At 45.7% G+C, this 144,179-nt stretch overlaps 2 protein-coding genes and 1 long non-coding RNA gene across 6 annotated transcripts; 1 reads left to right on the top strand and 2 right to left on the bottom strand.

The window, feature by feature from the left end:
* Positions 1-22,843: 22,843 nt before the first annotated feature.
* SIRT2 (sirtuin 2) lies at positions 22,844-75,587 on the bottom strand. Of its 2 annotated transcripts, none has more exons than XM_040423850.1 (16): positions 75,514-75,587; positions 69,276-69,322; positions 69,064-69,103; positions 59,027-59,137; positions 57,848-57,889; positions 53,092-53,198; positions 51,976-52,032; positions 49,385-49,453; positions 49,173-49,302; positions 46,690-46,749; positions 44,818-44,873; positions 41,868-41,944; positions 26,957-27,008; positions 26,808-26,875; positions 25,257-25,323; positions 22,844-23,370 (listed from the first exon to the last, which is right to left on the bottom strand). In XM_040423850.1, exons 1-16 carry the CDS (start codon positions 75,521-75,523, stop codon positions 23,242-23,244), a joined length of 1,122 nt encoding a protein of 373 aa, XP_040279784.1. In that variant the 5' UTR covers positions 75,524-75,587; the 3' UTR covers positions 22,844-23,241. The 2 variants fall into 2 exon arrangements, with proteins under 2 accessions (XP_040279784.1, XP_040279785.1); XM_040423851.1 differs by lacking the exon at positions 75,514-75,587 and adding an exon at positions 74,683-74,764.
* Positions 75,588-93,911: 18,324 nt separating this feature from the next.
* GPR161 (G protein-coupled receptor 161) lies at positions 93,912-137,184 on the top strand. Of its 3 annotated transcripts, none has more exons than XM_040423849.1 (6): positions 93,912-93,924; positions 99,431-99,833; positions 115,949-116,670; positions 116,760-116,864; positions 119,802-119,918; positions 135,638-137,184. In XM_040423849.1, exons 2-6 carry the CDS (start codon positions 99,472-99,474, stop codon positions 135,859-135,861), a joined length of 1,530 nt encoding a protein of 509 aa, XP_040279783.1. In that variant the 5' UTR covers positions 93,912-93,924; positions 99,431-99,471; the 3' UTR covers positions 135,862-137,184. The 3 variants fall into 3 exon arrangements, with proteins under 3 accessions (XP_040279783.1, XP_040279780.1, XP_040279781.1); XM_040423846.1 differs by lacking the exon at positions 93,912-93,924 and adding an exon at positions 95,074-95,162; XM_040423847.1 differs by lacking the exon at positions 93,912-93,924 and adding an exon at positions 95,111-95,166.
* LOC120994942 lies at positions 121,111-133,394 on the bottom strand. Its single transcript, XR_005777501.1, has 3 exons — positions 133,358-133,394; positions 127,073-127,077; positions 121,111-121,304 (listed from the first exon to the last, which is right to left on the bottom strand). It is a non-coding gene; the product is annotated as an uncharacterized LOC120994942 (long non-coding RNA).
* Positions 137,185-144,179: the final 6,995 nt, after the last annotated feature.

The raw sequence follows: 144,179 nt of genomic DNA, 5'->3' as shown, positions 1-144,179 counted from the left end.
GAAGAGAGGGGCGGAGGAGGGGCGGCAATGAGAAGAGAGGGGGTGGAGGAGGGGCGGCAATGAGAAGAGAGGGGCGGAGGAGGGGCGGGCGCACTGCGCCACCAATGATAGGATTACTATCGGAGCGATGGGAGGAGACATCAGCTTCACTAGTGGGCGTTCCTTTTCCCTGCGCTGCGATTGGACAGCGCTACAGCCAGGGAGAAGGAACGCCCACTAGTGAAGCTGATGTCTCCTCCCATCGCTCCGATAGTAATCAGCAGCATGTGGAGCAGGAGAGGAGACAGTAATGGGGCACTGCGGGCGAACGGAGCGGCGCCCAGGACTAAATGGTGAGTGCTGAGACATCGCTGGGCGCCGCTCTGTGTGGCCTGATAGTGAAAGTCTGGACTCATATACAGTAGTCAGTCTTTAACACATACAGGAGGCGGGTGCCGGCAGCAGAATCGCATTGCCGGCACCCTGCCCCTGACAGGGAGCTGCGATCAGCGGCAGTTAACTGCCGCTGATCTGCTAGTACCCGCCTCCTGTATAAAGGGGTAAAATCATTGGTGGTGCAGTGTGCCCCCCCCCCCCTCAATCCCCCCATCCCATTAAAATCATTGGTGGCACAGTGCGCCGGCCCCTCTCAACCCTCCAGTATTAAAATCATTGGTGGCAGTGGCCACAGGGACCTCTCCACTCCCCCTCATTGGTGGTTGAGTGGCGGCTTCTGATCGGAGCCCCAGCTGTGTAAGCCTGGGGCTCCGATCGGTTACCATGGCAGCCAGGACGCTACAGAAGCCCTGGTTGCCATGGTAACATCCCTGATGCTGTGTGCACAAAGCACAGAGCAGCAGGGACAGTGTGGAGTCCTATTCACCCTGATAGAGATCTATCAGGGTGAATAGGAAAAGGGATGAAAGATCCCAGGTTCTAGCCCCTAAGGGGGGAAATAGTTATTAAATAAAAAGTGAAAAAAAAAAAAACACTAAAATATGAAGTATAAATCACCCCCCTTTTCCCAATTTCACATATAAAATATATAAATAAACATATTACATCGCCACGTCAGAAAAGTCCAAACTATTAAAATATAAAAAAAAAATCTAGGTGGTGAATGCCGGAACAGAAAAAATAAAATAAAAACTGCGCGATTCGCCATTTTTAAAAATGAGGAATGCACGTGGCTTTTTTTGTTTATTTTTTTCGCGTGGTATCGAATGGTATCGAGTATCGCAATACTTTTTCATGGTATCGAAACCGAATCAAAAATTTGGTATCGCAACAACTCTAGGCAGTATAATAACGGAACTACCCAGGGGTTTCCTGTGGGTGTATCACAGGCAAGGGCTCACGTGGAGGAGTCCATCCTTGCGCGCAAATGTCAAGTAAGGTATTACCAGTAGCAACTGCTCGGGAGGAGACACCACCAGTATAGTCAAAGTCCCCTAAACGGACTGGCGGACGTCCCCTGGTCATCCGGGTGGACCTTCTCAACACAGGGGTCTCCTCTTCCCTTAGCAACGAGGTAGAAGAGAGAGGAGCAACAGGAGGGTCTCCATCAGTGAGACCTTGGTCAGGAACAACAGGAACAACAGGAACAACAATATCCCTTAGAAGGGGGACTGGATCCGGGGCATCTTGAACCGGCTCTTCTGGAGGTGAAGATACAGTAGGTGCCGGAGCAGGCACCAGCAAGTTCAACCATGGTGTCAGAAGCCAATGCATGGGATCAGCGTCATACCTCAGATTACTGACAGCCTGCATAGGATCCTCGGGCGGTATTGATGACTCTGACACAGGGGATTCAGATCCAGAACTCTCGGCACTAGGTTCTGGTGTCTGGCAGAGCTTTAACCGGTTTCGGTGTACAATTTGGGATCCCTTGCCTTCCCGGGTGATCTCATAAGTGTGAGTTCCAACATTTGGGATTGCAGTGACAACATAGGGACTTCGCTCCCATTTACTGTCCAGTTTACTGGTACGGCGGTTATTTTTTAACCATACCACAGCCCCTATTGTCAAGGGTTCTGCATGGGCTGCTTGATCATAGTCTCTCTGCTGTCGGTCCCTAGCATAGTCCATACGTTCCTGAACAATGGCTTTGGCTGTATTCAATCGCCTTTGATGTTCAGCAACCCAGTCGGTGTTAGGTAATGGGTTAATGCAATCAGGTACGTGTATGTCCAATGAATGATCAGCAGGCAATGTCCCTTGGCGCCCAAACATCAAATAAAAGGGGGTATACCCGGTGGAACAATGTATGGTATGATTGTATGTGAACATGAGCTGTGGCAACAGATTAGGCCAATCTCCTCTGGTTTCAGGAGGCACGGCCCTCAGCATCTCTATCAAGGTCTGATTCATTTTTTCACATAATCCATTACCTTGAGGATGGTAGGCCGTTGTCCGGATCTTCTTACAGTTGTGTAAGCGGCACAGTTCATGGAACAGATGGGACTCAAAAGCAGGTCCTTGATCGGTGAGGATCTTTTCTGGACATCCGTAGGGCAGGAGGAAGTGCTTCCAGAACAGTTCGGCTGTAGTCTTGGCTGTCTGGTCTCTCACAGGCACCGCTACAACAAACTTAGTGAAATGGTCAATAATAGTCATGGCATAAGCATACCCTGAGCGACTAGGCTCCAGTTTCACATGGTCGATGGCGACAAGTTCAAGAGGACGAGTACTTACAATGGGTCTCAGTGGTGCCCTCTGATCATGGTGCTCACTTCGTTTTAAGGCACAGGCTACACACTCCCGACACCACTTCTCAATGTCTTCTCTCATGCCCACCCAGTAAAACCGCTGGCGGATATTAGCCTCAGTCTTTTGGACCCCAAAGTGACCGGATTGATTGTGGTACATCTCCAACACCATACCTGCATCTCGTCGGGGTATGAGAATCTGGTGTACTCTCTCGTTGGACACTGGGTCTAGGCTTCTCCGTAGCAATAGGCCCTTTTGTATGAAGAGTTGATGGCGCTGTCTCCAGAGTTTGATGAGCTCAGGATCTGCACTCTTACGCCGAATCCTCTCAGGGGCTCTGCCACTAGTAATGAAGTCCAACAACTCACCCAGCACTCTACTTTCAGACTGTAGTTTCACCCACCTTTCTTCTTTAGGATCAGGCCTACTGGAGGGTGAAGGAACTGCAGCTCTGTCATTGGTAGCTCGAGCCTGATCCTGTTGAGCAAATTTGTTATAGAAGGCCGGCATCTCTACATCTTCCCAAGCATCTCGCACATCATCAGGAGCTGTCTCTGTGGGAAGCCTGGATAAAGCATCAGCATTATCATTAGTACGTCCAGCACGATATTTTACAGAGAAATCATAGTTGGCGAGGCGAGAGGCCCATCTCTGCTCCAAGGCCCCTAATTTAGCTGTATTTAGATGTGCCAGAGGGTTATTGTCAGGTATCTTACTGCAGGTTTGAGCAAGTGACACTTGGATGGCTTCACCTTCAGGCCATATTTGATAAGGATTTCAAATACTTCTGCTAAATGTTTCAGATGGTCTTCATATGTTTTTGAGTACACAATGACGTCATCTAGATACAGCAGCACTGTTTCGAAGTTTTTGTGACCCAAACACCGCTCCATTAGTCTCTGGAAAGTTCCTGGGGCATTACATAGCCCGAACGGCATACAATTGAATTCGAACAGGCCCATGGGAGTAGTGAAAGCAGTCTTTTCCCTATCTGCAGGGGCCATGGGTACTTGCCAGTAGCCACTGGTCAAGTCCAATGTGGAGAAGTAGGCAGAGGAGCCCAGAGCAGTTAGTGACTCCTCAATGCGGGGCAGTGGGTATGCATCTTTGTGGGTTATTTGATTAATTTTCCTATAATCCACGCAGAAACGGATACCACCGTCCTTTTTCTTTACAAGGACAAGGGGTGCAGCCCACGGACTACGGCTGTCCCGGATTACATTAGAGTCTTTCATCTCTTGGATCATTTCTTTTACAGTCTGATATGAAGTAGGTGGTAAGGGTCTGTATCTCTCCTTGATAGGAGGATGAGAGCCAGTAGGTATGGTGTGTTGTATGGCACTCACCTCTCCATAATCAGTAGCATGCTTACTGAAGGCATGGTGGTACTCTTTGACCAGCTGTAGGATCCCTTCTTGTTGATGTTGGGGGGTAGTCTCGTCCCTTACATGGAGCTCTTCCCACCAGGGCACTTGTGGCTGGGTCACTGACGGGCGTCCACTGCCTGCAGCTGGCGGCTTTTCTGTCACTGGAAGACGAATGATGTCTTGGAAGGACACCTGAGAAAGCTGGGCAACACGGCAATGCTTAGTAAGCGCCACAGGATGATCACTCAGGTTAATCAGACGGACGGGTACTTTACCTTGGGAGACGTTCACCAGACACTTGGCAGCTCTCACATAAGGGTAATCCTCCATCTGGCTTGGTTCCACCAGGGCTGGATAATCTCGGCCTTGGACTCCCAGGACAGCACGACACCATAAAAGAGTTTGAGAATTAGGAGGCAAAGTCACAGGCTTAATATCACTAATCCTGGCAGTACAAATTTCTCCTTTCCCATTAGCAAACCTCTGCTGGGCACTTAACACAGTAATAGTCTTTTGAATCACCCTCTTGGATGCAGAGGAAGCAGTGGGCTTCGTCTGGTGTAATACGGCAAGTATTTCTGAATAACAGTTTTTGAAGACATTGGTGCCTAGAATGACAGGATGTCCTCCTCTGTCGCCGGCCTGTACTACTATCACCCCCTGTTGCGGTAAGGTTACTTCTCCCACCTGCAGGGTGGGTTCCCAGTATCCATGAATCTTTACTGGTTTGCCATTGCTGGCGATAATCTCCACCCAGGATTCAGGCGGCTGGGTCAATTGGTTGGTGTCCCAGAATCTTTCAAAGGCGGGCAGCTGAATAGTAGTGACCTGAGACCCAGTGTCTAATAGGGCTTCAAAGGAGACCCCGTTGATCTCTATGTTGATTTTAGGATGGGATCCTACATACCGTGGCATCCAATTTGGATCCTTTGGACCTAGTGTTCTACCTCCCGAGGGGTGGTCCTCAGCCTCAGGGGTTGCCCGTTTAACTGCCAGCACGTGGATTCTGTGTGTCCCAGCTTTTTGCAGGATGTACACACGGGCCTCTTGCGACCTCTATTACGCCTCCCAGGATCCCTGGGGTGAGTCTCTTGGTATGGAGGTGGGAACGGCCTAGGAGGTGACAGGAACTCTTTTTCTGACATTATGGGTTTTTCCCATTCCTCTATTTTTCTGCACACTCTCTCTAGACTTTTAGTGAGGTGATTTACTTGCTCTGTCAGCATGGCGATAGTATCGGTAGCTGAAGCTTGAACAGCTTGACCGGCCTGAGCTTGGTTAGTGATAAGCGGTTTTGGCCTGCAGGCTGGTGATTCAGGTAGGGTGCTCAACTCCGGAGATACTGCTGACCCCAGAATTTTTATAGCCAGTTCTTTAAAGTCCAGAAAGGTACTGTTAGGGTGCTGGGCGGACAGCATCTTTAGTTGGGTCCTTATTTGCTCACTAGACACCCCGTTGATAAATTGTTCCCTCAAGGTCTGGTCCTGATTATCAGCCTCTTTGGGATCTATCTGAATTACAGCCCCTAAAGCCTCCTGAAGTGATAGGGCATAGTCACGGAGGGACTCACCGGACTTCTGTTTCTTGCCAAAGAAGTGCATCTTTATCTCTGAGGCAGTCCTAGTTTCAAAAGTGGCCCTGAGGCGGGTGAATATCTGTTCTAGAGTACTCCGCTCAGTAGCAGGCCAGGATAATACCTCCCTGCGGGCAGCTCCCTCCAGTTGCGCTAGCAGGATTTCCATTTGCTGATCGGCATTTATGGGGTACAGTTTGAATAATGCCAGCAACTTTTCTTTAAAGTCTCTTAGGGTATGGGTCTCTCCTTTATAGCGGGGAAACCATGGGGCCCCGAAATAGTAAGGCATGGTAAAGGGCATCATGCTGGGGGCTATAGAATGATTAGGAGCCGCAAGCTCTCCCGGGGCCGGCTGCTCGGGAACTCCCGATTCTGACATGTTAGCTTATTGCGATGTGGCCGCTGGTGACTAAAGGGGCCGGAACAATCCCCTTCCCTCCGGTTACAAGTTCTTACCGGTATCGCCGGGCTTGCGCAGGCCAAGTCTCGAGAGATCCCGGACGTCCTGAGTACGCGATGACGTAGAAGAAACCGGGCCGCGGCGGTGCGATGATGACGAGGGGCGGGATTTTCTGTGTCTTTGAAGGGATCCGCCCACGAAGGTCCTCAGCAGCGCGGGAAACATTACTCCAGGTGGCCGGTGGCCATCTTTTAGCAAGAAACACTGTCTATTCACTGACAGCAAGCAGGATGGTAAAAAGTCCATAAAACCACACTCCGATGTGGCGATTTCCTTCCTCTTGATAGCGCAACACTGCACAGCGCTTTTTTGAGGTTTTAGGGACACTTTTGGTATATTTTTCAGTCCACAAAGTCCACTTTAATAAAACAGGCAATTTGTCACTTTGGTCACAGGGCCAGGGCCGGTACAAGGCAGGGACCGAAGGAGCGGGTGCCCTGGGCGCTACCATTTGCGGACAGGAGGGGGGCGCAGGTGAAGTGCCAGCCACGGCCCCCCCTACATCATGCTGTGCCCCCCCATGTGCCCCCCCAACTAAAATGACCCCCCCCCAAGTGAGCAGCCGCCGCCGGGCACAGGGAGATGAGCGCTTCCATTGCGCTCATCTCCATTGTAAACTGTCTGTGCCAGCTGAGGTGCAGGGGAGGGAGAGGCGTGTCCCTTCCCTTTCCTCTGATAGGCTGCAGGCAGGCACCGAAGTGGAGGAGAGGCCCCGCCCCCTAATTACTCCTGTTTACCTTTCTAAAGCTAAAGGACCTTTGATGATGTCATCACAGGTCCTGTAAGGGAACTGCACAGTGTAAAGTGTAGTTCCCAGGTTAGAATAGTGCATCTGCCAGGACCTGTGATGACATCATCTTCAACATCACAGGTCCTGCAGAATCTAGCAAAGGAACTGCACCAAAAATGGTGTAGTTCCTAGGTTTCAAAGGTACATCTGCCAGGACCTGTGATGACATCATCACAGGTCCTTCAACCCCTAACAGCAAGTATTAAAAGTTCACAAGCAGCTCTGTATTGATCCATACAGACTGGAATGGAGAGGTAAGAGGAGGTCCTCCACTTTTCATCATTTACCCCCCCCCCCCCTCCATGCCCTGTTTTTACTCATTGCTCACTCATGTATACTACTTCAGACAGTTACCACTACCTCATGTACCTCACAGTGACTATAATGCATAACTGACCACATATTTCTATAAACACTGCATCTACAGTATTATACCTTCTATGTGTCACATCAATACACTGCTCTGTATATATATATATATATATATACACACACATACATGCACACACACTGCATATATTACACAGTATTATACATGCAATATGTACAGATATATAGTATATACCGCAGTGCACTGATATGTGAGGTATGAGGTATAATAGATGCTGTGTGTACAGATATCAGTACACTTCTGTATATACTATATATGTGAGGTACGAGGTATAATAGATGCAGTGTGTACAGATATATAGTATATACAGCAGTGTACTGATATGTGAGGTACGAGGTGTCAATACACTGCTGTATTTACTATATACCTGTACACACTGCATCTATTATACCTCGTACCTCACATATTACACTACTGTATATACTGTATACACTGCATATATTATACCCCGTACCTCACATATCAGTACACTGCTGTATATACTATATACCTGTACACACTGCATCTATTATACCCTGTACCTCACATATCAGAACACTAGGGAATATACTATATACCTGTACACACTGCATCTATTATACCGCGTACCTCACATAACTGTACACTGCTGCATATAATATACATCTGCATCTATTATACCTCTTTTGTGTGCCAGGGCTGTTTTGTAATCCCATTCCGGCCCTGATGGCATAAATTATAAAACGCAGCAGCAAGAATAGTTCATGGAACAAAGGGAGGGGCTATAAAAGGGGAATGGGGGCCCAATTTAGATTCCTGCTATGGGGCCCAGTGATTTTTATGTACGCCCCTGGCTGCAGGCACTAGGCCGGCAGCCTATCAGAGGCCGGCGCAATGACGTCATCGTGCCGCCTGAGCCTTACATTACAGCGTGGGACACAGGAAGAGGCTGCATCGCATCGCTGACACTTAGGTAAGTATAAGTGTTTTTTTTTTTGTTTTTTTTTACAATAGTGTTACTGGCACATTGGGGGGGCTTATTACAAAACTGGCACATGATGATGGGGGGGACTTTATACTGGCACATGATGATGGGGGGGAACTTTATAGTGTCTGTGACTTTCAAAGTCCCACAGTCCTTTGTTCTATTGCTTTAAGTATATTCTTGTTTTGAAACAACATTGATTCTTTCTTAAAAACGGGGGGGGGGGGGGGGGGGGGGCGCAGTTTGCCATCTTCGCCCTGGGCACCAAATGGCCTTGTCCCAGCCCTGCACAGGGCAACTGTATAAGGCACAAAGTTCACGCTTCTTGCACTAGAAAGCGTGCGTATCCTGTTCGTGACGCCAAAAGAGAGGTGCAGCGTACTCAAGTTAGGTGTAGAAATGTTCCTGGGTGTTGTAGTGCAATAGTGACACTAACCTGAGACAGCTGACTCTCTGCAAGGGCAGGTGATGATAAGTAATGTTCGTGACGCCAGTGCCAATTAAACGGTGGCACACCGTTTGCTGATAGCAGGAATAACTGAGGAACCACGTGATGTTAAAAACAGAACTCAAACTTTAGTAGTCATCATACATGGACATAGATGGAAGCGCAGTTCCTTTGCAGACAGTTGGTTGCAGTACATTTGATGCAGGCAATATATATAGCAAGGTGACTTCAGAGTGTTAAACACAGGACTTGCAGTACAGGCGGCTTGCACTCTATTCCTGACTGATCCTGGAACATAGAAACTCTTCTCCAAGGCCCGATGCCCTAGCTCTGGCGTATATCCTTGGTTTTATATTTATCAAGTACCTCCTCTGTTGTCTTTAGTCCCTCTTGCCTTTCTGGACTTGCCTCTGTCTCTCTCAGCACTGACTCTAGAAACTTCTGAACTTCCTAGGCTAGGCCCTAGCCTATTTATATTGAACTGGGGGCTCCCTCTGCTGGCTGGAATAAAGATTGCCTGCACCAGGCCTAACTGGCTTAAAGGGAAATACACAGTACAAACTAGCAGTGTCGGGTAACCTACCCGTATGCTGCACTTTTGTGTCCGGGAGCCGAGGAGAGAGGACCAAGCTGCACGATCTGCAGAGCCAGCTGCACGATCTGCAGAGCCAGCACCCCCATCTGTGCCCCAGCACCCCCTTCTGACCCTGCACAGTGAAAGCTATTTAGGGACAGGTTAGGTTATTCAGGGATAGTTAGTGGGAAAATAAAGTTTTTGATTGCATCACCCTAAATCGGGTGTCTGAGGTCTGTGTAACCCTAGACCCCCCCCCCCCCAGGAGTGCTGCAGCTTGCCCCCCTGTCCCCCCCCACAACTTTTTTGGGGCGCAAGCAGTATTATTATATTTTTTCTGCGTACGCTGACTGTGGCCGGCACTCTTAGCGTTCGGCCACTGTTAGCACATCGCACACCCCACCATTGATCAGCCGTCCAAGTTTGAATATTTATTTATTTATTTTCTCATTTTTTGCCCTTTTTTTTATTTAAATTTTTTTTTTTGTCTGTTAGGTTTAGGGTAAGTTCGTGAACACCCGTGCCCCCACACACACGCACACCAAATAAAGTTTAACACACACACACACTCCCCTATGGCCCGCCGGATGTTCTCGACCCCACTTTCCTTTTGTCATCCACGTCCTCCTCATCATCTAGCGATGGTGATGAGCCCCCAAGGCGGAGACGCCTGCAGGTGGAGCAAGGGGACCGCCATGCTAGGGACCCTGTGGCCCACACAAGTATGAGCAGCTCTGGGGCTCGTACTAGTTTTCCGGCCCACCAGTTAAGTCCACCGGAGCCCCCTACCGGTGAACTTGTCTGGTTTACCCCAGAGCATTTTGAGCCCGCGATTCCTGATTTTATTCCAGGACACGGAGGAGAGTATTGCATTTCTCTCTCTTTACTGTTTCCATAGCAGCAAAGACAAAACACTTAAAATATGCAGTAACTATGGTAACAAGCCAACCCTCTCCCTCCCAGTGTCCATATAAGCCACGGTCACACTGGGATAGTCCTCTTTCTTTGCTGCTCCAGTTAAGTATTCACCTTCCTTAGCAGCTCATTTCTGCTCTGAGGTGTTCCCTTTTGGTGTTCCCTTTGGGCATTATATTTTATTTTATATTGTGGATTATATATTGTTGTATTCATATATATTTCTGTATGGTATTATCTTATATTATCGTATAGTATATTTTATTGTTTTCCTTATTGTTTGCCCGTTTTCTTCCCTGCCGTGGGAGCTGCACTCCGGCTCCGGCGGTGGGGGGGGGGGCTGAGCGGCGGGGGTTTTAAGTGCGTCTGTGCTTACTGGTCACTTCCGGACCTCCGCCTGCTTCTCTTGTGTCCGCGCTGCTGCAGGGAGGCGGCGCCATCTTTCGCGCCGTTTCCAGCCGTCTCCTCAGTTCTCCCCTTCCTTGTTCTCGCGAGGTCTCGGCGTTTTGCCGCTGAGATCTCGCGGGACTTCCGGCTGGTGACTGCTTCCGCTCTGCCGTTATCAGTCAGCTCCTGCAGCGCCGGTCCTGTGCTTATAGTGCCTGTGTTCAGTGCCGTTTTTTCTTCTGTCCGGTATTGCTTCTCAGGGTGACTAACCCTTCAATAATGTCCCGCCAGTCTCGCTCCCGGTCCCCCAGGGTTAATCTCACTCAGGACCCAGTCTCTAGGGGTCAGATTTCCCCTTCCCCCAGGAGGTCTAGGGACCCCTCCAGGGATCCTCCCGCTTTGGACCCCCAGACTTTAGCAATGCAGCGCTCCATCTCTAGCGCTATTATGTCTGCCATGGGCTCTATGTCCTCGGCTATTTCTCAGTCTGTCACCCAAGCTCTAGCCTTACATCCCACTCCTGCCTCCAGAACAACTGTGAATGATGGCTTAGCTCCATCCATGGACGACGTTCTAAGGTCGCGTAAAAGAGCCTGTCCGCGCCAGGCAGAACGTGCGCGAGGTTGGAAATCGGCGCGGTCACAGCCCGAGCATGGTTCCGACTCTGATAGAGAGTCTGATGAGGAGGCGCAGCACCACTCCCTGCATGGTTCAGAGGAGGATCTGATGGGCATTATAGTTGACCCTATAGACCAGGATTTGCCACCACCTGCTATTGATACGTACCCGGAGGCCCCTTCTGGGTCTGCTGATCCTCTCGTGGATCCATTGGGGGATCCCATGTTTGATCCTAACGCCCTGCACCACCCGCGGTCCTCTGAGTGGCTTCCTGCTTCGCATGTAACTCAGTATCTTGAGTCTATGACCCGCAAAGCCCTCACCAAGGAGGCGCGTACTAAGTTACGGGCCGAGTGTCCTAGGCCTTTGATCCCTCACAAAGTTTGTGAGACTCCGGTAGTGGATCCCAAAATGGTCCAGTTCTTAACTAAGACCGGGTTCAATCCCCGCAAAGGTCTGGACTCTGCCCTTCGGGCATGCCAGGATAAGGTCCTAGACATCATGGGTCCACTGGCTAAGATTTTGGATTTGGCCGAATCGGGCCAGGGCGGCCGGTACTCAGGTCGACCCAGAGGAGTTGAGTGGCTGGGCTCAGAGAGCTATCTGCCTTACTGGTAATGCTAATACATCATTAGCCATAGAGCGGCGCAAGGCGCTACTGATGAAGATTGAGCCAAAATTGGCGAATTTAGCTATTTCCGAAGCAGGCAAGGATGCCCAGGGGCTCCTCTTCGGTGAGCCCTTCATAAAGGAGCTGGGAAGATATGTTGGGGCTTTCACCACCCTTGACAAGGCGCAGACTTCAATGCGCAAGGTTTTTCCCAACCGTTATCTGCCAGGGCCGGCAGTTTCAGGGGCCGTCTGCCCGGCCGTTCCTCCTCTTATGCCCGTGGTTTTGGCAGAGGCTCCTTCGTCCACAGACCCTCAATGCAGGATCAACAGCATCAGCCCACCTTCTTCCCCACCCGTAGTGGTTTCAACCGCGGCAGAGGATTCCATGGACATCCTAACTCCAGGAAACCCTACGGTGAGTCATCCATTTCCTCCTCCTCTGTCCGACTTTCAGGTGGGGGGAAGACTCCGATTCTTTTTTCATGCGTGGAAAAAGGTGTCTTCCGATCCTTGGGTTCTGTCCACGATCAAGGGTTTCGTTATAGAGCTGGTGTCCTATCCCGTGGGGCTTCCAGCACCAAAAACCCAGCTTCCGGCCGGCCCCGCTCGCACTCTCATCGACTCATAGCTCACGGATCTGTGGGGCAAGGGTGCGATAGCGATGGCTCCCACAGACTCTTATGGGGTCGTGAGCAACATCTTTCTGGTTCAGAAAAAAGGCGGTCAAATGCGGCCAGTTATCAATTTAAAGGCATTGAACAATTTCGTCAGGTACCGCCATTTCAAAATGGAGGGGATCCACCTCCTGAGAGACATGCTCCTTCCTGGAGATTGGATGGCGAAAATAGATTTGAGGGATGCCTACCTCACCGTCCCAGTGGCTCCCGAATCAAGGGACCTGTTAAGTTTTGCCTGTAAAGGTCAAGTGTGGCGCTTTACGTGCCTTCCATTCGGCCTTTCGTCCGCCCCGTGGTGTTTCACCAAACTTATGCGCCCGGTGGTGGCCTGGTTGCGCAGTCGGGGGGTGCGTTTGGTGATATATCTGGACGACATTCTCTTCATGGCGTCCAGTCCGGAGACTCTTCTGTCCCATCTTCAGTTGGCCACCTCCCTCATTTCCAATCTGGGGTTTGTCATCAATCAGGACAAATCTTGCTTGACTCCTTCCACCACGATGGAGTTTTTGAGGTTCCAGATAGACTCCGTTTCGCAATCTCTCAGTTTACCACAATTGAAGGTTCGGAGTATTCGGAAAGAGCTGAGACACGCTCTTTCATTATCTCTGGCCCGGATAATAGGACTACTTGCTTCCTCCATTCAGGCGATTTCTCTGGCGCCGCTTCATTACAGGGCACTTCAGCGCCTCAAGATTGCTCACCTGCGCGAGGGAGCATCTTACGCCGATTCCATCACTCTGGATACGGAGACCAGGTACGAATTGAGTTGGTGGATCCACAACCTCTCGTCGTGGAACGGCAGAGCCATCTTTGGTCCTCAGTCCGATCTTATCATCGAGTCGGATGCCAGTCTCCACGGGTGGGGTGCTCATTGCAATGGTGTCTCCACCGGGGGTCCCTGGTCACAGAGCGAGTCCCTTCTTCACATCAACTCTCTGGAGTTGTTGGCGGGATCACTGGCGATCCGCAGTTTTGCCAACAACACGGTCAGGGCCTGTATCAGACTCAGCATGGACAATGTGTCGGCGGTCAGGTACATCAATCATTTGGGCGGCATGCGCTCTTCCGAGCTCACCCATTTGGCCAAAGATTTTTGGGACCAATGTTTTTCCAGAGGAATTATGGTGGTAGCAAAATATCTTCCGGGTCTCCACAATATGCGGGCGGACTGGAGTTCGCGCTGTCGGATGCCAGCGACTGGAAAATACATTCCAGGGTCTTCGATACCGACCTCTTCGCGTCACGGCTCAACTCTCAATTACCCAGGTTTTTCAGCTGGCATCCGGACCCGGAGGCGGAGGCGGTAGATGCCTTTCTCCAGGAGTGGACGACTCCGGTCATGTACGCGTTCCCCCCTTTTGCTCTGATCCCGAGAGTCCTTCTCCAGGTTCGCCGCCAGTCGGCGGAACTGGTCATCATCTTGCCCCTTTGGAGATCTCAGTCGTAGTTTCCCCACCTTCTGGACCTACTCATTGCCGAGCCAGTCTTGCTCCCTACTCTATCCCACCTTCTCAGGGGGCCGGCGGGTCAACTTCATCCGTTGCTCGTCGCAGGAATCTTACAACTTCTCGCGTGCAGAGTATCGGGAGCCCCTGGGAGGTCTCAGGATTTTCGGAGATGACTCGATTCTTGCTGGATAGCGCTTGGGCACCCGGAACCAGAAAGGCTTATCGTTCTGCTTTCGATTCCTGGGCTCGTTGGTGTCTCGCAGGGAACCTGGATCCCACTGATGCTCCTGTAACGGCAGTCTTGTCCTTTTTGTCTTCGTTGTTTGAGGAGGGCAAGGCATATCGTACAATTAATCTGTATAGATCTGCCATCTCTTCCAGGCATTCGGGCTTTGACGGCTGCCCTGCTGGGCAACACCCTCTGGTCTGCAGATTGTTGCGTGGTTCTCACCTATTCCGTCCTCCGAGGCCGCATTTCTCCACTACCTGGGATGTTTCCATCGTGTTGGTTTTCCTTCAGAATTGGCCCTCTAATGACACTTTGTCATTACGGCAACTCTCGGCTAAGTTGGTCACTCTTTTATGCCTTATATCCTGCAAGAGGGTTTCTGACGTCCGGGCGTTGGATCATGACGCCCGCTCCTTTTCACCAGTCGGAGTGACATTCAATATTTCCCGGCGCACTAAGACGAACATCCGCTCGGTGTCGTATCCATATTTCCCGACGTGTCCACAGCTTTGTCCCGGGTTATGCTTGCAGGAATACGAGAGGCGCACCAATGGTTTGCGTTCTCCTGAGTTTCCTCATCTCTTCATTTCCTTTCGCAGACCCTTTCGTCCGGTATCTAGTGTTACTCTTTCACGCTTGGTAAAATGGATTTTGCCCCTCGCGGGGGTTGACACCTCAATTTTCTCAGCTCATTCGGTTAGGAGCGCTTCGGCCACCTCTATGACGGTTTCTGGAGCCCGTTTAGAGGACGTTATGAAATTGGCGGATTGGTCCAGGGTTTCTACCTTCCGTGAATTTTACTTTAGGCCACCATCTCACACTTTCTCTGCTGTGGTGGACCAGCTTTAAACTTGCAATAGGAGCCTCCGTGTCCTGGAATAAAATTTCATGATTTTCCTATTCCATGACGTAAAGTCATGATTTTATAAAGGACACGGAGGCGAGTATTGCCCACCCAGATTTGGTTTCTTTGCCTCCCGTTGTGTAATTATTTTAGATATAACTCTTGTTATTTAATTTAATTTATTTTTCCTTGATGTATCGGATATGATGTGCCTTCGGTACTTGTTTGAATGCTACCGCCTTTATTTGTTTGTTTTTTCCCAGGCTGATTCTCCTGACCAGATGTCCGAAATATGCAAAGTTGGTTATCCAGTTGGATCCGGTCCTATGTTCCTGTTCTCGGTTCTTGGATTCTGAAGGCCTTTTCAGTCGTTGATCTTCCTGCATTGTTGGGGAGGAGTTCCAGGTTGAAGTTTACTGACCACAAAGAAAGAGGACTATCCCAGTGTGACCGTGGCTTATATGGACACTGGGAGGGAGAGGGTTGGCTTGTTACCATAGTTACTGCATATTTTAAGTGTTTTGTCTTTGCTGCTATGGAAACAGTAAAGAGAGAGAAATGCAATACTCGCCTCCGTGTCCTGGAATAAAATCATGACTTTACGTCATGGAATAGGAAAATCATGAAATTTTGTAGGCCAACCAGGAATCCATATTTCCACAGTGGGCTTCACTGAATATGACTATTTTAGTCTTTTTTTCAGTGACCACTTTGTAAATCTGATGGTGGAGCAAATGAACCTGTACGCCCAACAGTTCATTGCTCAACACCCAGGCTCCTTTTTGGCTAGGGCCCCGGTCAGTGCAGCCAAGATGAGGACGTTTTGGGGCCTCGTGCTGCACATGGGCCTAGTTAACAAACCTAGTTTCAGGCATTACTGGAGTGGGGACGTCCTCTACCAGACCCCACTTTACAGTACGGCCATGACAAGTACCTGGTTTGCGGCCATCCGGAAATGCCTGCATTATGCAGATAATGCAGCATGTCACCCCCAAGGTGATCATTCCTATGACCGCCTGTACAAAATCAGGTGGGTCATCGATCACTTTGGGGCCAAATTTGTGCAGGCCTATGTACCTGGAAGGGAGGTCGCGGTTGATGAGTCTCTCATTGCTTTCAAGGGGAGACTCATTTTCCACCAGAATGTTCCCTCTAAACGGGCAAGGTATGGCTTGAAGCTGTACAAACTTTGTGAGAGTACCTCAGGTTGTGCGGTACGCAGACCTGCAGGGTATTGCGATGTGAGGTCACGGTTAATTAGGCAAACAAGGTTTGCTCTGGGTTACTCACAGTTTGTAGAGGTATTTTACATATACCCATGCTGGGTGAGAGAAATATCTTGGCAAAAGACAACTTTTCCCATTTTTTTATACAAAGTTGGCATTTGACCAAGATATTTATCTCACCCAGCATGGGTATATGTAAAATGACACCCCAAAACACTTTCCCCAACTTCTCCTGAATACGGAGATACCACGTGTGACACTTTTTTGCAGCCTAGGTGGGCAAAGGGGCCCACATTCCAAAGAGCACCTTTCGGATTTCACTGGCCATTTTTTACAGAATTTGATTTCAAACTCCTTACCACACATTTGGGCCCCTAGAATGCCAGGGCAGTATAACTACCCCACAAGTGACCCCATTTTGGAAAGAAGACACCCAAAGGTATTCGCTGATGGGCATAGTGAGTTCATAGAACTTTTTATTTTTTGTCACAAGTTAGTGGAATATGAGACTTTGTAAGAAAAGAAAAGAAAAAAATCATAATTTTCCGCTAACTTGTGACAAAAAATAAAAAGTTCTATGAACTCACTATGCCCATCAGCGAATACCTTAGGGTGTCTACTTTCCGAAATGGGGTCATTTGTGGGGTGTTTGTACTGTCTGGCCATTGTAGAACCTCAGGAAACATGACAGGTGCTCAGAAAGTCAGAGCTGCTTCAAAAAGCGGAAATTCACATTTTTGTACCATAGTTTGTAAACGCTATAATTTTTACCCAAACCATTTTTTTTTTATCCAAACATTTTTTTTTTATCAAAGACATGTATAACAATAAATTTAGAGCAAAATTTATATATGGATGTCGTTTTTTTTGCAAAATTTTACAACTGAAAGTGAAAAATGTCATTTTTTTGCAAAAAAATCGTTAAATTTCGATTAATAACAAAAAAAGTTAAAATGTCAGCAGCAATGAAATACCACCAAATGAAAGCTCTATTAGTGAGAAGAAAAGGAGGTAAAATTAATTTGGGTGGTAAGTTGCATGACCGAGCAATAAACGGTGAAAGTAGTGTAGGTCAGAAGTGTAAAAAGTGGCCTGGTCTTTAAGGGTGTTTAAGCTATGCGGGCTGAGGTGGTTAAAGAGGACCTGTCACCACAAAATGCAATGCAATCTGCAAGTTATAGAGCAGAAAGAGCTGAGCAGATTGATACATTTTTTTGTGGGAAAAGATTCTGTAAAATTTGTAATCTATACATTTATATATCTGCTTTTTCTAACTAACACCACCCCATGTGAACAGTTCTCAGAGATTGATAGCATTCTCTGTATAAGTCTATACATAGACAGCTGTCAGTCACTGATAACAGCGCCCCCGTGTACTGAGACCTGTCCATGGGGGTGGCGTTAAGTTAGAAAACGCAGAGATAGAAATGTATAAAGTTTTACTGAATCTTTTCCCACAAAAACTATATATCAATCTACTCAGCTAGTCCTCATGTAAAATAGGCTTCTTGCATTGCATTTTGTGGTGATGGGTCCTCTTTAAATGCTTGAAGGGGTTGTCCGGGCTACAGATACTTATGACCTATCCTTAGGATGGGTCATCAATATCAGATTGGTAGTGGCCCGACAAGTGGCTCCAACACCAAAGAGATGTTTCTGGGAGCCCAGCAGCAGAACCTACACATTGTATGATGTATGATGCAAAAACAGACGGAGCCATACACTGTTTAATTTCCAGCGCCCTCAGCTGCATGAAAAAACTGAATGATGGGGTTGCTGGTGTCAGTCCACCATAAGGTCATCAATTCAGCATGACGGAAGTGCGAGGTTTAAAAATGGTGCTCACTCAAGAACGCAGCAGGTGCCGTAGCAGCTGAGTTTCTGCTGTTTTAAACTGCAGATACCCAGGGCTAATATCTGTGGTCAGCCATAATGCCATTCAGACATTAAACCCCTCAGATGCCATGGTGAATCGTGACAATGGCATTTAGGATGGCCCAGCTTCCCTGAGCTGAGACCTTTGCCCATAATAAAAATAAATATAAGCAATAAAATAGAGATCAATTGCGGAACGCCGGAACTATTAAAATCAGCTTTTTTCCAAAATTTTTATTTTTTTAAAGCATTACAACACAAAGAAATACAAATGTGGCATCACTGTAATCGTACTGAGCCTTAAAATGAAGGTTACAGGTCAGTTTTACTGCATAGGGAACGTTCTAAAAACGAAACCCATAAAACGAATCGCAAAATTGTGGGTTTTTTTTTTCCAATTGTTGTATGCAATATTAAATGGTGCCATTAGAAAATATAACCTGTCCCACAAAAAACAAGCCCTCATACGGCTATGAGAATAGAAAATTAAAAATGTTAGAGCTACTGGAAGACCGGGAATAAAAAATGGAAATGCAAAAATGGAAAGATGACGAGTCCTGAAAGGGGTAAAGGGGTTGTCCCATTTGGGACATTCATGGCATATCGATAGGATACGCCATAAATGTCCGAGAGGCATGGGTGACATAGCGCTCAGCTTTTGGAAGTCCCATCTTTGTAATTTTTTGGTATATTGAAAGGATATGCCATAAAAGTCTGGTGGCGTTGCATGCACGGCCGGTTTTTCATTCATTTTGACAATCTGTTCTTAACAGACGAGGTATAGGACATTTACAAGCGGGTATCGGACATTTATGGTATTCTAGCAATATGCTGCTATAAAATATCTCAGTTGAAAGGTGGTCTGGCCATACACCCTACAGGAAAATGTCCTGGTGGGCAGCCCAGTGAAGCGGACCAGGTAATCAATGTCGTAGTTTTATTTTGGCCGCCTCTTGGCATGTTTGCTGTGCTGCGGCCGGACCTCCAGCCTTCCCCCATTATAGTGAATGGGGCCGGAGCTGACTTCCGGCGGCACGGTGCACTAGTGGTAGCACGGATCCGGCAGGCTGGAGAAGACTGCCGCTAGTGTTAAACTAGCCTTAAACAGTTGAACTATCATTTCAGATATGAGATCTCAAATCTGGAAGTGTCAGGGACCAAACTGGCAAGAAAATAGTATTTAGTAAGTGATCTAATACTCATACAGACATGGTGAGCAGTAGTGAGGAAAGAAAGGACTATTCCCTGTAACAAACAGTCCAGAAATCTCAGTCACCAGTTATAAACACAAACGTCTTGTCGGCAGAATATGGAAGTGTCGGACAATGGTGAACCTACCACTCTGGTATATTAGGGGGCTGCATACACTACAATTACCTAATATACTTCTAATTGCTCCTTTTGATAATAAGATCCAATAACAGAGTTGAGTGGAACAAGTCTAATATGCGACAACTGCCCTATAAATAAATTGTAAATGGCAGCCTGGATTCTGCTCATGGCGCAGCAACCAACATAGGCTATCTGCTGTTAGGCTGCAGGTAGTATATTAGAAAATGACACATTAAAGGTGAACAAGATGTCGAATAAAACGCAGTTAAGCAGTCACACTAATAAAAGACATAGGAGGCACTGCACACCAAACAGGGGTTCTCTTCCAGAGATCTATCACCCCTACTGATATCTCTCTTTTTGTAAAGACTTTGTCTCTCTATGAAAAAAAATATTCTAAAGCACCTTGTCTTAGTTTCTATTAGAAGCCTTCATCGCTAAAGATGGAAAAAAACTGTGCTAATTTTTTCTAGTAAAATTACAGAAAAGGTAAACCTGATAGACCCCCATGGACCCCGAGTGCGGCTGGTGTCTGCCATTATTTCTGTTTTTCTGTTCGCACAACCGAACTGAAAAACAGAAATAATAATGCATATGTGTACCCAGCCTTGGTTTTTACTTATTAATTTCTGAAAATGCCATTTCATTAAATTTTTGACATTAAAGTCAATTAATGTTGCGTCAGGTTTTAAACTTATCTACAAGATTGAGGATAAGTGTCAGAACTACAGGAGTCTAAATTCTGTACCCCCAGTGATCACAATAATGGGAGTCCTGTGTCTTCCCATATGAATGGAGTAGCAGGTGGAAAATGCGTGATGCCACTAAATTCATCTCTATGGGACTGCTGAAGAAAGCTTAGTACAGTGCTTGGTTATATCCAACAGCCCCATAGAGATGCATGGAGCGGCAGTGCGCTCCACTCATAAGGGGAAGACATAGGCGGTCATTTACGATCAGAAATACGCCTAGGTTAGGTGTATTTCTGGTGCAGATTGAAGCGCAAAGGTAATTAGCGCCACACTTTGCGTGACTTTTCCCCACTCAGGCCAGGTCTAAAAAAGTGGGCGTGGTGTGGGCAGGGAAGGGGACGGGCGGCTGGCGCAGAAAATGGTCTAAATATAAGCCAGCAAGGAAGCTGTCTTACATTTAGGCCGGCACCTCTACAGAACGCCGGTCTTAATAAATAACCCCCCACTTCCTAGTGATAGTAGAGGATCACACTTGTCCCCTGTCCATTTCATAGGAACAAAGTTAGTAAATCAGACATCAGAGTATGGTAATTACAGTCAGGGCCATAAATATTGGGACATCAACACAATTCTAACATTTTTGGCTCTATACACCACCACAATGGTTTTGAAATGAAACGAACAAGATATGCTTTAACTGCAGATTGTCAGCTTTAATTTGAGGGTATTTACATCCAAATCAGGGGAACGGTGTAGGAATTACAACAGTTTGTATATGTGCCTCCCACTTGTTAAGGGACCAAAAGTAATGGACAGAATAATAATCATAAATCAAACTTTTACTTTTTAATACTTGGTTGCAAATCCTTTGCAGTCAATTACAGCCTGAAGTTCGGAACGCATAGACATCACCAGACGCTGGGTTTCATACCTGGTGATGCTCTGCCAGGCCTCTACTGCAACTGTCTTCAGTTCCTGCTTGTACTTGGGGCATTTTCCCTTCAGTTTTGTCTTCAGCAAGTGAAATGCATGCTCAATCGGATTCAGGTCAGGTGATTGACTTGGCCATTGCATAAAATTCCACTTCTTTCCCTTAAAAAACTGTTTGGTTGCTTTTGCAGTATGCTTTGGGTCATTGTCCATCTGCACTGTGAAGCGCCATCCAATGAGTTCTGAAGCATTTGGCTGAATATGAGCAGATAATATTGCCCGAAACACTTCAGAATTCATCCTGCTGCTTTTGTCAGCAGTCACATCATCAATAAATACAAGAGAACCAGTTCCATTGACAGCCATACAAGCCGACGCCATGACACTACCACCACCATGCTTCACTGATGAGATGGTATGCTTAGATCATGAGCAATTCCTTTCCTTTTCCATACTCTTCTCTTCCCATCCCTCTGGTACAAGTTGATCTTGGTCTCATCTGTCCACAGGATGTTGTTCCAGAACTGTGAAGGCTTTTTTAGATGTCGTTTGGCAAACTCTAATCTGGCCTTCCTGTTTTTGAGGCTCACCAATGGTTTACATCTTGTGGTGAACCCTCTGTATACACTCTGGTGAAGTCTTCTCTTGATTGTTGACTTTGAACACATACACCTACCTCCTGGAGAGTGTTCTTGATCTGGCCAACTTTTGTGAAGGGTGTTTTCTTCACCAGGGAAAGAATTCTTTGGTCATCCACCACAGTTGTTTTCCGTGGTCTTCCAGGTCTTTGGTGTTGCTGAGCTCACCGGTGCGTTCCTTCTTTTTAAGAATGTTCCAAACAGTTATTTTGGCCACGCCTAATGTTTGTGCTATCTCTGATGGGTTTGTTTTGTTTTTTCAGCCTAATGATGGCTTGCTTCCCTGATAGTGACAGCTCTTTGTATTTCATCTTGAGAGTTGACAGCAACAGATTCCAAATGAAAATAGCACACTTGAAATGAACTCTGGACCTTTTATCTGCTCATTGTAATTGGGATAATGCGGGAATAACACACACCTGGCCACGGAACAGCTGAGAAGCCAATTGTCCCATTACTTTTGGTCCCTTAACAAGTGGAAGGGACAGATGCAAACTGTTGTAATTCCTACACCGTTCACCTGATTTGGATGTAAATACCCTTAAATTAAAGCTGACAATCTGCAGTTAAAGCACATCTTGTTCATTTCATTTCAAATCCATTGTGGTGGTGTATAGAGCCAAAAATGTTAGAATTGTGGTGGTGTCCCAATATTTATGGACCTGGCTGTATATAGAAGTAGTGCCCCTGTCATGGGAATTACTATACAGCACCAGTCAAGTGGATGGGGCTGTGCTGCAATTCCAATACAGTGGTAAAAAGCAGGGCTGTGGAGTCGGTAGATAAATGGTCCGACTCCTCAGTTTTTGGTAACTCCGACTCCTCTGTATTTAATATGCAAATGTATTTTATACTATAAAATACATTTGCATATTAAATACAGAGGAGTCGGAGTTACCAAAAACTGAGGAGTCGGACCATTTATCTACCGACTCCACAGCCCTGGTAAAAAGGGTATGACACAGTTTTGGGAAAAATTGAGAAAGTTACCGCAGGACTATTTGCCAGGGCACTGATAGTCTATCTAATCTCTATACCACCAATGCATATTGAGAGAGCACGTCTTTAACTGTTCACTGGTAAACCATACGTGTAGGAACCTACTGATGTCAATGAATAAGTGTATGAGAAGCCACTTTAAATTTCCTGACTAGTAAGAGGCCTCTCCGCATCACCTTTCAAGTTCATATAATTCCCAGGTAACTTTTAATATCTGTAAAATGCACAGCAAATCATTGTTAGGTCATATAAACCCTTTCATTAGATTGAGAGTCCTTATGCCACATTACGCACCGGCTGCACAGACATACCTGCTTTCTTTCTATGGAGTTACTAATGGTAACAGCTGGGATGCTGAATGTCACTATCAGGAGGTTCAGAAGATGTAGGAAGCTACTACAGCTAATAATTTTATCATAATTGCAGAGATAAACCTCAAGTCTACACTATTCCTCCATAATTCTGTGTAAACAGTGCCAGTATAAGTCATCAGGTAGCGCCCGTAATCAAGAGCTAGAGCGGTGGCAGTTATAATGAAGGCGAGTTCACATTTATGAAGATGAGCGCGGTTACAGTAACGGGTTACTCTGTTGATTTTTCACCCTGCTTTTTCTCAGGGGACTTCTCCTCCTCTGTCTTTTTAGGGGAGCTCTTCTCCGTGGCCGCGTCAATGGCTGCATGCTCTTTCTTCATCATTTCTTCCAACTCAGCCTAAAAGAGAAGAAGCACAGTGGGTCAATGTCTGAAGAAGGGATGCACTATCACCTTCACTTCTTATACAAGCCAGCAGTAGGGACAATAAATGCTCTTTTTAACACACGTAGTGACGGAAATTCTGAAAATACCGCAATGAATACAGTTGATCTTATGCAAAAATATATACACACATAAGAACCGACATGATTTATTCATTCCAAGAACTGTATAGGACCAGGGGACTTTCCTTACATATGGAGGAATGAGGATTTAGACATCTATACAGGAAAGGGGTCCTTACAGGTGGAGTAGATCATGGAATTCTATACCCCCAGAAATTCTAATGATTGATGCTATATCGGCATTTAAAAATAGTGAGATACTTATCTAATGACAAATGGCTTGAGGGTTATAAATAATGTGACATTGCTTAAAGGGCTTTTCGAGGATATAACTTCTGATGACCTATCTTGAGAATAGGTGTTCAATCTTAAACCGGCAGGGTGCCTGGAGTCAGATCCCAGCTGATCTGATATTGATGACCTAGCTTAAGGACAGATTATTAATAGGCTTGGGCGAATCGAGCTTCGGATCATAGATCCGAAGTCGATTCATTTAAACACTTCAGTTTTAATGCTGTCTGGAGACCTGTCTCCATACAGCATTAAAATGTATTGCCTCTGTGTAGGTAAAAAAAAAATCACCTGAAGTCGCGCGAGACTTCAGTGAATGAATTTGGCATTCATTTCTGCATCTTTAAAAACATTTAAAATTATGAATCCGAAGTCGAGTGTTGTACAGGTACCGAGGTACCAGCTGGTACCAAACCCAACTTCTGATATTTAACTTTAAATGTTTTTAAAAATGCAGAAATCAATACCGAATTCATTCACCGAAGTCTCGCGCGGCTTCTAATTTTGCCTCCACTGAGCCAATACATTTTAATGCTGTACGGAGACGGCATTAAAAAACGAAGTGTTTGACCAAATCGACCTCGGATCTATGATCAGAAGCTCGATTTGCTCAACACTTATTATTAATTAAAAGTTATGGGAAAACCCCTTTAAATTAACTGTATAATTATTATTCAATAAACATTAAAGGGGTTCTCTCACTTCAGTGAGTGGCATTTATCATGTAGAGAAAGTTAATACAAGGCACTTACTAATGTATTGTTATTACCCATATTGCTTCCTTTGTTGGCTGGAATAATTTTTCCATCACATTATACACTGCTCGTTTCCATGGTTACAGACCACCCTGCAATCCATCAGTGGTGGTCATACTTGCACACTATAGGAGAAAGTGTCATCCTCTCTGGTGGCCGGGACCATGGGAGCGCACATAGGCTAGTGCTTTTTCCTATATTGTGCAAGCACGACCACCGCTGATGGATTACAGAGTGGTTGTAACCATGGAAACGAGCAGTGTATAATGTGATGGAAAAATGAATCCAGCCAGCAACGGAAGCAATATGGACAATCACAATACATTAGTAAGTGCCTTGTATTAACTTACTCTACATGATAAATGCCACTTACTGAAGTGAGACAGCCCCTTTAATGGTCTAGAGGAGGTGGATTTATCTTAGCAATACAGTAAAGTGTGGATTATCTGCTATCCTGGGCCTGCTGAAGTAATAGATTATCAGATCTTCAAAACAATCAGGGACCTCCAGATATGAAGTATCAGCCCAGAGAACTTGTATAGGCACCCTCACTTTGTCTGATTAGATCAATGCTATTCTCAAAATCTTAGCAGAAACCATTCTGCGATAGTCCCTGCTTTCTACATTTACCCTAAGGAGAATCAGAATCCAAATCTAAAGCAGAGATCAGGAGCCTGTTCACAGAGGTGTAGCGTTAGATCTTATGCATCACTCACAATAAAGCCGCACATACCTTCCATCCTAAGAAGTCGGCTAAAGCAAGGCAACCATCGTCACAATGTCCAAGCCAGGCCACGTCCCTTCAGACAAACACAGGTAACAATTAGCGTTGCAGAGTGTTTCCTATGACTTCTAATGGATCGTGAAATTTAGATTTTTCTGTATTGCACCACCCTACCCATGCCGAGTGGAGCCACTTTACAACCCTTGATAGAAACTGGATTCACTTTCCACCTGTTATGGAGTTTAGGAAGTTTTGACCTGCAGTTTTCATGTCAGGCAGAAGAAACCTTCCGTCATCAGCTGTTTGTCAGCGGCAGTTGTGGAGCCAGATCATGGGGTTACATGGTAAGAAGGAGTTATCTTGGAGTGGAAGCTGCTATCTGCAGCGGGTGTCCACCATGGCTCACATAGCGGGGTCCCAAGTGACAGAACTCTCCTCAATGATGGCCATAAGTCCAGGGTGTACCACCTTTTCTGGTTCCTGGGTCACATAGTCCCATGGACTTAAATAGGTATTGCCCACCTCAGATATTTATGGCATATCAAGCGTATATGAGCATAGCGGTACTGCACACCCTATGAAAGGTGCTCACTGAAGGACTCTCCAGTCCAGATGTGATTTAATGCAAAAAATAGCGGCACACTCCAGGTAAATGCTAATGCTAACAATTCAAAAGTGCGCAGAAGACAAAACAGTCTGTTCCTTCTCTGCAAAGAAATGGGAGATAAAAGGTAACTTCATTGGTAATCCATAAAAATGTATTCGAAGTTGGTGTATCCCTTTTCAGCAAGCGTAGTTAGCTGTGATGTCATCCTCTTGGTCTTGTGCGTCGGTGCCGCCATACACGGCTGATCAATTACAGATTCAGCTCAATCGAATCTGATACCACATCTATCCACACATGCTGAAAAGGGATACACCAACTTTGAATCAATTTGTATGGATTATACTCTTTACATCTACCATCGGAGTTACCCTTTATCTCCCTTTTTTTGCTGGGAAGGAACAGACTGTTTTGTCTTCTGTGCACCTTTGAATTGTGTTCTACAATAAAATTCTCACTGGTGTGTGCCATGATTTTTTGCACATAAAAGGTATATGCTACATATGTCTAATAGGTTCAAGACCCACTTCCAGAACACCCACCTACTGGTCCTCTTCTCCCTCATTCAGCACTGGATGGATGTGGCTCTTTCCACCATAGTTTATGGGCGTTGTGGCATAAGCTCCCAGAAAGTACAAAGGAGAGAAACGCATGCAGAGAAGGTCACCTCTAATTCATACACTGCCAAATAAGGGTCGGATGACCTCCATTCTCCTGAGATGTGGGGGATCTAGAGATGGCTACAAAGTGCATCCTTAGTACTGGCTCCTGGGCGGTGTCACCCCTCTCTGATATGGAAACTATAGGCGAGCAGCCATCAGATACAGGCAAGCATTTCTGTGTCCATATAGTTGGAGGCCCTACGTAGTGCACCTTTGGTCTAAATTAACTTTTTAAGTCTCCCTTCTTGGGAAGTAAATGAAATGGTTCAAGGTCGTATGAAAATGTTGTATTACCTGTAAGCTTTCTCTGAGTCAAAGTCCATGCCACCTCCCAAGCCAAGGAGTCCAAAAAATGAGTCCCCCTGAGGTGTCAAATGAAAGAAAAAGTGAAACAATTAAAATGCATGAAAACACATCAGGAACAATTTCAATTGTCTACCTACCTCTCCTGTCTTTTCTTTGTTGATCAGCAGACGCGGTGTTTTACTAGGAGCCCTGAAAGCAGAAGACATTGGTTACTTCTGCCTGTTGGACGTTTCCTCTAGAAATACAATGGCATGCATTGCTAAGGTCAGTGCCCCTAGATTTTGGCACAAAGTGAGACAAAATGTGGAGCGACAAAAGGGGTGTGGCCTAATAGGCAACATTTTGTGCCAAAACTGTGCAATTTTGCAAATAGTGCTGCAAAGTAAGGCTACTTTCACACTTGCGGCAGAGGATTCCGGCAAGCAGTTCCGTCGCAATGCTGGATCCGTCTCTCCGGTGTTATCCGGAAAAACGGATCCGGTATAAATGTTTTTTGCATTTTTTTTTCGCGTAGACCGGAAAGCCGGATCCGTTTTGCCGGAACAGTTAATGACGGATCCGGCACTAATACATTTTAATGTAAATTAATGCCGGATCTGGCAATCTGGCAAGTGTTCAGTCTTTTTGGCCGGAGAAAAAACTGCAGCATGCTGCGGTATTATGTCCGTCCTGAACGGAAGACATCCTGATGCATACTGAACGGATTGCTCTCCATTCAGAATGCATGGGGATAAAACTGATCAGTTATTTTCCGGTAGTGAGCCCCTAGGACGGAACTCAATACCGGAAAAGAATAACGCTAGTGTGAATGTACCCTAAGACAACCAAAAGAGTTAGACAAAGTTATTATCTGGGCTAAGCCGCTGATACATCTGGTGCAGGTCTAGACAACCTGTCTAAAGGTTCGCCATCTATAGACTGGTAAATCTGTGCCAGTGTCTATTTCTAAGGAACATGTCATTGTCCTCAGTCACAAATATTTTATTGATTGTCCGCTTATCCACAGAGCACATATTAACAGGGTAGATTCAATAGCTACAAATGTTCACTGAAATCGTAATTTTTACATTACAAATGTGTCCAAAAGCGTTCTTACTTATTAACTGTCCCAAATCTCCGTATGCGTTGCTCTCCCCTTTGGCGTTCTATAAACGAACGCTCGCTTCCTTCACAAGGAAGGTTTTGGACAGATATTTTTTTTTTGTACAAAGTAAGATTGTTGAACATCTGTTATTGAACCTGCATTGTTCATACAAGCTCCGAGAAAAAGCGGGCAACTGAGAATTTATAGGCTATTTGTGGTGGGAAAGTGCCCACCTGGTGTGAGCTCCGCTAGATTTGTAACATACAAATGTTTTATTACATGCAGTGATCCGTTGTATGTATTGCGCCCTGTTGTATAGCTGTAGCCACTGTTATTGTGACTGGCATAATGTGTTAATGCAACAAAAACACATTACAGTATTACAACAAATAGCATCCTGGCAAGGCTGGTATGAAAACAACGCTGGCTACACAGACTGCGGTTTGGTGTGGCTATGTCATGCTGGCCATTGATTACTTACTTTTCCTACTACTGTGGGCCAGTCCTATTAAAGCTAAATTAAAGGGGTTGTGTCACAAAACATATTCTACAGTTTTCATACCAGCACCTGGATCTGAATACTTTTTTAATGGCATGTAATTAAAAATTCAGTATAGCCACTGAGTTATTCAATAAAATGTATCTGTATAGCGCCACCTGCTGTTTGTTCTTTGCCTTCTTTTTTGTCCATCTTAATGAACTGGTTGAAGATGCACAGTTTAAATCTTCAACTGCCACCCGCCATATGTTCTGTTAGAAGTTGTGGCAGTTGATAACTATGGTGGGTGATCTGGGGCAGAGGAGTTAAGTTTATCATTTAAAGTGAAGGGGCAAAGACCTTATCTTCAACGTGCTGACATAGGCTACCTATACAAGTGTTAGGCCCCTTTCACACGGGCGAGTATTCCACGCGGATGCGATGCGTGAGTTGAACGCATTGCACCCGCACTGAATCATGACCCATTCATTTCTATGGGGCTGTGCACACGAGCGGTGATTTTCACGCATCACTTGTGCGTTGCGTGAAAATCGCAGCATGCTCCTCTGTGCGTTTTTCATGTAACGCAGGCCCCATAGAAATGAATGGGGTTGCGTGAAAATCGCAAGCATCCGCAAGCAAGTGCGGATGCGGTGCAATTTTCACGCACGGTTGCTAGGAGACGATCGGGATGGAGACCCGATCATTATTATTTTCCCTTATAACATGGTTATAAGGGAAAAACGAGATTTTGTATAACTTACCAGTAAAATCTCTTTCTCGCTCTTTCCTTGGGGGACACAGAAGACCTTGGGTATAGCTCATCTCCCTAGGAGGCGTGACACTAAGTGAAGACTGTTAAGCCCCTCCTCCACAGCTATACCCTCAGCCTGGAGAGAGAGACTGCCAGTTGCGTGTCCAAGTAGTGAGAAAAGGCAAAGTCCAAAAAGTGGAACCAACAAGCCAACTACCCAAAGGGTAAAACAAACTCGGAAACAGTCAGAGAAGAACAAAGAATGGGTGGGTGCTGTGTCCCCCAAGGAAAGAGCGAGAAAGAGATTTTACTGGTAAGTTATACAAAAATCTCGTTTTCTCGCCCAGTTTCCTTGGGGGACACAGAAGACCTTGGGACGTTCAAAAGCAGTCCAAAGGGGGAGGGACCACAGCACCAAGGCGAAGCACCCGAAGGCAACAAAAAACCGCCGCCTGCAGACCAGGCGGCCCAAGGCAGCATACGCCGAAGGCCGAGTATGCACCCTGTAGAACTCGGTAAGGTGTGCAAGGAAGACCAGTGACCACCTTACAAATGCATGGCCGAAGCCTAATGCCTCCGGCCCAGGAAAAACCGACAGCTCTGGCAAAATGAATGGTGACACCAAAAGCAGAACCCTGCCCTTGGTGCGACAACCACAGCAAGAGCCACACTGAGAAAGCGGAGGAAAGCCACCCTGGAGGCCCTCAACCCCTGCGCGGACCTCCTGGGAACACAAGAGACCGAACGTCGACAAGAGTCGGAGATCTCCAAGTAAAAAACTGCAAGGCCCAAACAACGTCCAAATCGGTGAAGTGTCCGTTCCCGGGGGTGGGAAGGGGAGGACGACTGCCTCAATGAAATGAAGGACAAACACCACCTTCAGAAGGAAGGAAGAGACGGAATGGAGAACAGCCCTGTCCTGGGGGAAGACAGAAGGCTCGGAACAAGAAGGGCCGCCACTCAGGCACCAGTCAGAGACACGATGGCTACAGAAACCCAACCGTACAGGACAGAAGGAGTAGAGAGGACTTCTGTAACGGCTCCAAGGAAAAATTGGAGCGCCAAGAGCCCAGTATGTGGTTCCCAGGACGGTAACGGAGGGCAGTACAAAGGAACCCAAGAGCCGCTCCATGGAAGAAGTTCCTGACAGGCCCAGAGGGTCGGGGAACGCTGAAAGAGGAAGGACAGGAACGACACTTGATACCTCAAGCAACGGAGTCCCAGCCCCAGGTCCAGGCCGGGCTGGAGAAAGACAGAACCATGGAGAGAGAAAGGCAGAGTGGGGGAACGCCCAGCTTCCCACAGAACCCCAGGTAAAGTCCTAAGTCCTACCACAGATCCTGGACGAAAACTCGGCTAGAAGCGAACACTAGCGAGCTCACTAGAGTCGCCTGGGCAAGCGGGCGAAAACCCAATGATCAGTAACACGGGCAGAACGGTCGGTAGAACGGGTCCCGTCGGCCCCGAACAATGTTGTCCCGTATCCACCCGGAGTGGGGGAGCAGACGGACAGGAACCGAAGGGTCCGCCCAGCAACCGCCCGATGCCAGGACAAGACAGGCTAAAGCCCAAGCCGATGTAGCCACCACAGGAAGACGGACTAAATGGTAGTCCTCCCAAGTTACCGAGAAGGTAAATCCATAGCAGAAACATTGCCTAGAATGGAAAAAACGCAATCTGCACCCAGCGGGAGGACCGAACGCGGTAGACCCGTTAGATAGGTACACAGCTAGTACAGTCAGTGTGGACAAGACACCAGAACCATCCACCTGAACAACCATGCTCTTCCCAGAGGGGAGGGCAGAGAAGGAACATCCTCTGAAGCGTGGCCGGAACAGAAGCCACATCGGAGAGATCCGTACTGAGTGGGAGCCAAACAGAACCGGCGAGAAAAGGCAGTCGAGACAGAGGCCGGGATAACACCCTCCAAAAGAAAGGAGGAGTGGGCATAGAGAAGCCATAGGACAGCTCAAAAGCAGAACCCCGCTACACTGAGACGCCCGGTTCACCGCTTCGCAGAAGGCGAATATCCTGAAGAACTCAAGGTGGATGTCCTCCGGACCTGGGTAAGCGAGCACCCAAGAGAAGTTGGGTGACCTTTCCCAAGAAGAGCGGCCCGAACCTGGTAGAAGGAAATAGTAGTAGGCGAGGGGACCGTAGTCCCGCCAGAGCCAACATAGAATGCGAAGGGCGCTGCAGACAGCACTCTCGACCATGTGACCACTAGCGCAGGGAAACAATGCTGCGGGAAGACGAATGGGTACGTGTCTAGGAACCACGAACACTCCCCGGCGGAAGGGCCAACGAAATGAATGAGCACCGCCCAGCTCTGAGCAGTAGCGAGCAGGTAGAGGCCGTCTACTTATATATAAGGCATTCATTTATTGTTTGTTGGACAACACCTTAGGCTTACACAGGTGGACAGAATGATCTCTTTAGAGAATAGTGCAAGGCTTGCTGCAAACACCGTCTCCCAAGAGAAAAAAATATGTCGCAGGAGGAAAGGAGGGATACGTACGAGTAGCCCCGTAAGCAGTGAGAAGGCCAACCCATCTACGGGACGAGAAGGTATACACGGCCCAAACAACGCACAAAAACGTCCACTCACTGCCAAAATATCACTCAGCGAAGGCCAGCCAGAGTGCCACAGTATCTACGGAAGTGCAAAGTGCAAACTGAAAAGGAGTTATGCACAAGACTAGTATGGTATGCGATGGAACGCAAAACTGACCGCCCCGAAAGGGGGGAAATGTACCTGGCAAATTGCAGTCGGCAAGGGTGCAAAAGCCCGCCCCAAAAAAAGGGGGGAATGCCCAAGGCCGTACCTACGTCAGAGAAGTAGGGCATACCATACTTCGCCCCGAAGGGCGCCATGCACATAGCCACACAGTATCCAGCAGGAATGCAGGAGGTCCACCTAGTGAAAGGGGGACATGCACAGGGCTATCCTAGCATTAAGTGAGTGTGCAACAACTCACCCAACACCGAAACTTCGTGAGAGTGTAACTACTCCCAATGAAGGGGAACATGTGCAAGTCCAATACGGCACATACAAGGACAGCCTTGGATCTCGTGAGCGTGCAAAATTCCGCCCATGGAATGAGGGGTGGTCACGCACAAGGCCAGCACGGTATCCAATGGGAGCGCAAGCGTTCCACCCATGTTAGAGGGCCATGCTCAAGGCCAGCAACGTATCCGGTGAGAGTGTAGTATGCCGCCCAGAAAAGAGGGGGGGGGTCATGCACACGGTCAGCATCGCATCCAGGGAGAGTGCGATCAGTCGGTGAGAATGTGTGCATGTCACCTGAAGGAGGCGTGCCCATGGCCGGCAGCGAATCCAGTGAGAGTGCGTACACCGCCCACGGAAGAGGGGTCATGCATATGGCCGGCAGCGGATCCAGTGAGAGTGCAAGCACCCCGCCATGTATGGGGTTCATGCACATGGCCAACAACGTACCGGCGAGAGAACATCACCGACCGAGGGAGTGTATGTATGCCGCCACAGGGAAAATCCAATGAGAGTGCATCATACCACCTATGGAAAGTGGTCATGCACATGGCTGGCAGTGAATCCAGTGAGAGTGCCAAATGCCGTCCACGGAAGGGAGTCATGCCTATGGGCGTCAGCGAAATCAGAGAGTGCAGCATTCCGCCTATGGAAGGGGGTCACGCACATGATCGGCAACGAATCCAGTGAGAGTGCAGCGTTCCACCAATGGAAAGGGATCGTGCACATGGCCAGCACCGTATCTGGTGAGAGTGCAGTATTCCGCCTAAGAAAAAAAGGGGTCATGCACAGATCGCAACGAATCTAGTGAGAGTGTAGCGTTCCGCCTATGGAAGGAGGTCGTGCACATGGCCAGCACCGTATCCGGTGAAACTGCAGTAGTCCGCCAATGAAAGGGGGATCATGCACAAGGCCAAACCGTAGCCAGGGAGAGTACAGTATCCCGCCCAGAAGGGGGGTCCCGCACATGGCAGTACCATAACTGAAGAGGGTGACGAATGCTGCCTACAGAAAGGGCCGCATGCACTTGACCAGCGCCGTATCGTGAGAGAGGGCTAGGAGGGTAAAATGACCCTGGCAGCGCCGCAGCCGGGGAGTGCGACATGCCGCCTAGGGAAGGGGGGCATGTACTGACATGAGGCTGCAGCGTCCTGCGCAGCCCACAAGTTATATATATAAAAAAAAATTTTTTTTTTTTTTTTTTTTTTTTTTTTTTTTCTATATATATATATATATATATATATATATATATATATATATATATATATATATATATATATATAACAGAAAGGGGAGCCACCTACAGGAGCACTGGGGGGTTCCATACAGGCCCATCTGAAGCCGGCCTGTACCCAAAGGGTTAAACAGGGATCCGGCCAGGAGGGCGGCGCTGCGATCTCCTGGGGGCAGCCATACAGGCCCATCTGAAGCCGGCCTGTACCGCGGCGCTGCGATCCCCTGGGGGCACCCATACAGGCCATCTGAAGCCGGCCTGTACCCAAAGGGTTAACAGGGATCCGGCCTGGAGGGCGGCGCTGCGATCCCCTGGGGGCGGGGGAACCTCCCGGCGGGAAGAATTCCCGCCTGGAGAAGTTCCAGCCCCCTCCAACAGAGGCCGGAATTTTGCGGCCTAGTAATTGTAGGCCGTGAAGCCGGGGCCTAAATTATTAGCGGCGCCCGGCTGACCGGGGCCGCACAGTATTCAAGTACCGGCCGGGGAACGAAGCGGCGCATGCACATGCCGGCCGCGGGTGCCCACCCCGCGGGCCGGAAGAGCCGGGGACCCGGATAGAGCGCCGGGATCGCGGCCGTAAAGCCTGCGGTGCCCGGCCGACCGGAATGTTCCGACGGTCGGCCTGGGGCTGTTGAAGCATAGCGCTCATATTGCAGGCCGCGGGTGCCCACCCCGCTGCCCAGAAGCGAGGACCCTGCGCTCGGCAGCCATTTTACCCATGGAGCGGGCCCTGGCTTATAACAGCGCACCATGTGGCCAACAGCCACAACCACCTTGCCCTTGGGCCGGTGCCCGTGAGGGCAGAGGAGGGTCAGGAGCAGCAAGGCTCTGGCCCTGAAGCAGTAGCCGGTAAGAGGGAGGGGGACCCTGAGACCGGGTGCCTGTGAGGGTGGGATGCCTGCATAACCCCTCCGTCAGGGGCAGCTAGTTGCGGACCACTGCAGCTCCCCAGGCATTCTTCTTGTAGGGAGAAGGGTGCCAATGACCTATGGAGGCCAGGAGAGAGGGAGCAGAATGTCGCCCTGCGGCAGCCCAGGGGCCAGCCTAGGTCTAGCAGGGACAGAAGGGTCCATAGGCCCAGTATAGGGTCAGGCACGCAGGAGACCGGGGGGGACGGGGACGTTGGGCTGGAGCAGCCAATCTCTCACCATAGACGTCTTCACCCTCGGTCCGTTCCAGCAGGGTCGCCCCTTCAGCTACTGGCACCGTAGTGGCAGGACGCTGGAAGGGGGACTTGGCGTGCGGGCGACCCTTGCGCTGGCGGGATGTAGGGGAGCTAGGCTGCCCTGATCCACCTTGCCTTCTGTGGGGGAGGCAGCCGTGCGGGTGACCGGCACTGGCGCAGCTCAACCCCGGGAGAAACAGAGAGGTCTAGTGCGTCTCTGTTGTCCCTGATGATCTGGAACAAAAAGAAAAGAAAAAAGTAAAAATCTAAAATTTAAACAAGGAGAAACCAGCCCTGCAGAGCAGGGAGTGTCTTGCCTCCTTGGACACTAAGCAAAAACTGGCAGTCTCTCTCTCCAGGCTGAGGGTATAGCTGTGGAGGAGGGGCTTAACAGTCTTCACTTAGTGTCACGCCTCCTAGGGAGATGAGCTATACCCAAGGTCTTCTGTGTCCCCCAAGGAAACTGGGCGAGAAATAACGAGATTTTTGTATAACTTACCAGTAAAATCTCTTTCTCGCTCTTTCCTTGGGGGACACAGAAGACCTTGGGTATAGCTCATCTCCATAGGAGGCGTGACACTAAGTGAAAGCTGTTAAGCCCCTCCTCCACAGCTATACCCTCAGCCTGGAGAGAAAGGCAGCCAGTTGCGTGTCCAAGCAGTGAGAAAAGGCAAAGTCCAACAAGGAACCAACAAGCCAACTACCCAACGGGTAACACAAACTCGGAAACCGTGTAGAGAAAAACAACGAATGGGTGGGTGCTGTGTCCCCCAAGGAAAGAGCGAGAAAGAGATTTTACTGGTAAGTTATACAAAAATCTCGTTTTCTCGCCCAGTTTCCTTGGGGGACACAGAAGACCTTGGGACGTTCAAAAGCAGTCCAAAAGGGGAGGGACCACAGCTCCAAGGCGAAGCACCCGAAGGCATCAAGGAACCGCCGCCTGCAGACCCAGGCGGACCAAGGCAGCATACGCCGAAGCCAGAGTATGCACCCTGTAGAACTCTGTAAAGCGTGCAAGGAAGACCTGTGGCCGCCTTGCTCAAATGCATGGCCGAAGCCCAAAGCCTCCGGCCCAGGAGGCACCGACCGCTCTGGTGAAATGAACGGTGACAGTAAAGGCAGAATCCTGCCCTCGGTGCGGTAACCTCAGCAATAGCCAATCTGATAAAGCGGAGGAAAACCACCCCGGAGTCCGTCAACTCTAAGCGCGGACCTCCAGGAAACCCAAGAGACCGAACGTCGACAAGAGTCGGAGATCTCCAAGTAAAAACTGCAAGGCCCAAACAACGTCCAAATTGGTGAAGTGTTGAAGCGAAAGGCAAACACCACCTTCAGAAGGAAGGAACGGGATGTAGAACAGCCCTGTCCTGGGAAAAGACAGAAGGCTCAGAACAAAAAGGGGACCATTCAGGCACCCGTCAGAGACACGACTGATACGGAAACACAACCGTACAGGACAGGAGGGGTAGAGAGAACTTCTGTAACGGCTCCAAGGACAAGATTGGAGCGCCGAGAACTCAGTATGTAGTTCCCAGGGCGGTACCGAAGGACAGTACAGAGGAACCAAAGAGCCATTTCGAGTAAGAAGGTCTTGACAGGCCCAGAGGGCTGGGGAACGCTGGAAGAGGAAGAACAGCGCTGACACTGATACCTCAAGTAAAGGAATCCCAGTCCCAGGTCCAGGCCGGACTGGAAAAAAGACAGAACCATGGGGAGAGAAAAGTCAGAGTGGGGAATGCACAGCTTCCCACAGAACCCCAGATAAAAAAACCATAAGTCTTACGACAGATCCTGGACGAAATACAGCCAGGAGCGGGCAGTAGCGAACCCGCTGGAGTCGCCTGGCAAGCGGGCGAAAAACCAAATGTGATCAGGCGCAGACCAGTAACACGGGCAGAAGTTGACAAACTGGTCCCGTCGGCCCCCGAGCAACGTTGTCCCGTATCCACCCGAGTGGGGGACCAGAAGGACAGACGGAAAGGAACCAAAAGGGTCCGCCCAGCATCCGCCAGATGCCAGGACAAGGCAGGCTATAGTCCATGCTGATGTAGCCATGTTCTACAGTCCCGGTGTAGGAGATCAAAGGACAATCTGGATCGAAAGGTAGTCCCCCCAAGTTACCGAGAAGGTAAGTCTACAGCAGGACCATTGTCTTAGAATGGACCACACAATCTGCACTCAGCGGGAGGACAGAACGCGGTAGACTCGATAAATCGGCACAGCTAATACAGCCAGTGTGAACAAGGGAGACAGTACGAGGCCAAAAGGAACACCGGAACCATCCACATGACAACCATGCTCTCCCCAGAGGGGAGGACAGTGAAGGAACAACCTCTGAAGTCTGGCGGGACAGAAGCCACATCAGAGTGATCTGTACCGAGCGGGGGCCAAACAGAGCCGGCGAGATAAGGTAGTCGAGACAGAGGCCGGCATAACACCCTCCAACCGAACGGAGGAGTGGGCAACAGGGAAGCCATAGGACAGCTCAAAAGCAGAACCCTGCTACACTGTGAGATGCCCGGTTCACCGCCTCGCAGAAGGAGAATACCCTGAAGAACCCAAGGCGGAGGTCCTCCGGACCTGGGTAATCGAGCACCCAAGAGAATTTGGGTGACCTTCCCGAGAAAAGCGGCCCGCACCTGGTAGCAGATCAGACTGTAGCGTAGAGGCGCCGAGAGGAAGGACTCATACCACACTACATCCGAAGAGGAGGAAATTGCAGCAGGCAAGGGAACCGCAGTCCTGCCAGAGCCAACGAAGAATTCGAGGGGCGCTCCAGACAACCGCACTCTCGACCATGTGACCACTAGCGCAGGGAAGCAATACCGCGGAAGGACGAATGGGCACGCATCTAGGAACCACGAACATTCCCTGGGATGAAGGGCCAACTAAATGAATGAGTACCACCCAGCTCCGTGCAGCAGAGAGCAAGTAGAGCCCGTCCGGGTCAGGTGGACAGAATGAACTCCTTAGAGACGAGTGCAAGGTTTGTGGCAAGCATCGTATCCCAAAAAAACAAAAGTATGCCGCAGGAAGTAGATGAGGCATACGTACGAGCAGACCGTAAGCAGTGAGAAGGCCAACCCACCTACAGGAGGAGAAGGCATACACGGCCCAAACAACGCACAAGAACGTCCGCTCACTGCAAAAGGTTAATTTAGCGAGAAAGGGGGGCTCGCCACAGAGTGCCACAGCATGTACGGAATTGCAAAGTGCAACCTGAAAGGGAGTTATGCACAAGCCTAGTATAGCATGCGATGGAACGCAAGCAGTCCGCCCCGAAAAGGGGGGAAATTGTATCTGGCAAACTGCAGTTGGCAAGAGTGCAAAGGCAGGTCCCAAAAGGGAGTGATGCCTAAGGCCGTACCTACTTCAGAGAAGCAGGACATACCCTATAATCCAGCATGAACGCAGGAGGTCCACCTAGTGAAAGGGGAACATGCACAGGGTTATCCTAGCATTAAGTGAGTGTGCAATAATACACCCAACACTGATTTAGCGAGAGTGCAACTACTCTGCCAATGAAGGGGGACATGTACAAGTCCAGCACAGTCATACAAGGACAGCCGTGAATCTCATGAGCGTGCCAAATTCTGCCCATGGAATGAGGGGTGGCCACGCACAAGGCCAGCACTGTATCCAATGGGAGTGCAAGCGTTCCACCCATGTTAGAGGGCAATGCTCATGGCCAGCAAGGTATCCGGTGAGAGTGTAGCATGCCGCCCAGAAAAAAAAAAAAAAAAAAAGGGGGGGGGGTAATGCACATGGCCAGCATCTCATCCAGGGAGAGTGCGTGCACCCGCCATATATGGGAGTCATACACATGGCCAGCATCGTACTGGTGAGAGACAAACACAGTCAGTGAGAATGTGTGTATGTCACCTGAGGAAGGAAGGCATGCCCATGGCAGGCAGCGAATCCAGCGAGAGTGCGTACACCGCCCACGGAAGAGGGGTCATGCATATGGCCGACAGCGGATCCAGCGAGAGTGCAAGCACCCTGCCATGTATGGGGTACCTGCACATGGCCAGCAACGTACCTGCGAGAAAACAACCACAGACGGAGGGATGTATGTATGCTGCCTGAGTCATGCCTATGGCCGGCAGCGAAACCAGTGAGAGTGCAGCATAGCAACATAGTACATAAGTACATCATAGCACATGAGAGAGAGTGCAGCGTTCCGCCTATGGAAGGGGGTCGTGCACATAGCCAGTACCGTATCCGGTGAGAGTGCAGTATTCCGCCTAAAAAGGGGGGTCATGCACATGATCGGCAACAGATCCAGTGAGAGTGTAGCGTTCCGCCTAAGAAGGGGGTCACGCACATGGCCGACAGCGAATCCAGTGAGAGCGCTGCGTTCCGCCCATGGAAGGGGGTCACGCACATGGCCGGCAGTGAAACCAGTGAGAGTGCAGCGTTCCGCCTAGAGAAGGGGGTCACGTACATGGCCGACAGCGAATCCAGTGAGAACGCTGCGTTCCGCCCATGGAAGGGGGTCACGCACATGGCCGGCAGCAAATCCATAGAGAGTGCAGCATTCCGCCTATGGAAGGGGGTCATGCACATGGCCAGCACCGTATCCGGTGAAGGTGCAGTATTCCGCCTAAAAGGGGGTCATGCACCTGGCCAGCCGGCAGCCAGGGAGAGTGCAGTATCCCGCCTAGGAGGGGGGGGATGCACATGGCAGGCACCATAACTGGAGAGATGATGAATGCTGCCTACGGAAGGGCCGCATGCACTTGGCCAGCGCCGTATCCTGGAAGAGGGCAGAAAAACCACCTAAAAAGGGAAATGCCCTAGCACCTACGCAGGTTGGGAGCGCAACACTATGCCACCTGTGGAAAGAGGGCATGCAGACATGCAGCACTACTGATGAGGCTGCAGCGTCCTGCGCAGTCCAATAGAAATCTGTTATTATTATTATTTTTTATTTTCATTTTTTTTTTTTTTTTTTTTAAATTAAAAACACAGCTTCTCTGAGGCTAAAGGGGGGCCACCTATAGGGGCACAGATAGTCAGGAAAAGGGGGGCCAGCCATACAGGCCCATTGGGAGCCGGCCTGTACCCTGGATCCGGCCTGGAGGGCGGCGCTGCGATCCCCTGGGGGCGGAGGAACCTCCCGGCGGGAAGAATTCGCGCCTGGAGAAGTTCCCGCCCCCTCCACCAGAGGCCGGAATTTTGCGGCCTAGTAGGCCGTGAAGCCGGGGTCTAAATTTGCGGCGCCCGGTATGTACCGCCGGGACCTGAGGCGGAGTGGCGCATCAAACCGGCCGCGGGTGCCCACCCCGCGGGCCGGTCGGAATTGCGGCCCAGCAGGCCGCGAAACCTGGGCTAAATTAGCGGAGCCCCACCGACCGGCACCAACGGTCAGCCAGGGCCTGCTGGGCATAGACGTCAAGCCCAAAGCCGGCCGCCGGAGCCCACCCCGCCGACCGGAGTGTCAGGGGCTCGGAATGGCGGCTTGCCGGCCGCGGGAGCCCACCCCGCCGGCCGGAAGAGTCAGGGGCTCGGAATGGCGGCTTGCCGGCCGCGGGAGCCCACCCCGCCGGTCGGAAGAGTCAGGGACCCGGAATGGCGGCCTAGCAGGCCGCGGAGCCTGGGCTAAGATTTTGCGGCGCCCGGCCGCACCGGACTACCAATGTCGGCCGGAGGCGAGGCCTTACTCCACAGCCGTCAGGAGCCTCAGGCCTTGAGCAACACTTCGGTAGGAGATGCCTGTGCTGATTTCCACCCATGTTAGTTGCCGCTTCTGTAGCTGGCTGTGGAGACAGCCACTGGCTGCATGTCTATGGGAGCCAGGCAGGGGGAGGCAGAAGGAAATTGCCGCTCTGCGGCACCCCAGGGGCCAGCATAGATCCAGCAGGGGACTAGAGGCCCAGTATGGGGGTTAGGCACACAGGAGACCAGGGTGGGGGGGGTGGGGGACGTAGGGCTGGAGAAGCCTCTTTCTTACCACAGCCGTCTTCACCCTCGGTCCATTCCAGCAGGGTCGCCCCTTCAGCTACTGGCACCGTAGTGGCAGGACGCTGGAAGAGGGACTTGGCGTGCGGGCGACCCTTGCGCTGGCGGGATGAAGGGGAGCTGGGCTGCCCTGATCCACCTTGCCTTCTGTGGGGGAGGCAGCAGTGCGGGTGACCGGCACTGGCGCAGCTCAACCCCGGGAGAACAGAGAGGTCTAGTGCGACTCTGTTATCCCTGATGATCTGGAACAAAAAGAAAAGAAAAAAGTAAAAATCTAAAATTGAAACAAGGAGAAACCAGCCCTGCAGAGCAGGGAGTGTCTTGCCTCCTTGGACACTAAGCAAAAAACTGGCTGCCTTTCTCTCCAGGCTGAGGGTATAGCTGTGGAGGAGGGGCTTAACAGCTTTCACTTAGTGTCACGCCTCCTATGGAGATGAGCTATACCCAAGGTCTTCTGTGTCCCCCAAGGAAACTGGGCGAGAAAATAGCATTCTGAATACAGAATGCTAAGTAAAATAGCGCTGGAGGGGTTAAAAAAATAAATAAAATAATTAAACTCACCAGCTTCTCTTCTGTCTTCTTTTTTGTTGTGTGCAGGAAAAGGACCTGTGGTTACGTCACTCCGGTCATCACATGATCTTTTACCATGGTGATGGATTATGTGATGGACCAGTGACGTCACCACAGGTCCTTTTCCTGCAATCAGCAAAGAAGGAGACAGAAGAGAAGCCGGGCTGCACGATCAAGTGGACTAAGGTGAGTTTAATTATTATTATTATTTTTTTAACCCCTCCAGCGCTAGTTTACTATGCATTCTGTATTCAGAATGCTATTATTTTCCCTTATAACCATGTTATAAGGAAAAATAATACAATCTACAGAACACCGATCCCAAGCCCGAACTTCTGTGAAGAAGTTCGGGTACCAAACATGCGCGATTTTTCTCACGCGAGTGCAAAACGCATTACAATCTTTTGCACTCGCGCGGAAAAATCGCGCATGTTCCCGCAACGCATCCGCACCTTTTCCCGCAACGCCCGTGTGAAAGAGGCCTTATAGTACCCGTTTCATCGCTGGGAGGTGGGGGCGGTTTATTTTATTTTGTGTTACATCTGAAAGGGTATATTTTTGTTTCTTTTGCTTTCACTATTGAAATATGGATGTCAATTATGGAAAAAGTCTTGACAGTTTTCTGAATGCCAAATTTTATTGTCTATACTCAACCCTTTTTTTTTTTTCTGTATCTTGAATACTTGTTTAATAAAAAATATCTGATAAAAAAATAAATAAAGAAGTTGTGGCAGTTACAGGGAGAGAGCTGCAGCAGAAAGGACACAACCCCTGAGCTGCCAGGTCAGTACTTACTTGCCAACAAGAGAGGCAAATGGCTGCACCTGAAGAGATGTTCCCATCACAATAAGGAGATCAACATTTTTGAAATCCTGATAAGACAAAGAATGAGAGAAATCTTGAAGCTGTTAGAGTACGACCACATGACGGGGCTGCGCAGTTTTCGCGTTGCGGCAGAGTACTGCGTGGCTGTACGAGCTGTAGCAGCCTCAAATTAAGTAATCAGGACTGCATTGCTTATTGGATCTTCGATTTTAATGGCCGCACAGATGTCCTAACAATGGATATATTTTAGTTATATAAAGTGAATGAAAAGTTAGGATAGTAGCTGGAATGGTGTAAGTTATTTTGCTTTGTATCATCCTAAGGCTCCATTCAGACGTCTGCAAATGGGTCTGCATCAGTTCCGCAATATGGGACAGAACGGGATGCGGAGAGCACACTATGTGCTCTCCGCATCCGCATTTCCGGAGCGTGCCCCCAAATTTCCGGGCTTAAGCCCCAAACTTCCGGGCCGCGGCTCGGCAAAAAAATAGAACATGTCCTATTATTGTCCGCAATTGCGGACAAGAATAGGCAATTCTATGGGGGGGTGCCGGCCGGGTGTATTGCAGATCCGCAATACACCACGGACGTGTGAATGGACTCTTACAGTCATGTCAGCATCTTTTTTCATTTAATTGCCCTTGCATTTTTTGAAACAAATACAAAAGGAAGGGCAACCATATTAGTCGTCACATAAAGGGGTTGAATGATATCAGAAAAACATCACTGCTTTCTTCCAGAAACAGCGGCACTCTTACCCGCAGGCTGCATCTGGTATTGCCGCCCATGGACAGGTGTGATGCCACTTCTGGAAAAAAATAGCAATATTTTTCTTGTCTCATACAACCCCTTAAATTAAGCGACAAAATGAACATTAATTGTCCATTTCTCAGAAGTCAATTTAAAACTACCAGCCAACAAGCAGCAGAGGTCCTGGAGAGGCAGAAGAATTAACAGGTAAGTAATCGTCTTTTAGTATTTTAATCATCTCCTTGGTCCCAGACAAGTCCTTTTAATATTAATTTACCCACATCATGCATAAAACTGTTTTTAAAGGCACACCACCATCAATTTTTTCCTCACATATTAATAACCTATATGTACATATTCTATGTAATTTGTTTTTCAAAAATAACAGGTGGACGGTGGAACAATAGAGCTGGCATGCTGCTATCCCAATTCTACATCTACTATTATACTAACAGATCACATCTTCCCCTAGCAGCAGTAGTAAAATAACAATGGGATCTATATAGGAGTTTTAATCCTCTATGCTGATTGCTATAGAAGGCCAATATTCTGTATTCTGTATGAAATGAAAAAGAGAACAGCAAAAAATTCTTTAAAATCTGTTTTCTGTGAATACTGATTCTAAAAATACCCCTTTCTGATGGAAGCGTCCCTCTAATTGGAATAGTTTAAGAAATGCTCCTGTGTGAAGCTATTAACGTTACAGTGTACTTTGGATTCCCTGTGCTGCCCTGCACAATAGCAGAAATCACTCCACTGCTCATGTACAAGAAGATCCGGATGATGGGACTGAGCATGTGTGACCACCAGCACTGCACACACTGGAGGGAACTTATCAACATCTGTGCAGCAGAAAGGTGGCTTTATTTGCACAAAGATTGCAACTTTTTTTGTATTTTACAGCACATCTTCCTGTTTTCTGAAAACCAGATATAGTGTGGGTGGGGCTTAGTAGGCAGGGGCGTGGCCTCCAACAGTCCAGCAATTACTATCATTTAATCCAGGCATTTATGGTAAACATTTGACTTTCTGGAGCATCAAGGTCAAATGTTGCACCTAGTTTATTAAAGGGTTATTCCCATCACATACAATGGGGGCGTATCGCTTAGGCTACTTTCACACTGCCGTTTCTGGGTCCGCCTATGAGATCCGTTTCAGGGCTCTCACAAGCGGCCCCAAACGGATCAGTTTAGCCCCAATGCATTCTGAATGGATAAGGATCCGTTCAGAATGCATCAGTTTGCCTCCGCTCTGTCTCCATTCCGCTCTGAAGGCAGACACCAAAACGCTGCTTGCAGCATTTTGGTGTCCGCCTGGCGATGCGGAGCCAGGCGGATCCGTCCTGACTTACAATGTAAGTCACTGGGGACGGATCCGTTTACATTGACACAATATTGGTGCAATTGTAAACGGATCCGTCCCCCCTTGACTTTCAATGTAAGTCAGGACGGATCCGTTTGACTTACACGTAGACGTAGACTTTTTTTGACAGAGTTAATGCAGACGGATCCGTACTGAACGGATACCAACGTTTGCATTATAGGTGCGGATCCGTCTGTGCAGATACCAGACGGATCCGCACCTAAACGCAGGTGTGAAAGTAGCCGAAGATATGCCCCCATTGTCTGATAGGTGCGGGTCCCACCTACAAGGAGAACGGAGCGGGGAGAGCTGCGGCTGGAGGACCACGGGTTTCCCGGGGTCTGTCCACCACCAAGCGCTGCTCCCATACAAGTGAATGGGAGCGCACCACGCACGTGCGGCCCCGGCTCTCATTCATTTCTATGGGGCAGATGGAAATAGCTGAGCCAGCGTTTGGCTATTTACGGCGACCCCATTGAAATGAATGGAAGGCGGCTGCGCATGCGCAGTGCGCCCTCCATTAATTTTCCCGCTCCGTTCTCGTTGTAGGTGCGGGTCCCAGACCTATGAGACAATGAGGGCATATCCTAGCGATATTCCCCCGTTGTATGTGATGGCAAAACCCCTTTAAGAATTCCCCCATAAGGTGGGTGTACTGAGAAGGAATCAAAAGAACACCAGGAGGCGTCATAACAAGTATGTACTGTAACACAACGATCTACACACAGGAACACGGATTCCAATATAAGAGGTGAGACATTTACACTACTATAGGCAATGCTGGTCATGTGAATGTTTCTCAACTTACAGACTTCAAGGCAGAGAAGAATCGGGGGGGCAAGCTTTCTCCGAAAAACACAATATCTGAAATGAAGCATATATCACCATCACACAGTGAGCTCCACAGTGAAGTCCACATTTTCTTCATGTGTTTACCAATGGGAAACATCTCAGGGTCTTATCGAGCCAAATCTACAGAACCATGAAATTCTGGGTGGTCAAATGTGAAGACCAGCCAAGGAGGGCTCTACTGGATTTCAACGTTAGGCCATACGTGTGGATTAAGTGCTGAAACGATGGACTGATATGGTTTTGGTTTTTACTTGTGTGACATTGCTTTACAATTCACTATTATAATGTGGAGCCATTACAGCTTCTCTGCCATCATAAATAGAAAAGGTCGATAAGATGTACTTCTAGATAGCTTTCCATTGTGACTCATTTGGAAGTAACATAATGGGGCGGATTTACTAATACTGCCTAATTTTGAGCCTGATTTATCAAAGTGGCTCATGACGGATGATAAATCTGGAGCACTTGTAGACGGTCTATAGTCTAATTCTACACCACCTATTGGCTTACGTTACACCAGAATTTTGCAGCATTTTGTGTTGCACATTGTTCCGCAAAATTATTTTTCCTTTATAAATGTTGCCATGTACATCCGCATATTCAGTTATATCGTGCAGGATGTTTTTCTTTTTCTGTGATGTTTGGCACATTGTCACGCCCTTTGTCAGACAAACATGTCTAAAACACTTAATAAATACAAAACAAGGCATATATGACAGTTTTTTGAGTCAAATTGCACCAGAATTTTGGCACATTTTTACTAGTAAGGCTACTTTCACACTCGCATTTGGTGCGGATCCGTCATGGATCTGCACATACGGATCTGCACTTATAATACAACCGCATGCATCCGCTCAGAACGGATCCGTTTGTATTATCTTAAAAAAAAAAGGGCTTAAAAAGCAATGCAAACACAAAAAGCCAAAGCATAAACCAGTCCTGCTCTTCAAGATTTATTATTCCTCTCAATAAAACACAAAACTATTAAACAGATCGGACTACTAGGGCTGCAGCTATCGATTATTTTAGTAACCAAGTATTCTACCGAATAATCCAACAATTAATCGAGTACTCTAATAAGAAAAAACGAATTAAAAGTATGTTTTCTATAAACACTCATCAGCCTCACCCTACCATCAGACTCCCTCCCATGCCATCAGACTCCCTCCCATGCCATCAGCTTCCCCCCAGTGCCATCAGTTCCCCCTCCCTTGTGCCATCAGTTCCCCCTCCAATGCCACCAGCTCCTCCCTCAGTGCCATCAGTTGCTTCCCCCAAGTGCCATCAGCTCTCCCCCAGTGCCATGAACTCCCCCATGCCATCAGTTCCCCCACTCCCAACCATTAGTGCCCCACCGTAGCGCCAGTGAACTAAAATACTTACCTTTCCTGTAGGGGCGCTGCCGACCCTTCAGAGATCTTCCATCCTCTTCTTCACATGCTGCACTGGGACCTGACATCACACAGCATTAGGTCACAGTGCGCACTTACATGCAAGATGTCCTGACTATGTGTGTACGTCAGGATCCAGTGCACCGCGGGCCGACGGGAGACGACGGAGCGGTGTGTGATAGCAAGCGCTTCACTCATACTCTGTGGTCACATGGCACAAACTAATTTTTTGCATCAAGGATTTCTTTGTGACGAGTTATTCGATTAATTTGAGCAATCGTTTCAGCCCCATAGACTACGTCAACTGTATTCACATACAATGGTTTTGTGAGGGGCTCGTCGCAGTTTTGCAAAACTGCCATTTTTTATGTGTACCTGGCGAACATGAATACCCCATTTATAGAAAATAATGATGTCAATAAATTGAAGTATCTTACCTGGTTTAACTAAGCTATTACACTTATCACATTTTGGAATCAGATCAGAGAAGATCTTTTCTGAAAACAAGCATGAAAATCATTATGATGTCTTATTGACAAGTGTACATATGTAAATGATATGCAAAAACAAGAAATGTCAACAAATATAACTAAATCTAAAAATGATATATATAAATATGCCTAGTGCAGAGGGAAAAAAAACACACAAAAAAAACGCTGATTACAGTAAGGCTGCCGTATATGACATTTTTGGTTACCTAATAGTAGACAGAAAATCCCATAGAAATAATCAGGTATGGGGGGGAAGGGGGATTTATCACTGTCCTTGCACCAGAAAATTGGTGTACATAAAAGTCACAAACTTTGGAGCAAGCCTCATTTGTTTGAAATTTAGCAACTTTCAAAAAAGTGGGTATGGCTTAGCACGAGGGGTGTGACAGATTTACTATATTTTACATCATAAACTGGCGTGAATCACAAATCTACACCAACTTGTGACATAGAATTGATTCTCTGGTGCACAGACAGGTAAAAGAGGCAAAAGATTTATAAAAATCCCTGTGCCTCCTTTAAATTTGGCACACCTCACACCGATGCAGCTTGGACTAAGACCGACACGTCATATGCCAGTCTTAGTAAATTCCACCCAATGTGTCTGTGACGTGTGCACGCATTAAAGTTTAAGATGGATGGACACACTTTATTCTAGACTGTGGAGATCAGCAGGAGGTCGGGGATTTACAGTATGCGCAGTCATAAGGGAAAGGATGTCATTCACTGAGAAGGGCCGCCCACTGGACTCCTAAGCATAGAAAGAGCAGGAATATCATTGAATAAAAATACATGTTGGGACTAATTCACACGTCAGTGATTTTCATCAGTGATTGTGAGCTAAAACCAGGAGTGGAGGGACAGGTTAAGGTAAAGCAAAGATTTGCACCCGTTTGTATATTTGACCCCCCACCTGGTTTTGGCTAAGAGTGCTGCGCAGTCGTCATGCGGTACCTGCAGCAACAAACATGCATTCACAAAGCAGTTAAAGTATAAATCCTCTAAATTATTTCAATGTAGTGGACAAATTCTTTAACTGCGTTGTAAATGCATGTTAGTTGATGCAGTAGCTCCTCCACAACTGCTCTATGTGACTGCACCCTGCCACTCCATTCTGCTAAGCGCGGACATGTGAACTAGAACTTACACTGAATCTTTTCCAACAAATCTATATATTAATCTGCTCATCAATTCCAGCTCGATAATGTGCTGCCTCAGGTTCCCCATCATATGTCCTTCTATAGATTGGAGCTCTGTTTTACCTCAGGTTCCCCATCATATGTCCTTCTATAGATTGGAGCTCTGTTTTACTGAGAAAGAGCCTCAGCTCCCCTGCACTGGCATATGTTTAAAAGATTACATGCTGTTCACCTTCAGTTACCACTAGACAGAACTTATGCGCTTTCCCTACACACATTTATACACTGAACTCAATAATATTGCAGTGGGCTGCTGAGCTCCCTCTAGTGGTGGCTGCAGGTGGCCAGCAGGTGATCGTGGAAACTTATGCCTCCACAGAGGATTTTAAACTGAATCAAAAAATGAAGCTTCAGCTATTATAAAGATATAATAAGCAATGATTAAACGCAGGATTTTGTACTTAAAAATTACATGTAAAAGGTGGAGACTCAGCTTTGTGGAACACATTTTTTTTAAGTGCCTATAAAAGGCACATTTAAAGGGTCTCTTTCACTGGTGACCTTCCTACCCAGCTGTTTGCATAGACACATAGCTGTGGTTCACCTGATTAAAACACTGTTTTCCTTTTGTTGACTTGAGGTTCTCGTCCTGAGTTTTGATAATTTTTCTTAATATGCAAATTAGGCATTTGGCGCAATCAGGGCGTCACCATTGCTCTTGTTGCACCCAAGCTCTGCTACTTTCTGTGGTCAGCCCCTCCCTCACTGCTTCGATTGACAGGGCCAGGCAGTGGCAAAGCAGCGAGGGACGGGCTGGCCACAGAAAGGAACAGAGCTTGGGCGCAACAAGAGCAATGGTGATGCCCTCATTGTGCTAATGAGGGCACATTATACTCAATGGGCTTCAGCGGTAAAAGGTAGTTTCTAGCTATGCCAGATACGATAAACTCCGGCAGGCCGGAACAATTTAGCGCTAGTGTGAAAATAGTTTTGGGGCCTAACTTACATATTAACAAAATGTTGGATCAACAAAAGAAAAACAGCGTTTTAATCAGATGAACCACAGTTATGTAGCTATGCAGACAGTTGGATTGGGAGGCTGCTGGTGACAGGTTCTCTTTGAACGCCATCACAGGAGGGTGAGGATCACTGGAAACTCAGCCTCTAAAAACGACCACTCTGTATGTGTGCAGGATGAGCAGTAGTTTGTGTGTGCTGTAGCATGAATCATGCTTGCTTTCTCAAGATGGTACTGTATGTATACAAACAGAGTGATGATCAATAGAATACCTTTCATCCAAGGAAGAGGATATTCAGCTCCACAGAACGTCCCAATACAGTGAGAAGTGTGGAAAGTCCCGTGAGCCTCAACTAAGTCATCGGAAGACAGACCGGCCACTCTCTCCAAAGTGTCAATGTTCTGCGTGAAGAGGAATATCTTATCAGCTCAATGAGGTTATATATTGGGAATGAACAGAGCAATGCAGCAGTGGCTGTAGTACCTGAGTGTAGCAGCGTAGAAGCATACCCTTTTCTTTCATTAGCCGCATGAAGTAATGGCAAATAGTTGGCTAAAAGAGAAGAACACACTTTAGTGAAAAATCATAAATGTACAAGAAGACAAAGGGGTTGTCCAGGATTTGTACATGCCCTCCTCCCCCTGAGGGACACATGAAGACAGCTCTACTTACCTGTTCCAGCTGCTACATTCGGACCTTGTGTCTCCTGGGAAGCCTTCACCAGACTTCTGGTCGCAGCAGGTAAACATCCTGCACGGATGGGTTCAGATGACTGGCCTCAGCTGTGGTGTGTCCCCATGTGCCACGTGACCCAGCAGTGACATGCCGCTTGGGGGCCCATCACTGCTCACGCCAGTAAATAGCTGCAGGAAGTTTGTTTCATGCCTGGGACACTACATAGCCCAAAAGTAGCAGCGAGGAGCAGGTAACTATAGCATAGGTCCCTTTTTCCATTTTTTTTAGTACATGCATCTTTGAAAGCCTTCATTTTTTTTATGTTCGGTTATGTAAATAATTTTTGCACCTTTTTTGGTGATACATGGGGCTTTATTTTCTATGTCATTTTTATTTTAGTTGCTCTGTTTTTATTTTTTTTTATCCATGAAAATGTAAAAAATAAAAAAGTGGTAAAAAACATTTTTTAAATGATATCACTTTCTATATTGTCATTTTGATATAGGGGATTGTGGTTGATGGTGATGAGGCTAGAAGCTGTGGTGTGTGGTGGGATTTTTTACAAAAATTAATTTTTTATTTTCATCAGTTTATTTAATTTTAATACTTTGTGCCCCCCATAAGGTCATGCAAGACCTTTGGGTGGCATTTAAACATTACTTTCTTTTTATTGCTGATTTCTCCGGTAACTGGGGCTGACATAATAAACCCAGCTATCAGAGGAAAACAGCCCCTAGAGGCTTCACAATGCTGTAAAGCCTCATTGCAGCTGACTCGATCATGACCATTTTTTGGGTATATCTGTCGCAGATTCAGTTGCAAAGGGGATTTGCAGACGAATCTGCGACTTCTTCTCCATCCACGCCACATACACCAGTTCTAAAAAAAAAAAAAGGGTGGCGTGGAAGTGGGCCAGCACATCTCATTTATCATTTTCTACACCTATTTTAGGCGTAGAAAAGTATCTAAATCTATGCGAGCAAGGGAGCTGGCATAGATTTAGGCCAGTGGTGGATGTGCTGAAGTTATGTAGAGGCACATAGGCTGGCGTCTCTACATAAGTTAGGAGCATCAAGCACCAGCACAGGGTTATTAAGACCGGCGTCTAAAACGTCGCTCTTAATAAATGACCCCATATGTCTTTGAGTGCGTCGAAGAGGCATGTCTATCAGTCAACAATCTCTCCCCAAGAGGTACACTACCCAAAAGTAGCCTCTGAAAGTATTTTTATAGGGTAGTGGGGGAAGCACTTTTACACCTTCTTGTACCAAATGTCACAGTTGTATTCATTTACATATCTGCCTTTTATCTGGGTGCTTTATTTTATTTATTTTTGGCAAGGAGTGTATTCGTCCTATACAAATTATTGAAATCCTATTAGATGCTGCAAACAGTAGCGACAGCAGCATCTGCAAGGTCTGGCAGAGGAAGGGGACTCCATCTGTCCTCTCCACCCGCTGCAGGATTCCTTGAGAAGGCTCTAAGGCCTCCCATAGCAAACTGCCTTTTAACAGGAAGCCAGTAAAGATCCCATAGATTGCTAAGGTATACTATTGCATGCATGGGGAGTAAAAAATAAAGTAAAAAAATGTAAATGTTTTTAAAAATATAAAGAAAAAACTATCAAAAATATTACTAATTTAAATCACCCTTTTTTCTCAAATTTTACATATAAACGGTGACAAAAAACATAACTGGTATCGCCGCATCTGAAAATTTAACAAGCACCATGATAGCTGCAACAGAAAAAAATTAAAAATGGCCAATTTTTCATTATTTTGGTCACCTTGCAACCCAAATTTTTTTTTTATAAAAAGTCCCCAAAAAGGTACCAATAAAACCTACAGTTTGCCTGCAAAAACAGTCCTCAGAGCTCTGTAGACTGATAGATAAAAAAAAATGATAGGTGTCACATAATGGCAATGCAAAGAAAATGTTTTATATTGTCCATGCATAAATAGCGACCTATTAAAGGGGTTGTCCACGATAAGAAAAACATTACTTTCTTCCAAAAACAGCATCACACCTGTCTACAGGTTGCGTGTAGTATTGCAACTGAGCTCCGTTCACTTCAATGGAGCACGGCTGCATTACTACACACAACCTATAGACAGATGTGGTGCTGTTTTTGGAAGAATGTTTTTCTTATTCTGGACAACCCCGTTACTGCTTTGTATGCCTATGCATTATTTATTTCAATTACTACAAATTCCATACTTCACCTTGACTAAACATTTTCCTCCAAAATTCTAAATAGTAGTATTCTTACATCGGAGAAAAATGTATTGCAAACGCTGTGCGATACCCAGTATGACAGCAGTGGCAGCAGGGCATACTATAGGGAGTGGCAGTCCCCTTGTCACTCACTGACATGTTCCGAAATGCTAACATGGACTAACCTTGAATTGTCCTGGGTACAGCTCTCTGGCCAGAGCAAAGAATGGTTCTGGGTTTTGCTATAAGATAAAATATAAATTCATCATTGGTATAAAGGGCCCTTCACACGGGCCTAGAATTGAACAGATCATCGCTAACGAGCGTTCATAATAACGCTCATTAGGGTTGATCTGGCGGTTTAAATGTACCGCCGATTACCCGATGAACAAGCGAAACACTCGTTCATCGGGTAATTGGATCGCTTGTGCAGCATAAAAATCCTTGATTCCCGACTGCAGATCGTGCTGTGTAAACACGACTTGCTGCTGGGAAACAAGTCGATATAGGGAAGAATGATGGCATAAGCCAGGGATGCTCAACCTGCGGCCCTCCAGCTGTTGTAAAACTACAACTCCCACGATGCCCTTCTGTAGGATGATAGCTGTAGGCTGTCAGGGAATGATGGGTGTTGTAGTTTTGCAACAGCTGGAGGGCCACAGGTTGAGCATGGCTGGCATAAGTGATCGCTCCGCCGCGTAGTCTAGAGCTGGAGAAGAGATCGCTGCAAGCACCGATCTCCTCCGCTAGCGATCAGCAGGTTGTCGGGAAGGAACGCTTCCTTGCCGGCAATCTGCTTGTACATTGTCCCGTGTAAAGGGTCCTTTAGGAATTTACACAGATAATATGTTTTAACACTGACTTTACACCAACCCCCGCACACTGCCCCATTACTTAATGTGTACCTGCCCACAGTGACCCACAGTATAACAAACAAGCAAAGGGGTTTCAACCGCTGGACCCCTAGAGACTTGGAGGCTGTCCTTGTTAGATGACACCGCTAACCCCCTATCTCTGTAAAGAGTACTGTTTCACTACAAAAAATTGTAATGGGAAAACACAATCAAACAGGAGCTGTTTCTACTCATAGAACAAGGTTTAGTCCTACAAGACTACCACAGTATATAATAGAAGTGTAATGAAAATGGATCTGTGAGTTATATATAAGTCTCTAGGTTTTCTATGGTTGCGACCAGTGTGTAAGACTTACCAAAAATGGTAAATTATCCCATATTTTAGACAAATTACTAACATTGACCCATCAGTCTCTATGACAGTGAGCAATTATGTGTTACCATTACCTTGAAGAATCCAATTTCAAATATGGCCTCTGGATATGGCAAGTTGTATTTTTGTAGATTAGAGTACAATCCACTACCCGGAGAACGAAAATCAGGAATTCCTGCAGCTACAGAAAGAGAATAAGGACTGATTAATGCACAAGACACAGGCCTCCTATCAGATATTATTAGAGAACCTCGATCATATGGCATACTGACGTCACTGAGATGTTGTCCTGCTCAGGACCCCCCAGATCTACGACAATGGCTCTTGTTCAGGTGGACTCTAGCATTACAAGGGCATCTGAATAGCCGCCATTTTCCTGGCAGTCATCTAACTGCAAGGGGTGCCAGCGGCTACAACCCAAAAGGGAATGACTGATGAAATAAACTCCTTAACTGTTTTACTGCCAAGACAATTTTTCACCTTTATACTTTTGACAAACTCAAATAAATGCCACCCAGCAGTTTACACTCATAGGCACCTTCATGCAATTTTGTTTTAAAACATAAAGAGGGAGATTAATAAAAATTTGCCAGAATTGTCTCACATGCTTTGCACCACATTTATTGAATGTTTTGGACATGTTTAAACACTTTTTGTGACTCATCTGGCAAGGTGGTGTAACCTTAGACTAGACAGTTCAGACATCTCAATACTTTGATAACCCTGGAGGGAGGAGACCAAAAATCTCCATGATTCCAGTAAACATGTAAAGGCTATGGATACATTTGCTGTGTTTTTTTCATTTGCTTCCTAAATGCAATCTCCATTACATTTCCTATCACTTTGCTGCTGCAGTCACCTTCAGCTTGCTAATGTTTCTACTAATCTGGAATAGATCTGCATCTGCTCTCTCCATCCCCTCTGTTAGAGATAGCAGCAGGGAAGGGGAGGAGAATATATAGAGCAGATCAGAGAGAGAAGAGGGGGGAAAGCAACTAATTTATCAGGGTCAGCAGATCACACAGGTTGGAAATAGGGAGGAAAACACACAAGACATTTTACGTAAAAAAAGGAGGTGAATAACATTGGCTGTGTACAAGTGTAGAGTGAAAGCAGAGTCACCCAGGCAAACTCTTCATGGGTGGCGCTAATCACACACTCCTTAACACCAGTGAGTACCAGAGCTTAGAGAAGAGAAAGAAGACAAGAAGCCATACTCCTCTATCATCTAGAAAAAAAGATTAATTCACTAGTAGAGTTGTTGCGATACCAAATTTTTTATTCGGTTTCGATACCATAAAAAAGTATTGCAATACTCGATACCATTCGATACCACGCGAACAAATAAACCAAAAAAGCCACGTGCATTCCGCATTTTAAAAAATGGCGAATTGCGCAGTTTTTATTTATTTTTTCTGTTCCGGCGTTCACCGCATAGATTTTTATAATATTTTAATAGTTTGGACTTTTCTGACATGGCGATATGTAATATGTTTATTGTTTATACATTTTATATGTGAAATTGGGAAAGGGGGTGATTTATATTTAATATTTTGGTGGGTATTTTTTATTTTTTTTTACACTTTTTATTTAATAACTATTTCCCCCCTCAGGGGCCAGAACCTGGGATTTTTTTCATCCCTTGTCCTATTCACCCTGATAGAACTCTATCAGGGTGAATAGGACTTCACACTGTCCCTGCTGCTCTGTGCACACAGCATCAGGGATGTTACCATAACATGGTAACCGATCGGAGCCCCAGGATTACACTGCTGGGTCTCCGATCAGAAGCTGCCGCTGCACCCTGTGGCCACTGCCACCAATGATTTTAATACTGGGAGGTTGGGGGGAGGGGAAAGGGGGAGGAGGGCGCACTGCGCCACCAATGATAATTACCCCTTAATACAGGAGGCGGGTACTAGCAGCAGATCAGCGGCAGTTAACCCCTCAGGTGCCGCAGTTAACCCCTCAGGTGCAGGGAGAGACTGCTTCCTTCTCCCCTGTGCTGCTGAGGGAACATGAGCGCGCCGACAGCAGCGCGCTCATGTTCAGAGATACTAGACTGCGCAGCAGACAGCAGTGTAGCCCAGTATCGAAAAAATGGAAATCCCAGTATCGTATCGATACCGGGACAAAAGTATCGATTGGGTATCGAAATTTCAATACCCGCAACAACCCTATGCAAGGAGGTAGTAGTCACCAGCTAAGTTTGTACTGAAATAGGCACAACACTACTAAAAATAAAGACAGTAAGGCCTCTTTCACACGGGCGAGTTTTCCGCGCGGGTGCAATGCATGAGGTGAACGCATTGCACCCTCACTAAATCCGGACCCATTCATTTCTATGGGGCTGTGCACATGAGCGGTGACTTTCACACATCACTTGTGCGTTGCGTGAAAATCTGTCACGACCGCTATCCCAGCAGCAGTCGTGTCGCACCAGACGGAGGGGAAGGGGGACCCTTATCTACGGATGGGAAATAGAATGGCCACCCCTGACTAACCCTCAGCTGGCACCTGTCTGCCCTGATACCCTAGACGGGGTGTGAACCCGTGCGGCGAGCAGGATGCCTAAAACCCTCAGTCGCCCTAACTAGACTGGACTGGGGAAAGGCCGATGGGAGCGCTAGTCACCATCACTCACGTCTAGGAAAACAACAGGGGAAGACAGCAACAAACAATCTATAGCAGTGATAGACTTATCCAGTCACGAGCAGAGAAGGCGATCCCAAACACGACAGTCCACGCCGGACAAGAGCTCCACAGCAACACCATCAAACGATCTCCTTCCAAGGTCAGAGTAGCACTGGTAGTAAGGACTATATCTGGCAATGACTGCAAGTGAAAGTGAAACTAATATAGTAGCTGGGAGTGGCAGACAGGACTCACCTGAGGAGGATGCCTACAAACTCCCAGTCAGGACAAAAAGGTTCACAAGGCAAAACCCAGATGACATACCCTGAACCACGGAGCAAACTCACAAGCTATCGCGAGTAGCAAGTCGCTGCGACCTTCTCCTCCCAGACCTGTCTGGATCAGTCACAGTCGTGACAAAATCGCAGCATGCTCTATATTGTGTGTTTTTCACGCAACGCAGGCCCCATAGAAGTGAATGGAGCTGCGTGAAAATCGCAAGCATCCGCAAGCAAGTGCGGATACGGTGCGATTTTCACGCATGGTTGCTATGAGATGATTGGGATGGGGACCCGATCATTATTATTTTCCCTTATAACATGGTTATAAGGGAAAATAATAACATTCTTAATACAGAATGCTAAGTAAAATAGGGATGGAGGGGTTAAAAAAAATTAAAAATAATTAAACTCACCTCATCCACTTGTTCGCGCAGCCCGGCTTCTCTTCTGTCTTCTTCTTTGATGACCTGGGAGGAAAAGGACCTTTGGTAACGTCACTGCGCTCATCACATGGTCCATCACATGATCCATCACCATGGTGATGGACCATGTGATGAGCGCAGTGACGTCACCAAAGGTCCTTTTCCTCCCAGGTCATCAAAGAAGAAGACAGAAGACGAGCCGGGCAGCGCGAACAAGTGGATGAGGTGAGTAAAAAGAAAATTTAACCCCTACATCCCTATTTTACTAAGCATTCTGTATTAAGAATGCTATTATTTTCCCTTATAACCATGTTATAAGGGAAAATAATAAAATCTACACAACACCTAACCCAAACCCGAACTTCTGTGAAGAAGTCCAGGTTCTGGTCTGGTCACCAAACATGCCGATTTTTCGCACGCGCGTGCAAAACGCATTAAAACGCTTTGCACTCGTGGGGAAAAATTTAGCATTTTCCCGCAACGCACCCGCATCTTTTCCCGCACGTCACCCGCAACGCCCGTGTGAAAGAGGCCTAAGACCTACAAATTGCTTCTACTGCTACTTGCACAGGTGAATATTCCATATCATGGGGCTTCAGCTTGAATTTGAATGGACAACTATGTGTCATGACCCATTATCTTATTTCCCGATCTTTTTATGTATTGAAAGGGGGTTATCCCATGATTAATGTAAAAAAAATCAAAATCAGACATGATACAGTATCAGATCTCCCTATTCACTGCTCCAATTGCTCTGCTACATTTATTTTAAGCTGGCAGAATGAAACTTAGTGCAATTTGTAAACTCAAAGTCACCACTAAAATATGTAAAAATCAAAGGTGTCTATTGCTTTGAAGACACAGAGTGGACAAATGACCGGAGTACCTGCTGGGGGTGATTATACATACAAGTATTAATCTTATCACCCCTATAATATAAAATCAGATGATATTTTTCAAAGCTAAGGATATTAGGATACCCAGAGCTAAACTTTAAGATCTCAGCTATATCCCTAATATTCTCACCCCACCAAACATTTAGGGGGCAGATTTATCATCTCCCTGCTCCAGAAAAGTGGTGGGGAAAAAAGTGCAAAAAGGGGAGTGGTTAGGGTGGAGAGTAGGAGGGGCCAGCAGGTTCGCCAGATTTATCTTCATTTGCACATGTTTTCAGAGCGGCAATAGATTTCTCGGTGGCGTCCAGACTGCCGGAGTCACGCATTATTTATGACGAGGCCTGCGCCTCATCGTAAATTGGTCGCATCCTCCGGCAGCGCAGGAGATTTTTGATAAATTTCCCCCTTACGGTCATGACATAATACATACAGCCTTAGCAGTGAAAAAACGGAAACAGGCACTGGGTTCTCCTTTTTACTCAACTATACTGACAACTGTGTGACCAGAGGAGCTTTAGCATTTTTTCTTTGGTGGGGAGTTAATCTCGATTATGTTAGCAAGCACAATGGGAAGTACACAGAATAAAATATACTCACATGTTGAGATCCCAGCTCCAACCATAAATACCACATTCTTACCTGCAACATATAACACAGAGATTAGAAAATAAAAAGCAAAGAGTTAACAGGGTTTTCTGGTACTTTGACATCTATGACCCATCCTCAAGATAGCTCATCAGGATCAAACTGGTCCAGGTAGCGTTGCATCCCCTTTTTCGTTTAACAGGCACAGCCCCACACATTTGGTAGTGAAAGGGACAAACATATGGAGCTGTGGATGATTAATAATGAAAGGAACTCCTGAAGTGCCAGGAGCCAAACCCCAACCAATACAGTGAGGCCAATGCACACGACCGTTGTTCGGGTCCGCATCCGAGCCGCAATAGGGCCGCAAAAGATGTCCGCATCCGTTGCACCGTTCCGTGGCCCCGCAAAAAAAATATAGCATGTCCTATTTTTGTCAGTTTTTCGGACAAGAATAGGCATTTCTACAATGGGCTGCCCGTTCCGTTCCGCAAATTGTGGAAGGCACACAGGCGGATTTCCGTTTTGTGCGGATCCGCGGTTTGCGGACTGCAAAAAACGGAACGGTCGTGTGCAGGACGCCTTAGGATAAGCAATCAATATCCAAGTCCAGGAATAAGGTATTAAAGGAAGACTCCGGGCAATACCGATGCAAAGAATACCAAACAGAATCTCTGTGTCACACACCCCACCATAAGGTCCTGCGCAAGGCATAATATTGTGTATCAGACGTGCCTGGGGTGTTCTTTTAAGGTTCAATTTTTTCCATACTAAACACTGCAACAACTGATGTAATAATGTGGGAGATGTCGGGGTAGTCTAGTACTCCTCTTCAGTATATAAGAGTATCCAAAGCACAATTAGGGTCCATTCACACGTCCGTAGTGTGTTTCTCGGATCCGCAAAACACGGACACCGGCAATGTGCATTCCGCATTTTGCGGACCGCACATAGCCGGCAGTTATAGAATATGCCTATTCTTGTCCGCAATTGCGGACAAGAATAGGACATGTTCTATTTTTTTCGGGAACGGAAATGAATGGGTCTGCAATTCCGTTCCACAAAATGCGGAACGAATGTGCAGACGTGTGAATGGAGCCTTACGTGTGGTGCTTCTGTATGTGAGCCGTATAACTTTTAAAATATTTTCAATTTTTAATGCAATAAAGTTGTATATGTGACTTGACTTACATTTACCACTGAGCAGGAACCTGCCTACACCTTCCAGGCTGAGTTCATCGAGGACTTTTTCTGGGGTCCCTAAGCCCAGTGTCCGGGAGAAAAGATCACGTAGAAAATCCACTGGAAAACAATATATAAAAAGGTAAATATGGAACAAACTAAGAGACAGTGGGGAAGATTTACTATTGAAAATCTGCACGTTTTTTATGCGCAATTTGAGCCAAAAAACTGTCATACATGCTTTGCCCTGCATTTATCAAGTGTTTTAGACACTTTTTTAACCTTTTTTACACCTCGTCCGACAAGGTTTTGAGGGAAAGGGGGCATGGCTTAATGTACCTCCATGCTTCAAAAATGTTGGTGTATTTTTGGAGTAAAACAAAGCCAAAATATAAGTGAAGAAAACTTAGACTAGACAAGACTAAGGCCTCTTTCACACGGGCGTTCCAGATTTGCTCCGGATGCGTCGCGTGTGCATTGCGGGAAACCCGTGCGAGTAGGCACGCAATTTCAGTCAGTTGCTATTATTTTCCATTATAACCATGCTATAAGGGAAAACAATACAGTGAAAACACTTTAATGGGGTCCGGGGTTGCTTTCATCCCTATTATCTCCTAGCAACCATGCGTGAAAATCGCACCGCATCCATACTTGCTTGCGGATGCTTGCAATTTTCACGCAGACCTATTCATTTCTATGGGGCCTGCGTTGCATGAAAAACTCTGCAATTTTCACCACTCATCTGCACAGCCCCATTGAAGTGAATGTGTCCGGATTCAGTGCGGGTGCAATGCGTTAACCTCACGCATTGCACCCGCGCGGAATTCTCGCCTGTGTGAAAGGGCCCTAAAGATGCGACACATTGATCATCCAGCATCAGCTATGGCCCAGTTTAAGACTGATTACATTTACGCTGTCTTACTTTTAGATGGTATTCGTAAATTTGAGAGTTGTCAAAAGCGGGGAAAAAGTGGAGAAGTTGATCATAGCTAAAAAGCTGAAAACCATGAGAAAATGAAAAGAGCAATCTGATGCTCTGGACAGGACCTCACTATGTCCAACTGTCTTTTGGTAAGAAACATGGATGTCTATGAAGAAGATATGGGATCAATACAGACACCATTAGAACATGCTGATGTAAAATGAGGCTCGGTGTAAAGCTGCACAGATAACATTACTGCGTCAGGATAAATAGAATACAAACCAAGGGAAGGCTGAGGTCTCCCGCTATCACCACACCTCATCTCGCAACATTTGTGATGGCACATCCTCAATTCCTCATGCTTGAAACGTCAGCTGGTGCGGTCAGCTGAACAGCAGTCAGTTAGACATAATACTTTCCATGTAAAAAGACTACATAAATATTAAAAAAAACATGCAATGCAATTCCCTAAATAGTGAAAGACTGAGGAGAAGATTTAACAAAACTGGTGTAAAGGAAACCTGGCTTAGTTGCCCATAGTAACCAATCAGATTCCACCTTTCATTTCCCAAAGGAGCTCTGAAAAATGAAAGGTGGAATCTGATTGGTTGTTATGGGCAACTAAGCCAGTTCTACTTTACACCGGTTTGATAAATTCCCACCTGAGTTTCCAGAGTACACAGCAATGAAGCATAAAACAAATAACAAAGACATCAGTGTGACACTGCAAGAATAACATAAAAATTTAGGCATATCAAAGTGGCAAACACAGCGCATGGCAATACTTTGCCCGTCACCCCATGCCACTTTGCCTTACCAGTGATAATATGCCTACATTTTACCTCCCAGACCAGGGTCAATACACATTTTAAAATTTTTTGCACTATATCCTTACTGTGTGTCATGATGATGTCTTTGTGACTTGTTTTCTACTGTGTATACAATGCATTCAGGAAGTCTTCAGAGCCTTTCACTTTTTCACATTTTGTTATGTTCCCAGTATCTGGGAAAGTGCAACTACTCGCCTTGGGGAAGGGGAGATGTAGAAGAGGCTGAAACGGTTCAGTAGAGAACTAGTGTAAGGGGTGACAACAAGGACAGTAGGACCACCGTACCCGGTGAGGGAAGCAGCGCAGACAACTCACAAGCAAACTGGATAAGTGCATACCCAAACTTTCACAAGGAGGGAACACTGATGCTGTCACCGTAGCAGATAGTAGAGGAAATGCACGACATCTGAAGGGAACTAAAAGGCGCTAAACCAGCACCAAAGAAACCGGTACGTTATACCAGGTACAGAAAGCCGCACTAGTGCCTGCCAGAAGTGAGCAAACCCATCACCAGTAGCATGGCTTGGTATAAGCATTTGACCAGCGCCATAAGGAATTAGTGAACCTATCAGCCACCGCCTCAGGTACACCATACATACCATGCCTGGTAAATGTGTTGCAGAAAACCGCATGAAATGCCAGGGTCGATACCCCACATGGAGGAAGGGGATGCGGCAAGAACCTCCGGTGCCGCACCCACTGACAAGGCATCCTGTAAGCCAGAACCAGTGACTGTTGGCATTTGAAGGAAGAACGCAAAAACTCCACCTGGGAAGGGGTCACACTGTAGTAGACACGGAACAGGAGTAGCCCAAAAATCTATGGCTCATAGGGGGAGGCCATACCAGCACCCATGGCCTCTCCAGAGAGGAGACTCCACCTGAAAATGAGGTCAAACAGCAGTAGCCAATCTGAACTGTTGGTAGCGCAATACTCCACCGGGGAAGGAAGAACACTGGCAACCTGTGCAGACGTTCCACCTACTGAAGGAGTGTGGACGCCAGCATGCCAAAGAAAAGCAACAAATTAGAATGCTCCTCATGGGGACTCAAGGCACGAGGAGAGGCATGTCATGGGTCAACACTCTGGAAAGACAGAGGCTGCCACGCAGGCACCCGACCCCAATCCGTTCAATGACTACCTGAGGAAAAGGATAGTGTGAAAGTAGTCACACTGTGGTAGTGCCAAAATACCGCCTATGACGGGGGGGGGGGGGGGGGGGGGGGGGTTGGCAAGGCGATTGTGTCTAGCAAGGAGACCACCCTCGGAACGGGATGGAATGCAACAAGGTGATAATGCGATAGGGCAGAAGATTCCAGAGGTAGTGGGAATACTCTGCCTATGGAAAGAGTGGAGCCCAACAAGATGTACAGTATCCACTGGAAGAACAAGTACCACTGGTTGTGGAACTAACCCGCCGATGGAAGGAGGGTAATGCTACAGGATCTTACAGTATGCAGGTGTGGTACCCATCTCCACCTAAGAAAGACGGATAATGTAACAGGATAAACAATTTCCAGTGATATTGGAGTTACTCCGCTGACGGAAAGAGGGAAAACCGACAGATGTACAGGGTCCACTGGTAGTGCAGGCACTACTGGTTGTGCAACTACTCCGTCAATAGAAGGAGGGTAATGCAACAGGATCTACAATATGCAATTGTGGTGCAACTAGTCCACCAATAGAAGGTGGAAATCCAACCAGACAGAAGATAACCAGGATTAGTGCAATTACTCCTGCGGAAGGGGTAATGCGACAGAACATATGGTCTCTGGTGGAAGTGCAATTACTGCGCCTAAGGAAGGAGAGTAATGCTACAGTCTGCAAAGGAACCAGTGGTAGCGCAATTACTCTATGGAATGAGAATAATCTTACAGAATGTACAGTACCCAATGGAAGTGTAAATACACCCACTATGGAAGGAGGGCAATGCTACCGGGAATATATGATCCAGTGGTAGTGCCAATACTCCGCCTATGGAAGGAGGGTAATGGTATAGGACGTACAATATCCAGTGGTATTGCTAGTATACCACCTATAAAAAAAGAGTAATGTGACAGGCTGTACAGTATCCAGTGGTGAAGTAAATACTCCGCCTATGGAAAGAGGCCTTGCTACCGGATGTATAGGGTCCCATGTGCAAATATCATTCCTATGAAAAAAGAGCAATGATACAGAATGAATAGGATCCAGTGGTAGAGCAAATACTCCGCCTAAGGAAGGAGGGTAATGCTACAGGCTGTACAGTATCCAGTGGTAGTGCAAGTACTCCATCCAATAAAAGAGGGTAATACCTTAAGCTGTACAGTATCCAGTGGAAGTGGAATTACTGCACCTAAGGAAGGATGATAATGCTACTGGCTGTACAGTATCCAGTGGTAGTGCAAGTACTCCACCTATGAAGGAGGGTAATTCTACAGGCTGTACAGTAACCAGAGGTAGTGCAAGTACTCCGCCTATGAAGGAGAGCAATGCTACAGGCTGTACAGTATCCAGAGGTAGTGCAAGTACTCCGCCTATAAAAAGGAGGATAATGCGACAGGCTGTACAGTATCCACTTTGAGATCCACTGTTCCTCCTTGTCTTCCAGAGGTGGGGAATGAGAAGCAGGCTTGAGGAACCACTGGTCTCCCCCCCTCAAGTGTGGGGAAAACCGGTGGGTGGAGGCCGCCTGTAGTCCGATTGAAAAAAAAAAATCTTTGGCAGACCTGCAGGAAAACAGGTCTGCCTTCTACAGACACTAAGCTAAAACTGATTAACTCAGTGTCTGCAGGAGGGGTATAGCTGAAAGGAGGAGCTAACACTTTTTTGCTTAGTGTCGCCTCCTAGTGGCAGCAGCTATACCCATGGTCTTCTGTGTCCTCTAAAGATACGAGCGAGAAATAGGAAACTTTTAGCACAGCAGACATTTGTTTTGTACCCTTCACCAGATCTGTGCCTTCACACAGTCCTGTCTCTCTACAGTTAGTTCTTTCCTCCTCATTGCTTGGTTTTTGCTCTTATATGCATTCAGTTGTGAGGTCTTAGGCCTCTTGCACACGATCGTATGGCTTTTTCAGTATTTTGTGGTCCGCAAAAAACAGATCCGCAAAAAATACGGATGAAGTCCGTGTGCATTCCGTTTTTTGCGGAACGGAACAGCTGGCCCCTGATAGAACAGTACTATCCTTGTTCGTTATGCGGACAATAATAGGATATGTTCTATCTTTGAACGGAACGGAAAAACGGAAATACAGAAACGGAATGCATACGGAGTACATTCAGTTTATTTTTTGCGGACCCATTGAAATGAATAGTTCCGTATATGGAACGCAAAAAACGGAATGTAAACGGAAAAAAAAAAAAGTGTGTGTGCAAGAGGCCTTATATAGACAGGACTGTTTCTTTACAAATAATGTTCTATCACCTGAATATACCACAGGTGCAACACAAAATGTGAAAAAAAGTGTCTGAAGACTTTCTAAATGCACTGAATGTTAGATACATGCAGTCTTTACTATTACTATTTACTAGAGATTTATATGGATTATATATTTTTTTGCATAGTGGACCTTACATCGTCACACTTTTCTTTCTCTGACAAGGGAAAATTTTATTTTCTTACTAGCAGAAGGACCCGGCTTCGCACGTGTATATTTCATCTATTTCATTCAATGTTTGTGTGTGTCATTAAAACATATCGACAGTATCCCCCATAACAGTGACCTCTACAGCACCCGGACCCCTTAACAGTTAACTCCACAGCCCCCAACCCTTAACACTGACCCCCCTCACAGTGCCCCGCCTCATTAAAATGGGATCTCCACAGCAGCCTATCCCCTTAACTTTGACCTTCACAGCAGCCCACCTCTTTAACAGTGAGTTTCACAGCACCCCACTCCCTTGACAGTGACCTCCTCAGGGGTCCACCCCCTTAACAGTGACCTCCACAGTACCCCGCCCCTTAACCCTGACCTCCATAGGGGACTGTCCCCTTATCTGTGACCTTCACTGTTCCCTGCCCCCTTAACAGAGACTTTCACAGCACCCGTCCCTTTAACAGTGACTGCCACAGTACCCCGTTCCCTTAACAGTGACCTCCACAGTACCCCGCTCCCTTAACAGTGACCTCACAGTACCCTGCCCCCTTAAGAGTGACCTCCGCAGTGCCCGCCCCTTTAACAGTGACCTCCACAGTGCTCGCCCCTTTAACAGTGAGCTCCACAGCAGCTGCCCTTTTAATAGTGGCCCCTGCCCCCTTAACAGTGACCTCCACAGCGCCCTGCCCCTTTAAGGCTAGGGCTACACGACGACATGTGTCGCGCAACAATTTTTATAATGATAATCTATGGTGTTGCACTGCGACATGCTGCAACTGCGACACGACAGTCGCAAAAAATCCATCCAAGATGGATTTTTCTGTGACTGTTGAGTCACAGTCACAGCATGTCGCAGTGCAACACCATAGATTATCATTATAAAAATTGTCGTGCGACATCAATGTCGCAGTGTAGTTGTGCCCTATGTGTCGCACGACACATGTCGTTATGTAGCCCTAGCCTAAAGCTGACCTACAGCAGTGAAGAAAAATGGCTGGGTTGTTATGGAAACCTGGAGTAAAACTGTGAGTATGTGGAGACTAAGGGCCTGCGAGCTTGTAAAGGGGGAATATTAATTACCAATATTTGTGCAAATATCAATAATTAATATTCATAAATAGGAGGAGCCGTCTACCGACGACTCCGCCTATTTATACCTTTATATTAATAACACACTATTCCTTTGCTTCACACTACCCGCTAAACTAGCTGCAAGCGCCTAACTGAGCTAGCTACCGCCAATAATCACACGTTACACAGTAGGTATAATACAAATAATACAAGATATTTATTATCTATTACAGTACACAATATACACAATACAACACCAATATTACAGCACTAAATACACTGTTCAATCCCAAGTTCCACCCACAAACTAACTAATACACACACACATACACACAATAGCAGCCCCCCCCCCCCCCCCCCACCTGGCTCTAAACTATCCCTATGAACGAAGGGTTAACGGTGGCGCTGCAAGGGTAAATGCAGGCCACAGACACAGGGTTACAGGGGTACAGCAGGGGTTAACACAGAATAGGGAGCAGGGATGCTCCTGCAGGGTTAGGGTAGGGGATAGGTGGTCAAGGGGTTAATTGCTGGGGATTGTTGGGATAGGGTATAGGGGTAATAAGGCAAGTAGGAGTGCGTTGGTGGGATAGGGGTATGGTTGGTGGGATAGGGCAAGTAGGGGTAAATCAGAGGGATATGTTGGTGGGATAGCAGGGGAATGTGTAGGGGTTGGTGGTATAGGGAGGGTTAAATCTTTGGTGGTATAGGGAGGGTTAATTCAGGGGCATGAATCGTTGGTGGTATAGGGGGGGGGTTATACTCAGCCCTCCAGCTGCTCGTACTGTGGTGCGCGGGCTCCGTGGGCCGGCGCAGTGTGATGACATCACTGCGCCTGCCCACGCGTCCCCGCACGAGCGCATCGGGCCGCGCCACTTTCTGACAGGCGGGAGAAGCCTTTGATATCCCGCCTGTAGCACTTTGCATTCCAGGCAGCGCGATGGTAATCGCGCTGCCGGAATGCGCATAATAGAAGGAGGGGAGGTTTCTCCCTTCCTTCTATCATGCATAATTATCTCCAGCAGCGCTGGAGATAATTACTACAAAGGACTCCGATTCTGTTGAATTAGAGTTCTTTGAAGCATGCAGGATGACCGGACTCTTGTCCGGTCATTCTGATGCAATTAACCAGATGGCATCAGTGTGAATGCTAGGGGCACATTCACACTGATACCTCTGGTTTCAGGTGAATCAGGGGACATCAAATGGGGCCTATGGACTATAAGAGGACTCTAATTTATAAGGGGGCACATGTATAAGGAGGCACATGATGTATAAGGGGGCACATGATGTATAAGGGGGCACATGATGTATAAGGGGGCACATGATGTATAAGGGGGCACATGTATTCCCCACAGGGGCCACAATGAGCCCTCTGTGGAATCTTAAGGACAGATGTGCGCAGATGTTGGGCACATCTGCGCACATCATCCCATAATGTGCCTATCTATGTATGTATGTATATCATACATGCACGCACGTGTTCGCATGCATATATATATATATATATATATATATATATATAAAAACACACATACATATATATGCATATATTTCAACCCATCCTCAACAGAGCTTCTATTGGCTGATAAGGCACATGTGGCCATGTGTATGTCAGTTGGGATATGAAGAGAAAGACTTGCAGGCTTGTATTGGCTAATGCAGGTCATTTTTTGGGAATATCTCAGGAACGGTACGTCCTAGAGAGCTGAGACCCGGTCTAAAACCTTCCTGGACACCTGATGTACCTTTTTTCCAAATTTGGTGAAGATCGGTCCAGTCGTTTGGTCGCGCATAAAAAACAGACAGACAGACGTCGGGACAGACAGAAACTCATTGTGTACCGGCATGTTACCTCCACAGTATTCTTTCCCAGATAGTAAGTGATATGTGTACCAAGTTTAGTAGAAATTGATCGATGAGTTTTTGAGTTACAGAGCAATATGTGTGTAGCAAAAACAGTTGGAGCATACAAACTCCATGCAGCTGCCGTGTAGGGGCTTATGACCCCCCACAAGATTTCTTTCCAGGTAGCAAGGGATGTGTATACCAAGTTTCGTTGAAATTGATGGTTGCGTTTTTGAGTGATCGCAGAACATACATACATACACACATATACATCCTTCTTTATATATATAGATTATTTTGTATGGTGGCTGTACATTTGTGGGCTCATTGGCTCGATGATTTAAAGGGGTTTTCTCATCTCAGACAATGGGGGCATATTGCTAGGATATGCCCCCATTGTCTTATAGGTGCTCTGGGACCCGCACCTATATCAAGAACGGAGCCTCGAAAGGGAAGGAGAGAGCACTGCGCATGCGCAGCCGCCCTCCATTCATTTCTATGGGGCTGCCGAAAATAGCCGAGCGCTGGCTCGGCAATTGCCGTCTGCCCCATAGAAATTAAAGGGAGCATGGGCCGCTCCCATTCATTTCTATGGGAGAAGCGGGGATTAGCGCTTGCTGGTGGACAGACCCCGGGAAATCTGGGGTCCTCCAGCCACAGCGCTCCCCGCTCAGTTTTCGATATAGGTGCTGGTCCCAGCGGTGGGACCCACACCTATCAAACAATGGAGGCATATCCTAGCGATATGCCCCCATTGTCAAAGATGGGAATACCCCTTTAGGAGCTCATTGGATCTGTCCCACCCTACCTACTCTAATGTACTTCTGTGTTTTTTGTCGTCTGACAAATTGAGTCTCCTATAATCTCAGGAAAACAAGCATATGCAGGCTCAAGGACAGCCTATGATAAGCAAGATTATTCTTCTCATGACAATGGCAAGAAATATATACAGCCCTCCTTAACCCTTAGACGAGGACAAGGGTACTCAAGTGTCTTTTGTAAAGGTCCGCATACCTGGGTCTGCCTTGAGTGCCCCCCTCAGAAAGTGATGCCCCAAGGGGGTTCTCCGGTAATAATGCCATTTTACCATGTGTCAGCAGCCTGTCCTACTAAGCTAAGCATTCATACTTACCTTCTCCCCTCCGCTTCAGTTCTCCATGTCTACGGTCCCCACACTGTTTTCTTCCTATGCTACATGGGCACGATCACATGCTCTGCTGCAGCCAGAGACTGGCTTCAGAGGTGACGTGCTGCTGGTAGCTAACTGGTGAAAATCAGCTTTTCTGCAGTAGCACCGTGTAGTAGATGGAGCTGGAAACTGCAGTGCTGCTCCCACTGAAGTGAATGAGAGCAGTGGCGCAGTTACAAGCTCTTCCCACTACACAGTGAGTGGAACTGTGTGGTTCCTGCGCCGACTCCCGGTGCCAGAGCTACAAAGAAACAGGTGAACAGTAGGGGTGTCTGTGCCAATCAGATATTGATAGTCTATCCTGGGAATATGCCGTCAACAGTAAAATCCTAGAATACTACTTTAAGTTGGAAAGAAATTTTAATATTTAAGTTAAATAGCCCAGCTCTACGGCCAACCCTTATTTCCACCAACATTTGCCGTCGAAGAGTCGAGATGCCCACATACACATTAAACGATCAGCTTGTCTCCCCAAAACTGGCCAGATTTGGCCAACATTTATCTAGTGTGCATGGCCACTGTAAGTACCATAGAATATTAGGGTGTGAAGAGTTATAGGACATAATAAAGGGGTGTTCATTTTTTTATTTGTCACACCAATCTCTTACTTTCTGAAGCACTGCTGTTTTCTTCACTGGAGTCCGATTCCTAGAAAAGAAATAGAATTAATCACATTTCCATCAGAACAGCAAAATACATAATAGCTATAGGTTATTTAGGCCGAAATGTCATCTTTAGCCAAAATAAGGGGTTCCAGGAACAATACAGGAAGAATAGATGTAATCAATGTATAAACTGGTCAATGAAGGAAACTATTTACCTCCGAATCTTCCAACGTGGTGGGAGGCTCCTTGGCTTCTTTAGCTTCTAAGCCCAGAAATAATAATGTTAGTAAATTGTTTATGAGCATGAAGAAGGTCCAGCCTCTTAAATGCACTTTTTGTAAATTTTAATTACAAAAAATGTCCTTTTGCTCCCCAGTAAAAGCACAACTTTCCATTTAAAGGGGTTTTCTCATCTCAGACAATGGGGGCATATCGCTAGGATATGCCCCCAATTGTCTTATAGAAGCGGGTCCCACCGCTGGGACCCGCACCTACATCAAGAACAGAGCCCCAAAAGTGAAGGAGAGCACATTGCGCATGCGCAGAGACGCCTTCCATTAATTTCTATGGGGCCGCCAAAAATAGCTCAGCTATTGCCGTCTGCCCCACAGAAATGAATGGGAGCATGGGCACACACTCCTATTCACTTCTATGGGAGAGGCGGGGATTAGCGCTTGGCGGTGGACGGACACCGGGAAATCTGGGTTTCTCCAGCCACAGCGCTCCCTGCTCCGTTCTCGATATAGGTGCGGGTCCCAGCGATATGCCCCCATTGTCTACGATGGGAATACCCATTTAACCTCATAAAACACATTAGTAAATGAGTGCGGCATAACAATTTCTAAAGGCTGGTCATGTTGAGCGCCAATCAAAGTGTAAACTCTGAAGTTAAAGGGACTGTCCAGGATTAATGGAGTTCCCAGAGTGTACCTACAATGGGTCTTTGAGCTAACCTGTGAAGAAAATGCATTTTGAGCAATACTTATACTTCTGTCGTTCCACAGATTCCGCAATCCCGACTGGGGGTCATGCGACCACCTGATTGGCTACGGGCTCTTCCTCAGATGTCCCAACTGCTCCTCTTTCTTCCTGTGCTGAAAGTGTATTCTCTCCACAGGTCGGCTCAAAGACCCATTTTCTCTTTTATCAGAAGTGGCCTGGTAAGGGTGCTGCCACACCTTTAGGACTTATTCAGACGGCCGTACGCATTTTTGCGGATTAGATGCAGCCATATTCCCTTCTATGGGACCCTTTTCTTCCATTCTACGGCTCCGCAAAACAAAGAAAACATGTCCTATACCTGTCAGTGAAAATCAGGACAGCATACGACCGTCTGAATGAGCCCTTAGGTTGTTGAGATTCAAAAAAGAGGGGAAGTCGTATCCGTCCTGAAAACTTTTTCTCCTTTTATTAGCCACTGCTGATTTTGGCTTCAAAAACTGCTTCAAAAAACCTGACCCTGTGGCAGAGTATGTGGTGACACCGAACGTGTCTGACCAAGTTCACCTGCCAAAGCCTATGGACAATATCTTCTCGTGGTATCTGATGTCGATTCCCAATTCTGAGATAAAAGCAGTAGAAGCAGATACTCCTTCCCGTGACGCACTGGTAGGAGGCCACACGCAGCCGAGAACTGAGTAGATATGCTTGGTGCGGTTTCGATTTGCCATAAAATCTTCCGCTAAACTGTCCGTTAAAGATTGTTAATGGCTGCAAGGTTTTGACGGTGAAACATGTTTTTCAGAAAAATACAACCAATCTCAAAAACGCACCAAAGGTATCACGCCATGGTTTAAGGCTGCCCCAATGCCCTACCAGGGGCCAGATCTTGAGGAACTGCATAACCTGGTCCCCATTATCACAATTATGTTAACTATGCAAAGGGCAAGGCCACGCGGGGCAAATGGATTTACATGTGGAAAATCCACAGCCGGCAGCAGCAAAATAGATGAGATTTTTTTTTTTTTATTCATTTACACGGTGTGAAAGATTTCTGGAACAGAATCCGCACATAACGTGACCTGCGCAGTCCTACAATGTATTCTGTTGGATTTCCACCAAGGATATCCCCATCTGCACTGCAAATCCGTGTCAAAATCCACGTGTTACTGATGTGCACTTCGCAGTGGATTAGTTGCACCACAATACGTACTGTGTGCGGAAAATCCTCCGCTTTTTACAGCAGCAAAACTCATCCACACCCTATGTAAAAATTCCATAGCAGAATTGGCATGCGAATTTTAATTTATGCTGTGAATTTTCAATGCAAAATTCACCCTTTGCAATGCATAGCTTGAAAGCCGTGGAAAATGCGCAGCGGAATTGCTGAAAATTTGTGATGAAATCCACGTGGCTGTACCCTTATTTTGTGTCTACAGTGTAAATACGTAGCAGAAACCCCTGCGCAGATAAGGTGTTGGCGTAGAATCACTGCCTTAGCAACCTACCCGCCCGGCACTGTCTCCCAATGTCAGTTCTACAATTATGGCTGGGGTTCTAAGTCATGAAAGCTACACTTTAAAGGGGTTTTCCAGGAGTAGAATCCTGATGACTTATCATCAGGATAGGACAGGGATGGGCAAACTGCGGCTCTCCAGCTGTTGTAAAACTACAACTCCCAGTATGCCCAGTCTGCCTACAGCAGGGCATGATGGGATTTGTAGTTTTACAACAGCTGTAAAGGGCCGCAGTTTGCCCATCCCTGGGATAGGACATCAATATCTAATCGGCGGGGGTCAGACATTCAGCAATGCCACTGATCAGCTGTTTTTAAGAGGCCACGGTGCTCCGTTGAGCGCTGCAGCCTCCTCACAGCACCATACATTATATAGCGGCTGTGCTTGGTATCACACTCGGCCCTATTCACGTCTATGGGACTGAGCTGTGTCTAGGCCGTGTGACAAAGGAACGTGACGTCCCTGGCCTAGGAAGAGGCCGCAGCACTCACCACAGCACCGCAACCTCTTCAAACAGGTGACTGGCAGAGGTGTCGGGAGTCGGGCCACCACAAATCAGATCATGATTACCTACCTGGAGGAGAAGTCATCCATATTCTGATCCCCCCAAAAAACTTTAACTTGATATTATTCTCATTTGTACTGGCAAATTAACATTGTTCCGTGCCAACCAGAAAATTGGCCCTTATCATCGGTCTGTCATAGTTTCTGCTCGTCTTGAAACATTTGGGGTCATTTATCAAACTGGTGTAAAGTAAAACTGGCTTAGTTGCCCATAGCAACCAACCAGATTCCACCTCTCATTTTGCAAAGGAGCTGTGAAAAATGAAAGATGGAATCTGATTGGTTACTATGGGCAACTAAGCCAGTTCTACTTTACATCAGTTTGATAAATTGACCCCAATTATTTATTTGACTACTGAGGGAAAGGAGGGGAATATTTGATATATTTCATGTATTTTTATGATAAGTCACTTAGACATGCCAGAACATATATTATGGTAAGCATTGCACACATGGTTTTACCACACGTTGCCGCGGTTATTGACCGTGCACATGTATGACCAGTAAAAACCATGCAGCCCGCAAGCACATCACAAAATCGGACAATCTGTGGTAAAACCGCACGTGGTCCCCAGTTTTCAAATGCATTTTTTTTTTTTTGTTCTGATGGTGGAAGTAACGTGCTATACTGATAAATCACTCCCAGACCATGCGCGGTATTATATCATTACATGTCACTGAGCACAGGGACTGGTGTAAGGAATGACATATCCTTAGGCTACATTCACATCTGCATTTTCCTTTCCGGTTTTGATATCCTCTGCCAGATTTAAGGAAAATGCATCTTATTTATCCCCATTCATTGTCAATGGGGACAAAACTGAATAAACCGGAATGGAGTGCACCAGAATGCATTCTGTTCCAGTTTGTTGCGTTCCCATGCCGGACACAAAACCGAAGCAAAAAGGTATTCCAGTTATAAAAAGTTATCCCCTATCCACAGGATAGGGGATAATTATCAGATCAGTGGGGTTCCTACCACTGTGACCCACACCAGTCACAAAAACGGGGGGCCCCCTACCCTATGAAGCTCCCCCGATATGGACGAAGTGGCTGGTCGGCGCGCTGGAGATAGCCGAGCAGTGTTTTCTGCTACCTCCAGGGCCCCCATAGAAATGAATAAAGCAGTGGCGCGTTTTTCCGTCCATATCAGAGGAGCTCCATGGGATACGGGGCCCCAGTGGTAGGACCCACACCGATCCAATAGTTATCTCGTATGCTGTGGATACTGGATAGATTTCTATAACTGGAATACCCCATTAATGGATGGAAAGGAGTGGGAATTCAAGTTATGTTCCTCCAAACAGAAAAGTTGCATATGATGGACCACCAGACTGCAGGTAAGTAGTACACTGACTGCAGTAAGGCCTCATGCGGTTAGGGAACGGACCCATTCATTTTGATGGGGATGGAAAAAATGCGGACTTCAAATGGACTAAATCCATGCGGCATTTCCACAAATGATAGAACATGTTCTATTTTCCGTTTAGCACAGGCATCCTCAAACTGCGGCCCTCCAGCTGTTGTAAAACTACAACTCCCACCATGCCCTGCCGTAGACTGATACCTGGAGGCTGTTCGGGCATGCTGGGAGTTGTAGTTTTGCAACAGCTGGAGGGCCGCAGTTTGTGGATGCCTGGTTTAGCAGATAAGAGTAGGCATTTCTATAATAGGGACCTAGGAAAGTGCAGGAGGCACACGGCCGGTATCTATATGTTGTGGATGCCTTAATACATACGGTCGTGTGCATGAGGCGCAATCTTGTGGAAAATGTCTGCAGACTAGGGATGAACGAACTTGTGTTTCAAGTTTGGCATACAAGGTTCAGGTTATCTAAGCATTTCATTATGGATTCTGCTACCACGGACCATAAGTAATGCTCCGTGGTAGCGGAATCCATGACGGAATACTTAGATAACCCAAACCTTGTACGCCAAACTTGAAACACAAGTTCGTTTATCCCTAGTCTGCAGCAATTCCCCAATTCACAGGCAAACGGGGGCAGCAAATCCACAGCAAATCATGAGGATCTGGTGCAGATTTGATAGCGGCTTTCACCTGCAGAAAGAGAGATTTATCAAGCCCTCTGCGCCAGAAAAGTGTCAATAATAAATAAAAAATTTTAAAAAACGCAAATTTTAGTGCAAGCTGACATTATGAAAAATGTTGCGACTTTTTAGAGATTTAGGTCTCTTTCACACGAGCGAGTATTCCGCGCGGGTGTGATGCACACGCACGGAATCCGTACCCATTAATTTAGATGGGGCTGTGTACACATGTGCGTTGGTTTTCACGCATCACTCTTGCGTTGCGTGAAAATCGCATGTTCTATATTCTGTGATTTTCACGCAACACTGGCCCCTTGGAAGTGAATGGAGCTGCGTAAAAAAAATCGCATCGCACTTTTCACGCATGGTTGCTAAGAGATGATGTTTGTATACATTCAGTTTTTTATCATGCGTGTGCAAAACGCATTAAATCGCATTGCACCCACGCAATAAAAACTGAATGGACTTGCTTGCGAAATCACGCCGTTTTCACTGAACGCATCCGGACCTAATCCGGACACGCTTGTCTGCAAGGTGCCTTATTCACCGCTCACCACTTTTCAAAGTAGTAGGCGGTCCGTGACGTGCTATAATGGACGCTTGGTCTGTATTATAGCGGACATGTAGATCAGCTCCCTTGACGGTGAAGGTCTCCACTTTGTCACACCCCTTAATCACTGCGGTGTATGTACAGCAAGTAAGGGTGTAAAATGCTCACCTCCCCGGGGCTCCCATGCCAGTCTTTGTATAATCTTACCTCTGCAAACGTTGTCTCGTCCTCTGTGAGGTCACATGTGACAAGATATTATAGGAGGCCCGCTTATAGAGAGACGGGCATGGGAGCCACAGAAGCACCAGGGCTGGAAAGTATAGGATTTTAGTATTTATTTAGAACTTGTGCATTTCGCTGCAGGCAATCTACAGCAAAATCTGTTACAATTGGGATTTCCTGAAGATTTTTAATTCCCTGTTGAACTCAATGTGGAAAATCCGCAAAGAAGAACGCGACAATTCCACGTTCCAAACTGGCGTGCTGCGGATTTCAAAATCTTAGGTTCAGATTATTTTTCCAACGTGTAGATGAGATTTTAAAAGCGTCATCTGCTTAGCTGCTACCGTATGGAGCGGTGTACTATCTGCACAGGTAGGTCCACAGGTGGGTGAGTTTGATGTAAATCCACATGTGCACCTCTCTACATTACACAAGGCATTAGAAAGGCTACAAGGATTGACATATGTAATATTACAGGGACAGATATCCTGTACTGTATTACAGCTGTCCTATGGAACACAGACATGACAGGCAATGCCTGCAGCTGCGCCCTGAATGTCCGTCCTGCAGGCCCCCTCAAATGACTACAGGACCCCCATACACTGTGCCGTACCTGCAGCCATGAAGACTCCTGCGGCTTCCGACTCTGGAAGAGAACTATGGATCAGCTGACCAAAGGAAGCCCCGCCCCGCCAGAACCACAGAGGCTGATAGGCTGCTGATCCTGATTGGCTGAGGAGTGTGATTGGCAGGCGGCTCGTGTAATGGCAGCGCACGCCATATGCTGTAGCTACTGTTGTCTTGACAACGTGTGGTTGTCCCTTCACCGGTGTTTACTTCTGCGCTGTAGATATATGAGGGTGAACTAGGTAAACTCTGGAGGCAGCTCATACACAGCAGATGTAACAGTCCCTCTTTTTGACCCAAGTCCCTCTGTCCCTCTCTGATCCTTAAAGGGCTGCTGTCACTCCACTAAACTCATTTTTTTTTTTGTCTCCTTAAAATCCTTATGCTGCGATTTCTCAATATATAGGGCTATTACTCAGTTTGGTTCAGTAGTTATATAAAAAAACGGACTTTTATAATATGTAAATGAGCTCTCTACCAGCAAGTAGGGCGGCTACCTGCAGCTAGCAGCCGCATCCTCCATTCATAATGACGCCCCCTCCTCATGTTGATTGACAGGGCCAGCGGACGCGCTCGTCCTCTGACTGGCCCTGTCTGCGTTTTAAATCTCGCGCCGGTCTTCAGTTGGCGCAGGCGCACTGAGAGGAGGACGCTCGCTCGGCCGCTCCATCCTCAGTGCGCCGATGACGTCACATGTACACCCGGCGCAGGCGCACTGAGGATGGAGCGACCGAGCGAGCGTCTTCCACTCAGTGCGCCTGCGCCAACTGAAGACCGCGAGATTTAAAACGCAGACAGGGCCAGTCAGAGGACGAGCGCGTCTGCTGGCCCTGTCAATCATCATGAGAGGGGGCGTCATTATGAATGGAGGATGCGGCTGCTACCAGCAAGTAGCCGCCCTACTTGCTGGTAGAGAGCTCATTTACATATTATAAAAGTCTGTTTTTTTATATAACTACTGAACCAAACTGAGTAATAGCCCTATATATTGAGAAATCGCAGCATAAGGATTTTAAGGAAATAAAAAAAAAATGAGTTTAGTGGAGTGACAGAAGCCCATGTCCCTCTTCCCTCTTTTTGATCTGGGAAATTAATGCATAAATGTGCATTAATAAATTTACTAAATCGATCCTCACTAAACTATCTGTATGGTTTCTTCTTGTATATTAGACCAGAACTTCATTATTTTGTGCAATTTGGACCTTAAAATATCTATAATCTGATGATTTATGAGCTAATATTTAAATGGGTATTGAAGCGCAAAAAAATATTGTCCCAGGAGCTCGACATGTTGTAAAAAATAAATAAAGTAAATTATCCTCGCCTAACTGATCCCCGGCTGCTGCAATTGTGATGAAAGTCAGTAATTATGCTTTGGGCGGACTTAGAGGCGTGGCCTAGTATGAAAAAAACTGCCGTGATGCGTGGCGCATATATTGTCCCTCTTTGCGATTTTCAAAAGTTGGGAGGTATGATGTAACCTAACCTGATAGATATAGATAGAACCTAACCTCATATAGCTAGAACCTGATAGAGACATAGATAGAACTTGATCGATATATAGTTAGAACCTGATAGATAGTTATGGCCAGATATGTGCCCCCTCACAGTAATTATCGCCAGATATGTTCCCCCTCACAGTAATTATCGCCAGATATGTGCCTCTCACAGTAATTATGGCCAGATATGTGCCCCTCACAGTAATTATCGCCAGATACATTCCCCCTCACAGTAATTATCGCCAGATATGTGCCTCTCACAGTAATTATGGCCAGATATGTGCCTCTCACAGTAATTATGGCCAGATATGTGCCCCTCACAGTAATTATCGCCAGATACATTCCCCCTCACAGTAATTATCGCCAGATATGTGCCTCTCACAGTAATAATGGCCAGATATGTGCCCCTCACAGTAATTATCGCCCAGATATGTTCCCCCTCACAGTAATTATGGCCAGATATGTTCCCCCTCACAGTAATTATGGCCAGATACATTCCCCCTCACAGTAATTATGGCCAGATATGTTCCCCCTCACAGTAATTATGGCCAGATATGTCCCCCTCACAGTAATTATGGCCAGATATGTGCCTCTCACAGTAATTATGGCCAGATATGTTCCCCCTCACAGTAATTATGGCCAGATATGTTCCCCCTCACAGTAATTATGGCCAGATATGTGCCCCTCACAGTAATTATGGCCAGATATGTTCCCCCTCACAGTAATTATGGCCAGATACATTCCCCCTCACAGTAATTATGGCCAGATATGTTCCCCCTCACAGTAATTATGACCAGATATGTGCCCCCCTCACAGTAATTATGGCCAGATATGTTCCCCCTCACAGTAATTATGGCCAGGTATGTTCCCCCTCACAGTAATTATGGCCAGATATGTGCCCCTCACAGTAATTATGGCCAGATATGTTCCCACTCACAGTAATTATGGCCAGATACATTCCCCCTCACAGTAATTATCGCCAGATATGTGCCTCTCACAGTAATTATGGCCAGATATGTGCCCCTCACAGTAATTATCGCCCAGATATGTTCCCCCTCACAGTAATTATGGCCAGATATGTTCCCCCTCACAGTAATTATGGCCAGATATGTCCCCCTCACAGTAATTATCGCCAGATACATTCCCCCTCACAGTAATTATGGCCAGATATGTTCCCCCTCACAGTAATTATGGCCAGATATGTCCCCCTCACAGTAATTATGGCCAGATATGTGCCTCTCACAGTAATTATGGCCAGATATGTTCCCCCTCACAGTAATTATGGCCAGATATGTGCCCCTCACAGTAATTATGGCCAGATATGTTCCCCCTCACAGTAATTATGGCCAGATATGTTCCCCCTCACAGTAATTATGGCCAGATATGTGCCCCTCACAGTAATTATGGCCAGATATGTGCCCCTCACAGTAATTATCGCCAGATACATTCCCCCTCACAGTAATTATGGCCAGATATGTGCCCCTCACAGTAATTATGGCCAGATATGTTCCCCCTCACAGTAATTATGGCCAGATATGTGCCCCTCACAGTAATTATGGCCAGATATGTTCCCCCTCACAGTAATTATGGCCAGATATGTTCCCCCTCACAGTAATTATGGCCAGATATGTGCCCCTCACATTAAGTATGGCCAGATATGTCCCCCTCACAGTAATTATGGCCAGATATGTGCTCCTCACAGTAATTATGGCCAGATATGTGCCCCTCACAGTAATTATGGCCAGATATGTGCCCCTCACAGTAATTTTGGCCAGATATGTCCCCCTCACAGTAATTACGGCCAGATATGTGCCCCTCACAGTAATTATGGCCAGATATGTGCCCCTCACAGTAATTATGGCCAGATAAGTGCCCCTCACAGTAATTATGGCCAGATATGTGCCCCTCACAGTAATTACGGCCAGATATGTCCCCCTCACAGTAATTATGGCCAGATATGTGCCCCTCACAGTAATTATGGCCAGATATGTTCCAGGGATCTCAAGTCTCCCGGAGGTTCAGGGAGTCTCCCGCTATTAGCGGCTCCCTGACGCCCGCATGTGAAACAATATATCCCGGAAAGGTTTACTGATAGCAGGGCAGAGAAATAAGAGAAGTGACAGGACACAGAGTTTACATTACAGGTTGAATTAACCCTTTAGGGTCAAATTGGCTTCTCAAGGAGATATATATGTTAAAGGCATCCCTTCTTCTGTCTCATTCAGTAGCTATAGAACTATTGAGAGAGATGTATTTTTTTTAAATACATTTACACATTTAACCCTTCATTTTAATTATATTATTTACCCCAGTGTTAAATTCACACCCCCTGGATGCTTGTTTTTTTCCTACAGTGGGGTAGATAATTACACACAGGGTTTTAAAGAATAAACTTCCTGACTCAGCGAGTCAGCAAGTGAATCGAAGCATCCGCGCATGCGCATTGCGCAACCTAAGCTTCGGTTCACTTGCTTCTTGTCAGCTCAGCGAATGAACCGAAGATTCGATTCATGAATCGGTTCATTTGAATGAACTGATTCAAATGAACCGATTCATGTGAAAGATCCGAACTTCCCATCTCTAGTTTACTCGCAGTAAACCTTTCCGGCAACCTGTAGCAGTGTCCCCTTCTCAGCGCGTGCGCACAGTGCAAGAAGAAGCCGATGCCAGCAGTCCGCAAAGGCGCATCAGGCTGAGCCTGTGCGCACGCGCGGGATCTCAAAGTGGGAGGAGGGGGAGGGAGGAAGAGGCGGCACTGAGGAGGAGAAGGCGGCGCTGGGCACGAACGGCGATGCGTGCGGCCGGGCCCCATGCATCCACAGACCTCCCCTGCTTGGGCACCTTAATTCAATGATTGACAGGTTAGTAAAACCTGTTTTTCCGCAGAATAAAGCCACAAATAGCTTTTATAAGGCCACCTTAGAAATCAGAATGCTACCCTGGACATGAGCGTATGTTTAGCTCACAGGGCTTATAGGCGGTGACAGAATCCCTTTAATCATATACATAAATATGATAATTTGGGGCAGGGTAATGAGCCCAGTCCTCCACACCATAGAGCAGTGTGCAGATACTGCATATATTTGGAAAATGTAATAAAAAGTTTGTGAAAGAAAAAAAAAGAAAACCTCCCTGAAATTAGTTTTTGCAGGTTGGGATGTCTGATGTTCCCTAAAAGAAATCACAGAAAAAAAAGATAATAGTGCACTAACAAAATAGATGCAAGCATTATATATGGACTAAGCCCTCACTCTGATGTAATAAAATCTGAGACCCTTAGGCCCCTTTCACATGGGCGAGAATTCCGTGCGGGTGCAATGCGTGAGGTAAACGCATTGCACCCGCACCGAATCCGGACCCATTCAGTTCAATGGGGCTGTTCAGATGAGCGGTGATTTTCACGCATCACTTGTGTGTTGCGTGAAAATCGCAGCATATTCTTTATTCTGCGTTTTTCACGCAACGCAGGCCCCATAGAGATGAATGGGTCTGCGTGAAAATCGCATAGCATCCGCAAGCAAGTGCGGATGCGGTGCGATTTTCACGCATGGTTGCTAGGAGATGATAGGGATAAGCAACTCCATTAAAGTAAATTTACTGTATTATTTTCCCTTATAACATGGTTATAATGGAAAATAATAGCATTCTTAATACAGAATGCTTACTAAAATGTGGCATGAGGGGTTAAAAAATAAATAAAAATTAACTCACCTCCTCCACTTGTTTGCACAGCCAGCATCGTCTTCTTTCTTCTTCTTTCAGGACCTGCAAAAGGACCTTTGATGACGTAATCGCGCTCACCATTTGGTAAGCGCGATTACGTCATCAAAGGTCCTTTGGCAGGTCCTGAAAGAAGAAGAAAGAAGATGATGTAGGCTGCGCGAACAAGAGGATGAGGTGAGTTAATTATTATTTTTTTTAACCCCTCATGCCACATTTTTGTAAGCATTCTGTATTAAGAATGCTATTATTTTCCATTATAACCATGTTATAAGGGAAAATAATAAAATCTACAGAACACCTAACCCAAACCCGAACTTCAGTGAAGAAGGCGGGGTTCGGGTCTGGGTACCACAATCAGTTTTTTCTCACGCGTGTGCAAAACGCATTGCACTCGCACGAAAAAAACTGAGCAACGCAATGCAATCACAGTCAAAACTGACTGAAATTGCGTACGCACTAGCATGATTTTCCCTGATCGCAGACGCAACCCATCCGGACCTAATCCGGATACACTCGTCTGCAAGGGGCCTTAGCCAATATATTTTGATTAAAACACATCTGTGCCCACCTACCCAGCGCCAAGGTGGTCTCAGGTCAGGCGGGTCCTACGCTAAACCTACCTAAGCCGTTGGGCTTCTATGTTCAGGAGCGCAGACTCTGCACATATGGTGTGCTGCTCCTAGTCACCTCTATGTGCATCCAGCAGCCAATGAGAGGAGGAGATATGTTCCCCCTCACAGTAATTTTGGCCAGATATGTTCCCCCTTACAGTAAATATCGTCTGATATGTTCCACTCACAGTAATTACGGCCAGATATGTGCCCCCTCACAGTAATTATGACCCAGATATATGCCTCCTTCATAGTAGTTATGACCAGATATGTTCCCCCTCACAGTAATAATGGCCAGATATGTGCCCCCTTACAGTAGTTATGACCAGATATGTGCCTCCTTTACAGTAGTTATGACCAGATATGTTCCCCCTCACAGTAATAATGGCCAGATATGTTCCCCCTCACAGTAATTATGACCAGATATGTGCCTCCTTCATAGTAGTTATAACCAGATATGTTCCTGCTTACAGTAGTTATGACCAGATATGTTCCCCCTCACAGTAATAATACCCAGATATGTGCCTCCTTCACAGTAGTTATGACCAGATATGTGCCTCCTTCAGAGTAGTTATGACCAGATATATTCCCCCTCACAGTAATTATGGCCAGATATGTTCCCCCTCACAGTAATTACAGCCAGATATGTGCCCCTCACAGTAATTACAGCCAGATATGTGCCCCTCACAGTAATTACAGCCAGATATGTGCCCCCTCACAGTAATTATGACCAGATATGTGCCTCCTTCACAATAGTTGTGACCAGATATATTCCCCCTCACAGTAATTACGGCCAGATATGTGCCCCCTTATTAGTAATTATGACCAAATATGTGCCTCCTTCACAGTAGCTATTGCAACGTGCCAGTCCGCCAGGGAGAACGCGTGAGGTTCACAGTGGGCCGAAAGTTACAACAGTTCATCGGTTACTCACGGTTTAGCAGATGCCTCCCTGGGCCAGCAGTGCAGTGAAGGGGAGAACAGCACCGGATTCTCCGGGGCACACTCTATTACAGGGGACACCGGCCAGGTGGTGATTGAGGTGCCCTTGATGGTGATTGGGTTTCTGAGTGCTGTGCGGCTGGGCCCCTGACTTATGTAATGTCGTGACGCCAGCACCTTAGTTGTGCAAAATGATAAAAGTGGTTGTAGTATGGAGTTAGAAGAATGAGGGAGGTTTGAATCCAACTGAGAACTTTACTGTAACCAGGTTCTTGATAACAGTTTACATCCAGATAATAAAACAGTCTCTTATGAACATGGAAGTTGGATGTGATGAATCCAAGTAACAGGCTGTACTTGTAGTTATGTCTCAGGCTATCTTAGTTAGTTATGTACTCACTGATATCCAGCTCTTTGCCTTGCTTCAGTCTCAGTAGAGGTAGTCCAAGTCTTTATCTTCTACACACAAGTGATGCAACAGATATCTTATCTGTCCTTAAAATAACGGTGAGGCTGCCAGAAGCTAATAAATCCTTCACCTAGATACAAAGGCGCCTAGAGCCTAGAATAATGGCTATTGTCCTTCCTTTGTCTTTCCACAATAAACTTAGCAAAATCCACTTGATACTCCAGAGGAGTAGACGGTAGAATACAGACTTCACCTCTGCCTATTTTCCTGGCTTGATACTGAGATGTAAATTGGCTTCTCTGGGCCGTGGAGCCCAAGATAAAGCTGAGAGGGGTCCTCTCCTTCCCCCGTGCTCCTCACTCCATCTCCTTCTTCCTCCAAAACCTAACTCCAAGTCTCTAACTAGGCCTGAACTGTGTTATATATACTGTGGTGCTACCCCGATCTAGTGGTGGCATGTTTGTAGTGCACCTAACAGCCTGGTAACAGGGATTCTACATAAGAATAAAATACAGCATGATATAACATATGACATAACAAGCTTTTGCAGTGCCCAGACCACGTACACAAGTGGGACTCTGCATTATGACCAGATATGTTCTCCCTCACAGTAAATATGGTCTGATATGTTCCCCTTACAGTAATTCTGGCCAGATATATGCCCCTCACAGTAATTATGGCCAGGTATGTTCCCCCTCACAGTAATTATGGCCAGATATGTGCCCCCTCACTGTAGTTATGACCAGATATGTGCCCACTTCACAGTAGTTATGACCAGATATGTGCCCCCTTCACAGTAGTTATGACCAGATATGTTCCCCCTCACAGTAATTATGACCAGATATGTTCCCCCTCACAGTAATTATGACCAGATATGTTCCCCCTCACAGTAATTATGACCAGATATGTTCCCCCTCACAGTAATTATGACCAGATATGTGCCCCTCACAGTAATTATGGCCAAATATGTTCCCCCTCACAGTAATTATGACCAGATATGTGCCCCCTTCACAGTAATTATGGCCAGATATGTTCCCCCTCACAGTAATTATGACCAGATATGTTCCCCCTCACAGTAATTATGACCAGATATGTTCCCCCTCACAGTAATTATGACCAGATATGTGCCCCTCACAGTAATTATGGCCAAATATGTTCCCCCTCACAGTAATTATGACCAGATATGTGGCCCCTCACAGTAATTGTGGCCAGATATCTGACCCTTCACAGTAATTATGACCAGATATGTGCCTTCTCACTGTAGTTATGACCAGATATGTTCCCCCTCACAGTAATTTTGGCCAGATATGGTTCTCCTCACAGTAGTTATGACCATATATGTGCCTCCTTCACAGTAATTACAGACAGATATGTGCCCCCTCACCGTAATTATGGCAATATATGTTCCCCCTCACAGTAATTACAGCCATATGTGCCCCCTCACAGTAATTATGGCCAGATATGTTCTCCTCACAGTAATTATGGCCAGATATGGTTCCCCTCACAGTAATTATGGCCAGATATGTGCCCCCTCACAGTAGTTATGACCAGATATGTGCCTCCTTCACAGTAATGCCAGACAGATATGTGCCCCCTCACAGTAATTATGGCAATATATGTTCCCCCTCACAGTAATTACAGCCATATGTGCCCCCTCACAGTAATTATGGCCAGATATGTGCCCCCTCACAGTAATTATGGCCAGATACATTCCCCCTCACAGTAATTATGGCCAGGTATGTTCTCCTCACAGTAATTATGGCCAGATATGTGCCTCCTTCACAGTAATTACAGACAGATATGGGCCCCCTCACAGTAATTAAGGCAATATATGTTCCCCCTCACAGTAATTATGGCCAGATATGTGCCCCCTCACAATAATTATGGCCAGATACGTGCCCCCTCACAGTAATTATGGACAGATACGTGCCACCTCACAGTAATTATGGCCAGATATGTGCCCCCTCACAATAATTATGGCCAGATATGTGCCCCCTCACAGTAATTATGGCCAGATATGTTCTCCTCACAGTAATTATGGCCAGATATGTGCCTCCTTCACAGGAAGGAAAACAAAAACAGTAAATTCTCACCTGGTTCCTCCGATGATCACAGCTCAGATGCCGACGCTCCCCGGCAAAATACAGGTACACATTGCACTGCTATATAGGATGAGAAGATTCTCAGCCTGCACCGCTCCACCTACACAGACCAGCAGCGCAATGTGCAAAGGCATCATGCTGCTGCTGTGGAGTGCTGGCAGCTGAATGGTGGAGCAGGGAGCAGGACATACCTCAGCTGCTCTGGGACCGCGGGACAGCCACTGAAAGGGACGGTTGGGAGGTATGGATATATAGATAGAACCTGATAGATATACAGAAATAACCTGATAGATATTTAGATAGAACTTGATAGATATATAGTGTGGTGATGTGTACAGTATAAGTGCCTGGAGGCGTGTATATCCCACCCAGATAACTCAGCTGGGTGAGATGACTGAAATCTAGAAAGCTACAGTGGTTTCAGCAAAGTGTAGTTTGCTGAGACAGTTTTGTCTAGATGTTGTTCTGGGCTGGATTTCATGTGGACTGGGGGATAGGTTTGGTAGTGGGATCTGCCAGTCCACAGGCCTGTTGCTGTAATCAAGGAGGGATAAAACAACCCTCTGTGTATGACTTGGAGGGAGAAAGGCTGAGGAAGCCTGAGAGGCTCTGTGTAGTCTAAGCCAGGAGGGCTAAAGGGCCATGAGACTTTGTAAAGCCTGAAGTTTGGGGGGGTCCAGCGATGCCTATGGAAAGAGGGTCAGAGTCGGCAGGACTTCTGGACCATCTTTCCCCAAGTGTGCTGGTGTGGTCACAGCCTGGAGGCTGCTGGACCGTATATGGCTGAGGAGGCCGGATCTAATCCCGTGTGTGAACGGCGCTCTATAGGTGAGATAGAGACAACACGTGTATTAGTTAGAACCCAGACAGAGCCCAAAATGCTTTTTTTGACACTTATTTTATTTTATTTTTTTTTAACCCTTTAAGGACATAGGGCGTACAGGTACGCCCTTGTGCCCTGGTACTTAAGGACACAGGGCGTACATGTACGCCCTGTGTATTTTCGATCACTGCCGTGCGGCTGGCAGTGATCGGAACCCTGTGCCTGCTCAAATCATTGAGCAGGCACCTAGGCTAAATGCGCGGGGGGGTCCCGTGACCCCCCCATGTCGGCGATCGCGGCAAACCGCAGGTCAATTCAGACCTGCGGTTTGCTGCGATTTCTGCAGTTTCTGATCCCCGCGGTCAGGGACCCCGGGGATCAGAAACTGCAGAAATCAGAAACTTTAGTATTCCTAAAATATATCTGTATCCCCCCCCTGCACCCCTGAGTGATTTTAGCCCGGTGGGAGGTGCAGGGGGAGGGTTGCGGGCGGTGCGGGAGGCGGGTGGTGCGGCAGGCGGGATCGCGATCCCCCGCCCGCCTCCCCTTGAATAATCGTTGGCTTCTAGTGGGTATACCAGGGTGCCAGCACATTGCTGGCACCCTGGTATAAACGGCTGACATCTGCGATGCGATGTCAGCCGTTTAACCCTTTCCATACCGCGGTCCGTACGGACCGCTGTATGGAAAAGGTTAACAGCTCAGGGAGCTCCCTCCCTCTCCCATCGGGTGGCTGCTGTGCCTTTGCAGCCCCCCGATGGAGAGGGAGAGAGCCCCCAGACAGCCACCCGACAGCCCCGTCCTTACCCTTCCCCGTCTGCGCAGTTCTGACCACTACTGAGCAGACGGGGAAGGTTCCCATGGCAACAGGACGCCATCTCAGGCATCCTGCTGTCCATGGTGCTGAACAGATCTGTGCTAAAAGGCATAGATCTGTTCAGACAAAGTGTAAAATACAGTACAGTACAATATATATTGTACTGTACTGTATTATACAGACATCAGACCCACTGGATCTTCAAGAACCAAGTGGGTCTGGGTCCAAAAAAAAGTTGGGCAATGTGTTTTGGGGTGTCATTTTACATATACCCATGCTGGGTGAGATAAATATCTCGGCAAAAGACAACTTTTCCCATTTTTTTATACAAAGTTGGCATTTGACCGAGATATTTCTCTCACCCAGCATGCCCAACTTCTCCTGAGTACGGCGATACCAGTTGTGTGACACTTTTTTGCAGCCTAGGTGGGCAAAGGGGCCCACATTCCAAAGAGCACCTTTAGGATTTCACAGGTCATTTTTTACACATTTTGATTTCAAACTACTTCCCACACATTCTATGTTAGAAAGTATATTATAAGTATATCACACCCCTCTATATCACACCTATCGATAGCACACCTATACCAGTCCTTAAAAGGACTTTTGTGGCCCTATTAGCTAGCGTTTGGTGTCCCTAACAGCCTGCCCCTGCTCCACAAAGCAACCTCTCCCTACACTGGTAAAAGACAGAATGTAAAATGGCTGCCAGATCGGGTTCTGTTATAGGGTGGGGGAAGGGGTGTCCATGTGCTGAAACGTCTCAATTGTCTGTCCTGTCCCACCTGATGGATGTGTAATGGTTCAAAGTTCGGCACAATGCAAAATAATATGGCGCCGGCGGACATCGCCATAGGTTCGCCTGTTCGGCGAACGAGCAAAGTTCGCCGCAAAACGACCGTCGGGCGAACCGCAAGGCCATCTCTATTGAAGATTGCTATGCTGTACACTTTACACAGGCGAGACCACAGGGTGTAAACACTCTCCACACTCTACCTAGCACAGTATGCCACTCTCTACACAGGCATTTCCCTTATGTGCAAAACTGATGTTCTATTCCTCCAGGCCTTGCCACAGATCCTTTGAACTTTTGCAGGTGCAAAGGCTAGGAATGGTCAGCTGCCCTGCCAAGTGCTCCTCTCTGCTGTAGGTATCACTGCTCCCACTTCTACCTAGGGCGATGTGCCAATATGCAAGTGTCACCCACCACCACTTGCTAGCTAACCACCAGTTGCTGCAGCGTTCTCAGTAGACTCACGCTTCTGATCATGAGGTCTGTTCATGCACTGCATCTTATACACTACAGGAACATGCTACACAGCTTGGGGACATCCTAGGTGTAACCCCCCCCCACACACACACACACACACACTGACCCCGACTAAACCAAGCATTGCAGATTGCATGGCTGTTAACCCCTTTTTAACAGGCACATACAAACCATACATTACTCACAGTGAGGTTTACATAAATTACAGTGTGGTTTCACACACACAATACATATGTGTAGCCCCCATCAACGTCCTATCTGAGGGTGTAAGGCTCACATGAGCGTTATCCCTGTTTCACAGGTCACCTGTGATGTCACCACTTACAATATACATATTACACATCATAAGTATCATGGCATTTAACTCGCATACATAGCATCATGCTGGCATCTCACAGCGGGATAGCATGTCACGTACATGAGATAAATGGGTATATAGCCGTCTCTTACCTGTTTACATCCCTGCCATGTACATGGTGTTTAGGGAAGCATTACATCTCAGTGCAGTAATCCCAGTCTTCTTACATGTAATCTGATTACATCTGTCAATCTGCATGGTATAAACCATATAGGTCTGTGTAATGGACTGAGCTGGAATACAGTCGGGTGTATACTAGAGATAGCCCCCAACTCCTACCTCTGGTGCTTTATTTCACAGTATGTGGTTACTCAGTGATTTCCATTCTAAGATTATGAGTAGTGATGAGCGGCAGGGGCAATATTCGAATTTGTGATATTTTGCGAATATTTGGACTTCGAGAATTCGTTATCTCCAGTCATTATTTTATTATTTGCGGAAATCGGCAATTTCGCACTCCGAAAATTCGCATTACGAAAATTTGTAATCGACACTACTCCTAAAGTCAAAGATATTGCAGCCTTCTCATTGGCCCACAAGCTAGAAGCAGGGAGGGATCATGTGTACTGATTTAAAAAAAATCTCGAATATTCGAAATTACAAATATATATTACTATATTCTAAATATTCGCAAATTCTCGAAGTACCGATATTCGCGATAAAAAAATTGCAATTCGAATATTCGTGATCAACACTAATTATGAGCAGTGCTACCCATCGCTCTGACATCAGGAGGTCAGATCTGCTCACCTCTCTCATCAGGACCTCAGAGCTTCAGTGGTTCTGCAGTTGAATACAAAGAAAAAAGGAGTAGAAGTGTAGTGTACGGGAGCTGTAATGCCCGTCACTACAGTAGGGTCACTGGTGTGCTGTCGTTTCTCCTTATTTAAGGGAAAGTTGGTATAAGTCATCTTTATAAAATGTAATGTAATGTAATGCTATGTACTTCCCTGTTACTGTAAAATGTGCATGTACAGGCCTGCTAGGGGTGTCATTCCAGCTCTTAGTCACTAGAGGGAGCTAGGGAGCCCTAGTTTATATAAGGCCCAGTTAGGGTAAGGAGAGGCAGTCTTGAGTCTAGAGTTAAAGAGTTGGAGTTGGAGATTAGACCATGTCAGAGTCAAGTCCAGGCCTGAAGCCTGTAGACCAGGAGAGGGTATTGCAGTCCCTGTAACCGGGTTCCAGATCCAAGGAGAAGGTTCCCCTCCTGAGTTCATATATGCAGAAGCAGGAATACCACAGTTAACCAGCCTGAGGAAACTGAGAGAGACAGAGGCAAGTCCAGAAAAGCAAGAGGTACTAAAGACAACAGAGGAGGTACTTGATAATTATAAAACCAAGGATATACGCCAGAGCTAGGGCATCGGGCCTTGGAGAAGAGTTTCTATGTTCCAGGATCAGTCAGGAATAGAGTGCAAGCCGCCTGTACTGCAAGTCCTGTGTTTAACACTCTGAAGTCACCTTGCTATATATATTGCCTGCATCAAATGTACTGCAACCAACTGTCTGCAAAGGAACTGCGCTTCCATCTATGTCCATATATGATGACTACTAAAGTTTGAGTTCTGTTTTAACATCACGTGGTTCCTCAGTTATTCCTGCTATCAGCAAACGGCGTGCCACCGTTTAATTGGCACTGGCGTCACGAACATTACTTATCATCACCTGCCCTTGCAGAGAGTCAGCTGTCTCAGGTTAGTGTCACAATTGCACTACAACACCCAGGAACATTTTTAAACCTAACTTGAGTACGCTGCAGAAGCAGTTCTGTATGACATGTACAGTACATAAAGGGGCACGCCCATTTCGGACATTGAGGGCATATTGCTAGGATAAACCATCAATGTCAGAGAGGTGTAGGTCCCGCCACTGGAACTCACTCCAATCTCCAGAACGGGGAGAGCAAAATAAAGGAGAGTACATCGCGCATGCGTGGCGTGTTCTCCATTCACTGCTGTGGGAGTCCTGGAAATAGCGCACTCAGCTATTTTCGCGCAAGTCACATAGCGGTGAATATAAAGGGCACTGCACGTGCAAGGTCACCTCTCCATTCACAACCAGTGGTCTCCATAGCAGTGAACGGAGGGTGGCTGTGCATGTGCAGCTGCTCTCTGTTCACGTTGGGGGTCCCAGTCTGGAGATAGGAACAGGTCCTACTGTATCTGACATTGAGGGTATGCCATCAGTGTCTGTGATGCTAATATTCTTTAACAATCCAACTGGATTATTAGAGCTGGAGGCTAGGAGCAGCTGTGTACTGGTGTGTGTGCTATTTTGTGTAATGCTGGTTTTACTGACATCCAGGTTTAGGCCTCATGCACACGTCCATATGTGTTTTCTGGTCTGCCAGCCGTGGATCCACCGGCCATGTGCATGCCAACATTATTTTTTCACCTCCCATAGGAATGTCCTATTCTTGTTCCCAAAGCAACATGTTCTATCTTTTTTGCAGGGCTGTGGACAGCACAGTCGGACCCCCACCAGTCTGATATTGATGACCTATCTTGAGGATAGATAATCAATACAGAAAACCAGACAACCCCTTTAAGCCAGACACAATGCCATGTAGGGCTAGCTCTGCTAAATGTAATGATAACCTTTACTTAGCGATCTGTTCCTTTATTCTGGAGAAAAAGTACTTTTAATCCATATGCAAATGAGCCGTTAAGTGCACTGAGGGCGGACCCAAGTCCTTCTGTGTTTCCCCTGCTTCCTCTTCAAGCCCCTCCCACTCCTTGACTGACAGTGCTAGGCGAGGTGACTATGCAGGAACCTATTATTGGGGCACTGTACGGCACTGGTATTTGCTAAATTTCTGTGATTATATGGGGGTTCTGTGGCATTGATATTTAAAGGGAATGTGTTATCAGAAAATGGCCTATTGTCTAAATCTCTTTTTAAGTTTAACAAATTTTTTAAGAATTTTTTATGTTATTTATAATTTTCCAACAAAAAACATAAAATCCTTCAGTTTTCACACTGGCCACTAAGCTTAATAATAGGCGACACTTCTTGGTCTGTACAGATAACTTTACTGCAGTTATCTGCTTATCTGTCATAATAATCCTGCCTGTAATATCACCTCTGTGTATAGATAAAACATGATCCACCATTCACAATAGGTGATTATCAAAGCTTATCTATTCTTTCCTTGTACAATGACCTCTGCACAGGTCACAGATCATGCCTAAAAAACTCTCCCATAGAAGTCACTGAGGTCCCCTCCTGACCATTGCATCTATGGACCATGGGACTGCCGTAAAGCAATTTTCTTAATGTTTTCTAAATGCTGATAAGAGCAGCTCAGGCAAGATGGCCGCCCCCGTAATCATGTTCAGAAAACAGAATTAAAAAAATCTGCAAGGAGATGTGTTACTATCTGATTTTAACTGGCAGAAAGAAATGTTGGTGCCACATTTCCTTAACCACCTCAGCTCCTCTAGCTTAAACCCCCTTAATGACCAGACCACTTTTTACAATTCTGCAATTCAGTCTTTGATAAAAAAAAAAATGTTTGGGTAAAAAAAAAAATGGTTTGGGTAAAAGTTATAGCGTTTACAAACTATGGTACAAAAATGTGAATTTCAGCTTTTTGAAGCAGCTCTGACTTTCTGAGCACCTGTCATGTTTCCTGAGGTTCTACAATGCCCAGACAGTAGAAAAACCCCACAAATGACCCCATTTCGGAAAGTAGACACCCTAAGGTATTCGCTAATGGGCATAGTGAGTTCATAGAACTTTTTATTTTTTGTCACAAAATAGCAGAAAATGATGATTTATTTATTTTTATTTTTTTTCCTTACAAAGTCTCATATTTCACTAACTTGTGACAAAAAATAAAAACTTCCATGAACTCACTATGCCCATCACGAAATACCTTGGGGTGTCTTCTTTCCAAAATACCCAAGGTATTTCGTGATGGGCATAGTGAGTTTATGGATGTTTTTATTTTTTGTCACAAGTTAGTGGAATATGAGACTTTGTAAGAAAAAAATAAATCATCATTTTCTGCTAACTTGTGACAAAAAATAAAAAATTCTAGGAACTCGCCATGCTTCTCACGGAATACCTTGGGGTGTCTTCTTTCCAAAATGGGGTCACTTGTGGGGTAGTTATACTGCCCTGGCATTTTAGGGGCCCTAAAGCGTGAGAAGTAGTTTGAAATCAAAATGTGTAAAAAATGCCCTGTGAAATCCTAAAGGTGCTCTTTGGAATGTGGGCCCCTTTGCCCACCTAGGCTGCAAAAAAGTGTCACACATGTGGTATCGCCATACTCAGGATAAGTTGGGCAATGTGTTTTGGGGTGAAATATCTCTCTAAAAGACAACTTTTCCCATTTTTTTTTTATACAAAGTTGGCATTTGACCGATATATTTATCTCACCCAGCATGGGTATATGTAAAATGACACCCCAAAACACATTGCCCAACTTCTCCTGAGTACGGAGATACCACATGTGTGACACTTTTTTGCAGCCTAGGTGCGCAAAGGGGCCCAAATTCCTTTTAGGAGGGCATTTTTAGACATTTGGATTCCAGACTTCTTCTCACGCTTTAGGGCCCCTAAAATGCCAGGGCAGTATAAATACTCCACATGTGACCCCATTTTGGAAATAAGACACACCAAGGTATTCCGTGAGGGGCATGGCGAGTTCATAGAAATTTTTTATTTTTTTTGGCACAAGTTAGCGGAAATTATTATTATTTTTTTTTTCTCACAAAGTCTCCCTTTCCGCTAACTTGTGACAAAAAATTCAATCTTTCATGGACTCAATATGTCCCTCAGCGAATACCTTGGGGTGTCTTCTTTCCGAAATGGGGTCACATGTGGGGTATTTATACTGCCCTGGCATTTTAGGGGCCCTAAAGCGTGAGAAGAAGTCTGGAATATAAATGTAAAAAAATTTTTACGCATTTGGATTCCGTGAGGGGTATGGTGAGTTCATGTGAGATTTTATTTTTTGTCACAAGTTAGTGGAATATGAGACTTTGTAAGAAAAAAACAAAAAAACAAAAACCCAAAAAATCTATTTCCGCTAACTTGTGACAAAAAAAAAATCTTCTATGAACTCGCCATGCCCCTCAACAGTGATCTTTTTATAGCGCAGCAGCGATTTTACGGTGTTTTTGCAGTGATCAGAAAAAAATAATTTCTGTCACTGCGGTGGGGCGGACTGAACGCAAGTGTGCGCACAAGATCAGGCCTGATCGGGCGAACACTGCGTTTTTTGTAGAGCCTATAAAACATGTCCTATTCTTGTCCGCAAAACACATACGGACGTCTGAATGGAGCCTGACAGGGGGGTGATCAGTGACAAGGGGGTGATCAGTGACAAGCGGGTGATCAGGGAGTCTATATGGGGTGATCAGGGGTTAATAAGGGGTTAATAAGTGACAGGGGGGGTGTAGTGTAGTGGTGTTTGGTGCTACTTATTACTGAGCTGCCTGTGTCCTCTGGTGGTCGATCCAAGCAAAAGGGACCACCAGAGGACCAGGTAGCAGGTATATTAGACGCTGTTATCAAAACAGCATCTAATATACCTTTAAGGGATTAAAAAAATCGGATCTACAGCCTGCCAGCGAATGATCGCCGCTGGCAGGCTGCAGATCCACTCGATTACCTGCAGTTCCTGTGAACGCGCGCGCCTGTGTGTGCGCATTCACAGGAAATCTCGTGTCTCACGAGATGACGTGCCGGCACGTCCACTCGGAATAACAGGGCGGCCACAAAGACGCAATCCTGCGTACGGCGGTCCTGTAGTGGTTAAAGGGCATCTGTCAGCAGATTTGTGCCTATGACACTGGCTGACCTGTTACATGTGCACTCGGCAGCTGAAGACATCTGTGTTGGCCCTATGTTCATATGTGCCCACATTGCTGAGAAAAATGATGTTTTAATATATGCAAATGAGCCTCTAGGAGCAATGGGGGCGTTACTGTTACACCTAGAGGCTCTGCTGTCTCTGTAACTGCTGTGTCCTCTCCACTTAGATTGACAGAGCCAGGCAGTGAAAACATCATAATGCCTGGCCTGTGAAATCAAAGTGGAAAGGCCGGGACAGTACAACCTACTGCTTTGTTCATTTCGGCGGGCTCGGAGGTACAGGTAAGTGTTTTTGAGATCTGTCAGGATCCTAGCTGTAGGACCTTCACCAGCTGTGGATAGGGGATAACTTTTAACAAAACTGGAATACCCCTTTAAGGACCGCCCTCTGTCTTTTGACGGCAGGTGTTGTAGCAGTTGAAGGGGGGTTATCGGCCTTAGTTCTTCACAGCTGGGGTTGGTGGAAGCTCTGATCCCAGCTGTGAACTCCTTGACTGGTTTCCCAGTGATCTAACTGGAGGATGGGATAGCTACGTGCAGGACCTAACAGCAGCCTATGTGATAGTCAGGGGCGGATTGGCCATAGACCTTACAGGGAAATTTCCCGGTGGGCCGATGCCCAGGGGGCCGCCTGAGCCCTCCTAATGGCCGGCCAGTGAACGTATTTGTGGATGTATCTTGTGCTGGGGGCAGTATTTTGTGATAGACTGTGGTGTTTGGCTCTGTTGGGGGTGGTATAATGTGCCACAATATGGTATTGCTGGCCCTGTCTTCCATCAGTTTGGACCAGACTACAAAATGGGGCCACTTTTAGTATTTTTTCCAGGGCCACTATAAGTTCCCAGTCCGCCCCAGGTGATAGTGACACAAAGCATACTGTTTTACAATACAAGAGTATGCAAATACAATACAGGTTTCAAATAAAATCATATAGTAATCTCATAGTAGGATTCAAAAACTGTTATGTATAATGTAGTAATAAAAAAATAAAAATTGCAAAAAAAACTGAGGTAACAACCTAAAGTCACTTCTTTGTAGACGTTCAAGCGGCACGCTTGACAACTGAGACGCAACGCAAACTGTGTGCTACGTCATATGCGCGCCGACTGAAGTCGAGGCTCATATTGACTTTGAAACGCAATCTTGCGTTCCTCGTACCGGAAGCTACTCCCGACCCGGCCTGTAGTTCCGGGGTCTTGCAGGGAGCGCTCTTTGGGAACATGCTGTGTATGAGATAGTTACAGCCGAGGGAAAGAAGGTATGTAAGTATGTTTCTGTACTTCAGCCGTACGGGGCTGTGAACGTGCCAGTGAGTAAGGTTAATGGCAGGTCGGATATGAGAGCAATGCTATCTCAATACAACAATGGGGTAAACACGGCCATTCCTGATAATAGCACTGAGCAGGCATTCTCCTATCTACCTGCAAATGCTTGAATAGCAAATCCCTAAAATCATGCCATCTGAAGTATACTACTACGCAGGGCAGAAAGAGTCCCAAATTCCCTGTAATTGTGCGGGCAGTGCATCCATGGGGTGTGGGCGCCGTTTACGTCCTATTTTAGAACGGTGTAACCGCCTTCTCCACACAGATCCCCTGGCATGTTCAAAAACCAGAACAGCGCCAAGTGTCACCAAACTCTACGGCTGGAAGGCAAATCCGGTGTGTCCTCTAACACGTTTCAGTCATTTGGAAACCGTCACTTACTGTACTTTAGACCTAAATGTCAGGCTTTATGCACAGGACTAGGTTTCATCCGCAGGTAGCGCACCGACCCATTGCTTTCTATGGTGCCACGCACACATCCATATTTGTTTGCATGTAATAGAACCTGTGTTTTGTGGGCGAGAATAGACCTATGTATTGATGGGAGTGAGAAATATGGAATACATAAGGTATCCATATTGTAGACAGAGTGTGGATAAAGCCTTATGCCCATTTACTGTCCAGGTGACTAGTACGTTCTATTGTTCCTTGTTATCAGCTGTAGAGTGAGAGCCCTGGGACCACTCCTTTATCTAGCATAGTTCTGTGAAGCTCCAATAACCAGGTACGTGTGCGGTCCGCAGTATACGGACACCGGCCGCGTGCGCTCTGTATCACAGATGCAGACCTTACTCGAATGGGTCCGCAATCCACAAGATGCGGATCAGAAGCACCACGGAGCGCTTCAGTGGGATTTCTTGCCCCCACACCGCAAAAAAAAAAATTGGGGCGTGCACTGAATCTTGCCGATCGAGGACCCATTCAAGTGAATGGGTTCACATCTGCAAACAGCGAGCACACGTTCATGTGCATGAGCCCTAAATGATATTAAAGGGGTTGTGCAGTGACTTAATACTGATGACCTGTCCTCAGCATAGGCCTTCACTATTGGGTGCTGATGCAAGCGCTGCTTCCTCTTCAGAGTTACCTGCGTGTCGTCTCCTTTGCAGAGGCTATGCGGTGGAATTACTGCTGCTCTTCCCAGTCACTTGAATGGGAATAGCAGTTGTAATTACACTCTGCCTATTCTGTAGACCACACGCAGATAAGGCTACATGCACACAACCGCATGTGTTTTGTGGTCCGCAAATCACTGAGCCGCAAAAAAAAAAAAAAAAAGGATGCAATCCGTATGCCGTCCCTTTTTTGTTAGCGGATCCATTATAACAATGCCTAAAACGGATGAGTATAGGACATGTTCTATTTTTTTTTGCGGGGCTACGGAACGGACGTACTGATGCGGACAGCACACGGTGTGCTTTCCGCATTTTTGGCGGACCCATTGATATGAATGGGTCCGCATCCTATCCGGAAAAAAAAAAAACTTTCGTGTGCATGTAGCCTAAAATTGAAGAGGAAGCAGCAGTGGCATGAGCACCGCTGCCCCTACAACTGATCGATGGGGATGCTGGGAGTTGGAGTCCCGCCAAACTGTATAGGTCATCAGTATTAAGCCACTACACATCCCCTTTAGGGGGGTCTTGCTGCATACTCTCCACTAAATCTGACATTGGGTGTGAAGATATGTAACTGCCCGCTGGGTGGTCGTGTTGCCTAGGCAACTGCCTGAAGCCCAAGTAGTATCATGCACGGGATGTAGTTTAAGTAAGTGGACACTCGCCCGCACGCCCAGCGTACTTTTGAGTTTCTCCATGCCCATTGTCAGATTGGGCAGAACAGTGTGCCTGGACAGCCCCTTTAACAGTCTTTGGTCTTATTGGCTGGTTGAGTCTATGTAAAATATAAAGAAATAGACTTCTAGTTAGTATTTTGGGCAGTTGCCTGATGGACCTTTATGGCAGCCCTATTATGGTTCAGTACAAAAAAGAGCCGAAATCTGTCTGTGTGCTTCAGCTATTTAGGCCAGGCCCATGTGTTTGTTCTACGGACACATTATGGGAGAGATTTATAAAAACTGGTTTAAAATGAAACTGGCACAGTTGCCTATAGCAACCAATCAGATTCCATCTTTCATTTTTCAGCGCTCCTTTGTAAAATGAATGGTGAAATCTGATTGGTTGCCAGAGGTCGCACTACACTTTTTCCAGAAGAGTAAAAATACTCCTCTTACCATTTTTGGATAGGATATTTTTAGCCGAGGAGAAATACGAAGGTTGCTGTAATTCATATAATATGTAGGCCTGAATAATGTTAAGGGCTTGTTCACATCTGCGTTGGACACTTTGTTTAGGGCCTCCGTCACAGATTCTTTCAAAAAGACTGGGGAAAAAAGACTTGCACATCCAGTAAAAAGGATCCCAAACGGAAACTAAATGGACTCCATGATAGTCAATGGAGGCTGGTCAGCTCCTTTCCTGTGCCCGATCCAGCACTTCTGTTATTTTTGTTGTTCTGCTCATCTAATGGAGCAGAACAACAGAAATATAGTGTTGGTGTGAACTAAGAGGTTGGTATTTATTCAGAGGCACCATAACTAGTCTAGATAACATATCTCCCCTCCCGTCAGCTTCTCCAACATACAGTCCCATGTAAATAACATCAATGCCCTTCTTCCAGTTCCTCCAACATACAGTCCCATGTAAATAACATCAATGCCCTTCTTCCAGTTCCTCCAACATACAGTCCCATGTAAATAACATCAATGCCCTTCTTCCAGTTCCTCCAACATACAGTCCCATGTAAATAACATCAATGCCCTTCTTCCAGTTCCTCCAACATACAGTCCCATGTAAATAACATCAATGCCCTTCTTCCAGTTCCTCCAACATACAGTCCCATGTAAATAACATCAATGCCCTTCTTCCAGTTCCTCCAACATACAGTCCCATGTAAATAACATCAATGCCCTTCTTCCAGTTCCTCCAACATACAGTCCCATGTAAATAACATCAATGCCCTTCCTCCAGTTCCTCCAACATACAGTCCCATGTAAATAACATCACTGCCCTTCCTCCAGTTCCTCCAACATACAGTCCCATGTAAATAACATCAATGCCCTTCCAGTTCCTCCAACATACAGTCCCATGTAAATAACATCACTGCCCTTCCTCCAGTTCCTCCAACATACAGTCCCGAGACGCTAAATATGGCCTTATAGACTTTCTGTTGAGGCCATCTTCAGTACTGCGCTCAGCAGCGAGGAGAAGCATTGCTTGGCTAGGTGCTTGTGACTCCTCGTTGTAGAGATAAGCGGGGGTCTTAGTCCTCGGACCCCTGCACATCAACACTTTTGATATGTCCCTCTGCCCACTAAGGCTGCTTACTTCACCAGACGCCACCCCATGAAGATCGCGCGCCGCTGCAAGAGCCTCCCTCCACAGAGTGGTGTGCCGAATGGGCCAGCAGCCCGCCCAAACCGACCAATAACAAAACTCCTTGTTGTGCGGAGCTTTGTTATTGGATATTACAGGCTCCAGCAGCATCGCTGCGCTGCTTTTGCCGTTCAGAGCGCCTCCTGCACTCACGAATGGCAGGGAAAAGTCTAGCGTGCATTGATATGCGCCAAACTTTTTTTATTGAGTAAAATGGCCTGAATAGGCATTATTGTGGTCTGTGTGGGTTTGCTTTGGGCAACTAGTCAAGTTTTCCTTTATACCAGTTTGATAAATCTCCCCCTGTGTGTCCGTGTCCATGATGCACTGATGTGGGCCTGGTTTAAAGAGACAGTTGCGTCTCTCCAGGCGCCAGCTTGACGTATTTAGTGGCCAGCAAGAACTCTCATAGAAAAGTCCTTGCTCCTGCATCAGTGCTTAGGGGCAGCGGCTGTCAGGCTCAGACCACTGTACATTTGTTAATAGGATCTCTACTGTGCTCTAGGGGTTTAGTAGAAATCACTATAAATTTTTGGACAAAGCTTTACATTTCTATGTTCGGAGACATCCCAGGGTTAATCCATAAGGCATTGGCTGTAAATACAATTCACTCACCTTTTTGGGGGAATTTTCTAGCATTCGGAGAAAAGGTTATATGGAGTCTGTTAGCAGTCTGTTCTGATCCTGCAAAACTGCTGACAGCTTTAGATAAGAGACCTATGGAGAGAGATGTTTGTCATGTTATTAATTTTTTATTTTTTTCCCTTCAGGTTCCCAGCATGATTCAGATAGGATTTCATTGTGATTGACAATGAGCATCAACTCTTCTGAAGAAAATGGTGTGGAAACGGAGTCTCGCACAGGAAATGGAGCTACCATTGTAGCGGAGTCTATTGCCATCATTATTATTGACATTCTCATCTGCCTTGGTAACCTCGTCATTGTCATCACCCTATACAAGAAGTCCTACTTACTGTCTCTCAGCAATAAGTTTGTGTTGAGCCTGACCCTTTCCAATCTCCTGCTGTCTATGCTGGTCCTTCCATTCGTGGTTGTCAGCTCTATCCTGAGAGAATGGATCTTCGGGGTGGTGTGGTGCAATTTTTCTGCGCTCCTCTACATGCTGATCAGCTCTGCCAGTATGCTGACATTGGGCATTATAGCAATTGACAGGTCAGTATTGTTCTGCTCATGTGCGGTCACCTGTAAATCAGTCGTGCTCCCCACTGGCGTTTACGGTTTTACTTCTACTGGTTTCACATGTATGTGATGTGTGTCTAGTACCAATGTACAGTCTAAACTTGTTCATAGGGTTACATCATCTAGGCATAGGCCAAAAGAGTGTCTATCTTAACCCTTTAAGGACCCATGACGTAGCTGTACGTCATGGTTCCGATCCCTAAACATGGCGCCCGCTCGCAAGTGCAGCGGGCGCCTTAGCTGCAGGGTTTCTGCTATTTGAAATAGCATAGACCCGCGGCACATGTATGCGATCAGCCATAAGGCTGATCGCATACATCTTACCCTTCAGATGCCGTGGTCAAATGTGACCACGGCATCTGCGCAGACCGGAACCTGAAGTCGCCCGCTTCCGGTCCGGTAACAGCTTCCCCCGGCTGAGATCGGGGAATCTGTTACCTTGCGCTAATTGACTGAAGCCTCAAGCCGGCTTCAGAGTCAATTAGATGTACAGTCATGGCCAAAAGTTTTGAGAATTACATAAATATTGGAAATTGGAAAAGTTGCTGCTTAAGTTTTTATAATAGCAATTTGCATATACTCCAGAATGTTATGAAGAGTGATCAGATGAATTGCATAGTCCTTCTTTGCCATGAAAATTAACTTAATCCCAAAAAAACCTTTCCACTGCATTTCATTGCTGTCATTAAAGGACCTGCTAAGATCATTTCAGTAATCGTCTTGTTAACTCAGGTGAGAATGTTTACGAGCACAAGGCTGGAGATCATTATGTCAGGCTGATTGGGTTAAAATGGCAGACTTGACATGTTAAAAGGAGGGTGATGCTTGAAATCATTATTCTTCCATTGTTAACCATGGTGACCTGCAATGAAACGCGTGCAGCCATCATTGCGTTGCATAAAAATGGCTTCACAGGCAAGGATATTGTGGCTACTAAGATTGCACCTCAATCAACAATTTATAGGATCATCAAGAACTTCAAGGAAAGAGGTTTAATTCTTGTTAAGAAGACTTCAGGGCGTCCAAGAAAGTCCAGCAAGCGCCAGGATCGTCTCCTAAAGAGGATTCAGCTGCGGGATCGGAGTGCCACCAGTGCAGAGCTTACTCAGGAATGGCAGCAGGCAGGTGTGAGCGCATCTGCACACACAGTGAGGCGAAGACTTTTGGAAGATGGCTTGGTGTCAAGAAGGGCAGCAAAGAAGCCACTTCTCTCCAAAAAAAAACATCAGGGACAGATTGATCTTCTGCAGAAAGTATGGTGAATGGACTGCTGAGGACTGGGGCAAAGTCATATTCTCTGATGAAGCCTATTTCCGATTGTTTGGGGCATCTGGAAAAAGGTTTGTCCGGAGAAGAAAAGGTGAGCGATACCATCAGTCCTGTGTCATGCCAACAGTAAAGCATCCTGAGACCATTCATGTGTGGGGTTGCTTCTCATCCAAGGGAGTGGGCTCACTCACAATTTTGCCCAAAAACACAGCCATGAATAAAGAATGGTACCAAAACACCCTCCAACAGCAACTTCTTCCAACAATCCAACAACAGTTTGGTGAAGAACAATGCATTTTTCAGCACGATGGAGCACCGTGCCATAAGGCAAAAGTGATAACTAAGTGGCTCAGGCACCAAAACGTTGACATTTTGGGTCCATGGCCTGGATACTCCCCAGATCTTAATCCCATTGAGAACTTGTGATCAATCCTCAAGAGGCGGGTGGACAAACAAAAAGTAACTCCAAGAAGTGATTATGAAAGAATGGGTTGATATCAGTCAGGAATTGGCCCAGAAGTTGATTGAGAGCATGCCCAGTCAAATTGCAGAGGTCCTGAAAAAGAAGGGCCAACACTGCAAATACTGACTCTTTGCATAAATGTCATGTAATTGTCGATAAAAGCCTTTGAAATGTATGAAGTGCGTGTAATTATATTTCACTACATCACAGAAACAACTGAAACAAAGATCTAAAAGCCGTTTAGCAGCAAACTTTGTGAAAACTAATATTTGTGTCATTCTCAAAACTTTTGGCCACGACTGTATATATCAATACAGGCCACTAGGTGGCAGCCTTGTATTGATATAGTGCAAATGAAGTCTTCAATGATGGCTATTTAGCCATCACTGAATACCATGGGCTAGCGAATGATTGCCAGTTATTGTCACCCTAGGTGACTTAAAAAAATGTTTTTTTACAAATATAAAAAAACCTAAAAGTTCAAATCACCCCCCTTTCCTTAAAGGGACACTGACAGGCGAAATCAGCATATATAGTTAGATATACATCATTATTCACTTCGCTGGGCGGCGGCTAGAACTCTCCCCAGTCCCGATCCTGTGCCTGCGCAATTCAATCCTCCCGGCATCGTTCATGCCCAATCTTCTGCGCCTGCGCCCCGCCGTGCCATTAGATCGCGCCTGCGTACACACACCAGCCTGCGTCTTCGAGGCAGCTGCAGCCTCAGCCATGCACTGTTCAGAGCAGCGCTTCAGAGCGCTGCTCACTCACATCATATAAGGGGTTAATTATAGTGCGTCCGACGGCGGGGCGCAGGCGCAGAAGATTGGGCATGAACGATGCCTGGAGGATTGAATTGCGCAGGCGCAGGATCGGGACTGGGGAGAGTTCTAGCCGCCGCCCAGCGAAGTGAATAATGATGAGCTGGGCGGGGCTTAAGAACGGCAGTTGGGAAGGCTGGCTGGGCGCATTTTCACATGAAACGCCGCCCCTTGGGCAGATTGCTGAACGGAGATGCAGGTTATAAAACTTTATATTCCGCTCTTTATAAGGTGGACAGGGGGGATAGTTATATGCTTTTAAAAGACTCTATAAGACCTGTAATGTGATATATCTAACTATATATGCTGATTTCACCTGTCAGTGTCCCTTTAAAATAAAAATACTTAACCAATAAAAAATAAATAAACATCATTGGCATTGCCGTGTGCGAAAATGCCCATACAATTAAAATATAACAATATTAATGGCAAATAGCGTAGCCGGAAAAATAATAAAAAAAAAAGCCAATTTGCCATTTTTTGTCACTTCAACTGCCCAATAATTTTTTTAATAAAAAGTGATCAAAAAGTCGCACACACTTAAAATTGGTATCACTAGAAAGAACAGATTGTCCCGCAAAAAATGAGCCCCGTACACATAACTACAAAAAAGTTATAGGGGTCCGAATATTGTTATGAAAAAAAAGTTTTTTTTTCCTCAGGTTTAAAAAAAATTAAAAAATTCCACTATTAAAACGCAAGAAAAATTATACAAGTGTGGTATCGTTGGAACCGTACTGACCTGGAGAATGAAGATAACAGGTCAATTTTACTGCATAGTGTACAGTGTTAAAAAATAAAAACCTTGTTCAGAATTGGGTGTTTTCCCAATTCTACCCCATTTGGAATTTTTTTCCCGCTCCCTACTACATGGTATGCAACTGTAAATGGTGCCATTAGAAAGTACAACTTGTCCCGCAAAAAATAAGCTCTCCTAAGGCTATGTGAATGGGTGAATGGAAAAATAAAAAAAGTTAAGGAGTGGACTATGGGAAGGCAGGAAGTGAAAAATGAAAACGCAAAAATGGAAAATCTCAGGGTCCTTAAGGGGTTAAATACTAAGATTGGATGAGTTGAAATCCATCTTGTCCATTCCTTTTCACTCATGGACCAGTGGTCTACAGCCTGTGGCTCTGCCGGCTATGGACTGCAGTTTACACAAAGCCTGGAGAACCACAGGTTGGAGAGTAACGCTTTACATATGTAGTTGTCAGCTGATCTTTCATTTTTGTTTTTTTCTAAACAACACATATACTGGAAAAGGGGTGCCCGTGAAGGTATCAAAGGGGTTGTCTCACTTAGGGCTCATGCACGCGACCTTTGCGTTTTTTGCGGTCCGCAAAACATGGATACAGGCCGTGTGTTTTCCGCATTTTGCAGAATGGAACGTCCTGCCTTCTGTAGAACTACCCTATCGTTGTCTGTAAAATGGGTAAGAATAAGACATGTTCTATTTTCTTCTGGGGCCGCTTCTTTAATGGGGCACATCTTTTGCGGCCCCGTTAAAATGAATGAGTCTGCATCCGACCCGCAAAAAATACGTATTGGATGCTGACCATAAACACGTTCGTGTGCATGAGCCCTTAAGCAGGTGTCATTTATCCAGTAGACAATGCTAATACAAGCCACTTACTAATGTATTGTTATTATCCATATTGCCTCCTTTTCTGGCTAGATAAACTTTTCCGTCACATTATACACTTCTACTCGTTTCCATGGTTACGATCACCCTGCAATTCAGCAGCGGTGGCCATGCTTGCACACTATAGGAAAAGTGCTGACCTCTCAGGTGCCCATCCTGACCACCTCGTATCTGTAGCTGTAACCCCTGGATACTAGCAGTATATAATGTGATACGTGATGTGGTGTTTTTTTTTTGTTTTTGTTTTTTTTTTAAACACCCTCACGCGGCCCTTTTAATATCAATGGTAGTGTATGGGGTTATTTACACAGCTTTTTTTTTTTTTTTTTGACAGTGAATAATGGATGTCCAAAAATACGACATCCTATATTGTCCATTTTACAGACCAACAGCCCCCAAACAATTTTACAAAAGTTTTTAACATCTGTTCTTCAGAAAGGCAACTTTTAAAAAAAAGTCTGTTAAAAATGGACCGTTTTGCCTATTTTAATGGGCGTTTTTCTTCATTGTCATGTGAATGTAGCCCTAGGAGATGTTATCACCACAGATTTTAAAAACGTGCTGAAAAAAAAAAGTTTTTCATGTGTTTTGTGGATGCGTCTTTATTTTATTATTTTATTATTTTTTTTTTTTTTACCGAATGGGTGTTTACTTCAGTACAAAGCTGCATTTTCAGCTTGAGGTTTTTGGTGCAAACGCATGGACTTACATGGAGCTGTTTTTGTGTGCTTCCCATTCATTTCAGTGTTAGATTCAGCGCAGATTCCACCCGAAGATTGGGCTTGCTGCTTCTTTTATCCACGTGGAAAAAAAATGAATGACTGGGAGGCTATTTTTTATTTTTTTTGGAACAGATTTTGAGGTGGAAACGCTCCAAAATCAGCACCAAAAAACTCCATTGCAAACTGGTTCTTAATGTGTCTAGCAGCATGGCTTAGTGCTCATGGACTGTGACTGAAGATGTGGCTTGTCGAGTTTCATTGTTGGGTAAGTGACTCTCGTGCGAGCCATGCTTTGATCCATGTGTGAAGCCAGTTCGTGCTTTATTAGCTGCAGTCTCATAGATTTCGGTTCCTGGAAATATTTAAAGAGCCGTTCATACACACATGGCCATTTCTACCCGCTTGCTTTAGGACCAGGAGATGTATGTGGTATAGGCCGGTGTCCCCAGCTGTTGTATCTCAGCCTTTGACACTTGCTCTCATTTTGGTATGTGCCTTTTAAAAGGGAAAGTTAATTTTTTTAAGAGAAGGAGTGCAGCTGTTGAGAAGTTTTGGCCCAGGCTGATGACCAGACGTGTTTATTGGCTTTGAGCACTTAAAACGTGGCTCATAGCCCAGAAATGTAAAGGACATTCTCGCAGGGAACAAATGTTTATTTTCTGATTTCACCAGGATGATGGCAAGATAGGAGAGATTGACCCCTGACCTCTGTAGAGGCAGGAAAACAGAGAAAGGTTAAATTGCCCCACCCTGCACCCTCTTCAGTGTTTTCCTGACCCTATAGTGGAAAGGACAGAAAAAAGGCCTCTCTGGTCATCAGGGAGGTGAAGCTTGACTTTTTTATCTACCTGAGCAGCGTGAACTCACCGGGGGCCGGGGTCTCCCTTGACCCAGGAATCGCTGTGAAGAAATCCCCTGCTTGCTGGCGGTACAGGACTAAAGCTGGGCAGGGGAGAGAATGCGGACCTCGCATCTGTCCATCGGATGCCTGCGTCCGGCGCTGGTTGCACGCTTGCGTCTCCCTTTCCCCTGGTGGGATAAGCAGAGCCGGAGTCCCCACGTGATCGGCAGCGTCTGTCATCACTTCCGGTGGCGCAATGACGCAGTGGGCGTCCCGGAAGTGTGTTTCACCGGCGGCAAATTTAAAAATGCAGGAAGCCATGGTGGATTCTGATCTGAGGTCTGAGGATCACATCCACAGAGATTTCGGCCCCTGAACAGCCTAGAGAGCTGGACACTTCTGCATCGGTAACAGTAAGTCCCCACTTGGGGAACACTAATTGCTGGAGTTACATAAGAAATTATGTTCTTAGCGTATGCACTCTGTTAAGCAGAGGGGTATATAGGCTGATTGTTCCTCTCTTCTCAATTGGGTGCTAACGAGGCACAAAAAAGGCCCAAAAAGAGTATTAAGTGAATCTCGTGCTTCAAAAAACTTCCTAAACAGTAAACAAAAAAATTGTGCAAGAAATGTATTTCAGATGTTGTGAGAGAGGAACAACCATCTGTAATGGAGGAACTCAAAACACTAATCCGTGATAGGGATCGACCGATTATCGGTTTGGCCGATATTGAGGATTTTGAACGTTATCGGTATCGGCATCTATTTTGCCGATATACCGATAACGTATTGGGAACACAGAACGCGCTGCTCTCAGCGCTCTCTGTGTTCCCTCCGCAGCACAGGGGAGAAGGAAGCAGTGTCTCCCTCCCCCTGTGCTGCTGCTGCCGCTGCCGCCAATGAGAGGAAGAAGTACAAGAGAAGGGGAGGGGCTCTGGCCGCTGCGCCACCAATGAAGATAAGCCTTTAATTAATTCATATACAAGAGGCGGGAGCTGGCTGCAGAATCACATAGCCGGCTCCCGACCTCTATGAGCGGCAGCTGCGGTCCGCGGTAGTTAACCCCTTAGGTGCTGCGGATCGCAGCTACCGCTCATAGAGGTCGGGAGCCGGCTATGTGATTCTGCAGTCAGCTCCCGCCTCCTGTATGTGAATGAGAGAGGTATCTTCATTAGTGGCGCAGTGCGCCCCCCCAAGCCCCCCAGTATTAATCATTGGTGGCGCAGTGCGCCCCCCACCCCTATCCCAATCCCGGCCAATAGTAAAAACATTGGTGGCGCAGTGCGCCCCCCCACCCAAGCCCCCCTTCCCCAGTATTACTCATTGGTGGCAGTGGCCACAGGATCCCCTCTCCCCTGCTCCTCCGATCGGAGCCCCAGCTGTGTAATCCTGGGGCTCCGATCGGTTACCATGGCAGCCAGGACGCTATTGAAGCCCTGGCTGCCATGGTAAGCTCCATGCTGCTGTGTGCACTATGCACAGAGCAGCAGGGACAGTGTGAGCTCCTATTCACCCTGATAGAGATCTATCAGGGGGAATAGGACAAGGGTTCTAGTCCCTAAGGGGGCTAAAAGTTAGTAAAAAAAAAAAAAAAACACAAAAATATTAAGTATAAATGAAAAAGATTTATAAAAAAAAATACACATTAACAATAAACAAAAAAAAATACACATTAACAATAAACATATTAATTTTCAACAGATTTGTGTAGGAATTTTTTTTTTCTCAAAAATGAAAATTCCCAGAATATCGGTATAAATTATCGGCTATCGGCCTGAAAGTTCACAAATTATCGGTATCGGCCCTAAAAAATCAATATCGGTCGATCCCTAATCCGTGAAGAAGTTAAATCCTCCCTGGGTTCACTAAAAGACTCCAGTCCAGGTCCTTTTCCTCCAAAGAGACAAAAAATGATGGCCCCTTCCTCCTATGAAATGGATGAAGCCGAGCCTTAAAGGCGGAGGGAGGACGACAAACCCCTTTCAGAAGGGGAGATCGTGGAGGACGCCAAAAAAATTCTACTTCTCTTCTGAAGAGATGGCAGACCTACTGAAAGCAGTAAGGGCCACAATGGGCATTGAAGAGGTCCATAAACCTCATTTGATACAGGAAGAGATGTTTGGGGGGCTAGGAACTAAAAGGTCAAAGGTGCTCCCCATAAACGAGAATATAACGGAGATGATTCTGGATGAATGGTCGGGACTAGAAAAATGCCTGGTTATTTCAAGAGAATTTAGAAACGGGCTCTTGTTTGATCCCTCCGAATCAAAACTGTTTGACGATATTCCTAAGATAGATGTGCAGGTAGCGAAGGTAAATAAAAAGACCTCCCTACCATTTGAAGATTCTTCCCAGCTGCGGGATCCGATGGAAAGAAAAGCTGATCGTCTCCTACGTAAGGCGTGGGAAGCAGCGATGTACAGTATTAAGACCAACATTACGGTAACTTCGGTGGTGAGATCTATGTACTTGTGGTTAAACGATGTAGAAAGCTATTTAAAAAAATAAAACCCAGAAAGAGGAAATAATAGATTCCTTACCCCTATTCAGATCTGCCACAGCTTTCTTAGCAGATGCATCGGCTGAGACACTCAGATTTGCTGCCAAGGACGCAGCACTTTCTAATTCCGCTAGAAGGGCCTTATGGATGAAGTCGTGGTCAGGCGACAAGGCTTCAGAAATGAATCTCTGCTCCATCGCTTTTTCCGGGGAATATGTCTTTGCGCCAGTTCTGCACAAAATTCTGGAAAAAGCAACGGATAAGAAAAAAGGGTTTCCTGAAGAGAAACCTCCAAAGGATTTTTTTTTTCCTTTCATCCCTATGGGGGTAGAGACCCTACAGGGGAAAAGGAAAAACAGGTAGGTGGAGCTACCCAAAAGGTGGTCGAGGTAGGGGGTTCCTCTTTAATCCCCAAAATAAGACCAGCGATAAACAATTAGGCCAGGATTGGGGGAAGATTAAGGCCTCTTTCACACAGGCGTTTGTTTTTTGTTTTTTTCCCGCGTGAGTTCAAAGCGTTTTAATGTGTTTTGCACGCGCTTGAGAAAAATCGGCATGTTTGGTACCCAGACCCGAACCCGGACTTCTTCACAGAAGTTCGGGTTTGGATTAGGTGGTGTTTAGATTTTATTATTTTTCCCTTATAACATGGTTATAAGGGAAAATAATAGCATTCTTAATACAGAATGCTAAGTAAATTAGGGATGGATGGGTTAATTATTATTTTTTTTTATTAAACTCACCTCAATCACTTGTTCGCGCAGCCCGGCTTGTCTTCTTTCTTCTTTTTTGATGACCTGGGGGAAAAGGACCTTTTGGTGACGTCACTGTGCTCATCACATGGTCCATCACCATGGTGATGGACCATGTGATGAGCGCAGTGAAGTCACCAAAGGTCCTTTTCCTCCCAGGTCATCAAAGAAGAAGAAAGAAGACTAGTCGGGCAGCGCGAACAAGTGGATGAGGTGTTATCTGGGAAAATAATAATGATCGGGTCCCCATCCCGATCGTCACCTAGCAACCATGTGTGAAAATCGCACCGCATCCGCACTTGCTTGCGGATGCTTGCGATTTTCACGCAGCCCCATTGACTTCTATGGGGCCTGCGTTGCGTGAAAAACGCACATTATAGAGCATGCTGCGATTTTCACTCAACGCACAAGTGATGCATGAAAATCACCGCTCATGTGCACACCCCCATAGAAATGAATGGGTCCGGATTCAGTGCGGGTGCAATGCGTTCACCTCGCGCATTGCACCCGCGCGGAAAACCCCCCCGTGTGAAAGAGGCCTAAGGCCTCTTTCACACGAGCGTGATGGATTAGGTACGGATGCGTTCAGGGTGCGTTCAGTGAAACTCGCACTATTTTGCAAGCAAGTTCAGTCAGTTTTGTCTGCGATTGCGTTCAGTTGTTCAGTTTTTTCCGCGCGGGTGCAATGCGTTTTGATGCATTTTTCACGCGCCTGATAAAAAACTGAAGGTTTACAAACAACATCTCTTAGCAACCATCAGTGAAAAACTCATTGCACCCGCACTTGCTTGCGGATGCAATGCGTTTTTCACGCAGCCCCATTCACTTCTATGGGGAAAGGGCTGCGTGAAAAACGCAGAATATAGAACATGCTGCGATTTTCACGCAACGCAGAACTGATGCGTGAAAAACAACGCTCATGTACACAGACCCATTGAAATGAATGGGTCAGGATTCAGTGGGGGTGCTATGCGTTCATGTCACGCATTGCATCCGCGCGGAAAAATCGCTCGTGTGAAAGGGGCCTAAGAGGTTTCATATCTCAGTGGGGGGAAATTACCTCAAATCCATGGGTCTTAGAGATAGTGGCCAAAGGCTACAAGATAGTTTTCCTCTCTTCCCCCAAAGAAATTCATGATCACATCCCCATCATCCATACTACTAAGAAGACGACTCTGGAAGGGGGTCCTGGAAATGTTAAATCTGGGGGCTATTACACAAGTTCCCCGCTCTCAAGAGAAGGAGGGCTTCTACTCCACTCTGTTCTTAGTGGCCCAACCAGACGGGACGTTCAGTACAATAATAAATCTAAAAGAGCTGAACAAGAACATCCTATACAGGAAATTCAAGATGGAGTTCTTGACGTCCACAATTCCATTGATAAGTCAGAATGCGTTAATGTGCACGGTAGATCTGAAGGACACATATTACCATGTACCAATCAGACAGCAGTCGCAAAAATTCTTAAGGTTCGCGCTAAGGGACAATCCAGGGAAGGTTCATCATTTTCAGTTCTCAGCCCTCCCCTTTGGTATTTCAGCAGCCCCCAGAGTTTTTGCCAAAATAGTAGTAGAAATGGTAGCTCATCTAACAAACCATGGTCTAATGATAATGCCATACTAAGACGACTTCCTATTACTGGCGAACTTCGGGGAAAAGATGAAAAGAGACCTAAAATCCTTTCTAGCCTTACTAGAGGATTTGGGATGGATTGTAAATTTAAAAAAATCATGCCTTCTTCCCCAAACAAAAATATAAAATTTTTAGGAATTCTCCTGGATTCTAAAAAAAACCCTCCTTCCTTCCAGAAGGAAAGACAGTAGATTTAAGAGGAAAAATCCAAAGGTTCCGGAAAAGGAATCTCTGCTCAATCAGAGAGGCGATGAGCCTTTTAGGGGTATTAACGTCATGCATAGCGTCAGTCCCCTGGGCTCAGTTCCACTTCAGGACCCTTCAGCTATGGTTCCTTAGACAGGAAGGTACGGATTCCACATCATGTAAAATTATCCCTCATATGGTGGTCCCAGTCCAAAAAAACTAGTAAAGGGAGTGGCCTGGCAGAAGACTTTATTTATTCAGATCCAAACAGACGCCAGCAAAACAGGATGGGGTTCAAATATAGAAGGAAGACCTTTTTAAAAGTCTTTGGCCGGAAGTTATATCAAATCAGTCGTCAAACTGCAGGGAATTAAGAGCTGTATGGGAGACAATAAAAGCCGCATCGGATCTCATAAAGAAACATCGCGAAAAATTATTATCCAACAATGGGGAACAAGATCACAACAACTAATGAAGCTGTCAGTGAAAATATTTTCTTGGACCGAAGAAAACCTAAAATCTATATTGGCAGTACATCTAAAAGGCTCCCAGAATCAGGTGGCGGATTTTTTGGCCGCACTGGCCACCAATGAGTTAAATACAGGGGAGGGAGGGGGGCCCAGCCGCACTGGCCACCAATGAGTTAAATACAGGGGAGGGAGGGGGGGGGTCTGCCCCCTGCTGCCTGGCAGCACCTGCCAGGCAGCAGGGGGCAGTCATGTACACAGTTCTTTTAGTATATTCTAACTTGAAGCGTCCCCATCACCATGGGAACGCCTCTGTGTTAGAATATACTGTCGGATCTGAGTTTCACGATCTAACTCAAATCCGATGGTATATTCTAACATAGAGGCGTTCCCATGGTGATGGGGACGCTTCAAGTTAAAATATACCATCGGATTGGAGAATGCTCCGATCTGATGGTCTATTAATAGGGACTCCTGACTTTACATAGAAAGTCAATAGGGGACGGATCCGTTTGCAATTGCACCATATTGTGTCAACGTCAAACGGACCCTTCCCCATTGACTTGCATTGTAAGTCTGGACGGATCCGTTTGGCTCCGCACGGCCAGGCGGACACCAAAACGCTGCAAGCTGCGTTCGGGTGTCTGCCTGCTGAGCGGAACAGAAGCCAAACGGTGCCAAACTGATGCATTCTGAGCGGATTTGCATCCACTCAGAATGCATTGGGGCTGTACGGATCCGTTCGGGGCCGCTTGTGAGAGCCTTCAAAAGGAACTCACAAGTGGAACCCCGAACGCAAGTGTTAAAGTAGCCTAATTCAGTTTTTCTTGAAAGGCCTTCAGGTCTAGTTTGTAACTTTCATCAGGTAGGTTAGATGGTGTAGTACGTTCACGCAATGACGTTACTTTTAATCTGGTGGAATTGGATAAACTCAAGAGTATCAGAAGTGCTAGACTTCTGGCTAGTCCTATTTGTAAGAAATTCCATAGTGTTTTATAAGAATTGCTAACCATTGGAATAAGTGAATTGTTCATTAATCAGGAAAATACAAGTTAATACCTCTTACAAGGGTTGTCTCATGAACTCCACCCTTGTCCATAAGATCATAGAACCACACCGACTGCCTTCACCTGTAGGGTCACATGTAATACTGAATTTTCCCCTGCAATGTGGGGTAATGGATGGATCTAAATGGCAGGGATTAGCATAATGTCCAGAAAGGGTTAAAGGTCAACAGAAGGAAAAATGATCCAACGTGGTCCAAATACAATTCAACTTCTTTTAATGAAAATTTCCATTAAAGCAAACCGCAGACCCAGAAATGAATGGGTTTTTCTGGGTCTTAAATATTGATGAGCAATCCTCAGGATAGGTCTTGGGGGGGGTCTGACTGCTGGCACCCACCTCAGTCAGCTGTTAGAAAGAGCCACAGCGCTTTTTCGAGCGATGCACCCTCTTCCTCAGCTTGTGACATCACATCCATCAGTCATGTGGCTTTTCTGCAGCTGAATCTGTATCAAGTCAATGGGATTGAGCTGCAGTACCAAGCACAGCCTTTAGACAGCGGGTGGCGCTGTGCTTGGTATAGAATGAAAAGGTTACAGCGCCTGGACTAAGCTACTACACTCATGATAAGATTAAGCATTGCTACATTTGTCTTGATAAAGGTCAATAAATTATTTTGCCTTGGGTAATCTTATGTTTGATCTGTTACGGGATATGTATTTAACCATTTAGCTGCCAGGACAGTTTTTACAAATAAAATTTGAATTAAAAAAAATGAAAAGATTATATACCCCCACGGAATTTCTGGATGTGGACAACTGGCACATTGTGAGATTTCCACCCAGCACTAAAATTTACACTCATGGGCGCCAGCGTGCAGTTTAGAATTTTATCAGAAATGCGTTAAAAAATAAATAAATTAGGTTTCTGGCCCAAGCAGAACCTGAAACACACAACACCTAGAACTAAAAGATCAAGATGTGTAGAACTCAGTCGTATCCCTTATGTATATGTCTACATGCACGTCTAAATATGTCCTTGCGTCACTGAGCTTTTAACAAATTGCACTAATCAGTGGTTCAGTGTGTACGTGAGGAATAACATAAAAGACTTGTATCCTGGCAGTTTTTAGCAGTTTTCCTCTGTGCTTGCTGAATATCTAGTTTGCAGTTAGTTCTCTCAGACATGGTGGGTGGACACTATATGCATCTGCTGCACACAAAGAAAGTAGAGGAGAATCTCCTCCCTATCATTCTCTTACTCGCTCAGAAGCGGCTCCAGGATAATTGAGAACATTACAGAGAAGTACTGCCCTGTATGGTTTTGAATGAAACACTTGTACTAAGCTATAACCTATGTTGCTATGCAGTATTTCTTTGTGCCTGTTTCCTTAGTCCCTGCTCATTCCTCCTCCTCCTCCCCTCTCTATAGACTTGCATTGACATATTTAGTATGATTCTCCTGCAAAGATGATCGATCTTAGATGGGAAAAGCAATTAGGGGGCCTGGCAGACAGCTGATAACAGGAGAGCTAGACATTTCTCACTGATAAAACATTACAAAGTTTCTTGGGGTCGCTTGTTTTATTGATTTATGCAAAGTTGTGTGAAATATTAGTGACTGTTTCTGTGATTTAAAGTAGGAATCCCACAATTTTTTTTTTATTCTCTGACCTGTTAGAAACGTACATGATGTAAACTGTAGCTAATTTAATCGTCTTACCAGTGACTGTATTTGTGAGTTATAACCTCCCTTGTGGTCCTCTGATGTCTCGTGTGACAAACACTCTGACTTTCCAAATAACACAGCATCTTATGTGTGGACAGGAAGCCATTTTCTCTATGTATTTCTATGGGAGCCTCTATGTCAGTCTCATAGGAATGAATAGAGAAGTAAATGACTTCCTGTCCTATGTCAGACAGCACATGACATAGCTGAGGATCAGAAGGGAGGTTATAACTCACAAATACAGTCACTGGTGAGAAGATTACCTTCCCTACAATTTACATCATGTATCTTTCTAATGGGCCAGAGAATAAACATTTTTGATATGTATGTATGTATGTATATATGTATATGTATATGTGTATATATATATATATATATATATATATATATATATATATATATATATATATATACACTGCTCAAAAAAATAAAGGGAACACTTAAACAACACAATGTAACTCCAATTCAATCACACTTCTGTGAAATCAAACTGTCCACTTAGGAAGCAACACTGAGTGACAATCAATTTCACATGCTGTTGTGCAAATGGGATAGACAACAGGTGGAAATTATAGGCAATTAGCAAGACACCCCCAATAAAGGAGTGGTTCTGCAGGTGGTGACACAGACCACTTCTCTCAGTTCCTATGCTTCCTGGCTGATGTTTTGGTCACTTTTAAATGCTGGCGGTGCTTTCACTCTAGTGGTAGCATGAGACGGAGTCTACAACCCACACAAGTGGCTCAGGTAGTGCAGCTTATCCAGGATGGCACATCAATGCGAGCTGTGGCAAGAAGGTTTGCTGTGTCTGTCAGCGTAGTGTCCAGAGCATGGAGGCGCTACCAGGAGACAGGCCAGTACATCAGGAGACGTGGAGGAGGCCGTAGGAGGGCAACAACCCAGCAGCAGGACCGCTACCTCCGCCTTTGTGCAAGGAGGAACAGGAGGAGCACTGCCAGAGCCCTGCAAAATGACCTCCAGCTGGCCACAAATGTGCATGTGTCTGCTCAAACGGTCAGAAACAGACTCCATGAGGGTGATATGAGGGCCCGACGTCCACAGGTGGGGGTTGTGCTTACAGCCCAACACCGTGCAGGACGTTTGGCATTTGTCAGAGAACACCAAGATTGGCAAATTCGCCACTGGCGCCCTGTGCTCTTCACAGATGAAAGCAGGTTCACTATGAGCACATGTGACAGACGTGACAGAGTCTGGAGACGCCGTGGAGAATGTTCTGCTGCCTGCAACATCCTCCAGCATGACCGGTTTGGCATTGGGTCAGTAATGGTGTGGGGTGGCATTTCTTTGGAGGGCCGCACAGCCCTCCATGTGCTCGCCAGAGGTAGCCTGACTGCCATTAGGTACCGAGATGAGATCCTCAGACCCCTTTTGAGACCATATGCTGGTGCGGTTGGCCCTGGGTTCCTCCTAATGCAAGACAATGCTAGACCTCATGTGGCTGGAGTGTGTCAGCAGTTCCTGCAAGCCGAAGGCATTGATGCTATGGACTGGCCCGCCCGTTCCCCAGACCTGAATCCAATTGAGCACATCTGGGACATCATGTCTCGCTCTATCCACCAACGTCACGTTGCACCACAGACTGTCCAGGAGTTGGCAGATGCTTTAGTCCAGGTCTGGGAGGAGATCCCTCAGGAGACCGTCCGCCACCTCATCAGGAGCATGCACAGGCATTGTAGGGAGGTCATACAGGCACGTGGAGGCCACACACACTACTGAGCCTCATTTTGACTTGTTTTAAGGACATTACATCAAAGTTGGATCAGCCTGTAGTGTGTTTTTCCACTTTAATTTTGAGTGTGACTCCAAATCCAGACCTCCATGGGTTGAAAAATTTGATTTCCATTTTTTTTATTTTTGTGTGATTTTGTTGTCAGCACATTCAACTATGTAAAGAACAAAGTATTTCAGAAGAATATTTAATTAACTCATATCTAGGATGTGTTATTTTTGTGTTCCCTTTATTTTTTTGAGCAGTGAATTTATATCTCTATCTATATCCGAAGAAATGAGCAATCATTTTCTTTCTGTGTTTTATATAGGTATTATGCAGTTCTTTATCCAATGGTATATCCTATGAAGATAACTGGAAACCGGGCAGTATTGGCTATAGCGTACGTGTGGCTGCATTCCCTCATTGGATGCCTTCCACCTCTTTTTGGTTGGTCGTCGCTAGAGTTTGATCACTTTAAATGGATGTGCGTAGCCGCATGGCACAAGGAAGCTGGGTACACTGCCTTCTGGCAGATATGGTGTGCTTTGCTACCCTTTATCACTATGATGATTTGCTATGGGTTCATCTTTCGAGTGGCTCGCATAAAAGCACGAAAGATCCACTGTGGAACTGTTATCGTTGTACAGGAGACTTCCCAAAAGAACGGGAGGAAGAATTCCAGTACTTCGACATCGTCTTCGGGAAGCAGGAGGAATGGATTTTCCAGTGTTGTCTATTCTGCTAACCAATGCAAAGCCTTCATAACTATACTGGTTGTTATTGGGGCCTTTGTGCTTACCTGGGGGCCTTACATGATTGTTATAAGCACTGAGGCCTTATGGGGGAAAAACAGTGTTTCTCCTGTGATAGAGACTATGGCTACATGGCTATCCTTCACAAGTGCAATTTGCCACCCTCTTATTTATGGACTTTGGAACAAAACGGTGCGTAAGGAGCTTCTCAGCATGTGTTTTGGCAACCGCTACAGAGATCCCTTCCATCAGCAGCACAGAACATCACGGATGTTCAGCATTTCTAATAGGATAACAGGTAATATCAGGAGGACAAATGGGTGCAAAATCCAGTCCATAGTATTATGTATGACAGCAGTATTCATCGGTGTCCTTGTCATTTACTAGATCTTGGATTATCCCCACATCTGACTGCCCTGATAGCAAGTGGGAAGGATTCAGAGAACCAAAGCACTACAACAAACACTGGTTTCAGCTACTCCAATGATTCAGGCAAGTTGTTTCTATGCGGTCTTATATGTATTTTAGTGATCTTCATTAGATTGGATGGTGTGTTGGCTTATAGTAAGTTCCCTCTAAAAGTGCATCCAGTTATCGGCTATAAAACCAGGACTGTGGAATCCATAAGCCAGTCTTCCAACATGGACTCCGACGACTCTATTTCTCCACACTTCAGTTCCCACCACTGAAAACTGACTGAAGTTACACAGCTCTGCTACTTAGCCTTCTTCTTTGATGAATTAAAGGGCCCTTAATTCCTTCTTTTAAAATTCCTTTATAGAGCATCTGTCAGCAGATTTGTACCTATGACACTGGCTGACCTGATACATGTGCACTCGGCAGCTGAAGGTATCTCTGTTGGTCCCATGTTCATATGTGCCCGCATTGCTGAGAAAAATGATGTTTATTATATGCAAATGAGCCTCTAGGAGCAACGGGGGTGGTGTTGTTGCACCTACTCTGCAACTGCTTTGCCCTCTACACTTTGATAGGGCCAGGCATGATGATGTTTCCACTGCCTGGCCCTGTGAATTACAGTGACGGAGAGAGCTGAGAGTCTAGGAGTAGCGGCAACGCCCTCATTGTGTCTAGGGGTTCAATTGCAGATATTAAAATATCATTTTTCTCAGCAATGCAGGCACATATTAACATGGGACCAACACAGAAGCCTTCAGCTGCCAAGCGCCCATGTAACAGGTCAGCCAGTGTCATAGGTACAAATCTGCTGACAGATGCCTTTTTAAGGGTATATCTGACTTCAGCAAGTGTTATGTATCATGTTAATACAAGGCACTTACTAATGTATTGTGATTGTCCATTTTGCCTCCTTTGCTGGCTGGATTCATTTTTCCATCACATTATACACTACTCGTTTCCATGGTTATGACCACCCTGCAATCCAGCAGTGGTGGCTGTGTTTGCACACTATAGGAAAAAGTGGTGGCCTGTACGCACTCATGTGGTCCCCGCCACCAGAGAGGCCTGCCAGCACCTTTTGCTATACTGTGGACTGTAGGAGTGCACATAAGAAAGTGCTTTTTCCTATAGTGTGCAAGCAGACTGCAAAGCCAGGGGCTTGGAACAGCTGATGTGCAGGGAAAAGTAAAAAAGTCCTAAACCGTCGGCGGGAGGGCAGAAGACAGACGTTACCGGGGTTGTGCACCTTTTGGAGGTGGCTTTGGAAGACATGCGAAGGGGAGCATACGTACCTGCTGCTTCCTATCCCTGGCTCCTTCTCTTCCCTTGGCTTCTCCACTCAGCTCCCAGGATGTACATTTCTGTTTTGACACCGCCGCCAATCGCTGGTCACAGTAGTGACCTGCTCTCTTTGCGTCACGTTAAATGGTCACGTGACACAATGGGTTCAGGTCACCACTGCAGTGGCATCAAAATGGAAGTTTACATCCTGGGAGCTGAGCCTTAGATTGATGGAACATAATCTATATTGGTATCTAAACTTTCTAAAAGCTCTTAGGAAAGTAAATATGCAGCACGCTATCCATAACCAAACAAATTCTACAATAATATATGTCCCTGACTCCAGCTTGGTACACGGGAAGTATATTTCTTGGTAGAATAGCAGCATGTGATGCAGCTGTGACAGGACTGGCCCTGACTCCATTATACAGAATGGTCAGTAACGTACAGGAGCTGGAAGTCCTCTGTCAGGCATTTCCTGGACTTTGACGGGTAAATGCTTTACCTCAGGAAATCTTATTCGAAGGGCGTAAATCCGGTGTTCTGTTTAATATCAGGTTTGAGGCTTTATTCTGCTTACGTCTTTATCCGACAATATTCCAGTATTAATAATATTTAAGCATTGATGGACTGTTTCAGGATCAGGGGAGGGAAGCTCTGCAGCTCCACAGATGGAACGTGCCTCAGATAGCTCCTTAAAGGGGTATTCCCATCTTCTAAAGTGGTGGCATATGTTTAGTATATGACCAATTAGGTTCTGACTCCTGGTACCCGCATCCAACTTCAGAAAGAAGGGACTGGAACATTGGTTTAGAGCTGCAGCCCCTGTTTTTCTCATCACAGCAGTGGCCCACTCCCCAAATAAATGGCGAATGGTGCACACTGCAAAGCCCAGGGACTTGGAACTGCAGGGGAAACTAAAAAAGTGCTAAACCATCTCTGGGACAGGGAGGGAGGGCAGAAGACAGACCCTTACAGGGGTTGTGCACCTTTTGTAGGGGGCAAACCCTCCTCTGTTATGCATGCTAAGGGGAGCATACATACCTGCTCCAGGCTCTCTCTCCTTTTGGCTTCTCCACTCAGCTCCTGGGATGTAAATTTCTGTTTTGACGCCACCGCAGCCAATCACTAGTCACAATGGTGACCTGCTCTCTTTGCGTCATGTCAAATGGTCATGTGACACAATGGGGCAGGTCACCACTGCAGCTGCATCAAAACAGAAGTTTACATCTTAGGAGTTGAGCGGAGAAGCGAAGGAGCCAGCGCCAGGAAGCAGGTAAGTATGTAGGTCTGCCAAAGCGGGCGGTTTGCCAAACCCCCTTCGAAAGGTGCAAAACCCCTTTTAAAGTGATTTAACATCTTACTGAGGATCCCTCACTTTATAGGATGAGAATAACACTTTAAAGGTGACCAAATTATATCACTAGGACTCCTACTGATTATAAGTACATGGTTCTTGAATCCCGTATTCCTCTTAACCGGCATGGCCACGGTGAGAAGGCGTTTTGTGGTAAAACTAAATTTCCCAAGATGCACACTTGCTTTGGCTGTTCTCAGAACTCTACAGAAATGAATGGAGCCTGCTGGGAGTCGTAGTTTCACCACAGCTGGAGTGCCGGAGTTTAGCCATCACTGGTGTAGGAGGTCGAGTACCCCTGCACTAGTGATCAGTGGGCCTCCTGCGTTCCAGCATTTACTCTATAATTACTTTTTTCCTCCTCCTTTGGATAGGTACTGATGTCATGCTACTTGACGACGGCAGCTCTGATAGTGCCCAGAACACTCGCATCCTCTATTCCAGACGGAAAAGTTCTGTTACTTTTGAAGATGAAGTAGAACAAAAAAATGGTAAGATTTTTTTTTTTTTTTTGTTCCACAAGGTGGAAGTTGGAGGCTGATATTAGGCATTTTTCCTTATCCCAGTACTGATGAACCTACACTGTTCCAGCTTATGTACATGGACAGTGCCATTATCCCATATCAAACAAGGAAGGGGTACCTGAACCTACCTTCAGTCCTATAAAATGAATAGAATGAAAGAAATATAGTATGCGGCATGTGCCTTATTTATTATGTGTTTTAGATCCTTTTTACTCCCATATCACCACAAAAGGGATATGGCTATTAGGATTATTCCTGGCACGGAGTAGTATGCCACATTCCCTGACTTAGAAATTCAGGCAACCTACAGCAATATGGATAAATCTTCTCCAAGGGTAGTTGAACACTGCTTACTACTGGATGTGAATCGGGAAGGGTTCATAGAGGCGTGTTCTCCGCTCAGGGCCTCCCCTCTATGAGCCAGAGTGCAAAAGTGCTGTGGTAGACCTGTGTGGTGTGATGCTTCTTTCTTAACCCCTTAACACAAAAGCATGTACATAATCAGCGTTAAAGGGCTATATGGAGCTAGCTCACTCGCTGAGCTCTCTCCATACATGGTGGGTTCCGGCTGTGTAGTACAGCCGGCACCCAGCCACAATGACCAGGATCAGTGATGGCCGAGATCCCAGTCATTTAACCCCTCAGATTACGCAGCCTTCCGATCAGCTCCCCCCCACAGCGAAAACTTGGAGTTCCTATCGTTGCCATAAACGTCAGGGGCCCTGTGGAGGTTCCCAGGCCTGCCATGACTAACTGCCTGAAAAGCAGTGATTGAGGCACTGCTCGGCAGGCACTCTCTTTTTTAGAATCCCATAGACTGCAATAGTATTCTCTTGCAGTCTATGGAACAAGCGATCATAGGATCACATGTTCAAGTCCCCCATGGGGGGGCTAAAAGCTACTGGGTAAAAAGTTAAAAAAAATATTAAAAAAAATTTACATTTAAATTACCCCACCTTCCCAATCTTTATATACAGTATCTCACAAAAGTGAGTACACCTCTCAAATTTTTGTAAATATTTTATTATATCTTTTAATTAGACAACACTGAAGATATTACTCTTTGATACAATGTAAAGTAGTCAGTGTACAGCTTGTATAACCGTGTAAATTTGATGTGCGCTCAAAATAACTCAACACACAGCCATTAATGTCTAAACCGCTGGCAACAAAAGTGAGTACACCCCTAAGTGAAAATGGCCAAACTGTGCCCAATTAGCCATTTTCCCTCCCCGGTGTCATGTGACTCGTTAGTGTTACAAGGTCTCAGGTGTGAATGGAGAGCAGGTGTGTTACATTTGGTATTATTGCTCTCACACTCTCTCATACTGGTCACTGGAAGTTCAAATTTAACTTGCCAGAACTGCCCCATTCACACATGTTGAGACACTTTTACTATGTTTTATTTACAAGAGGTCCAGGGGACCGCTGGTTGTCTCTTAGCTACATAACGTTTATTTTCTCGTCATAAAATCATTCGTCTAATTTTAGTATAGTTTATTTTAAAACTGTCAGCTGCGCTACCCTAGAGACTGCTGATAGACAAATAGACACCCGCTATTTGCTCTCGGTGGTGTAAGTGATCTGTGGCGGTACGGATCAGTACTGTCAGTACCCTTTGGACTAGAATCTTCTAGATGGTACAACTATTCTAATGCAGCCAGATTCAGGGTGCGCATACTGTTTAAAAGCTTTTCACATGCTGCCCCCCGACATGTTTCACCAACTCATCTGCGTCTTCAGGGGTTGCGGGCAGTCTGCTAGTGAGGCAGGGGGCGGGAACCAGATTTTAAAACCTCCCCTGTTGTGATGTCTGTCGCTTTTATTTACTAATAAACTACTTTGTTGCGATGTTGAGACTGTATCCAATCGTAAGGACGGTTACATCTACAGCTGTTCGTCTCAGCCACTCCTTTCTCTTTTTGCTCTAATCATCCATGCTTACCCTCTGCTCATGCGCCGCAACTTGAAGCTGCGTCCGTGCTTCTATCTTTTCTGCGCATGACTTTGGACTTGTAGGATTTCTGAAATGGAATATACCTACTGCGCCTGCGCTACAACTCTGAGATGCACAAACTCCTTAGGCTCCTTCTGTTAAGGTATACGGACTTGTCTTCCATACCGCTCCGACCTATGTCTGCGCATGCGTCAGGACTTGTACCTCTGCTCATAAGTAGCCTCTGATGCGCACGCTCACGGACTTAGCTGAATATATAAGAATTACCTGTATGCAGTGCGCATGCCCGCATACTTATACTTTTCATTTCATTTGGGTCTAGATTCTGCCCATGCGTCAGAACTTGGGGTCGAGAGCATCTCTATCATCTATACTGCACATGTCTTTACACTTCAACTTTTACAGAGGTGGAATCTTTTATGCGCTTGTCCTCATACACTACCACTAATGCGCACGCTCATAGACTTAGATGAATACATGCAAATTACCTGTATGCAGTGCACATGCCCGCATACTTATACTTTCGTTTCATTTAGGTCTTGATATATTCTGCCCATGCGTCCGAACTTAGAGCTGAGAACATCTCTATCATCTATACTGCGCATGTCTTTACACTTCAACTTTTACAGAGGTGGAATCTTTTATGCGCTTGTCCTCATACACTGCCACTAATGCGCACGCTCATAGACTTCGATGAATATATGCGAATTTCCTGTGTGCCCGTATACTTCTATTTTCATTTAATTTATGTCTTGTCATTTAGTTTAGCTCTTGATGTTATTCTGCCCATGCGTCCGAACTTGGTACTGAGAACGTCTCTACCGTCTGTACTGCGCATGTCTTTGCGCTTCAGTTTTTTCAGAGGTAGAATCTTTGTGCGCATGAGATCGAACTTATATTAGCGCTAGAGTAGATTTTGCTATTACAATTGCGCTTGCGCTGACACTTTGAGTAAGGGCAATCTTATCTATCATTGCGCAGGTCCTTGGACTTGGCCAACATGGAATTGCTACTTCTTATTACGCATACGCTGGAACTTATGCTACCACATTAGTAAAGTGTTGGGCTGCGCATGTTTTCGAACTTGGTCTGAATCTAATAAGTGTCTTCTGCGATATCCATATGTCAGTATTATAATACTAGTATTTACCCTTTCTCTCCTCTTCTGCCTTTGCATATACTTAGGCTTTAGCACAGGTCAAATATTCCATCTATGCTTTGCATATCTTAGACTTTTTATCAATACGGATTAGGATAGCCTATTTGACATGCCTTTATACTCTAGAAATTATGTTGTGTTATTTATATATATATATATATATATATATATATATTTCTTTTATTTTTTTTATTTATTTATTTATATTTAGTTTTATTATTTTTTCCAAAATAATCGTTCATATCTACATATTTTACTGCACTAGGTAGGGCTGGACTCCAGCAAAGGCAATGACACTGACGACAGCGAACCTCGATCCGTCATCCCAGGAATGCGACATCGTCCCGCAGGGTTCATAGGAAAGTCTCTTTTTTTTTTTTTTCTTTTATGTTCCATACTATTTATACTTTTAATAGGTTCTTCATTACCCTCCCATATTTTTTACTGTGATATTAATTTGAAAACTAGAGTTAATGTATTCAATAATTCGACAGTGTAAATAATAATCTCTATATTTTATTTTATCCTCAATTGTCTGAGAAAGGTTGCATATGTAAAGCCTTCGTTTAGTCCATATGGGGCTAGACTTTTAGGACGGTAAACCCATCTTGCTTCTTGTTGCTGCAGTTTTCTATCCAAGTTGCCTGTTCTCGGACCTAATGTCATTTTTTGGGATCCCCCAGAATTTAAGGATGTGGCTATTGCCAAGCCTCACGTCCTATCTTAAAGACACTAAGGATACACTAACCAAGCTCCAGGAAATACAGGTCAATAAGAACACCATGATCGCCAGCTTAGATGTAGAGGCCCTGTATACTAGTATCAGACATGATTTAGGACTACAAGCAGTAAAACACTTCTTAAGCACAAAGGGCACACACTATTTAGAGCACAATCAATTTATTCTGTCACTTCTTGAGTTTCTAGTAACACACAATATTTTATTTTTGATTAAAAAATATTTTTTACAGATCACTGGGACAGCGATGGGGACGGTTTGTGCACCAAGTTTCGCTAATTTATTTTTTGGATGGTGGGAGGAAAGGATGGTATTCACAGAAGAACACTTTGAATTCACTAAACACATCACATATTGGGGTCGATACATCGATGATGTACTTATCTTATAGGAGAGCACAGAAAAACACTTTGTGGCAAAACTCAATAACAATACATTAGGCCTCAAATTCACGGCGGAGATAAATAAAAGCACATTGAATTTCCTGGACAGCAATGGCAGTGTAGAAACTAGAGTATACAGGAAACCCACATCAACAAACAATCTCCTGCATTGGGAAAGCCACCATCCATCTACACTAAAGAAAGGCATCCCAATAGGACAATATTTGCGAGCAAAACGAAATTGCTCGACGACAAAGTTTTGAGCAAGAATGTAAACTGCTATACAGCAGATTTAGGTCTAGAGGTTATCCTAAAAAGGTACTGCATAAAGCATATAACAGAGCGAAGAATATGAGCAGGGGTAATCTTCGCCATTCAATGCAGATGCCCGAAACTATATATAGGGAAAACCACACAAGCGCTCAGAAGGCGTATATCCAAACATCTTAGCTGTATTAATACAGATTCTGACACAACCCTTTCAAGACATGTACAAAGTCAACACAATGGCAATAGCCACATCCTTAAATTCTGGGGGATCCAAAAAAATTACATTAGGTCCGAGAACAGGCCACTTGGATAGAAAACTGCAGCAACAAGAAGCAAGATGGATTTACCGTCTTAAAAGTCTAGCCCCATATGGACTAAACGAAGGCTTTACATATGCATTCTTTCTCTGACAATTGAGGATAAAATATAGAGATTATTATTTACACTGTCGAATTATTGAATACAATAACTCGAGTTTTCAAATTAATATCACAGTAAAAAATATGGGAGTGTAATGAAGAACCTATTAAAAGTATAATATAGTATGGAACATAAAAGATAAAAAAAAGAGACTTACCTATGAACCCTGCGGGACGATGTCGCATTCCTGGGATGACGGATCGAGGTTCGCTGTCGTCAGTGTCATTGCCTGTGCCTTTGCTGGAATCCAGTCCTACCTAGTGCACTAAAATATGTAGATATGAACAGTCGTTCTATTTTGGAAAACATAATAAAACTAAATATATATAACAACATAATTTCTAGAGTATAAAGGCATGTCAAATAGGCTATCCTAATCCGTATTGATAAAAAGTCTATGCAAAGCATAGATGGAATATTTGACCTGTGCTAAAGCCTAAGTATATGCATAGGCAGAAGACATTAAGTACAGACAGGAGAGAAAGGGTAAATACTAGTATTATAATACTGACATATGGATATTACAGAAGACACTTATTAGATTCAGACCAAGTTCGAAAACATGCGCAGCCCAACACTTTACTAATGTGGTAGCATAGGTTCCAGCGTATGCGTAATAAGAAGTAGCAATTCCATGTTAGCTAAGTCCAAGGACCTGCGCAATGATGGATAAGAATGCTCTTACTCTCAAAGTGTCAGCGCAAGCGCAATTGTAATGGCAAAATCTACTCTAGCGCTAATATAAGTTCGATCTCATGCGCACAAAGATTCTACCTCCTGAAAAAACTGAAGTGCAAAGACATGCGCAGTACAGACGGTAGAGACGTTCTCAGTACCAAGTTCGGACACATGGGCAGAATACATCAAGAGCTAAACTAAATGACAACAAGACATAAATAAAATGAAAATATAAGTATATACAGTCAGGTCCATAAATATTGGGACATCGACACAATTCTAACATTTTTGGCTCTATACACCACCACAATGGATTTGAAATGAAACGAACAAGATGTGCTTTAACTGCAGACTGTCAGCTTTAATTTGAGGGTATTTACATCCAAATCAAGTCAACGGTGTAGGAATTACAACAGTTTGCATATGTGCCTCCCACTTGTTAAGGGACCTAAAGTAATGGGACAATTGGCTTCTCACCTGTTCCATGGCCAGGTGTGTGTTATTCCCTCATTATCCCAATTACAATGAGCAGATAAAAGGTCCAGAGTTCATTTTAGGCCTCATGCACACGGCCGAGTTCCGCGGCCGAGAGCGGTCTGTGGTAACCCGGCCGGGATTCCTTCTGACAGCAGGAGCGCACGGCGTCATTGGTTGCTATGACGCCGTGCGCTTCATGCCGCCGCTGCTGTACAGTGATACACTCGTATGATCTATATGAGTGTATCACTGTACAGCAGCGGCGGCATGAAGCGCACGGCGTCATAGCAACCAATGACGCCGTGCGCTCCTGCTGTCAGAAGGAATCCCGGCCGGGTTACCACGGACCACTCTCGGCCGCGGAACACGGCCGTGTGCATGAGGCCTTAAGTGTGCTATTTGCATTTGGAATCTGATGCTGTCAACTCTCAAGATGAGATCCAAAGAGCTGTCACTATTAGTGAAGCAAGCCATCATTAGGCTGAAAAAACAAACCAAACCCATCAGAGAGATAGCAAAAACATTAGGCGTGGCCAAAATAACTGTTTGGAACAGTCTTAAAAAGAAGGAACGCATCGGTGAGCTCAGCAACACCAAAAGACCCGGAAGACAACGGCAAACAACTGTGGTGGATGACCGAAGAATTTTTTCCCTGGTGAAAAAAACACCCTTCACAACAGTTGGCAAGATCAAGAACACTCTCCAGGAGGTAGGTGTATGTGTGTCAAAGTCAACAATCAAGAGAAGACTTCACCAGAGTGAATACAGAGGGTTCACCACAAGATGTAAACCATTGGTGAGCCTCAAAAACAGGAAGGCCAGATTAGAGTTTGCCAAACGACATCTAAAAAAGCCTTCACAGTTCTGGAACAACATCCTATGGACAGATGAGACCAAGATCAACTTGTACCAGAGTGATGGGAAGAGAAGAGTATGGAGAAGGAAAGGCACTGCTCATGATCCTAAGCATACCACCTCATCAGTGAAGCATGGTGGTGGTAGTGTCATGGCGTGGGCATGTATGGCTGCCAATGGAACTGGTTCTCTTGTATTGATTGATTGATGTGACTGCCGACAAAAGCAGCAGGATGAATTCTGAAGTGTTTCGGGCAATATTATCTGCTCATATTCAGCCAAATGCTTCAGAACTTATTGGCCGGCGCTTCACAGTGCAGATGGACAATGACCCAAAGCATATTGCAAAAGCAACCAAAGAGTATTTTAAAGGAAATAAGTGGAATGTGCTGCAATGGCCAAGTCAATCACCTGACCTGAATCCGATTGAGCATGCATTTCACTTGCTGAAGACAAAACTGAAGGGAAAATGCCCCAAGAACAAGCAGGAACTGAAGAGGCCTGGCAGAGCATCACCAGGGATGAAACCCAGCGTATGGTGATGTCTATGTGTTCCAGACTTCAGGCTGTAATTGACTGCAAAGGATTTGCAACCAAGTATTAAAAAGTGAAAGTTTTGATTTATGATTATTATTCTGTCCCATTACTTTTGGTCCCTTAACAAGTGGGAGGCACATATGCAAACTATTGTAATTCCTACACCGATGTCCCAATATTTATGGACCGCACTGCACACAGGAAATTCACATATGTTCATCGAAGTCTATGAGCGTGCGCATTAGTGGCAGTGTATGAGGATAAGCACATAAAAGATTCCACCTCTGTAAAAGTTGAAGTGTAAAGACATGCGCAGTATTGATGATAGAGATGTTCTCAGCTCTAAGTTTGGACGCATGGGCAGAATACATCAAGGCCTAAATGAAATGAAAGTATAAATATGCGAGCATGCGCACTGCATACAGGTAATTCTTATATATTCACCTAAGTCCGTGGGCGTGCGCATCAGAGACTAGTTATGAGCAAAGAGGTACAAGTCCTGACGCATGAGCAGACATAGGTCGGAGCGGTATGGAAGACAAGTCCGTATACCTGCGCAGAAGGAGCCTGAGGAGTTTGTGCATCTCAGAGTTGTAGCGCAGGCGCAGTAGGTATATTCCATTTCAGAAATCCTACAAGTCCAAAGTCATGCACAGAAAAGATAGAAGCACGGACGCAGCTTCAAGTTGCGGCGCATGAGCAGAGGGTAAGCATGGATGATTAGAGCAAAAAGAGTAAGGAGTGGCTGAGACGAACAGCTGTAGATGTAACCGTCCTTACGATTGGATAACAGTCTCAACATCGCAACAAAGTAGTTTATTAGTAGCTAAAAGCGACAGACATCACAACAGGGGAGGTTTTAAAATCTGGTTCCCGCCCCCTGCCTCACTAGCAGACTGCCCGCAACCCCTGAAGACGCCAATTAGTTGGCGAAACATGTCGGGGGGCAGCATGTGAAAAGTTTTTAAACAGTATGCGCACCCTGAATCTGGCTGCATTAGAAAAGTTGTACCATCTAGAAGATTCTAGTCCAAAGGGTACTGACAGTACTGATCCGTACCGCCACAGATCACTTACACTGCGAACAAATAGCAGGTGTCTATTTGTCTATCAGCAGTCTCTAGGGTAGCGCAGCTGACAGTTTTAAATTAACTCCTTAAGGACACAGCCTTACTTCACCTTTAAGGGCCAGGCAATTTTTTGCAAATCTGACCAGTGTCATTTTAAGTGGTGATAACTTTAAAACGCTTTGACTTATCCAGGCCATTCTGAGATTGTTTTTTCATCACATATTGTACTTCATGACACTGGTAAAATGAAGTCTAAAAAATTTATTTTTATTTATAAAAAAATACCAAATTTACCAAAAATTTGGAAAAAAATTCAAATTTCCAAGTTTCAATTTCTCTACTTCTATAATACATAGTAATACCTCCAAAAATAGTTAGTTATTACTTTACATTCCCCATATGTCTACTTCATGTTTGGATCATTTTGGGAATGATATTTAATTTTTTGTGGATGTTACAAGGCTTAGAAGTTTAAAAGCAAATCTTAAAAAACCCAATTTTTAGGGACCAGTTCAGGTCTGAAGTCACTTTGTGAGGCTTGCATAATAGAAACCACCCAAAAATGACCCCATTCTAGAAACTACGCCCCTAAAGGTATTCAAAACTGATTTTACAAATGTCGTTAACCCTTTAGGTGTTCCACAAGAGTTAATGGCAAATGGAGATGGAAAATTTGCCAAAAAATGTAAATTCTCAAATATCATTTTAATCCATTGTTTCCAGTAACAAAGCAAGGGTTAACAGCCAAACAAAATTCTATATTTATTGCCCCGATTCTGTAGTTTGCAGAAACACCCCATATGTGGCCGTAAACTACTGTACGGGCACACAGTAGGTCGTAGAGGGAAAGGTGCGCCGTGTGGTTTTTGGAAGGCAGGTTTTGCTGGACTGGTTAATTTACACCATGTCCCATTTGAAGCCCCCCTGATGCACCCCTATAGTAGAAACTCCATAAAAGTGACCCCATTTTGGAAACTACGGGATAAGGTGGCAGTTTTGTTGGGACTATTTTTAGGGTATATATGATTTTTGGTTTATCTATATTACATTTTTGTGAGGCAAGGTTACCAGAGATAGAAATTCAGAAATTTCATTTCCATTTGCCAATAACTCTTGTGGAACACCTAAAGGGTTAACGACGTTTGTAAAATCTCAATACCTTGAGTGGTGTAGTTTCTTAGATGGGGTCGCTTTTATGGAGTTTTTACTCTAGGGGTGCATCAGGGGGGCTTCAAATGGGACAATGTGCCCAAAAAAAAGCCATCAAAATCTGCCTTCCAGCAGCCATACAGCGTTCCTTTCCTTCTGCGCCCTGCCGTTTGGTCATACAGCAGTTTACGACCACGTATGGGGAGTTTCTGTAAACTGCAGTATGAGGGTAATAAATATAAAGTTTTGTTTGGCTGTTAACCCTTGTTTTGTTATTGGAAAAAAACGGATTAAAATGGAAAATTTGCCAAAAAATGGCTTTTCTTGGCACAGTTTTTATTTTTTTTACTTTACACTGTTCATCTGAGGGGTTAGGGGGGCATTTTTATAGAGCAGATTCTTACGGACGCGGCGATACCTAATAGGTCTTCTTTTTTTAATTTATTTATGTTTTACACTATACTATCTTTTTTATAAAAAAAAACAAAAAACATTTTAGTATCTCGTCTTTTTTTTTTTTTTTTTTTTTTTTTAGTTTTTAGCTGATTATCTTAGGTAGGGGCTCATTTTTTGCAGGATCAGAAGACTGTTTTATTGTCACAATTTTGGGGGGCATATGACTTTTTGATCGCTTGCTATTACAATTTTTGTGATGTAAGGTGACAAAAAAAAACGATTTTTTTGCACCATTTTTTTTTTATTTTTTTGACCGTGTTCATCTGATGGGTTGGGGGGGGCTATTTTTATAGAGCAGATTCTTACGGATGCGGTGATACCGAATGTTTGTTTGTTTTTTGTTTTTTTAGTTTTACTAAATATTTTTGAAAAAAATGTTTTTGGGGTTTTAGTGTCTCAAGTCTGAGAACCAGTTTTTTTATCCGATTGTCAGTGGCTAAATCGGGATATAATATTTGTACTCCATGGAAGTGTGCTACTCCCTGAAGCAACCAATAATGCAGAGGCCCGGATGATCGGGGCACGTGTCACACTGAGTAGTGGTGTCCTTCCGTATCCCCCTCCTGTGACCCACTCTGCACTTTTTGTGTCCGTCCCTTCTTTCCAGTATTGGGGACCACACCTGGAAAGTGTTGGCCAGGGACGATTTGGGCGCCTCCAGTTCCCGAGGTACTCCGGCCTGCTCTTTCCCGATCAGAAAAGATCATGTCCTTGAGGACTGCGTCATAGAACTGAAGGAATGTCCCTGTGTTGCCAGCGCTCCGGGACAGCACAAAAGAGTTGTACAAGGCAACCTGCACCAAGTAGACCGCAACTTTTTTTGTAACGTGCCCGGGTTTTGCGCATGGCTTTATATGGCTTGAGGACTTGATCAGATAGATCAACTCCTCCCATATACCGATTGTAGTCGACGATACAATCGGGTTTGAGGACCGTTGCCGCGGTACCTCGCACAGGGACAAGGGTGATGCTATTACCATTAATTGTGGACAGTACAAGGACATCCCTCTTGTCCTTATTTCTGACCACCAACAGATTTCCACTGGTAACGGCACAGGTCTCACCCATGGGGATAGGTACCTGGAGGGGGTGGGTAGGGAGGCCACGTTGATTTTTCCGCACGGTCCCACAAGCGGACGTGGATCTGGCGGCGAGGGACTGGAACAAGGGGATACTAGTATAAAAGTTATCCACGTACAGGTGGTAACCCTTATCTAGCAGTGGGTACTCTCACAAAGTTTGTACAGTTTCACGCCATACCTTGCCCGCTTAGAGGGAACATACTGGCGGAAAAGGAGTCTCCCCTTGAACGCAATGCGAGACACCTCAACCGCGACCTCCCTTCCAGGTACATAGGCCTGTACAAATTTGGCCCCAAAGTGATCGATGACCGGCCTGATTTTGTACAGGCGGTCATAGGCAGGATCACCTTGCGGGGGACATGCTGCATTATCTGAATAATGCAGGCATTTCAGGTTGGCCTCAAACTGGGAGCGTGTCATGGCCGTACTGTAAAGTGGGGTCTGGTAGAGGACGTCCCTACTCCAGTAATGCCTGACACTAGGTTTCTTGACTAGGCCCATGTGCAGCACGAGGCCCCAAAACGCCCTCATCTCGGCAGCACTGACCGGGGTCCAGCCCCAGGGCCTAGCCAAAAAGGAGCCCGGTTGTTGAGCAACGAACTGTTGGGCGTACAGGTTCGTCTGCTCCACCATCATATTTACAAAGTGGTCACTGAAAAAAAGACAAAAAAAGTCGTATTCAGTGAAGCCCACTGTGGAAATCTGGATTCCTGGTTGGCCTTCAAAATCAGGATTAACGGGCTCATAACGCTCTGAGGTATACCAGACAAGTTCACCGGCAGGGGGCTCCGGTAGATTTAACTGGTGGGCCGGAAAACTAGTACGAGCCCCAGAGCTGCTCGTACTAGGATGGGCCACAGGGTTCCTAGCATGGCGGTCCCCTTGCTCCGAATTGGCGGCATCTCCGCCGCCTTGGGGGCTCATCATCATTGCTAGATGATGAGGAGGACGCGGAGGACAAAAGGAAAGTGGGATCATCCTTGTCCTCTCTGGCAGGGCATATGCCTCCTCGGCCAAGAACGTCTGGCGGGCCATAGGGTAGTGTGTGTCTGCGTGTGTATGTGTGTGCGTGTAAATATTTATTTGGTGTGTGTGTGGGGGTATGGGTGTTCGCGAACTCACCCTAAACCTAAAAAAAAAAAAAAAAAGACTAACTAAAAAAAGGTTTTAAAATGAGAAAAAAAATTAATATATAATATTCAAAATCGCTGATCAACCGTCCGAAGGTTATCAGCGGTGGGGTGTGCGATGCGCTAACAGTGGCCGGATGCTAAGAGTGCCGGCCACAGTCAGCGTACGCACACAAAAAAATTAATACTTGCGCCCAAAAAAAAGATGTGGGGGGGCAGGGGGCCACAGCTGTGCTGTGGACCCCAGACACCCGATTTAGGGTGATGCAATCAGTAATGTATTATTATTATTATTATTACTATTTTTTTTTTCTTCTCACTAACTTTCCCTAAAATAATCCTGCCTAATCTAACTTGTCCCTAGCCTTTCCCTAATTACCTGGGTGCTGGGGCACAGATGGGGGTGCTGGGGCACAGATGGAGTTGTTGGGGTGCTGGCTCTGATGATCCTTGCAGCGATCCGACGTGCAGCGCTCCTCTCTCCTCTGCTCCCGGACACAAAAGGAGGAGGAGAGGTTTGCTGCGGTAATTTGAACCGCCCGCCCCTGCAGCCGGCCAATGAGAGCGATCCTGGGAGGTGATGTCACCATCACCACTCAGGATCTAAGGATGGTGATTGGTGGTGTATTATCACACCACCGATCACCATCCTGTTCCGGGTTATCGGGTCCCCAGAGTCCCGAATAACCCGGAAACACAGCAAACCGCAGGTCTTAATTGACCTGCGGTTTGCTGCGATCGCCGACATGGGGGGGGTCACAGGACCCCCCGGCGCATTTAGCCAACTTGCCTGCTCAATGATTTGAGCAGGTACCGAGTTCCGATCACCGCCCGCCGAGCGGCGGTGATCGGAACTATACATGACGTACCGGTACATCATGTGTCCGGAACATTTTAAACTATACTAAAATTAGAGGAATGATTTTATGACGAGAAAATAAACGTTATGTTTTAAGTTGACAAACAAGTAGCACATGTAGCTAAGAGACAACCAGCGGTCCCCTGGACCTCTTGTAAATAAACAATGGAAGTTCAAATTGGCACCTTTATGGCAAAGAACTCTGAGGATCTGAAAAGAAGAATGGTTGCTCTACATAAAGATGGCCTAGGCTAGAAGAAGATTGCCAACACCCTGAAACTGAGCTGCAGCACAGTGGCCAAGACCATACAGCGGTTTAACAAGACAGGCTCCACTCAGAACAGGCCTCGCCATGGTCGACCAAAGAAGTTCAGTGCACGTGCTCAGCGTCATATCCAGAGGTTGTATGAGTGCTGCCAGCATTGCTGAAGAGGTTACAGGGGTGGGGGGTCAGCCTGTCACTGCTCAGACCTTACGCCGCACACTGCATCAAATTGGTCTGTATGGCTATTGTCCCAGAAGGAAGCCTCTTCTAAAGATGATGCACAAGAAAACCCGCAAACTGTTTGTTGGAGACAAGTAGACTAAGCTAAGGACATAGATTATTGGAACCATGTCCTGTGGTCCCATGAGAGCAAGATAAACTTATTTGCTTCAGATGGTGTCAAGTGTGTGTGGCGGCAACCAGGTTAGGAGTACAAAGACAAGTGTGTCTTGCCTACAGTCAAGCATGGTGGTGGGAGTGTCATGGTTTGGGGCTGCATGATTGCTGCCGGCTGTGGGGAGTTACAGTTTTTGAGGGAATCGTGAATGCCAACATGTTCTGTGACATACTGAAGCAGAGCATGATCCCCTCTCTTTGGATACTGGGCTGCAGGGCAGTATCCCAACATAACGACCTCAAACACACCTCCAGGACAACCACTGCCTTGCTAAAGAAACTGAGATTAAAGGTGCTGGACTGGCCAAGCATGTCTCCAGACCTAAACCCTATTGAGCATCTGTGGGGCATCCTCAAACGGAAGGTGGAGGAGCGCAAGTTCTCTAACATCCACCTGCTCCGTGATGTTGTCATGGAGGAGTGGAAGAGGATTCTATTGGCAACCTGTGAAGCTCTAGTGAACTCCATGCCCAAGAGAGTTAAGGCAGTGCTGGAAAATAATGGTGGCCACACAAAATATTCACACTTTGGGCACAATTCGGCCATTTTCACTTAGGGGTGTACTCACTTTTGTTGCCAGAGGTTTAGATATTAATGGCTGTGTGTTGAGTTATTTTGAGGGCGTACCAAATTTACACTGTTATACAAGCTGTACACTGACTGCTTTACCTTGTGTCAAAGTGTCTTATGTTCTGTGTTGTCCCATGAAAAGATATAATATGTTTACAAAAAATGTGAGGGGTGTACTCACTTTTTTAAGATACCTGTATAAAATGCATTTCTGTTGTCTGTCTGTTCTTTATGCATGTCCAAACGACCAATCTGCACCAAATTTGGCACGTAGGTAAATCAGATTCTTAGAAAGGTTTCAGCTCTCTAGCACGTACTGTTCTTGATATATTCACAAAAAAGCAAATATGGCATCATCACATGACCCGTATTAGCTCACTGGTCCTTCATTCTTTGACTGACATTCACAGAGTCACTAGTGTTGAGCGAAGCGTGCTTCGGTCGAAACTTCGTTTGAATGCTGTACGGAGATCAGATGGGATCCGCAGAGGTGAAATAAGTGAGACTTCAGTGAATAACTTCAGACTTTGATTTTTCAACTTCAAAACAATTTTAAAACTGGGATCCAAAGTCGACTTTGGTACCTAAATTGTTTTCTAGTTGAATTGTTGTCCGAAGTTATTCAACAAAGTCTCGCGCGACTTTGGAGATAACGAATTTTACCTCGCTGGAGCCCATATATTTGAGGGCTCTATGGAGACAGGTCTCCTTACAGCATTCAAACTAAGTTTTTACTGTAGCGACTTCGGATCTGTGATCCGAAGCTCGCTTTGCTCAACACTAACAGTCAAGTGACCCCCTATTGGTCAGCAGAAGCTTGCAGGTCTTTCACTCTTAGCCTCACCAGGTTTACAACAACCCAGCCATTTTTCTTCACTGTTTTTGGGGCTCTGTGGATATCACCATTGTAGGGCACTGTGGATGTCACTGTTATGGGGGCACTGTGCATGTCACTGTTATGGACGCCATTTTACTGCCTGAAAAAAGTCTGACCCATATCAATATGTATCAGACTTTTCCCTGCCATTCATGAGCGCAGCACGCGCTGTGAACGGTACAGGCAGTGCAGCGATGCTGCTGGAGCCTGTAATAACCCAATTTTACTGATATTGATGACCTATCCTTCGGATAGGTCATCAATATTAAAATCCTGGAAAACCCCTTTAATGGGTTATGACATTGATACTGTGTTTTTTATTTTTTTATGTATGTTGAAATACACTTGTGTCCACAGATGCTAAAAAGGCCCCAGCTGAGGAAACCTCATCTACAGTATCCTTAGAATCCTTTGCCTGCAGTTTGGCCAAAACAATTGAGATGGATGCAAAAATTAGCTTGTTTGGAGAAGATGCATTGCGTACCCTGCCTGGGAATTCTGGGATGAACCGAGGCAACAGAAGTCATGCCATCCAGAAGCAAAGGCTTGTACTGCAAAGTATCGAGGAAGGAACCACATGACCTTCTACTCAATAATACATGCACAGTAATCATAAGGAGGCCTTGACCGAGAAAGTATTCATAAAGCATGTATTTCAGGCAAAGGGAAATCCATTACTGGTGCCATCTCCTTTTCTCCGCCACTTTCATATATTAGAGAGCAGAATGACCTCTCTAGCGCTGTATAGTAAAATTTGCTCTTTGCCTACACTAAGTGTTAAAGAGGCTTTGTCAGCATGATCAACCCTATTAAACCAGACATAGTGCCTGGTAGGGCTCATCATGATGATTAAAACAATACCTTTCTTTTGTCTGTATGCTAAACATCTGCAGAAATGTCTGCGTTTGTATTCATATGCAAATGAGCACGTTTGGGCATCAGGGGGCGGGGCTGAACCCTTGGAGCAGTAATATGTAAGCTTTCTGAGCAGATTTCAATGTGATAATGCAATGGTATGTCATTTATATATGTACATGCTAGGAGACAGATCTAGGACACAGTTCTGCCCTCAGCATGCTCATGTCTAGTCCTGTCAGAGGGGAGTGTGCAGAGCTCAGGGGGTGTTACAAAGCAGTGCTCCAAGGGTACAGCCCTGCACCCTGGTGCTCAAACTTGCTTATTTGCATATGAATACAAATGCAGATATCTCTGCATCTATGTAGCATACAGACAAAAGAAAGGTATAGTTTTAATCAGTATAATAAGTCCTACCAGGCAATATGCCTAGTTTAATTGGGTTCATCATGCTGACAGAGCCTCATTAAGCTTTTTTCACATTAGCGATAAAATCTTCCGGCATGCTGTTTCGGCAGAGGAACAGCCTGCCAGAGTTCTTTGTATCCAGCATAGCCGGATACTACCTTCCCCTGTCAGAGCACATTCACCATAATGGGATCCCACCTGTTTCTGTCAGTAGTGCCAGGAGTCCCGGCACTAATGCTGGAAACAGGCCAGATCCCATTCTAGTCAATGGGCTCTGGCAAGGATAGGTAGTATCCGGCTACGCCGGACACGGTGAACTCCACCAGGCTGTTTCTCTGCCAGAACAGCATGCCAGAAGATTTTATCGCTAATGTGAAGGTAGCCTTATATACCAGTAGTATTGTATTGGAGACGATAATCCATTTTGTTACTTTTGTATGGGATTTTTACATTTTTGGTACTGGGTTTTGCTTTTTTAGATATAAACTCGTTTTAGTTTTCAATGAGCACAACACACTTTTTTTGTACTTCTTTTTTTTTTTTTTTCTAGTTTATACAAATACCGTGTTTTCTTTTTTTTATAACAATAGAGCTTTTTGTTTACATGTATTTATATTTTTTTTTATACCTACTTCATTAATTTTTTTAATATTTTCTGCCTTGAAAGTACTATTTTATTTTTATTTTTTTAGCAAGGAAAATTATTCAGAGTTTACACTACTTTTCATATGTAAGTGCTTGCTCGTGCCTCCATGGTGCTGTCAGTGACCTATAGATTTAGAAAGTCTAAAAGTCATTTGAGTTCGTCATCTGTATCTCCGTATTGAACTGAAGATTTTATTGCATTGGGCCAGAAGAACAGCTGGCAATTTGTCTTGAAATTAGGTACTTCATGAGCATTTCATTGCCAACAAAGTAAAAGTTTGGTTTAATACTAAAGCTGCTAGTAATAGTATGTGTGAGAATATATATATATTACACACACAAATGCAGATAGAGCAGCAGCACAGTCAGATGGTGTGAACAGGGTGCAATTCCTCTAGGAAGGCAGGCTTCTCCTCCACTGTAAATATGTCCAAAGAACGAGGCAGCACAAATGCGTGAAAGGGTGAAGACCCCAAACTTTAATCCCCAGGCAAAGCTTGACAAAGGCCTCTTTGAGTAGGCTGAAACGTTGCCTGGGGATTAAAGTTTGGGGTATTCACCTTTTTACGCATTTTGGAGTGCTGCCTCGTTCTTTGGACATATGTATGTATATATATTTATATATTCCCGTCCATAATGTGCCAAATTTGGATTTAGATCATATTCACAACTTCCTAATTCATCTGAATGGAGCTGGCGTGAATCCAACCCTAGGGTAAATCTGATTAGACATTTGGGTGCCAGTCATTAAACCTTTGATCTTAAATCTGTGTCCTAAATGGCTCTGCTTTTGAAAGATCATATGGTTATGGGTTCTACTTGGTATAATGGTAAGAGGTTAAAACCTTTGAAGGGTGAATTTAAGGACCCCTGGTCTTAAAGTAAGTAGGTGTGGATTTTTCACAAATCTGTATTTCCATTTAGTGATGAAGTAAATGTGGAATTTCCACTTTAGCTGAGCTGCCAGTAATTATACACTTTACACATTCAGTAGCTGTCGGCTGAAAATTGGGAGAACAAAAGGTTCAGGTGAAAATATTCATTTCGCCCGATCCTTCTCTCTTCCGACATCATCCGTCGTACACATACACATTAGACTGTTTTCTGAACCCACGATACACTAATGTAAATGGGGGCATTTATATCATTGCCGGATAACCATAGCATTCCTAAGAACATTCCAGGTATTACTGAACCAGGAAAGATATAGCTTGTTTATGCGCAATGTTTGTGCGTATGCTTTTAGTGTCTTATAAAACCCGCCAGGACTGCTGACTGTCAGACGGTGCCCCCTAGCTATCAAATCGGAGTGGTAAAATTTCTAATTTAATCAGTATTAATTCAGCTAGAAATATTGGGTGATACATTTCAAATTTATGTTTTTATGCTCTGTTTCCAAGATAGTGGACAGAGAGTTACTGCACTTACCACCCGGGTGCTGTCCAAGGACAGCGCTCAGACTGAACACTGGCCCATTCAATTGAACACAAGTTCTATATTTGTATAACATATGGCTCTATTCACATCACAGTCTAGTTTTACGATTGGTGCGTGCGCTGGTCCGTGATGCCCTGACTTATACCTCTGAATACCATACATTGGCATATGTTGGCCAAAGGGTCACAAAAAATATACAGTAACACATGGTATGCATTTCTTTGCTTAATCCCTCTGCACAGAAAATGCATTTAGTCCAGCTGAAAATAAAAGTATGCTGGTGTGCGTCAGATAAGTGGGGCCCAGTGTGAGCATAGCCTTAGATGGGTATTTCTAATATAGCGTATTGCAAGGGTATGCCATTAATTTATGATCCGTGGGAATCGCACTGATCCTCATAACGAAGGGTCCCCATCGTTGCTGTATAGCTGCGGCCTTTGTAAGTTATTCGTGCAGAGAGACACTCCTCTTTGCTGTGCATGGAACTGCAGCATTCACTTGACTGGAATTGTGCTGCTAGGATGCCGCTGTGTAGGGGAGATCAGATCTACACCACTTAATTTGCAGGATTGATGGGGATTCCAAAGGGCAGATCCCCCACACATCATAAGGGGATGGCATATCCTAGTAATATCCCACTACTTTACATGTTGAGAATAAAATATATTAAATACAGCAGTGTGTAATGAGGAATGGAATGACATCACTTCTGCTAAACTGCTCCTCCAGTTTTCTTCTTGCGTAGTGCTAATACAGATATGCTGTCACTTTATTATTGGTGGGAGTTGGACTTTTTAGGACCCCTGCCAATCCGGAGAATCGGACCACAACATTGGTCTAGTGCTCTGTCCCCTTCTGAGTTTGCTCTTAGTAAGTACTCACTGAAATGGGGCTGCGCTGTAGTTTCCTGTACGTCACATGGCAGGGGCACCACTGTGTAGGGAAAACCAGTGAAGGGGCTGCTGCATAACATTAGCTGTGTCCCCTTAAAGGGGTTTTCAGTTAATAATTATTTTTAAGCAAGTGCCTGCAGCCTGCCTGCTGAAACAGAAGGTCCCCTTATCTGCTCCCCACCACTCTGCTCCATCGCGCTACCTCCGCAGACTCCATCTACTGATCTTCGCACTGTCTACATCTGGTTTTGCATGGGCATGGTCAAATGCACCGCTCCAGCCAATGACTGGCTGCAGCGATGATGTGGCCACAAGCAGCATGTTATCGTTGAAGCCAGTCATTGGCTGGAGCCGTGCATGTGACCATGTCCATGCACCACTGGCTATAAACAGGGTGGGGATCGGAGGAGCAGGTAAGTATGAATCTTCTGTTTCAGCAGGCAGGCTGATTGCACTTACCTAAAAATCCATTATAACCGCAAGGTTTTTTTGTTTTTTGTAAGAAACATTTATCACTTATCCACAGGGCAGGTAATAAATGTATGATTACTCAGGGTTCGAAGGCTGGGACCCCCACTGATGATGAGAACAGGGTTCTCCATGTCTCCTTTGTGACTGGAGCTGTTGCGCACGTGATGATTTTATTTTGCCATACCAATTTGTAGAAGAAAAAAAAAGACATGGATCGCACAGCCTTGTTATGCTTCTCAGCATAGTTAATAAACTTCTCTTTTGAGGCACTTAGTATACATTTTAATCAAAGTGCATAGGCCCACTCACCATGTCAAGGTGGCCTCTTCTGAATTGAGGCAGCACCACATGGCATCTGCAGGTGGTAAGACCCAGCAGCCCAAGATCACCCCTGCTTGACTAAGCCCCTGTGGCACCTGGCCCCACCAACCCACAAGCACAGTATTGCAACAACAGCCACCATGCACCATCATGGTATTTCATTTTACCATACCTATAGTGTATTATTAAATATGTATTTCAGAACAACATAGACAGACATTTTCTGGGCTGCAATGTTGTGGTGATAAGCAATTGTTTGCTCTCTGGTTGGCATATTTTTGTTCTGGCACCATCCACTGTGCATCAAGGCAGAGTTCCTCACTGCATTACCAGCTATCTCTATGCTAAGAAATGACTACATTGTTTAAAGTATTACAAATGTAGATTGCAATATATTGCTTCCTTTACATTGCCTACTTGTTGGGCAGATAATTGAGAATAAATGTTCGTATGCTCGTTCCCAATAATCTGCCCGTGTAATGATGCCAATGAATGAGAAAAACGCTCTTTCATCAGGTGAAATAATTGTTTGTGCGGACACATCAATCATCGTTTCTGTGCACCAGATCTTTCCGTATAAACAGAAACAATGAATTTGTATGAGGAGGAATGATAGCAGTGGCCATCTATTGCCCTCACACAGTGGAGGTGATCATTGCCTCCACTGACAAGCAGGCAATTGTCAGCAAGGAAAACTTCCTTCCCGATAATTGCCTGCCAGTCAGCACAGTGTAAACGCGCCTTTACATGCTTCATCCCTCTTTACTTGACTTCTGCAGAGTACAGAACCAGTGCCCGAGTACAAGGTTAGGTTTTCATGGTACAGTTTTATGGACTGGAGAAGGCTTTGAACATTCATTATTCAATCAGTAAAGATGGCCATAAGTACAGAGATATGGCCGTAGTTAGCAGGATGTCTAGAAGTGTCCACAGTTCTTCACTTTCAGTCATTGTAATCATAAAGTGTCAGTTCCTCCACTGAGCTCATGAAAAAAAAAAAAAACATTTTCTTGCATGTAGAAAGTAATCTTCGGCAGAGTAGGTGACTGAAGATCCAGTGGAAAAATCTGCGTTTTTTGCTGTATTTCAACACCAAAAAACGCATGTGGTTTTTGCTGCGGAAAAGCCAGCAGATTTCCCCCTCTCCATTGAAAAGGGAGAAATCCACTGTATAAATTGACATGCTGCAGATTTCAAATCTGCAATACCGCAGTTTTGCTGCTGCGTTTTATTTTACGCAGCATGTGGAGGAGAAGTCTGAAATTCTCATCCACCTTGCTGGTAGCTGTGGATTTGCCGCATGAAAAGCTGCAGCAGGGGTGAACAAAATGCTGTAGATTTTAAAGGTACACTACTCCAGACCACTTTCTCTTTTCAGTGGACCAGTAATAGACGTCAATAGAAGACAACCCAAATTGGTCATGTTGGCTATTTGGTTCCTGAGTTTAGTTTAGCAATATGAGTAGGGATGAGCGAACTTGTGTTTTCATGTTCGGCGTACAAGGTCCGGGTTATCTAAGAATTCCGATATGGATTCCACTGCCACGGACCATAACTTATGATCCGTGGTAGCGGAATCCATAACAGAATTCTTAGAGAACCCAAACCTTGTACGCCGAACCTGAAAACACAAGTTCGCTCATCACTAAATATGAGACCTTGGCACCAGTGTCTGTGTGTATGGTACCTTCCCCCACCCCACCGGTTGCATTTTATAGCAGACTGTAAATGAACGGCAATCACCAAAGGAAATATGGTAAAGTCTGTAGTGGGCTTCCCAGAATTCTGCAACATCTGTAATTTAGCTCCTAGTCCTAAAACCAAACATGATCTGTCACCGATTTTTAACATCTGCTCCTGCCTCCTAAATTAATTTTCAAGCTCTGTACATGCTACTTATACAAATGTGAAGATCTTCAGCCCTGTATACATGCCCTTACATAAAGGGAACCGGTCACCATGAAAATGCACTGCATTCTACAGGCAGCATGTCATCTAGCAGGAGAATACACAGGTTGATAAATCTTTGTGAGAAAAGATTCAGTATAGCTTGCAATTTAATCGGTTAAATCTCTGATCTCCTATCAGTGATTTCTAGCTATCTCTGTATACACAGTCATAGAGGGAACACCGTCAATCAGCCTCGTTGACTTCAAAGCCAAGAATGAGCAGTATTATAAATGAATAAATTACAAATAATACTAAATCTTTTCAGAAAAGACTATGGGGGATACCGGGATTGATCAAGACCACTTCACTTTAGCACTTGAGAGTTTTCCTGTTAGGCTGCTCAGCCATGATGGCATATCATAGGCAGGATACCATCTATTCTAGAGCAGTGTAGTGAGGCCTTTCCCCCTCAACCCCCTAGGCAGCTCTGCAAGTGAAGTTGACCAGTCCTGCGCACATTCTCGGACAGACGGCTATTTTAAATCTTTGCCGGAGAACCCCTTTAAGGTGACTACAAGAACACACCACAACCACATACGTGCAATGCTTTGGATATAGTTATTTTGCTCATTCAGAATGACCTACAGCTGTGGGAAGATGTCACAGTCAGCCATATACAAGGTAGAGTTGGTGGCTGTTGCTACCAGGATCTTTCATCTTCTGTCAAAGTCTAATTCACATGACATTGTAGGTCTTCAAATAAGTTTTTTGCAGGTTGACAGAATTCAATGAGGGGACTCCAAACAAGAACTAGATCTAAAGTGGTTTGGTATTAATGGATTGTTACATGAGTATGTTATTGTTGCCTTATATTTTATAAGTACTTTTGAATTATGTATTTTTGGCTGCCAAGTTTGAACGGTGTGTTTTGTATTACATTTGTTTGCATGTAGTTTGGTTTTTACGTACTGTACCTGTAAATATGTGCACATTTCAGAGCATTCCAAATGCATCATTTTATTTCTTAATAAAACATGTTTTGTACTTTACAAATGTTCGGCTTTTTATTGTAAACCAGTAAGAGCAGTATGAAAAAAAAATGAAATTTCATGGAAAATCTCAAGGCACTCTTCTGTGCTCTAAGATGTTTTCTAGAATTTTGATATTGATGACCTATCTTTAGGCTAGACCATCAGTATGAGGCTGGCTAAGGTTCGACTACCGCATCCCTGAAGATAAGCTATTCGAGAGCAGCTCCTGTGCTGGACGTAGGCAGAAAACTGCACAAATCTGTCTATGGTGCATCGGAGGATGCTGGTTTCTGCAGTGCTGGTCTGGTTCGAGTGAATAGGAGAAGCAGTGCAGTATTCAGTTCCATCCACTACACAGTGGACAGAGCTGTGCAGTTCTGGTGCCCATGCTACTCACAACCAGCTGATTGGTGGCAATTTGAGGCGACGGACCCCCACCTATGTGATATTGATGGTCTATCCTGAGGATAGGCCATTGATATCAAAATTCTACAATAACCCCTTGAATCATTGTCTGAGATCATAAAAATAATTGGTCAAAGGCCTGCATTGTGACAGAAAAATTAAAGGAGTTTTACAACTCTTTGTACATCAGCATCTGATCGGTGGGGTTTGACACCTAATACCCCTGCCGATCAGCTGTTTGAGAAGGCCCCCGATGCACCTCTCAGAGCCGCAGCCTTCTCGCCTCTTACACTAGGCCTGGGGCATCATGGCCACGTTGGCCCACGCACACTTGAAAGGGGCTGACCTGTGCCTAGGCCATGTGACCAATGGTTGTGACATTGGCCTAGGGTTAATAGCAAGAAGGTTGTGGTGCCTTCTCAAACGGCTGATCAGTGGGGGTCCCAGGTGTTGGACCCGCACCGATCATATACTGATGAGCTATCTGGAGGATAGGTATTCAGTTACAAAGAGTTGGATAACCCCTTAAACTAATGCTTACTT

Source organism: Bufo bufo, chromosome 3 (genome assembly GCF_905171765.1).
Source record: "Bufo bufo chromosome 3, aBufBuf1.1, whole genome shotgun sequence".
In the NCBI taxonomy this organism is placed as follows: Eukaryota; Metazoa; Chordata; class Amphibia; order Anura; family Bufonidae; genus Bufo; species Bufo bufo.
Note: the sequence above shows the minus strand (reverse complement) of the source record. Positions and strands in the feature narration are given on the sequence as shown.

Coding starts and splice junctions, on each gene's coding strand:
- SIRT2 (XM_040423850.1), bottom strand. Junction 49,303..49,384: donor TTCTACGCTGCTACACTCAG/GTACTACAGCCA, acceptor CTCTTCACGCAG/AACATTGACACTTTGGAGAG. Junction 23,371..25,256: donor CCGACTTCTTAGGATGGAAG/GTATGTGCGGCT, acceptor CTTCTCTTTTAG/GCTGAGTTGGAAGAAATGAT.
- GPR161 (XM_040423849.1), top strand. CDS start 99,472: ATGAGCATCAACTCTTCTGAAGAAAATGGTGTGGAAACGGAGTCTCGC. Junction 99,834..115,948: donor GGCATTATAGCAATTGACAG/GTCAGTATTGTT, acceptor TGTTTTATATAG/GTATTATGCAGTTCTTTATC. Junction 116,671..116,759: donor CATTTCTAATAGGATAACAG/GTAATATCAGGA, acceptor GTCATTTACTAG/ATCTTGGATTATCCCCACAT.